This window comes from Sparus aurata, chromosome 6, assembly GCF_900880675.1.
Source record: "Sparus aurata chromosome 6, fSpaAur1.1, whole genome shotgun sequence".
NCBI lineage: Eukaryota > Metazoa > Chordata > Actinopteri > Spariformes > Sparidae > Sparus > Sparus aurata.
The window spans coordinates 3,849,183-3,992,962 of NC_044192.1; the positions used below are offsets into that span (position 1 = coordinate 3,849,183).

Genomic DNA, 143,780 nt, shown 5'->3' on the forward strand with positions numbered 1-143,780 from the left:
AAAACAATCTAGAGTGAAAAAACTGCAGTGGCTCTGTTGCCAGAAGGATGAAGAGATCCGGGAGGATAGAGAGTGAACTCGCAGCCCAGATCAAACCAATCAGGATGTAGGTTTTCTTGACAGTACAGATCTGTCCATGACGGAGGGGGATGCAGATGGCGATGTAACACTCAATTGCCATGCCAGCCAGATTGAATGGTGTGTTGAGGGTGGTGCTAATGGTAATGATCAGCAGGATGAGGCAGAAGGATACATTAATTTTGTGTAGGGCGTAGCTGATGATGTGAAGGAGAGTTGACAGGAGCAGCTGCATCATGTCATTTATCACCAGGTGGATGAACAGAATGTAACGAGGATTTGAATAAAAGATCTGAACAAGACAAAATTAGTGTTAGTAGGGTAGTATTAGAATTGTAGATGATTTCTGATGATAACTTGTATTTTGATGCTTTAATTTTACACTTTGTTGCAGCAAAAGAGCAATAAAGGAAACATTAAACTACATATTCAGCTGTAACTGACTCACAACAAGTCAACAGACCTGACATATTATAAAATTACTTCCAAATGATTGTAACTGATTTACCCCAAATAAAGAACGTAAATGAAAACTACCCTGTCTTTCAGATGTTTTCTGTAAATAAGAGTACATGTTAAATCTGTTAATGTATAGCTCATATGATAAGTGAGAAAATCACAGATTTAAAGACGTGTTTCCACTGAATTGGAGTGAAATATGCATAAAAAAACCATAAACTCATTTAATTCCAGCTGCAGCATCAACTTACATATTAATGCATTATTAATTATGAACCAGTAATATAATATTTTTCAATCTGATCTTAGCCTTAAAAACATGTACCTCTCCTTTTGGTACTTGATGCTGTATTTTCACTTTAGTAAGATTTTTTATGCAGGATGTTTTACTTGTAATAGTATTTGTACCCTGTTGTAATACTACTTTAACTTTAAAGATCAGAATCATTTCTCTGCCTTAAATATCTAATGATACCAATACATGTTATTTAGCCTCTAAGTCTCAGTTGTTTTTCTATTTTTTGCCAATCATTTGCTTCAGGTTGAAAAAAATGCTTGTCTCTGTTACATCCTGCTCCTAGAATAAACATTTACAGGGCATGAGATTTAGACATGTTTAAACTGCCCTCTTCTGCTGATCTTAATTCCCTTTTTGTGCTTGCACACATACACTGTTAAAAGAATATCACACCTGGTGCTCTCTGAATGTGCGAACCAGAGTACCATTGATGTAGTTGATAGAGATGCAGAGGGCTGTGACGATCAGATTCTTGGTCACAGCTGTGATGAACATGTCTCGCTGATTCCCAGTTACAGTTGAGGTTCCATTGACAGATGAAAAGTTCATGTCTAAAATGGCTTAATGCTGTCTGAAATGAGCACAGATAGGTTTCTAGATTATAGTGTGTCATTCATAGAATCAAGTGGCTAGTTAGATAGAATTAATGAATATAAAATATTTTTTTAAATAAAAACAATGAACATCTGACAATAACAAATGTGCTGTGGAATTAATTGTTCTGTTCCAATCTAATATTTCTTTAAAACACAATTCACATTTTCTTTGTGTTTGTATGCGTTTGTGTTAGTATGTTTTATCTGTGTCCCAGACTCTTCAACTTATTCTGCAAATGGTACAGTTAGAACTAGTATTGGCTTGGTCTGAGGTAATAATTGACCATAATCCCCTCAGAGGAACCACCTTTGTCTCAGAATACTACAGAAAATACTCACTACACTCAGTTTATCTGTACCCAGAAGAAACAGCAACCCAGCTATATGTAAATCACAGAAACATAACAATGATAACTGAAACATAGCACGTGCAGGAATATAAGACAATGATAAACACAATAACAGTACTCTGCAGTTCATACATTACCAGTCCATTGCAATACAAAAGCAGTAAGCATGACTGTACCTACCCAGCAGCACGTCAAATAAGACCAGTCAGTTGTGGTTGTTGTGGAGTTTAAATATGTTGACGGAAGACATTTGGGATTAGGTTGGCACATTTGGTGCGTGTGTTTTTTTGATATACACTTTTTTACTTTATTTTCAGTGTCACATCATTAGAATTTCTAACTTAGATATATCACCTGGACAAAAAATGATATTGATAATGATAAGAATAACAAAATGTAAGTTAATTGACCTCTGGTCAACAGCTCCTTCTTCATCTCCGTCCTTCTTCTTCATCACTCCAACAAATTGTAAAAACCTGCTCCAACATTTAAAACTAATTTACTGTCAAAACATGCCTACAATGACCATGGTTAGGCTCTGTAACTTTTAATAAACACTAGCCGTGCTAAACTTATTTGCAATGCATTTCCTGCAATGACCTATTTCAGAATAAAAGGTGACAGTTAAGACTATTAAAAATGCATCAAGGTTCCACACCTTCACTTACTATTGTTTGTTTATGTATAGACTGCGAAACAATTTAGTTACAGTATTAGCGAGGGTCTTTTGATGTGAGGATGAATGAGGTACTTCCCAATCCCAAGTCAGTGCAGTAGATCAGTGGTTCCCAACCTAGGGTCCGGGCCCCCCCTTGGGGGCGCCAGAGATCACAGGGGGTGTGCACAACTTTGTCTGCCCTGAGGTTGTGAGGTTACCAAAATTATATTTGTGCACATTAAATTTATACAATCCAGGGGTAGACAATAAGGGAAATTTGCCACTGGCCCGGAGGATCGCTGGCCCCAGCGTTCTAACCACTGGCCCAGGACAATGTCATGTATCGATCCCCATTAAAAACGAAAGCGAACATATCCCAGCCAATTCCTGCAGTCTAGCCATCAAGGCTGGAACTTTCTACGATACCAGTACTAGTAAATTTCCATGATTCTTGATACTTATTCGATACCACGATTTGGAAAAAAAAAAAAAATCATTAGGCTATTTTATTTAATAAATAGATGAATAACTGTTTAACATCAAACTTGTATTTAAGCTCCACTGTGCTTTAACAATGAAGTAAAAACAGAGTTAAAATGGTAAATATGCCTCAACACAAACGCAAAGTCATGTAGTCATTACTTTTATCTTCCAGTAGTTCAATGATAGAATAGAACTGTTGTTCTCATTCATTCACTTTTAGGCTGCTTCCACAGACTGATGCAAATTTAACTCATTGTTTCATTTTTCAGCTCTCTTTTGTGTTTACACACGTTTGTTTTTTCTCTGCTCCAAACCATGGATGTATTATGGTCAAAACGCGCACCACCGCTGTGGCACACACCGAGCAGCTGGAGCGGCACAAGGATCGGCCGCATTCACTTAAATGGACCTCAATCTCGACTGTAGCCGCTGCCGCACCGAGACCCAGCGCGTGCTCTGGCCCACGTGTAACGTCCACATCGGTCCCAACAGAACTCGACACGACGCGCGCTGAGGGCAAAGTTTCACGGTACCAAAAAAAAGGTTCTTATCGGTTCTAGTGACAACCTTCAGCAGCAGTGAGCCAGCGGCACGCGTTCTGCAGGAGCGAGCGAGCTGTGCACACTGCAGTTTCTTGCAGGTGGTGTGCTGACGTCCCAGGGCACAGCGCTGGCTGTGCACAGATTATTTTTCAGGCATTATTTTTCACTGGCCCCACCGGGCCAGTGCTTGGAGCGTTCTGGTGGCCCTGACAGTTTTAAAAGTACATCCGGGCCACCGGGCCATTTATATTCACGACCCCTGCAATCCCAATAACACACCCAACTGGATAATCAAAACTCTGTATAATCCAAACTGTATCATATATTTGGTCCACATTTAAATTCATTAAGCTTTTTATCACCAACACCCCTATGAGGTAGGCCTATTCTGGTCAAAAATTAAACTTTGTGTGTGTGTGTGCTGGTGTGTGATACACCTGATGACACAAAAAGGAAGAAAAGTATCTATGTACATTGTAAAACAACAACACTTTATTCTTTTAGTGTATGCAGGTTGGTGACGGGGGGGCCTGGCTTGTCTTGGACACAGGCAAGGGGGGCTTCAAGGAAAAAAGGTTGGGAACCACTGCAGTAGATGACAGTCAGCTCTGCCCCTGTATGGAGAAGCAGCACGTAGCACTGAAAGGGAAGCAAAGCATTGTACTGCTGAACAGCATCGGAAGCAAGATGTATTTTAGCCACCGAAAAGAAGGCACAGCTAAAAATACGTATCCGTTTAAGTGTAAGCTATATTTTAAACATTTCAGGCAGCCCTTTCCATATGAACTACATTCCTTCAACCGTACAATGGCCGTGTTCCTTGGATTCCTCAGCCGCAGATCAGCTGTTTGAGCTGAACTTTTAGCATCTGTCTGATGGCAATGAAAAAGCACCAAAAATGTTCAAAAAATAGCGTATACCTTAAAGTTGACACTGACTTTAACTGACTGTAAGAAACATGAAACCGTGGTCACCTGGGTTTAAATACCAACATTTTGTTTGTGGCTTTGTAAAAATCGTCCTCCTCTGCACCCGATGGACAACAGTTATAGTTACTGAATGCAATGTGTTTTTAAGCATCATGTTATTTGATCTGTGCCAGCTCACAGAAAATTAAATACTTTTTTTGTTGGGAAAGCTCTCTCAGGGCCTGTGTCTACATAACATTGTTTTCTGAGTGCCAGCGTCTTTTGTTCAATTGTTCACTGAGCGTCTAATGTCTGTACGCTCCACCTTTTTTTCTTTTGTGCGGTTGGTCTGAGTGCTTTGCTTTGAAAATCTCTCAACTCTCTCACCGTTGCTCTTTTCTTTTTCCTGGCCTATGCGATAGTATTCATCATACTTTTCTCTGCTGTGGATCATAATAATAATAATAATGATAATAATAATGATTGATAGCTTTATTTGCATAGCACTTTTAAAAACAGGGTTTACAAAGTGCTTTGACAGAACAAAGCAAGAATACAATTTACAATTACAAAGGAAGATAAAATAGATTGCATGAAAGAGTTGAAATAACAGAGGTAATGATACAAGATTGGTAAAGCAGGCGAAGTAAAAGAACTGAAATGAATAAAATGAATAAAATAAGTAAAACAGAACGCAAAACAGATGGAGTAAAGATAAACATAATAGGACCACATCACATAAAGGCAAGTCTATAAAAATGGGTTTTAAGAAGTGATTTAAAAGAATTTACTGATCCTGTAAGCCTCTCCTCAGGCAGGGCATTCCAAAGTTGAGGGTCCCTGATAGCAAAGGCATGGTCCCCTTTAGTTTTTAGTCTCGACTTTGGAACGGTTACGAGGACCCCACCTGAGGATCTAAGGCTGCGAGCTGGCTCATACGGAATTAAAATATCTGTAATATAGCTTGGAGGCAGACCTGAGCGTGCTTTGAAAGTGATCAGTAAAATCTTAAAATCAATTCTAAAACAGACACATCATGTAATGCAACCACATGACAGTGATCTGAATTGAATGCTATTTGGACGAGGGCCCTTGAGACTTTCTATTGTCTTTGAGACTAGTTTGTGGTTTCGCACATTTATGAAAATAACACTTAACAAAAAATCTTAAAAAAATTCACTGCTAATGATTAACGAGTGTTTTCAGAGTATAAATGAATCATGACAATTTCTTCTTGTGTTTGGAACATTATTGGGATGTAAACAACACTTAATTACTCATTGTTCATGTTAGAGAAGTCAGTTTGAAACTTGATATTCACAATCTATAAAAATACAAGTCTGTATTGTTGCAGGAACTTTCTGAATGTTTTGTCTCGTAGCCCATAAATTACTGGACTGATGAGCCGAGGCAGGACATGAATAAGTATTGAGACAGTATAGCGAATGGCCAGTACCCCTCTTGGGAACAAGTATGTGAGACCTTCTATCGTAAGATCATGAATGTAGCTGAGCATACATAATATCAGCTGAAAGCCATGGAGGAGGACAGTGTTTCTTGCTTTCCTGACATCTGCAGCAGCTGCCTTTGCAGCAAAAATGATCCTGAAGTATGTATAGAAAAGAGTTATCCAAACAATGACCATTAACACTATGTTGGAAATATTGCTTTTCTCTGCAAGACTGGGGTGTCTGAAAACCGTTCTTGGAAGACAAAACACTCTAGAATGTAGGAATTCCATGGATTCTGTTGCCAGTGTGACAAATAAATCTGCTAGGACAGACAGTGTTCCTATAACCCACGTCAGGCCGATCACAACATATGCTTTCTTTACTGTACAGATCTGGGTGTGGCGTAGAGGGAAGCATATGGCAATGTAACACTCCACTGCCATGACAGCTAGTGTGAGAGGATTATTTAGACTCGTAAGTATAACAATCATCATCAAAAACATACAGAAAGAGACATCAAGAGTGAACACAATGTAGCTCAGGACTTGAATAAGGGTGAACAAGGTCAGCAGGATAATGTCATTGATTACCAGATGGATGTACAGGATGTATCGAGGGTTCATATTCAGAACCTGCAGGTAAAACAGAATTGATTAGGATATAAGAGGAAAAGAAGAGAAACAGTCCAACTGACTATATGAGAATACAGTATGTGACATATTGCTTATTCCTAAGGTCATAAAGTAAATGTACACTTAATACACATAATGATATATGTGGGCACAATGCATTTCCAGAAATGGATTCATACCTGATGCTTCCTGAATGTGTGTACCAGGACACCATTAATGTAGTTGATGGAGATGCAGAGAACCACAGTAATCACATTCTTGATTATAGCTATGTTCAAGCTGTCCCGATAGACAACTGCTGTGACATTCCTGTCAGTATTTGAAAGGCTCATGAGTCAACTAACAGGGTCCTTGAAACCTGTTTGACCAGAGACAGATATTGTTTAAGTCGGTAGAATATGTTAATAGAACAGAATTGATCAGCAGGTCAGGGACTTTGCAGGAACAAAAAAGAAAAAAAAAGTGCTGTAATGTGCTCTGTTTTTTGACTGATATTAACACAAGAAACCACCACAAGTCAATGACACTTTCAAAGATGTGATCGCAAATGATTTCTGATCTGTTCTTCAGCTGTAAATAAGAAGAATAAATGATGGCTGACTGTCGTTTACCTGCTTCAGTGTCAGGATCCTGGTATTGTACATGCTGGCTCATTGTCATAACATAATGGGACACATGAATAAAACAAAGCCATCATTAAAGTTAATACTAAAACTTTATTTGGTTTTCTTCAAGGTACAAAACAACCTTTTGTGAGTAAAACGTTATATTATTTAAGTCATCCGGTCAGTCCTCCCAGTGAGCCAGCATGCACAAGACCAGCACTGTGAAATGAGGCAGCAAAATATTCAAACCAAATTAACAAAAAACCTTATAACAGTTATTTTGTATAAGTTTAAAAATCTATTGTACAAGATGAGCCACAAACACAATATAAGAGTACAACAGAAATGTCTACAATCTGTAGTTTGTCTTGTAATGCACAAAGAATAACACAGAATATGTTCTCACCTTGACAATAGTGGTATATGTGAATCATACATAGACTAAGTGAGAAGTCTGCTGAATTACTTAATATATGGTAGTCCAGGACAAATGTCTTGGGATCAAGAACGATCACGGCCCTATGTGTTTGTGAGGTGGCAGATTTAGTGCATGAGGGAAAGCCTGAAACAAATTTGCCAGATTGTGCAGCAGGCTTCATGAGTTTAGTTTTCGAAAATGGCATTTGCAATAGTTATTTGCTGTTATATATAAATGTATAGAATCTAATGTATTTAACCTTAATTTTTTTTTAACCTCTATAAATAACGAGTGTATATATATATGTGTTTATGTATGTGTACTTGTGTGTGTGTGTGTGTGTATATGTGTGTGTATACACACACACACAGACACACACACACACACACACACACACACACACACACACACACACACACATATATGTAGCAGGTCGGGCCTCTACATCATGAGCAGTTCATGGGCACAAACTTAATTTTCAAACCCACGCTGACCACCATTTGGGACTACCTTCCCTCACCGTACAATGTCCGTATTCCTCAGATTCGTCAGCCGCAGATCCGCTTTTTTGGCTTGACCTTCAGGATCTTTCTGATGACAATGAACAAGCACCAATTATATTTAAAAAATAGTTTACACCTTAATGTGGACACTGGTGTTGACTTACTGTAGTATAAGGCAAACTGTGGTCCCTGCATTAAAGACAGATGATTTGTTTGTGTCTTTATAATATAATCCTCTTTCTTTGCACCCGATAGACAAAAGTTCTAGTTGCTTTGGCTTTGAGAAGCCTTAGTCAGTTGGACAGAAACGTAGATAATTTTGAGACATTTGTCTGTCTGTCTGTCTATTTATTCATGAATGAGCAGAAAGAAATGCAGCACATGCTCCAAGTCCCAAAAAACCTGCCTTTTATCTGTAGGTATGAATGGGGATCAGGTGCTCCAGTAGCTGGACTAACAGCTGCCTCAGTCCTTCAACACAATGCAAATAAAAAGAATGGAACGGTTCGTGTTACACAATAATTTAGTTGCCACAAAAGTAATGACAGAGAATTCAAGCAGGGATCATTTGAACTTGAGTCAACATGGATGGTAGATTTCCTAGCTGTTTGACTTTTTGAATTTGCCTTGCTCTTCAGTGGTTTATCACACTGCAAATGAATAGCTAAAGCTGTTGCCTGTGTGTTACTGGGATTTTTTACTTGCTGTCCAATCTTGTTTAATCCTTTTTGAATGTCAGGTTTTGCATATTTTGATAGAAAACCATTCCTTTTTACTGTTGTGAAATCAAAGGAATCCGCAAAATGACATTTATAAATGCATTGCTAATGCCAGTGAACTGAACACATGACTGTGGTCTGACCCCTTGTTTTTTTCTTCTAATAAGTAATTCTGTTAAAATAATAAGAATATGAATCTAATGTGTTTTAGAGCATCACTTTATTTGATCTCAACAAACCAGTCGTGAAAATTAAATAAACTAAACTTTTGTCCCAAAGGTTTCTTATTGTGCGCCCAGAGAAAAGGCCCAGTGCCCAGCATCTTATTTCCTTGTACTCTGCCTTTTTTGTGCGGTCATTCAGAGTGCTTCAAGTAAGAAGAGATCTCAACTTTTTTGAAAGGTGCTGCTGACGTCACCATCGTCTTTTCTTGTTACTGGCCTAGGCAATAATATTCATCATATTTTTCTCTCAAGTGGAGCATGTCATGCAACCATATGACAATGATCAGAAAAGAATGGTATGTGGACTTGGGTCCTTGAAGCTTTCTGTTGTCTTTTATACTAGGTAGTGGTTTCTCACATTTATGAAAATAACACAAAATTAAGAATCTTAATTTTCTTTTTTCACTGCTAATGATTAACAGGGTTCGTACGGGTGCTTGAAATCATTGAAAGTGCTTGAATTTCAATGTTGTGTTTTCAAGGCCTGAAAAGTGCTTGGATTTTAGTTTAAGTGCTTGAAAGTGCTTGACATTATAACTCTGTCTTTCACAAAATTGGGATCAGACTGGATAATTAATTTCTAAAGTTTTTGCTATTATGAAACATAATTTTAGATGTTTACAGCATAATACAATGTACATAATTGTGATAAGAAAAAATCACGAGTATATATATTCCTGTAGATACGTATTTTACCCCAGCAAAAAGGTGCTGGAAAATCTTGAAAATGACCCTTAAAAGTGCTTGAATTTGACCTTGAAAAATGTGTACGAACCCTGGATTAATGAGTGAGTTCAGAGTAGAAATGCTTCATGAGAATGTATTTTTGTGTTTGGAACATTATTGGGACGTAAACAAAACTAACTCCTTGTTCATCTTAGAGAAGTCAGCTTGAAATGTGATATTCACCATCTATAAGCATACAAGCCTGTATCGTTGCAGGAACTTTCTGAATGTCTTGTCTCGTAGCCCATAAATTACTGGACTGATGAGCCGAGGCAGGACATGAAAAAGTATTGAGACAGTAAAGCGAATGGCCAATGTCCCGCTTGGGAACAAGTATGTGAGACCTTCTAGCGTAAGACCATAAACGTAGGTGAGCATACATAATATCAGCTGGAAGCCATGGAGGAGGAGAGTGTTCCTTGCTTTCCTTACATCTGCAGTGGCTGTCTTTGCAGCAAAAATGATCCTGAAGTATGTATAGAAAAGAGTTATCCAAACAATGACCATTAACACTATGTTGGTAATATTGCTCTTCTCTGTGAGACTGGGGTGTCTGAAAACATTTTTGGGAAAACAAAACACTCTAGAATGTAGGAATTCCATGGATTCCGTTGCCAATGTGACAAATAAATCTGCTAGGACAGACAGTGTTCCTATAACCCACGTCAGGCCGATCACAGCATAAGCTTTCTTTACTGTACAGATCTGGATGTGGCGTAGAGGGAAGCATATGGCGATGTAACACTCTATTGCCATGGCAGCTAGTGTGAGAGGATTATTTAGACTTGCAACAATACCAATCATCAGCAAAAACATACAGAAGGAGATGTTTAGAGTGAACACAATGTAACTCAGGACTTGAAGAAGAGTGAACAAGGTCATCAGGATAATATCATTGATTACCATATGGATATACAGGATGTACCGAGAGTTCATATTTAGAACCTGCAGGTAAAACAGAATTGATTAGGATATAAGCGGAAAAGAAGAGAAACAGTCCAGCTGACTATATGAGAATACAGTATGTGACATGTTACTTATTCCTAAGGTGATAAAGTAAATGTATACTTAGCATAAAGATATATGTTGGCACAATGCATTTCCAGAAACCGACTCAGACCTGATGTTTCCCGAATGTGTGTACCAGGACACCATTGACGTAGTTGATGGAGATGCAGAGAAACACTGTAACCACATTCTTGATTATAGCTATGTTCAAGCTGTCTCGATGGACAACTGCTGTGACATTCCTGGCAGTATTTGAAAGGCTCATGAGTCAACTGACAGGGTCCTTGAAACCTGTTTGACCAGAGACAGCTGTTGGTTATGGCAGTAGTATTAATAGAACAGAATTGATGAGCAGGTCAGGGACTGTGCAAGAACAATCAAGAACAAAAGAGAAAAAAAGTGTTGTAAAGCAAGAAACCGCCACAAATCAATGACACTTTAAAAGATGTGATGACAAATAATTTCTAATCAGTTTCTTTTCATTAATGCACTCAAAATCTCTTCACAGAAGACAGTTTGATATGTCAGAATTGGAAAAACACCTGTAAATAATAGAATAATTTATGGCTGACTGTCATTTACCTGCTTCAGTGTCAGGATCCTGGCATTGTGCATGCTGGGTCATTGCCATAAGATAACCAAATTAACAAAAAACCTTATAACAGTTATTTTGTATAAGTTTAAAAATCTACTGTACAAGAAGAGCCACAAACACAATATAAGAGTACAACAGAAATGCCTACAATTCTGTAGTTTGTCTTGTAATGCACAAAGAATAACACAGAATATGTTCTTACCTTGACAATAGTGGTATATGTGAATCATACATAGACTAAGTGAGATGTGAGTGAATTACTTAATATATATTTTCCAGGACAAATGTCTTGGGATCAAGAATGGTCACGGCCATGTGTGTTTGTTAGGTGGCAGATTGTGTGCATCAGGGAAGGCTTGAAGCAAATTAGCCAGATTGTGCAGCAGGCTTCATGAGTGTAGTTTTCAAAATAACATTTGCAAAAGTTATTTGCTGTTATAAATTTTTAAATGTCATATTTTTAAGCTTCATAAATTTTGTAACCTCTATTAATAACGAGTGTTTATGTGTGTGTGTACATGTTTGTGTATACATACACACAAATTTGCACATACATTTCCAAAATTCGGCATGCATATGTATCGTGATCAGACGCACAAAAACGTCAGGGGACCAAAACCCTCAACACGAAGTCCGCTGCATACAACAACATACAATTTCCCATCTACACCAAATTTCTCACACATGTAGAAGGTGTTGCCCTGAATACGTCTATGCATCAATACTGTGTCACATAGCGCCACCCACTGGACACAGGAAGGAAGACTTATATCAATTAATCACACTTCACATACATGAACAAAATTCAGTATGCATATGTATCATGACCAGACGGACCCATACCCTCAATCCAGCAGGAAGTCAACTATTTTGATTTTCACTGCCATTTTGACCCATTTCCAACGCATTTCCATGCCTCATACTTTAACTACCTTCTCCTATGCAAATGTGGGCTTGATGGATATCGCCGAGGTGGCTGTGAATGTAGTTGTTGTAGGCTTGGGAGGACCAGCGGCCGAGGAGTTTGATGGTGTGTTCGGTAATTCCTTGTCCTGAAGTGGTGGGGGCGGCTCCTATGCGGAAGGAGTGGCCAGAGTAGAGTTCGGGAGAGATTCCTGACTTGGTTAGTATCTGGCAGAGATAACAATAATAATAATAATAATAATAATAATAATAATAACTTTATTTATATAGCACCTTTCAAAAGCATGTTACAAGGTGCTGTACAACAGAAATGAAAACATACCAAATACAGTTGCCTGACGACAACAACAACAACAACAAAAAAACATAATAAAACTGCCAAGAAATAAAATTGGAATTAAAAATTAGAAATTTAAAATCACACATCCTCAACAAGGTAATCTTGCAACGATAATGAAGCAAAATTAAGAGAAGGCCAATCGATAAAAGTGAGTCTTTAAAAGAGATTTAAAAGAAGTCACTGAGCTAGCCTGCCTGAGATCGCCGGGCAGGGAGTTCCAAAGCTGTGGAGCACGGACACTGAAGGCCTGGTCACCTTTTGTAATGAGACAGGACCTCGGGACCATAAGTAAAGCTGTGCCGGTGGATCTCAGGCAGCCTTCAGGCTCGTAGGGTAAAAGCAGGTCACGGATATAGGCAGGAGCCTAGGCAGGAGATGGTGGTGAAACCAGAAGCGCGTGGCGACTCTGCCTGATTTGGTGATGAGAAGTGGATCTTGTTGGGAATCATGGCGTGCTTTTCTCTGGTGTAGATATGCCAGGATGGGTTCGTACAGACTTAGGTAGGAGTTTAGTTGGAAGAGGAAAATGGGATGAGAGAGGCCGAACTGGTTGTTCTTGCTTTGTTTGAGGTTGAACCAAGGGGGGGTCGTTTGAATGGAAGGAGATGTCTGAGAGGGTTGTGTGTCGAGAGGGGTCATGGGTCGATGTGGCGGAGGTGAATTCTGGGCATCGTAGGAAGGTGAAGAATGCCATGAGGATCACTCACTCAAGGGTTGAGTCAATGAATGGAGATGAATATCCTGAACGGAGGGTAAGCATGCAGCGGGTGAGGAGGTCTTCGGTTAATATTAAGCGTTTAGGTGCGAGCTGGGGTTCTGTTTTGCGTAGGCCTTTGATCAGCATGGTGACGTGGGGATGAGAAACGGAGGGGGCTGGAGCAGAGAGCAGTTTGGCAAAGAAGTTGATGCTGCTGAGGTATACTTGTGGATAGTGGATGTTCTGATTTTGAGGAGCATATGGTCATAGGTGATGAAGCTATTTATTGTGATGCTGTCGATGGAGGGAAAAGGGAGGTTTTGAAAAAGAGTGTTCGGTGACAGGCTATTCAGAATGGTTTGTCGGGATGAGGCAACGTGGTGGAGGAGATGTGGGTTTACAGGTAGATGGTTGCTGAAAATGGTGGGACTGGTGTTGGGTGATGGTCCGAGTCTGCTGCCAATGACTTGAATATCTGAAATGAGAACCGGGATAATGAATGAGCGATACAGTTCAGGTGGCCAGGCATGTGAGTTGCGCGGATGATGAAGTGATGCTGGGCCGAGACTAAGGTGAGGCGTTGGATGAATTTCATGATGTTCAGTGATTGTGAGCGACCTTTGTTGATGATGTCGCCGACTGTGAGGTTGTCTGAGTGTATGAGGATTACATGTCTTGATCATTTGCACCCCCAAAGAAGTGCGGAGATAATGACTGGGTAAAGTTCGGAGAGGGCACAGGAATGGGAGAGTGAGGAAAGTTCTGAGGGCCCAGCAGAGGCAAACCATCTGCCGCCTTGATAGCCTCCAAAGCCCAATGGTGGTGCACCGTCGGTGTAGAGCAGGATGTCTTCTGGTTGGGTAATCTGGTCGTCTCTCGCCACATCTTCAACTCTATTTTGCATGGTTGATCTAGGGAGATGTGATCGTGACGGGATGGAATGGTGGAAGAGATGAAGGAACGGCCCTGAGGGATAATAAGGATGGCATAATTGAGATGTGAGCAAAGAAAGGAGGTAGTTGCAAATAAACAGGGATGTGCATAATAGCTTTGTCGTAGCTCCTTGTGCTGGAGGGGAGGATGGTGGGGTGACTGTCAGGACATCGTCAAGAAGGTGGATGATGTAAGGCAGGTTGCGATTATTACAGGTTGTGGTTATTGAGCAGAGAGCTTCGGAGAGTGAGTTAAATATTTCAGGGCTGCTCCTGCATATGAAAGTTCGAAGGACTGCGAAGTAGAACTTGCCTTTCCATCAAACACCAAATAATTTTCAGAATTCTGGACGGATTGGCAAGACTTTGAAGGCGCTGTTGATGTCTGCCTTTGCCAGACAGGCGCCTTGGTTGGCACCCTGGATGAAGTTTATGGTGTGGGTGATGGTGCTGTAGTTAATGGAAAAATCTGGGCTGGGGATGAGGCTGTTGATGCTTGGGGTGGTGGTGCCATGGAGTAAAGGAAGTCTATGATGAGCCTTTTCGTACCAGAGTTTTTTCTTGGAGGGATAGAAAGGGAGAAAGTTCGGAAGGGCTAGCGGTGGGCGCGCCTTGACCAGCAGTGGCGGTGGCTGCAGTGGTAGTGGCTATGTTTGCAGAGGCGTTGTTTCCCATGAGTCCCTGGTCTCAAGCAGTTACGTTAATGCGTAGGGATACAGAGGTTCTACGGTCTGTTAAGTTTCGTTTTTATCGAAGCAAAGTAAAGTAAAAGTAAAGTAAACCTCTCGTCCAGCAACTGGGCCTCGCACTGTATTCGCCGCTCGCAGACCATCTGTTGCCCAGTTGCGCTAATGCGTAGGGATACGGAGGTTCTACGGTTGAGAAAATGTAGTGCCAAAAGAAAGGGCGGTCTAACAGCGATGTAAAGCGCTGTGAATTTTCTCTATATAACGTACACTTGAACTGTTATAGATTTTTTTTAGGTGAGCCTTGTTTTAGGTGGTTAAATTTCACTTTCACTGCAGTACAAAGCTGAGCGTCTGGGCTGGAGCGGCTCTCTACTTCTCAAAACTGAGGCTGCACTGATTGGTGATTACGGTAGGGAACAGATCGACTATAGATATGTACTTTATATGACCCCACTTCAAAAAACACGAACTATCCCTTTAATGTATCTGACCAGGTAAGAGCAGGCACTGTGCCTGCACAGGGAAGGGGCACTGCTCAGTACGCACTGTGTGGGGAAGGGGGGCTGCCAGCAGCATATGCACAAGATTGATTGACGCTTCTTAGACACTCCCCTTTTCTCTGATTGGTTGTGTTGATCTGGGAGTGGTGGATTCTTGCAAATAAAATTAGGGCCACTGGATGGAACCACAGACAGTGTATTTGTACACATATTCTTCTGTCAGATCATAATGACAATTTTAGCAAATATAACAAAAAAAGCTTCATAGGAATCCATGAAATGATATTTTAAACACATTGCTAATGCTAATGAACTGAACACATCACTCTGGTCTGACCTCTTGTTTTTTCTTCTAATGGATAATTCTGTTAAAATTATAAAAAATGTAAATCCAATGTTTTGCAGAGAAAATGCGCAGCACCCAGTCTCTTAAGTCTGTGCATTCCACCTTTTTATTGTGCAGTCGGTCTGAGTGCTTTGAGTTGAAAAACACTCAACTTTTTAGAAAGGTGCTGGTGACGTCACCATATTTTCCTCTCCTGCGGCTCATGTCATGCATCCACATGACAATGATCTGAATGATCTGGATATATGGAGGAAGTAGGAAGTACGATGGTGCCGCTGTGTGTTGCTGGCTGCCTGCTGCTCCTACAATGGTTGATGTTTCTGTTGTTTTTAACCTTCGGCACTACTCAGATCGAGTCTCTGCTGGTGTAGGATCGCCAGTCTCTTTTGGATCTTCGACATAATATCAGAGATTTAGGTGCATTGGAGCATAGTGGACAGAAAACTGTGCCCCCCGCTACTGGCAGGGATCCTGACTCACATGTACCGGGCCTCGGCTCCACCTCCTCGGTGGGAGAATATGCGGTGGTTGGCTGGTGAAGCTGAAAGTCTGGCTGGCACGATCTTTGTCCATTTCCTGGACTCTGGCTCCTGAAGACGCTGCCACGGGCCCCCCAATCTGCCGAACCGAAGCCCCCAGCGCCCGCCAGGTTTGGCTTGGTGACGCCAAACGCCAGATCACTGGTGAACAAAATGTTTATCCTGAGGGATTTCTTCAACTCCCGTGGCCTGGAATTCCTCTGTGTGACAGAGACTTGGATCGGTGCCAGTGAGTGCAGCCTTCTGATCGAACTTCTACCGGCTGGCTGTTCTTAATTTAACTCCCCGTGATTGTCGGGTTGTGGAGGAGGACTGGCGACTGTTTATAAAAGTGATTTTAAATGTAAGCAGCACACTGTCTCATCCTCATTTTCCAGCTTTGAAGCAAATGTATTTGAGGTGGGTCGCTTTGACCTGGTGCTGTGTGCTGTCAACTACCGACCAAATACAATAAAGACTTTGTAAATGACTTTTCTGATCTTCTGGCTGAAATTATGCCTAAGTGTGATCGTGTGGGGATTTTAACATTCACGTGTGTTGTCATGATAAACCAGGCCCGGCCTGGTGAAGGACGTTTTAAGCCTTATTGTCTCTTTTAATTTGGAGCAGTGTGTGTCTGGTCCCACACACGAACATGGACACACATTAGACCTCGTCCTCTGTCATGGCTTGTTTGTGTCAAACGTGGAAATCTGTGACAGTGTGTTTTCCAGACTCCGTGGCTCCATTAAAATCTGTGCAGCCCAAAGCTAAACCTTAGCCCCGGTTCATTGCGAGAACTTGCGCAGCTAGACAGGAGTACCGCAAAGCTGAACGCAGGTGGAAGAAGGACAAGCTGCAGGTTTCTCACCAAATCCTAAAGGACTTATTGAGTCAAATTGTCAGTGTGTGTTATTCAAAACCATTGAATCTGATCCCCCCTTCATTGATAAGGTTGCTACTGCAAGGGCTCTCATTGCTGCTCCTGCATCTGACCCCTTTGAGCCTGTTCCTTGCTCAGTTTTGTTTGATTTGTTTGAGCCTGTGTCTGTGATGGCTTTAGAAGATGTGGTTGGCCAGATTAAGTCACTAGGCTCTCCCTGTGAAAGTGTCCTGCCTTACTTTTTTAAAGTTGTCCATGCTCAGTTGAAGTCATTCCTGGATGAGCATGATGACCTGGAGGTCTTCCAGTCTGGTTCAATTTTTGGGCCCCTGCTTTTCTCACTATGTCTACTTCCCCTGGGTTCCATCCTGAGAAAGCATGGTATCTCTTTTCATTGTTAAGCTGACGACAGTCAGATATATGTGCCGCTGAAGAAGAAAGATGCTTTCTGTCAGAAACTACTTCTGATATGTCCTGAAGACATTAAAGCCTGGATGTCAGTGAACTTTTTAAAATGTTATGAAAAGAAAACAGAACTGATGGTGTTTGGTCCGAGTGGAAGTGTGAACCAAAACGCTGCTGCCCGCCTCTTAACCGGAGCACGTAAGAGGGAGCACGTTACTCCCATTCTGGCCTCCCTCCACTGGCTGCCTGAGTACTTTAGAGTTCATTTTAAGATTCTTTTATTTGTTTTCAAATCTTTAAATGGTCTCACCCCCCTTTAACTCTCTGAGCTGCTCCATCCCTACGCTCCTGCACGGTGCTTCAGGTCAGCTGATCAGCTTTTTCCTGGAGGTGCCGAGGTCTAAGCGGAAGCGCAGAGGGGATAGATAGAGCCTTTTCTACTGCCGGTCCCAAACTATGAAACGACCTCCCACTGCACATCAGACAAGCTCCCTCACTGTCCATGTTTAAAACTCATCTTAAAACCCATTCTTATTCTTTGGCGTTCTCTTTTTTAGTGTTTAGTTAGTGTTATGTTTTACGTTCTGTTTCTTATTTATGTACAGCACCTTGTCCCAGCTGTGGCTGTTTAAAAGTGCTTTATAAATAAAGTTGAGTTGAGTTGAGTTGACTTGAAAAGACTGCTATGTATACACAGGCCCTAGAAGCTTTATATTGTCACTAGTTAGTGGTTTCTCACATTTGTGAAAATAACACACATTTGATAATTTTTTTCACTGCTAATGATTAATGAGTGTATTCACAGTCAAAATGCATCATGAGAATTTATTTTGTGTTTGGAACATTATTGGGATGTAAACAAAATTGTAACCCATTGTTCATCTTAGAGAAGTCAGCTTGAAACATGATATTCACCATTTATAAGCATACAAGTCTGTGCCGTTGCAGGAACTTTCTGAATGTTTTGTCTCGTAGCCCATAAATTACTGGACTGATGAGCCGAGGCAGGACATGAATAAGTATTGAGACAGTAAAGCGAATGGCCAGTACACCTCTTGGGAACAAGTATGTGAGACCTTCTATCGTGAGACCATAAACGTAGGTGAGCATACATAATATCAGCTGGAATCCATGGAGGAGGACAGTGTTTCTTGCTTTCCTTACATCTGCAGCAGCTGCCTGAAGTATGTATAGAAAAGAGTTATCCAAACAATGACCATTAACACTATGTTGGAAATATTGCTTTTCTCTGCAAGACTGGGGTGTCTGAAAACATTTTTGGGAAAACAAAACACTCTAGAATGTAGGAATTCCATGGATTCTGTTGCCAATGTGACAAATAAATCTGTTAGGACTGACAGTGTTCCTATAACCCACGTCAGGCCGATAACAACATACGCTTTCTTTACTGTACAGATCTGGATGTGGCGTAGAGGTAAGCATATGGCGATGTAACACTCTACTGCCATAGCAGCTAGTGTAACAGGATTGTTTAGATTTGCAGGTATAGTAATCATCATCAAAAACATACAGAAGGAGACATTAAGAGTGAACACAATGTAACTCAGGACTTGAATAAGGGTGAACAAGGTCAGCAGGATAATATCATTGATTACCAGATGGATGTACAGGATGTATCGAGGGTTCATATTCAGAACCTGCAGGTAAAACAGAATTAATTAGGACATAAGAGGAAAAGAAGAGAAACAGTCCAGCTGACTATATGAGAATACAGTATGTGACATGTTGCTTATTCCTAAGGTGATGAAGTAAATGTATACTTAGCATAATGATATATGTGGGCACAATGCATTTCCAGAAATTGATTCATACCTGATGTTTCCTGAATGTGTGTACCAGGACACCATTAACGTAGTTGATGGAGATGCAGAGAACCACTGTAATCACATTCTTGATTATAGCTATGTTCAAGCTGTCCCGATAGACAACTGCTGTGACATTCCTGTCAGTATTTGAAAGGCTCATGAGTCAACTAACAGGGTCCTTGAAACCTGCTTGACCAGAGACAGATGTTGGTTAAGGCAGTAGTATATTTTAATAGAACAGAATTGATCAGTAGGACAGGGACTTTGTAAGAAAAAGAACCAAAAATCTTTCATGAATACAAAGACTGTGACAAGTGTTGTAAAATGCACTGACTGGTCAGAAGACTGGAAAAGATCTATAGAAATGCAAGTCCATTTCCATTTTGACTAAAATTGGCTGTAAATGCAGACTTCCTGAACTAATTATATATATCAAATCTTACATTCATCCATACCATCCCTTACACTGAGTTTTTATTATCAACACATAGATCTTCAGTTACTTTGTGTACAACAGTTTTAGTTAATTTATGTTGGGTTATTGTTTTTTGACTGATATTTACACAAGAAACCGCCAGAAGTCGATGACACTTTCAGAGATATGATGACAATTAATTTCTAATCAGATTCTTTTCATCCATGCAATCAAAATCTCTTCACAGAAGAAAGTTTGACATGTCACAGTAAGAAAATCAGCTGTAAATAACAAAAGAAACGATGGCTGAGTGTCATTTAGCTGCTTCAGTGTCAGGATTCTGGTATTGTACATGCTGGCTCATTGTCATAACATAATGGGACACATGAATAAAACAAAGCCATCATTAAAGTCATTACTAAAACTTAATTTAGGTTTCTTCAAGGTAGAAAACAAACACTTTTGTGAGTAAAACATATTATTCATGTCATCCAGTCAGTCATTCCAGTGAGCCAGCATGCAAAAGAATAGTATCATGAAATGAGGCAGCAAAAAGTTCAAACCAAACAGTTATGTTTTAAATCCTTAAGTATTCAGAGAATCAGTGTAAAAATCTACTGCACAAGATGAGCCACAACCACAAAATAAGAGTAAAACAGAAATGTCTACAATTCTGTAGTTGTCTTGTAATACACAAAGAATAACACAGAATATCTTCTCACCTTGACAGTAGTGGTATATGTGAATCATACATACACTAAGTCAGATGTGAGTGAATTACTTAATATATAGTAGTCCAGGACAAATGTCTTGGGATCAAGAACGGTTACGGCCCTGTGTGTTTGTGAGGTGGCAGATTGCAGTGTTTCCCCTAGGATGGAGTTGTAGCAGTGGAGGTGAGTGTTCACCCACGTTCAGAAGCAAAAAGCAAAGTGCACCTTGCCGGGAGGTTTCTATTTGTCTGCCTGCACCAGAAGGGCTGTACGAAAGGGTTGTTAATTGATGCTGATTAAGCGGGGCGAGTGACGGAGATGAGAAGTGGACACGCGCATCGGGAGCGAGCGCATGCGAGACAGCTGTGAGAGCAGAGTGGAGAGGCAGGGGTGGAGACGCGCATCAGGATCGAGCGCATGTGAGACAGCAGAGAGCGCTGAGTGGAGAGATAGAGAGCGAGTGCTGCCAGAGACTCACTTATTCCCCATGATTGTGTGCGTGCGTCCGTGAGACCTGTAAGTCATATTGTTTATATTGGCACCTAGCTTGTTCTTGCTAGCTAAAATGCACGTGATTGTTAATTGATTAGCTGGTGCTAGTTGTCCATGTGTATTTGTATTTGAGTTAATGAGTGCATTGGTTATGTTAAGTGATCACCCTGCTTATATTGTAAAGAGATGTGTATATATAGCATAGATTTAAGTACGTAAGAGTGCATGTATCTATATGTATGCATATGCCATGAGGGCTACATAATGTTTTTATTTCTTTGTTGACAGAACCACATACACACACAAGTTTGCCCATGTTCTGTACTGTTGCTCAACAACATTAAAGCAGTCAAACTAAAGGAGAGTTGTCAGGATCCGTGTTTTAATAGACACGCCTGGGCGAAGCTGGAAATCAGGATCAGCATAAAGAGTTTAATACAGTCCTTTATCGAAGCCCTCACTAACATTAAGGTCCTTCGAGCCGGATTTCTGGCCTTTACCACAGGATAAGGATGGAACATTATAACAGTGGAGCACGCCCAAAGAGAGACAGGCATCCACCACGTCATCTAGATGATTACGAATTGGACTATCAGAGAAGTAAATCCCGAAATACACATTACTCGAGCACAGTACCGTACGAACATGGGCGAGAAGAGGATGAGTATCAACAGCTGGAGGGAGTAGCCGAGATGACCTCTCTCACTCATTATAATCATTCACCTCATCCACGCCGAGGTAAGAGATATCAAGAAGTGCAGTATAGCCCCTTTCTCTTCCATCAGGAGTTGCAGACGATAAGGGAGGAGAACATGCAGCTTCATGAATCTCAGGCAGCCATGCATAGGGATTTTGAGCAGCTTCGCTCACTCAGAGGAGATGTGAGGTTGCTTGTGGACACAGTGCGAAGCCTTCAGGAAACAAAGGCAGCTACAGTTAGTCACGCCCCCATGAGGTCCCTTAATCAACAGCCAGGTCCAGATGAGTGGCCTAACTACCTACCTCCACCTGCTCATGCTCCACCCCCAGCAGAAGAACAACATGAAGAAGAAGAGGAATGGCCAGAACCCCCACCACCATGGCCAGAGCCCGAAGAGCAGCCTCAACGGAATGAGGTGGCAGACCTCCTGGACAAAGTGATGCACGAGCTCCAGGAAATCAGGCTGAGTACCTCCTCCGTTGCTCCTACCCAGAGCCGAGCAGCAGCTATGAGTGCTCTTCCATCAGATGGGGAATGTCCATACCAGGTTGGCCGACTCCTTAAACCGCCAGGTTATGGAGAGCCTCAGTATCATCCTCCACTGTCCAGCTCCACACCAATTCAGCACCAGCCGAGCCTGCAGCGTGCTATACCGACAGTAAAGGGAGCTCCGCTTCAACCAGAGTACCCGAGGCTAGATGCACCTGCCCATAAGCCAGGGCCTGCAGAACCACCACACAGGCAGTCCTACAGTGAACCCTCTCGATCAGAGTCAGCCTACAGGGGTCCCAGGCCAACTATTCCGAACTTCCACCAGCGAGACCCGAGTCAGTTCGCTCGCTTAAAGATAGCACTAGAGAACCTGTTACCAGCTGATGCAACAGAGCTCTTCAAATATCAGATTCTAACAGACCACCTGAAGTTGGAAGAGGCGTGTCTAGTGGCAGATTCCTACCTCCACTCCCCCACTCCATATACAGACACTATGGCTGCTCTGAATGAGAAGTTTGGACAGCCTTACCAGGTTGCACTGAATAAGATAGCCAGCGTTATGAACTCACCTGATATCCGTCGTGGTGACACTGCCAACTTCGAGAGGTTTGCCTTACAGGTTCAGTCGTTGGTGGGAATGTTGAAGACGCTTGGTCAAGCAGGTGAGAGTGAATTGAGATGTGGATCACATGTAGCACGCCTACTCAGTAAGCTACCGCTAGAAATGAGGTCAGACTTCCGGCGTTGTATGTTCCGCAATCCAGGAACTACGTACACGCTCCAAGATTTAGCAGACTGGCTCCAGTATGAGACATGGTGTCAAGACTTTGGTGGCACCACACCTAACAAAGGGCTGAAAGAAAACCAGGGACGGAGGTTAGAGGGACGTTATGGAAACCGTACGACGTCTGTCTTCCATGGAGCTAAGGATGTAGAGGGAAAGGGAGTTACCCCCTATGCCCCTTCAGAGAAGAGGAATGCTAAGGGAAAGGCGTATTGCCCTTACTGTGACAATGAAGCCCATTACCTCAATCAGTGTTCAGCCATTCAGAAGCTGAACAAAGCCCAAATCACTGAATGGATACGGGCCAACAAGAAATGCTGGCGCTGCGGACGGTCTCACCAGGCTGCGCAGTGTACCCTTAAGAAGCTCTGTGGCCTCTGCCAAGGCAAACACTTGCAAGTTCTTCATGAGGTTAACAGCAGAGCACCTAAGGAGGAGTCAGCAGAGACAAGTTGCCTTGTAAACACACCCACCGAGGTACTTTACCTAGATCGACCAACTGACTGTAATCGTGTGCTGCTGAAGGTAATTAAGGTGATCCTGCGTAACGGAAAGCACACCCTTGACACTTATGCCATACTAGATGACGGGTCAGAGCGCACAATGCTTCTTTCCGCTGCAGCAGAGAAGCTGGGTCTAGAAGGGACACCAGAAAATCTTGCCCTCAGAACTATTCGGCAGGATGTCCAGACACTGCAGGGGGCAGCTGTAGCATTCAGTGTATCTCCCGCCTCACAGCCTAAGAAGAGATTCCGTATCAATAGAGCCTTTACAGCTGCTCGTCTGGGACTGTCAGACCATTCCTATCCAGTGGCTAGTCTTCAGAAAAGGTACAGGCACCTGGCAGGTCTCTCCCTACAGCAGTTCGATAACGCCAGACCACTCATCCTCATTGGTGCGGATCACCCACATCTCATTACCCCCATTGAGCCAGTGAAGTTTGGTCCTCCAGGTGGACCAGTCGCTATCAGAACTAGACTGGGGTGGACATTACAGGGCCCGGCACGGATAGTGGAGCAACAACTACGGCCGCAGCAGTGTCTCTTAACGTCCACCGTTCCTACTAACATAGAACTCCTCCGAAATGTCGAGAAGTTGTGGCAGCTTGATACACTGCCATACAGGAAGGACAAAGAAGTGACCCGGTCAAGACAGGACCAGGAAGCTGTCACTCTACTTGATAAGAAGACTACACGGGTGGATGTGAAAGGAGTGCTTCGTTATGCCACACCACTCCTCCGTAAGAAGGACATGTCACACTTCCATGCCCCTAAGGAGGCCGTAATGCCAAGCCTTCGAAGCACTGAGAGGCGGTTGGCCAAGGATCCTGAGAAAGTCACGGCATACAAAGCTGAGATAAAGAAGTTGATCGATACAGGCTCCGTCCTCAAACTACAGCCTAGTGAACTGACACAAGATGGAGAATCGTGGTACATACCGCACCACATGGTGAGCCACAATGGAAAAAACCGCATTGTGTTTAACTACTCATACCAGTTTAAAGGCCTGAACCTCAACGAAGCCCTCCTGCCTGGACCAACACTAAGTGCATCACTCCTGGGGGTGCTGCTTCGTTTCAGAGAGCATCCTGTGGCCATCAGTGGAGACATCAAGGGGATGTTCCACCAGGTCCGCCTCTTACCTGAAGACAAGCCTCTACTGCGGTTTTTGTGGCGAGATTTGAGAAGAGAGGATCCTCCTGATGTCTTTGAGTGGCAGGTATTACCATTTGGCACTACTTGTAGCCCATGTTGTGCTACCTATGCCTTGCAAAGGCATGTTTGGGACCACAGTGAGCCAGGAGACAGTGTCAGATTCTCAGTGGAGCGATGTTTTTATGTCGACAACTGCCTCCAGAGCCTTCCAACCCCAGTGGAGGCCAGGGAGCTTGTGGACAGGCTAAGGGCCCTCCTAGCCTCTGGTGGATTCGAGCTGCGTCAGTGGGCCAGCAATGACCCCAATGTCATTGGTCACCTTCCAAAGGAGGCCCGATCAGATAGCCTGGAGCTCTGGCTCACCCAAGAGAAAGCAGATGTCCCTGAATCAGCCCTTGGGCTCAGTTGGCACTTCCAGTCAGATACCCTGGGGTACAAACAGCGGCCAGTGGAGTGTGGAGTGCCAACCATGCGGAATGTGTACAAGGTGCTGGCAAGCCAGTACGACCCTCTCGGATACATCTTGCCTTATACAACCAGAGCCAAGGTTCTTGTCCAGCGTCTCTGGGACAAAAACAGAGAATGGGACGACCCCCTCCTCCCACAAGAGCTTCTAGATGCCTGGAATGAATGGGAAGGGGAACTACAGGTCCTACCATCCATCAGTTTGCCAAGGTGCTACACCCCCAAAGAAGTGGACAGTGCCAGCAGCATTCGTGACGTTCACATATTCTGTGACGCCTCCGAGAAGGCATACGGGGCTGTAGCATATTTACGAACAGAAGACAATCAGGGCAAGACCTACTTATCATTCCTCCTGGCAAGATCTAGAGTAGCACCCAAACGTCTCCTGTCTATGCCAAGGCTTGAGCTGTGTGCAGCGGTGGTAGGAGCACAGATCACCACTGTGATTCAACAGGAGTTCACCTTGAAGATCAGAGGGATCACTTTGTGGACCGATTCCACAACAGTGTTGATGTGGCTACAATCTGATTCCTGCCGTTTTAAAGTCTTCGTGGGGACAAGGGTGGCTGAGATCCAGGAGCTCACCGACCGCCAGGCATGGCGCTACGTGGATTCAGCAAGCAACCCCGCAGACGATATTACAAGGGGAAAGACCCTGAAAGATCTTGCAGAGCCCAACAGGTGGAGTCAGGGCCCACCATTCCTCTTTCGAGCTCAGGACAAGTGGACAGGAAACCCTCCCCCTCTTGCCAAGGAGGAGGTATCAGAACTTCGGAAGACGACCTTCTGCGGAGTCGCATCAACAGTGATGGAGCCCCAAATTCAAGATGCAGACAAGTGTAACACATGGAAGGAGCTCGTAGAGATTACTGCAGAGGTGCTTCGCGGGGCGGCGGGTCAGCCCAGCAGTCCTACGGCCGCAGACTACCTGAAAGCGGAGACCCTCATCTTCCAGCGAGCCCAACAGGACAGCTTTCCAGATGAGTTGCGTCTCCTGAGAGCTGGTAGACCTGTTCTAGCTAATAGCCGCCTACTTACCTTGTCCCCAGAGTTTGATGAATCAGACGGAGTAATACGAGTTGGTGGAAGACTACGGAGATCTGAGGAGCTAGAGTATGCCACCCTGCATCCGATCGTTCTAGATCCCAGTCACCCTGCTGTCAAGCTCCTGATACAAGATTATGACAGCCGTTTGTGTCACCCTGGCCCTGAGCGGGTGTTTGCGGAAATACGGCGTACCTTGTGGATCCTCCGGGGACGTGAGGCTATCCGTCGACACCAACGCACCTGTACAGAGTGCCATCGGTGGAAGTCCAGACCTGTGGTCCCCAAGATGGCCGACCTACCAGCTGCTCGCCTTCGCCTCTTTAAGCCAGTTTTCCACTCCACGGGTATGGACTGTTTTGGGCCGTTCCAGGTGAAGGTGGGGCGTCGTCTGGAAAAGAGATGGGGGATAATCTTTAAGTGTCTAACCACGCACGCAGTGCATGTAGACCTCCTCACAAACATTGATGCCGACTCCTTTCTAATGGCCCTGAGGAGGTTCATTGCCCGCCGAGGGACCCCAGCCGAGTTGTTCTCAGATCAAGGGACTAATTTCAGAGGAGGAGAGAAGGAGCTACGAGAGGCATTTACTGCACTGTCTCCAGAGCTAAAACAGAGCCTTGCCAAGGAGAAGATAGCCTTTCACTTCAACCCACCTGCGGCTCCTCACTTTGGAGGAGTCTGGGAGAGGGAGATCCGCTCAGTCAAACAGGCACTCTATACAACTGTTGGAGCTCAGGCACAAGCCGAAGAGGTTCTTAGGACGGTGTTAATCGAGGTGGAGGGCCTTTTGAACTCAAAGCCTTTGGGTTACGTATCATCCAGTGTTGCCGACCCTGACCCTGTGACCCCAAATCTTTTATTGATGGGGCGGCGAGATGGGTCTCTTCCTCAGGTAGTGTATCCGGCTACTGAACTCCTCAGCCGGCGCAGGTGGAGACACTCTCAGATCTTGACAGATCATTTCTGGTCAAGTTTCATCAGATACTATCTCCCTGGCATGCAAGCTCGCCAGAAGTGGCACGCCATCCAAGTCAACACCACAGAAGACAAGGTTGTTATGCTGGTAGACCCCCAGCTACCAAGGGCACTCTGGCCTATTGGACGGGTGATTAAGGTGCACACAAGTGCGGATGGTCATGTGAGGTCTGCTGATGTGAAAATAAAGGATAAGATCTACACCAGGCCTGTCGCCCGCATGGTCATCCTCCCAGCCATACCCGATGATGAAGATCAACTTGGGCCCCCTCAGGACGAGTAGCCTTTCGTAGGTACAAACAGCTACCGCTATTTGGGGGCGGCTGTACGAAAGGGTTGTTAATTGATGCTGATTAAGCGGGGCGAGTGACGGAGATGAGAAGTGGACACGCGCATCGGGAGCGAGCGCATGCGAGACAGCTGTGAGAGCAGAGTGGAGAGGCAGGGGTGGAGACGCGCATCGGGATCGAGCGCATGTGAGACAGCAGAGAGCGCTGAGTGGAGAGATAGAGAGCGAGTGCTGCCAGAGACTCACTTATTCCCCATGATTGTGTGCGTGCGTCCGTGAGACCTGTAAGTCATATTGTTTATATTGGCACCTAGCTTGTTCTTGCTAGCTAAAATGCACGTGATTGTTAATTGATTAGCTGGTGCTAGTTGTCCATGTGTATTTGTATTTGAGTTAATGAGTGCATTGGTTATGTTAAGTGATCACCCTGCTTATATTGTAAAGAGATGTGTATATATAGCATAGATTTAAGTACGTAAGAGTGCATGTATCTATATGTATGCATATGCCATGAGGGCTACATAATGTTTTTATTTCTTTGTTGACAGAACCACATACACACACAAGTTTGCCCATGTTCTGTACTGTTGCTCAACAACATTAAAGCAGTCAAACTAAAGGAGAGTTGTCAGGATCCGTGTTTTAATAGACACGCCTGGGCGAAGCTGGAAATCAGGATCAGCATAAAGAGTTTAATACAGTCCTTTATCGAAGCCCTCACTAACAAGGGCTCTTTAGGCCTAAGTACATAACAGTACATTTGTGGACACTAATGAGCAGGGGAAATGTCTGTCTACCTTACATATGGGGTGTCTCAAGCTTTAGGAAAATACAATTTTATTTAACACATAAAAGTATCATCTTTAAAACAATTATTGACAATAACTAGTACAGTGCCTGTAACAAAAGTGTATTCCTATAAAAAAGTGGGAGGTTAAGTAGCTTTTTCATGGATGGCCAAATGAGGCTGTGTTTGAAGGTGGGACGTCAGGGATATTTAGGTTTGTTGTGAAATCCGATATTCCAGGGTATAATTGGCTGTTTTTGACTATTTTTGATTTTGCCATTATATTTCACCTTAAAAACTATTTACTTGGTGTCATTATTTTCAGCACAACCTCACATGTGTGACTGTACAGTTTTTTTTTTTATTTTGACAAACTGTATTAACACAATGGACCTAAAATCACAAAAAAAACATAAAATCCGAGTAGAAAAAGTTTGATTCTTTTACTGTGAAAACCACAAATAAACATATTTACAACAAACCATTTTTTTTTTTTACTTATAATGCAAATATAAATTGTTATTTGCTAAATTTGTGCATACATTTAAAAAATGTACAAGTTATATGTAACTATTTACATTTAAATGCAGGCAATGCTCAGGTCTGCCTGTGCTCCTTAAGAGCTGCACTGCCTGCCCCACATTCAGCATCTTCTCATTGTTCTGACTCATTAAACGAAAAACTGACTCCACTACACACTAAACACACTACACCAAACACTACATAACACACTAACTACACACTCCAAACACGCTAAATGTAACAAATCTCTCAACTCTCAATATCGCTGTCCGACCGTCGTTGCCTGTCAATCATCCGCCTAGGTCCCTCCCACAACATCCTGTTCCTCAACAACCAAACTTGCTGCTTGGACACTTTCGTGACAAAAGCCCGTTTTTACCGTTTCTTTCTGCACAAGACACAAAGCAAACATGACGGCAATGTTCGCAAAAAAGCGTAGCGGACATTATTTACCCAAGGTCCGGTTTTGGACGTGCCAATGCATCCGGTCCGTCGCCTCGGCTAGCTACACACGAACATCCACAGATTCCGATTGCACTTTGTTGTCCACGCATCTCCAGATCTCCTCAGACCCGAACAGATTTGGTCCGGACTCGTTTAATCTCATTAATCCACAACAGTCAGTTTAGATGCACAGAACAGAACAGAACGGGACTGAACCGCCGGCAAAATCCCGGTCCAGTTCGCTCCGCTGCAGGTATAAATCCGCTTGTTTCTTCAGGTATGTCGTGGGCTTGAGCTCTGCAGTGATTGGCACTGGTGCGCACGTGGCCACGGTGTGCAGTGATTGGCTCTGGTGCGCACGTGACTGTGGTGGCTCTGGTGGACAATGCTCGGAGGAATTTGTAAAGCATTTATGAAATAATTTATTCACGGTATCATTGCAGTCCAAACAAATGCTTAGATGCACACCACTGAACCACGCAGCAGCCATGTTGAAAGTCTCGGGTCAATGTGATCCTTATCCGCAGAGATATTTGACTAACAGCCACAGACACACACACACAGAGACAGACAGAGATTCCTTGTATTTATAGATAGATTTTTATTTTCTCCTACTAGAAAAAGTAGGCGCATCACCTGCATCAACCGGAAACGGTATATCTGGATGTTATGTATGTGGCGAAGGAGATCGCTTGCAAAGTTTCTTTGACAGAGACAATAACAGTTACCAAGCAACCAAGATAATGTGACAATAGAGCCATGGATATATATATATATATATATATATATATATATATATATATATATATATATATATATATATATATATATGTATATATATATACACACCGTAATCGACTCGCAAGTCTTCCCCACAACGAGCAAGCTGCTGCTGGAGAGTGGTGAGCTTTGTTGTCTTTTCAGTAGAAATCCTGCTAAGCTAGCAGATGTTTGATGCCTCGAACTATGTGCGGGGACTCTATTTGAACTGTCGCAGTTAGGTGCTGTTCTGGGCATTATTTGTGGCTATGAGTGGCTTTTTGATGGCGGTTTCCAGGTTGGAGGCACAGACTGCAGTGTATTGTTATTGTGTGGTCTTTTCTGAGGTTGCTAAAACTACATAAGCTAATGGTTAGAAAACTAGATCTCTCAAGAGGGGGGTCTTACTCTGTGTCACGGTGTTAGACCATGGATTAAACTTACACCAGAATATCCCTTCAAAACAATGTCGCTCCTTCTAGGGGTAGCCCGAGGTGACAGGGTGCACAAGGTGTCACTGTATGCGGACGACCTGCTCCCATATATTACCGACCCTGCAATGTCCCTTCCACCCATTTTATTTAGGCTGGAAGAGTTTGGGAAGCTCTATGGCTACAAGGTCAATATGCAAAAAAGTCTAGTTTTCCCTTTGAACCCCACTGCTCTCAATATCAACGCCTCTATGTTCCCCTTCAAGAGAGTGATGTCCTACTTAAAATACCAGGGGATAACAGTCCCTCGCTCTTTTCAGCTACTATATAAACTTAATTTCTCTCCTTTAATTGTTTTATGACCCCGCCCTCTCCTGGTCGTCCTTTTTTTGTTTTTCTTGCAGGCTCATTTCAGGTAGATGGGTGGAGCTGCTGACTTAACGATATTCACCTGGGCAGCCTGGCCCCAGGTTATTTAGCTGGCTCCTCATTCCATACTCTCACTCGCTGACCACTTGCTGCCTGTTTGGTTTGTGTGTTCCTTTGTTTTATCATCACCACACCTCAGTTATAAACAACACTGCATACATTACTGACTCTACAGATTACTTCTTTATTATGTATTGGGTTGCATATATAAAGAAAGTGTCAGTTAAAGTTGCGTTAAAAGTGTGTGGTCTCCCACTTTGTCTTGCTCTCTGAGCCAGGGCTATGACAACTGACAAATGCAAACAAGATTTGGAGCGTTGGCGCACATTTCCACTATCATTGGCTGGATGATTAACTTGCTTAAAATTAATATAATTCCTAAATTTGTATATCTTTTCCAGAATATTCCTGTATTCATTTCCAAAAAAAAGTTCAGTTCTCTTGATAGGATATTTTCTAATTTCATCTGGGATGGCAGGCAGCCTCAGATTAGTAAGGCCTTTTTACAAAGCCCGATAACATCGGGAGGGATGGCCATGCCCAACCCTCTCTAATGTTACTGGGCTAGCAACATTCAGAAAATTATCACACATGTCTAAAGCAATCCTCTTTAGCATGCACCTGAATGGGTGAAGATAGAAGCACATGGTCTTCCTTTTCACTCTTTAGTTACTTCCCCACTACCTCTGGCAATTTGTACATCACATATTAATCCAGTAAATGCTCACACACTTAAGAACTTGTTGCAGTTTAGGAAGCAATTCGGCCTGCAAAAAGCCTCCTTAATGGCACCCATTGTCTCAAACCATCTCTTTACACCAGCCAAGTTAGATCTGTCGTTTCACACGTGGCACTGTCACAGTCACGGTCACAGAATACGAGTTATTAAAGATCTGTATGTTGAGGGGGTATTTGCACCATTCGCTCGAATGGCAGGAAAATTTGGTCTTCACCAGTCATATTACTTCCGTTATTTTCAGATTAAGGACTTTGAACCCGAAAGGGTTACCATCCGTTCCCCGAGTTACCTCCAGAGACACCCTTAGATGCTCTACTAGCCACAAAGACAAGTCGTATGGGTGCAATCGCAAGGATCTATGATACACTAACCAACATAAACCCTCAGCTCACTGCCAATTTTATGACCCTCTGGGAGGAAGATCTTGGTACACCTCTGTCTAATGATCTGTGGAAGTCAGTTTTGGAGCAAGTCCACTCATCTTACTCATGTAGTAGATGTGGCCTTATACAATTTAAAATTGTTCCCCGTGTTCGCTTAACCAAGGCAAAACTGGCAAAGATTTACCCCAGTATCAATCCTACATGTGACTGATGCAAACATGCACCGGCCACCTTATACATCATTTTTGGACATGTCCCACTGTACGTACATTTACAATATTTAACTCCTTGAGTGAGGTTTTTAGTACGGTTGTTGATCCACACCCTTTGATAGCTTTATTTGGTGTAAGACCCGGGGACTGTGACTGGCCACTAAATATGTACGATGTTGTGGCCTTTTCTACCTTATCTGCCCGTCGCCAAATACTACTAAATTGGAAGTGCTCTAAACCCCCATCCCATGTCAGGTGGATCAGGGACATTATGTTTCACCCTAAGTTGGAGAAGATCAAGTTTATTCTGAGAGGTAACAATGACAGATTTAACAAGATTTGGTGCCCTTTCTGATTTACTTTAATGATATACTGATGTGACAAACTAGGACTAATAGAGTATATTTCTGCATATTTAGGTGAAGACTGGTAACTTAAACCATTGCTGGTTTTTTTTCTTTCTTTTTTAAAATTGTTTTTTGTTTGTGTTTGTTTTGTGTTTGGTTGTTTTATCATTATTATTATTATTATTATTATTATTATTATTATTATTATTATTATTATTATTGTTGTTATTATTATATTCAGTTGTTTTACCTTGCTCCATTTCTTCTTTAACATAATATTTTGTATCCTTCAGAGGATCTGGGGACAGATATCAATCTGCAAATGAATAGCTAGAGCTGTTGCCTGTGTGTTTCTGGGATTTTTTACTTGTAGTCCAATCTTGTTTAATCCTTTTTGAATGTAAGGTTTTACATATTTTGATAGAAAATGCCTTTTCTTTTTACTGTTGTGATATCAAAGGAATTTGTAAAACGACATTTTTAAATGCATTGCTTGTGCCAATGAACTGACGACATCACTCTGGTCCAGTGTGTTTTAGATCATCACTTTATTTAATCTCAAAAAACCATTCGCAAAAATTAAACAAAACTTTTGTTGAGAAAGCTTTCTTATTGTTCGTCCAGAGAAAGGGCCCAGTGTCCAATATCTTATATATAACTCTTAATATATCTTATATATCCTTGCACTCTGCTTTTCAGAAAGGTGCTGGTGACGTCAACATGGCTCTTTTCTTGTTACTGGTCTAGGCGATAATATTCACCATATTTTTCTTTGCCGTGGATCATGCCATACAACCACATGACAATGATCCAAAAGGCCTGCTATGTGGACATGGGTCCTTGAAGCTTTCTATTGTATTTTATACTAGTTAGTGGTTTCTCACATTTATGAAAATAACACATAATTAAGAATCTTAATCATTTTTTTCACTGTTAATGTTTAATGAGTAAATTAAGAGTAGAAATGCATCATGAAAATGTATTATCTGTTTGGAACATTATTGGGAACAAAAATATAACCCATTGTTCATGTTAGAGAAGTCAGTTTGAAACCTGATATTCACCATCTATAAGAATACAAGTCTGTATCGTTGCAGGAACCTTATCTTGTCTCTGGACTGTCTCTGAAATCACTGGACTGATGAGCTGAGGCAGGACATGGATAAGTATTGAAACAGTAAAGCGAATGGCCAGTACCCCTCTTGGGAACAAGTATGTGAGACCTTCTATTGCAAGATCATGAATGTAGGTGAGCATACATAATATCAGTTGGAAGCCATGGAGGAGGACAGTGTTTCTTGCTTTCTTTGCATCTGCAGTAGCTGCCTTTGCAGTAAAAATGATCCTGAAGTATGTATCGAAAAGAGTTATCCAAACAATGACCATTAACAATATGTTGGAAATATTGCTCTTCTCTGCGGGACTGGGGTGTCTGAAAACATTTTTCCAAAGACAAAACACTCTAGAATGTAGGAATTCCATGGATTCTGTTGCCAGTGTGAAAAATAAATCTGTTAGGATTGACAGCATTCCTATAACCCACGTCAGGCCGATCACAACATACGCTTTCTTTACTGTACAGATCTGGGTGTGGTGTAGAGGGAGGCATATTGCGATGTAACACTCTACTGCCATAACAGCTAGTGTTACAGGATTGTTTAGAGTGGCAGGTATACTAATCATCAGCAAAAATATACAGAGGGAGACATTTAGAGTGAACACAATGTAACTCAGGACTTGAATAAGGGTGGACAAGGTCAGCAGGATAATATCATTGATTACCAGATGGATGTACAGGATGTATCGAGGGTTAATATTCAGAACCTGCAGGTAAAACAGAATTGATAAGGATATAAGAAGACAGGAAGAGAAACAGTCCAACTGATTATGAGTATACAGTATGTGAAGTGTTGCTTATTCCTAAGGTGATGAAGTAAATGTACACTTAGCATAATGATATGTTGCACAAATGGATTCATACCCGATGTTTCTTGAATGTGTGTACCAGGACACCATTGACGTAGTTGATGGAGATGCAGAGAACCACGGTAGTCACATTCTTCACAATAGCTATGTTCAAGCTGTCCCGATAGACAACTGCTGTGACATTCCTGTCAGTATTTGAAAGGCTCATGAGTCAACTGATAGGGTCCTTGAAACCTGTTTGACCAGAGACAGCTGTTACTTAAGTCATTAGAAAACGTTTATAGAACAGAATTGATCAGCAGGACTTTGCAAGAACAAAAACGCAAAAATAACATAAAAAAAGAACCATGTGTCATGAATACAAAGCTTCATGATATTCAGTCAAATAAGACAATCACATTTGGGCAAAAATGGCTGTAAACATTGACTCCCTGAACAAACTATTTTTGCAAATCTTACCTTATCCCAACCTTATTGGCGCGCAGAGCGAGGAACAAGCACAAACACACGACCCTTTGCCCAACATAAGTAAGAATGGAAATGATACACAAACTCGTAGTATCAGTAGGGGAGCGAATGGATGTGGTAGAAGTAACGGGGGTGGTGAGAACAGCGCTGGAACCAGCGTTAGTGTTCACTCTTTCTACCGCGACGGTCACGTAGCCTCCATTCGCGGCAGCTGTGTAGCAATGCGCCGCAACAGTGTTCATGAAGCACAAAGCACACACGAGTCCAACTTTCCTCCCAACACTAGAGGAGATAGCAGGGGAGAAGTGGGCGAAGTGTTCGTAGAAGAGCTGATACACGAGGTCGCAGTGTACATAGAAGAGGTGGACATGGTAGAGGCAACAGGGGAAGGCAGAACAGGGCTGGAAATGATGATGATGATGATGGTAATGGTGGCTGGACTTACTTGAGAGATGAGGAAGGTGATATCAGGAATGGATAAAGCCCTTTGATAAGCAAATTGGGAAAAAAAGAAATCATAAAAAATGCCTACTGTTTACATGAGTTTTGTGGTGTAGTAATAGTTCTAGTTTATGTGGTGTTTTGTGGTGTAGTAATAGTTCTAGTTCTAGTCTTTATTATAATAATAATAAAGAGGAGAAGAAAAAACAAGAAAAAGGGAAGAAAAAGTCAGATTGGTGCAGGGGCAGCACCGATCCGACTGTCAATCTCACGCTCCATCCTTCCCTTATTCGTGAACAAGACCCCAAGGTGATTCTCATCCCAGCCGCTTCACACTCGGCTGCAAGCCGCCCAAGGACATGCTGGAGGTCCCGGCTCGAAGGAGCCAACAAAACCACATCATCCATGAAAAGCAGAGATGAAATCAAGTGGCTCCCGAACCAGACCCCCTCCGGCCCGTGGCTGCACCTACAAATTCTGTCCATAAAAATAATGAACAGTACCGGTGACAAAGGGCAGCCCTGTCGGAGTCCAACATGCACCGGGAACAGGTCTGACTTACTGCCGGCAATGTGAACCAAGCTCCTGCTCCGGGCATACAAGGACCGTACAGCCCTTAACAGAGGGCCTCTGACCCCGTACTCCCGGAGCACCTCCCACAGAATGCCACGAAGGACACGGTCGAATGCTTTCTCCAAGTCCACAAAACACATGTGGACTGATTGGGCAAACTCCCATGAACCCTTGAGCACCCTGTGGACGGTATAGAGCTGGTCCAGTGTTCCGCGTCCCGGACAAAAACCGCATTGTTCCTCCTGAATCCGAGGTTCGACTATCGGCCAGATTCTCAGTTGGATTGAGGAGATCCTCAAAGTATTCCTTCCACCACCCGACGATGTCCCCAGTCGAGGTCAACAACTCCCCAGCTCCACTGTAAACAGTGTTGGTGGAGGACTGCTTCCCCCTCCTGAGGTGCCTGATGGTTTGCCAGAATTTCTTCGAGGCCGACCGGTAGTCCTCCTCCATGTTCTCCCTGAACTTTTCCCAGACCCGAATTTTTCGTGCTGCCACACGCTTGGCCTGCCGGTACCCGTCAGCTGCCTCAGGAGTCCCCCGGGCCAACCAGGCTCAATAGGACTCCTTCTTCAGCTTGACAGCATCCCTTACTTCTGGGGTCCACCACTGGGTTCAGGGATTGCCGCCACAACAGGCACCGGAGACCTTACGGCCACAGCTCCGGACAGCCGCGTCAACAATGGAAGTGGAGAACATGGTCCATTCGGACTCAATGTCCCCAGCCTCCCTCGGGATCTGGTCAAAGCTCTCCCGGAGATGGGAGTTAAAGATCTCCCTGACAGAGGGTTCTGCCAGACGTTCCCAGCAGACCCTCACAATACGTTTGGGTCTGCCCGGTCTGTCCAGCTTCCTCCCCTGCCAGCGGATCTGACTTACCACCAGGTGGTGATCAGTTGACAGCTCAGCCCCTCTCTTCACCCAAGTGTCCAAGACATACGGCCGGAGGTCAGATGACACGACCACAAAGTCGATCATTGACCTCCGGCCTAGGGTGTCCTGGTGCCATGTGCACATATGGACACCCTTATGCTTGAACATGGTGTTTGTTATGGACAAACTGTGCCCCAGTTGGAGCACTCTCCAGCACCCCTCCCAGGGACTCCAAGAAGGCCGGGTACTCTGCACTACTGTTCAGCCCATAAGCCGAGACAAGTGAGAGTCCTATCCCTGACCCGAAGGCGCAGGGAAGCAACCCTCTCGTTCACTGGGGTAAACTCCAACACATGGCGGCTGAGCTGGGGAGGTATAAGCAAGCCCACACCAGCTCGCTGCCTCTCACCGCGGGCAACTCCAGAATAGGAGAGAGTCCAGCCTCTCTCAAGGAGTTGGGATCCAGAGCACAGACTGTGCGTGGAGGCGAGCCTGACTATCTCTAGCCGGTACCGCTCAGCCTCCCGCACTAGCTCAGGCTCTTTCCCCCCCCAGCGAGGTGACATTCCATGTCCCCATGGCTAGAGTCATCCCCTGAGGATTGGGTTGCCGGGGCCCCCGCCCACGACTGCCACCCAAATCACACTGCACCGGCCCCTTCTGAACCCTCCTGCAGGTGGTGAGCCTACTGGAGGGCGGGCCCACGTCGTTCGTTCGGGCTGCGCCTAGCCGGGTCCCGTGAGCAAAGACCCGGCCACCAGACGCTCGCCTGCGAGCCCCAACCCCAGGCCTGGCTCCAGGGTGGGGCCCCGGTGACGCCAATCTGGGCGACGTACACTTCCTTGTTGTTAATTTCTTCATTAGGGGCTTTAAAATTATTAGCATTATTAGTATAACACAAATCCCTAACTGCTTTAAAGCTGAAAGGATTAGTCAATTAATTGATTAGTCATATCTATCCATCCATCCATTTTCTTCCACTTATCCAGGGCCGGGGCTTGGGGGCAGCTGTTTGAGCAGGGACACCCAGGCTTCCCTCTTCCGGACACTTGCTATAGCTCTTCCGGGAGGATCCCAAGGCTGTTCCAGGCCAGCCGAGTGACACAGTCACTCCAACGTCCTGGGTCTTCCTTGGGGTCTCCTCCTGGTGGGGCATGCCAGGAACACCTCCCAAGGAAGGCATCCAAGGGGCATCCAATACAGATGCCTGAGCCACCTCACTTGTATCCCCGATCTCATTCTTTTGGTCTTGATCCAAAGTTCATGACCATAGGTAAGGGTAGAAACGTACCCTGGAATAGACTTACCCAAGGAGGCTGAGGAGTGTGACCCCCGATAGTTGGAACACACTCTCTGATCCCCCTTTTTGAATAGAGGGACCACCACCCTGGTCTGCCAGTCCAGAGGCATTGTCCCCGACTGCCATGCAATGCTACAGAGATGTGTCAGTCCCCAGTTGAGGTCAACAGCTCCCCACCTCCACTGTAAACAGTCTTGGTGGAGGACTGCTTCCCCTTCCTGAGGCGCCGGATGTTTTGCCAGATTTTCCTGAGGCCGACCGGTAGTCCTCTTCCATGGCCTTCCTGAACATTTGGATGGCTGGAGGCCAGATGACACGACCACAAAATCGAACATTGACCTCCAGCCTAGGGTGTCCTTGTGCCACGTACACTGATGGGACACCCTTATGCTTAAACATTGTGTTCATTATGGACAAACTGTGACTAGCACAGAATTCCAGCACTAGAACACCACTCGGGTTCAGATCGGGGAGGCCGTTCCACCCAATAACATCCCTCCAGGTAACACTGTCGCTGCCCACTTGAGCGTTGAGGTCCCCCCGTAGAACGATGGAGTCCCTGGTTGGAGCACTTTCCAGTACCCCTCCCAGGGCCTCCAAGAAGGCCAGGTACTCTACACTGCTGTTCGGCCCATAAGCCGAAACAACGGTGAGGGACCTATCTCCGATGAGCCAGCCCACGCCAGCCTTCGAGCCCCAGGCCTGGCTCCTGGGTGGGGCCCCGGTAACACCATTCCAGGTGACATGAACGTACTTGTTTCAATATCTATCATCAGTGGCATTGGAACTGCTCTTAGTCTGACCCCCACCTAAGACCTGTTTGCCTTGGGAGACCTTACCAGGGGCATTAAGCCCCGAACAACATAGCTCCTAGGATCATTCAGATACTCAAACCCTTCCACCACAGTAAGGTTGCAGTTCAGAGGAGGAGGTGATATAATGTTAGATATTTGAGGATATGTGGCTTTCCTCTTTTTCCTAGAATAATTCTTATGATTGTAAACTCATGCTTTTTTGATGCTGTGTAAAATGTTGGAAAACTGAATATTTTAGGCTACTAATCAGACACAACTAAACATTTCCATATATAATTATGGACTCTGCAGAATAACACAAGAATCGATAATTAAGAAAATACTTGATTATTTAACAAAGACAGTCATTTTACAGTTACATGCTTTTTGTGCATACTTTGAATATTAAACGAGCAATGTGTAAGACTTTCAGTTTAAAATATCAAAATGGAACTTGAAAATGAACAAGATCATAGAAAGAAGTAATAGTTGGCTACACATGTAATTTGACTCTTATTGCACACACATACATATTTTGAGTAGTGTATAGCCTCCTACATGTATCTAATGTAGTCCATCAACTAAATACACCACAGTGTTAGAATGAACTTGAACATCTGTCAATCTATATGCCTGATAATCAATACTTTACCTTAGAATTCACCTGTCTTACTAACATCCATATCGTACATGTGCCCCTACTTAATTAGAATCCCTAGCTGCACAGCAAACTTGCAGATGGAAGCTACAGCTGCCCCTTATTTGAGTATAAATTCCACTTGAATTCTTACACATTGCACCTTTAACATTCAACCATGGTCGTGTCATGTTTCTTTAGTTACTTCATCACACAGACTGTATGCACAATGGAAGAGAAGGTCAAACAGTATAAAAGACCACCTCTTTCATTAACTTGAATTTCAACTAATTTAATAATACTTACCCACCTGCTTGTAAGAAAAAGAATAGAAACAAGCAAAAGAAAAGAGCAGAGAGCTGCACAGCTTCATACACATTACACACATTGTACTACCCTATTTACCATTTGTACCCAACTCTAAAATCTAGCTGATTCAGTGAAATACACACATGATGTTTGCTGAATGTGTGGACCATGTTGGCATTGATGTAGTTGATGATGATGCCCAGGACAAAAACTGTTAAATTTCTGCGAAGAGCTGTTAGAAACCTGTCCAGGTTATTCACAGCTCCTGTCACATTGCGGCCCACAGGTGTGAAATTCATGTTTGCAGTCGATGCACTTGTGTAAAAAGCAAATGACACAGAATAATGAAATGCATGTCATCTAAAAATCAACACCTTTAAAGTTTTGCAGAAGTAGTCAAGTGAAGCAGACCTGAGATAATGAACATAAACATAACATCAGTATGTGTGTGCTTCTGATCTGAAACACACCTTTTTAGTAGAGCTAGACCAATAAATCAACCAGGTTAATAACTCAGTCAGTACTTTATCTCTATTATAATAAAAGTTAACCTATCAGCGAAAACTGACAATGCCTTTATTTCTGTAAAATGTCCCACTAAATTCAATATGAGAGATTTGAATGAGTAATTATACACATTGTTATTGTTAAAATGTTCAAAGGTCAATGTTTTAGAGTCTTACAGGAAAGGAATAGAAAAAACAAATCATTTGACTTCTGACTTTAAACTCAGAATTCAGACTTTTTTCTTGGAATGAATAAGGTTATAATTTTAAGAAAAAAGTTCACAGTGCAGATCAAAAACACTTAATCCACTGAAGTGAATATATGACAGGCCACCTACAGTAACTCATATGTTGCGTATGTATGGGTATATTTTGCTGCGTGCCACATGAGTGTGAGAGCAGTGCAATATGTTGTCACAGGCTTCGTTTCACAACTTAAAACCTTATGTGTCCAGCAAAAATAATTATTGATATTTCCAACACCTGATACGAGCAGCTTACCCTGTGCTTTTGTTACTTTTACACTATTCAGTTTACTCAGGCAAGTAGCAGGTAATGTTACATTTAGCCAGACACAGTACTATTATACATTTATATTATATACAATTATATTCTGGGTATTTGATTTATTTTCTTGTCTCATTTCCAGTATCTTTGGTTTATTTTCAGATCTCATTGTACAGCTGTACCTCAGAAACACTGAATAACTTGACATACTGTACAGCTTCTGCTTGTATCGTGCCAAGCACATAAGCGGTTACATTTTGATATCCAAAAATGTTTAACAGTTGTGTGTCTGGCTAAATGTTGATTTATCTGCTACTTGCCTGACTGAAGTGATTAGTGTAAAGGTAAAGAAAACACTGGTAAAGCTGCTGAGACTGAGGAGTTTACTTGTTAAACCGTGTGGTTGACAGAAGTTTTACCAGTATCACCCTGGTTTGTGTTTTAGTGCTGACTTTACACAACAGATACCTTTTCAGGTACTTCCTGAAAGTATTGTCTCGTAGGCCATAAATAAATGGACTGATAGATCGTGGGAGCATCTGTACTGCAATATAGATGGCGAAGAGGGAGTCTGTAAAATTCTTCGGGAACCATTGCTGCAGAGCCTCTTTGAAATTAGGGGTCGCATATGAAGCCATACAAAGCAGCAGCTGAAACCCATGGAGGATGACTGTGTTTCTGGCTTTCTTTGCATTTTTGCTAGCTGTCTTTGCAGTGAAGAGGATCTTGAAGTAAGTGTAAGAGATGGTGATCCAAACTATAACTAGAAATACTAAATATGTGTTGTCGTTCTTCTTGGTGATGATGGGATGAGGGAATACATTGTTTCTGATGCAGAACACTTGAGAATAAAAGAAGCCTGGTGGCTGTGTGGCAAAAGTGATGAAGAGATCCGACAGACCAGAAAACGTGGTTGTTGTCCAGATTAAACCAATCAGCATTAACGTTCTCTTGACGGTGCAGATCTGCACGTGCTGAAGGGGGATGCAGATGGCGATGTAGCACTCGACTGCCATGCATGCCAGGTTCAGAGGAGTGTTTTCAGTGGTGAAAACAACAAGCAGCATGAAGATGCAACAGACGGAGACATTTATTTTGTAGATGGTGTAGCTGATGACAAACAGCATGACGGTCATGGTCACTTGGATCATGTCGTTGACCACCAGGTGAATGAAAAGTATATAGCGAGGATTCGTGTAGAAGATCTGAAGGATGGGAACAACAGCAGACAGGGTGTGAGAAAAAGTTTGTGGTCTGAGGTGAGGTGACTTACAGACATAACAACTCTAAAACTGCGTATTATCAAATGAAAAGCATTAAGTCAACTTGTCCCTGCAACTGTTAATTGCAGTACATCACTTTCTCCTGATCAGGACATAACAAAGCAAACCATGTTCCACCCAACAATACATCTGCTAACATGAGCTCTATGAAAGGTGGAGGAATACTCGACCTGGTGTTTGCTGAAGGTGTGAATGAGGCTTGCATTGATGTAGTTGATGGAGATCCCGAGAACCACAACGATCACATTCTTGATCACAGCTTTAGTGAAGGAGTCTCGATACTGTAAAACCACTGTCACATTGGCAGATGAGGCGTTCATCTCTTCAAAACTGAAGAGAAAAGAATAATCATAATTTTTCAGTTCAAAGTAAATAATTGCAGTGATTATAGGTTATAGGAAATGACCTCATGAGACAACACTGATTTTAACACTCCATTTTTGGAGAACTTTCTGAAGATCAGAAACATTTAAACTAAAAGAAGGTACAGCTAATAACTTAAGATACTTTTTAGATATTGTCTCAAATTTATACAAAAGCAAAATTAATTCAGAGCAAATGACAGCAAGTCACCACCAGTACACATTATAATTAGTAATCATCAATAACTTGTAAATCTTTAGGTTGCTCTACTCTTTTTTTCTTTCTTTTTTGTGAATACCTACGTGCATATTTAAATATTGATAGCCAATCTTACAGTAGATCAAAACACAAGATAAATCTGAGAATGATAATGATGCTAAAATGTAGTTATTTTCACTCAATACAAAATAATATTATACACTGTAATTTACATGATAACCTATAGGCTACTCATATTTATTCATAAATTTCACATTCTCAAATAGTATCATCACTAACTGTCTTAAGTGCCTAAAACAATCATGATGAACTGATTCATTAACATATATTTACATCTACAACAAAGACAGGGACACAAAGACAAAGATATGAGGTTGATACATTTATCATAGCATTTACTTCTAGTTCTTATAGGCTCCAAAAACTTGTTCTTAGCTCATTATGTATTAGTGCTTCATAATATCATATCAAAAGCTTAAACAATAGACCTACATCTGGCAATGGTTTAAAAGTTATGGGCTGTGTTTCAGCTTTCAACAAATGTAGATATAGATTATAGAAATAGAAATAGATTTTTTTTTTAAAATGAGGTAAAAATGTTTCAAGATAATCCAGCATGAGGCCTCTCAGTAACAACAACATGAGAACAAAGTCCCTAAGATCAGTTCAGTCAAAGGATCAGAGCGCAATTTAAAAATAAATAAAAACATTTATATGATCTTTCAATTGATATGAATGCATTTAAAGTCGTAAGATCGATTATTCAGTTGTTAATACGCTTATTAAGGTAAAAGCAAAAGATGACCAAATTTCTTGTAATCTGAACACTTTTAAAACCCTCAAAGTCTCAATGTTAAGGAGTCATGTCTTTCAGACTGTCCATGTTTCAATTCAGAACAAATAGTCTTGCACTGAACAGATTTAAAATGGTTCTTCAAAAACCAGAGACAATCCAGGCTTTCCAAATATAAGAAAGTGTAACAAACAAGGACTCTGGGAATCGAGAAAATGTAAAAAATTTAAATATCAGTGCATTATCATGGCTAAATAATTTAAAGGCTAGCCATTAAAAAAGCCAAAAATGTTTCAACACTCGTTCTTCATTAGGCTTCCAAAAAACAAATGTTAAAATGTTACAGTGGGAAATGAAAATAAATAAAGTCAGCAGGTAAAAAAGACTCACATTGAACTTCTATCATACTAATAAAATATCAGTCCATTCAGAACACAGTTCAAAGGATCACGTAGTTTCTTGTGGGTGTGATTTACCTTAGTTAATGCGTTTGGACCAGGACACCAACAATATGTCTAAAGACAATCTCAGAGTTTATATGTGATGCTGTGACGGATAATCCCTGGTGTGTGAATGCATCGTAACCTTGCATGTGTAGAGTGTGTGTGTTCATACATTTAATCATCTTTAATTTTTATTCTTTTTGTTGTTTCGTGTGAACACAAATGTGAATTTTTTAAAAGTCGCAAATCTGCATTTGCACTGTAATGAATGTGGAAAACTAGACTTCAAAGCAGAGGCGTCATGTACGTACACAGCACTGGCACGTTTGAAAGTCCACATATGTGTGACATTTTGTGATTGAGCTGTAATCATCACTATAAAAAATAAAATATAACAAATTCATACAGAAATACCAATGGTATATTAAAAAGATAAATATTATTTCAACACATAACCGGACCACTTACAACAAAAGGAATTTCATATCTCTGAGCTGGATCTTGTTGATATTTTGCCCAGAGCTGCTTAACCTATTGTTTTTAAAAAAGGGTTATAATGGTGCCAAATAACACACACTCTGGGTTATCTTGTTGCCTTGAACTGATCAGAAACATAGTTTTCATTGAGCAAACATCCAAAGACAACTGAAAAGTATACCTCAAACAAGCCTGTGTCTGTAGAACATCATCTAAACCAAATCCACTTGAATAACTTATAAGAAAGAGCAAATAACAATCAGGACTATGAGCAAGTATTCAATGCCGTCTGTTATCAGCAATTTGTGACTCACTGCACATTTTGGTCGGTAGCAAAAAAGTACTGATGTTTGATTCCCAGCCCTTTTCCCCATCATTATGACTCATATGATTATAAAGTCTTACAAGTATGAACTCGTGCTTTTTTTGGCATGAGAAAAAATATATATATAAGTCGTTTATTGTCCGCCGACAATATTAAGTTGCCTTAACAATTCTGACTGAAGCTGAGGAGAAAGTCAGTCGATGTTGGACAGAGTGACCAAATGTGCATATGGGCGAGGTTGGGATGGATGGGTCAAACACAGAACATTAACCCAGGAGACCTCTGTTGATGCCCTGTGGAAACCAAAAGTCAACTCTGACTTATTTTAACGGACATACAAAGTTAAAATATGTAACATAGTTAACTTACATAATGTGAAGTGAGTAAAGTAACTTACTGTTACGGCGGGGTTCTAGGTCAGGACCCAAAAGCAGATGGAGCTGAGGCAGAGGCCAGTTGTAACAGGATTTTATTAGGCTCAGAGTTCGTAGGGAGGTGGGGTCTGCAGGCAAGCAGATCGGCAGGTGTAGTCGGTAGGTCGGTGTAGGCGGGCAGAGAGGTGAAAAAAGGACACAATGGTGAGATGGGCTCAGAAAAACACACTAGAAACGCTTAGAAAGTTCAAAAAGTCACATAAAGCTATGCGTAGGCTCTTGATAAATTCACCGTAACTGGTGGAACAATCTGGCATCGGAGTGGAGGCATGGCCGGGCTTAAGTAGCAGGGGGATGATGATGAATGAATGAAACCCAGGTGCGCCTCTCTGCTGGAGCCGTTAGGTTGGCACGCCCACAGGTCTGGGAGCCGGTAGACGGGAGCCGGTGAGGGAAGAAAAAGGGGGTAAACACAGAATACCCCGATACACCCGACTGCTCCCACTCACACCATGACAGTACCCCCCCCCCAACGGGCGCCTCCAGGCAACCTACCAGGTTTGTCGGGGAACTCCCGGTAGAAGTCTCTGAGCAGGGTAGCGTCTACAATAAAAGAGCTTGAAACCCAGGAGCGCTCCTCCGGGCCGTAGGGCAGATGGGTGGCCCAGGAGACGGGATGTTGGGTATAGACGCAGTCCTGGTTCGCCCGCTCCGTCTGCCCGTTGGACTGAGGATGGTATCCTGAAGAGAGGCTGACCGAAGCCCCGATTGCCTGACAAACGTCTTCCAGACCTGCGAGATGAATTGTGGCCTCCTGTCGGATACTATGTCGACAGGAATCCCGTGGATCTTGAAAACGTGGAGAACGAGGAGGTTTGCGGTCTCCAGGGCAGACGGGAGTTTGGACAGGGGGACAAAATGCACAGCCTTAGAAAATCTGTCAACAATGGTGAGTATGACAGTTTTACCTTCAGAAGGCAGCAGTCCTGTCACAAAGTCCACGGCGATGTGAGACCACGGTCGATGGGGCACAGGCAGAGGTCGTAACAGACCGGCCGGGGCGGGATGAGAGGCCTTGCCGTGGGAGCAGACGGAGCAGGCGGAAATGAACTCTTTGGTGTCTAAATAGATCGCCGGCCACCAAAAACGACCCCTAATAAAGGATAGGGTTCTCTGAAACCTCGGATGACAGGCCAGCTTTGAAGAATGCCCCAACTGGAGAGTATGACCACTAGTAGCTCCCGATTGCCGACGTCATAATTCCTCTCGGCTGGGGAAAGACGGCGAGAGAAAAAGGCGCAGGGGTGCAACTTCTGGTCAGCAGGTGAACGCTGAGACAACACAGCCCCCACTCTGGTGTCTGAAGCGTCCACCTCCACCATGAACTGGAGGCTGGTGTCTGGGTGGGAGAGGACCGGGGCTGAAGAGAACAGAGTCTTAAGGCGACCAAAAGCCGCCTCGGCTTTGGGAGACCACCGATATGGGAGCTTGATGGAGGTGAGATTGGTGAGTGGGGCCGCCACCCGGCTGTAATCCCGGATGAACCGTCTATAAAAATAAGCAAAGCCCAGGAAGCGCTGCAGGTGTTAGCGGTTCTCCGGCACCGGCCAGTCAGTCACTGCTCGCACCTTCACGGGGTCGGCCCTCACCTGTCCACACTTGATGATGAAACCGAGAAAGTCCACAGATGTGACGTGAAACTTGCACTTCCCTGCCTTAACGTATAACCTGTTCTTGAGGAGACGCTGGAGCACCAGGTGAACATGCTGTACGTGCTCCTCCAGATTCTGAGAGAAGATGAGGATGTCATCCAAATAGATGAACACGAACCGGCCCAGCATGTCGCGGAGGATGTCATTTACTAGGTTCTGGAAAACCGCAGGCGCATTGGTGAGGCCGAAAAGGCATAACCAGATATTCGAAGTGGCCTAAAGGTGTCTGGAACACAGTCTTCCAATCGTCCTTCTCGCGGATGCGCACCAGATGATATGCGTTGCGCAGGTCCAGTTTAGAAAAGACGGCGGCTGGGTGGAGAGGGCCGAAGGCGGAGTCGATGAGGGGCAGAGGATACTTATCCTTGATGGTGATATCGTTTAAGCCCTGATAATCAATGCAGGGGCGGAGGGAGCCGTCCTTCTTAGCCATGAAGAAGAATCCCGCCCCTACTGGCGAGGAGGACGGGCGGATGAGTCCGGCGGCGAGGGAGTAGTTGATGTAGGCCTCCATGGCCTCTAGTTCGGGGCGGGTGATATTGTACAGCCGACTCGAGGGCAGGGTGGCGCCTGGCAGCAGGTCGATGGCGCAGTCATATGGCTGGTGGGATGGCAGTGAGAGAGCTCGATCCTTGCTAAACACCTCGCTGAGGTCGTGATAGACAGGGGGAATAGAAGTGAGGTCCATGGGCTGGGGAGCGACAGGTGTAGAGGGGCTTCCGGGAGGGGCAGCAGAGTGTAGAATGGCAGTGGGTACTCCAATTAACAATTCTGGAACCTGACCAGTCAATATGTGGGTTATGCAGTTTTAACCAGGGAAGCCCCAGTACTAGGGGAGACTGGGGCGAGGGAATTACAAACAGCTGAAAAGTTTCTTGATGATTACCGGACAGAAGGAGTGTTAAAGGAACAGTTCGTCTTTTTACCTGAGGAAGCAGCAGGTGGGGATGAGGAGGCAGCAGGTAGGGCTGGACGATTATGCTAAAAATAATAATCACGATTATTTTGATTGATATTGAAATCACGATTAATAAATACGATTATTCACTGATTTGAAAAAAAGTATTTATTGAGCTCAACTTTAAATATAACTTTTAGAAAAACAACCAGATAGATTAGTAGTAAAAAAGTAAATGATAATAATATTTGTATGTTTGCGTGATGGCAACACGTACCGCTTGTCCAAAGTGTTGACCAGTGTCTTGAAGCCTGGGTTGTTAATTGTACTGATAGAGCACATGTCCTTAGCTAGCATGAATGTCACAGCCTCCGTAATCTCTCGCTGTTGCCGGGAGCCGGTGGGCTATGGAGCGGCATTGTAAAGAGTGTCGTCAATGGAGGACTGTGTTGCGGTGGTGGTGGCTGTGGCTGAAGTTGACGCTCTTACACTTTTTTGGGTCTTTTGCTCCTTCAATACTTTGTCATAGACCACTTTATGGTTAAATAAATTTGTCGTGTTGCCCTGGGGTGCAGACACGACGGTGTGACAGACTTTGCAAACAATCTCCTTCTGCTCCATGTCCGGCGATTTGAAGCCAAAATGTCTCCAAATGACCGAAGTTGTCCTACCTGTCTTTTCAACTAAAGGCTCAGGCTGCTTTTCTGCCATGTTGTCAATCGCTCGTTCCACAATTTATCCACACACTCACTGCTGCAGCTGCAGGCGACACAGGTGAATTCACTGTGCTTTTACAGCGCAGTAATTTGCATACACGACGCGCGGCGGCACATTAATTGTTTGTCTTCGATTACAGTGTTTTCATGATCGTGAGAAGCCAAAATCGAAATCGCGATCAAAATTCGATTAATTGCCCAGCCCTAGCAGCAGGTGGAGATGCGAGGCTCGTCCCGGTGGTAACAAGGGACAGCTGGGAGCACACCTGATCCATGCGATCTCCCAGCTGCGTCACGCTAGTGGTCAACCCTCGCAGAGCCTCCATTACCTCCTGAAGGGCTTGTTCGTGTTGTCCGATCATTATTCCTTGGGAGCCGAGGGCGTGCTGCAGGCGCTCGCATTCCGCTGGGTCCATGCTGGCCAGATTGTTCTGTTACGACAGGGTTCTAGGTCAGGACCCAAAAGCAGATGGAGTTGAGGCGGAAGCCGGTTGTAACAGGATTTGATTAGGCTCAGAGTTCGTGGGGAGGTGGGGTCAGCAGGCGAGCAGGTGTAGTTGGCAGGTCGGTGTAGGCGGGCTGGCAGGCAGGTGGACAGGCTGGCAGGCTGGCGGGCAGGCGGCTCGGCTGGAGAGGCGTGGAGATCTATCTGCCGCGAGGCAGGAGCACAGAGAGGAAAAAAGGACACAATAGTGAGACAGGCTCACAAAAACACACTAGAAACGCTTAGAAAGTTCAAAAAGTCACAGAAAGCTATGCGAAGGCTCTTGATAAATTCACTGTAACTGGTGGAACAATCTGGCATTGGAGTGGAGGCATGGCTGGGTTTAAGTAGCAGGGGGATGATGAATGAACGAAACCCAGGTACGCCTCTCCGCTGGAGCCGGTACGGTTGGCATGCCCACAGGTCCGGGAGCCGGTAAGGGAAGAAAAAGGGGAAAAAAACAGAATACCCCGATACACCCGACTGCCCCCACTCACACCCTGACACTTACATAGATGATCTAAGTTACGCAGCAAAAGTGCTTTTTCTTTTTTTAAACCCTAAACATGATCTTGGCCTAGAGCTATCCAAAGGCTTTGAGGGCTCCATCAAACCAAACTAACGTTAACCACGCATTTGTCCTGTTGTCCTGTTGTTGGTCAAGCAGTCATTTCTGGAGTCATTGGCAAACAATCTGTTCTTTTACCCATGATCTGATGCTTACTGTGGGCACACTTTCCAAAACAGAATAGTTTTCAGGTACCTTCTGAATGTCTTGTCTCTTATATTGTAGATGATCGGACTAAGTGATCTTAGCAGGATCTGTGCAATGATGTAACATGCGAATAAGGTGTCTGTTTGATTCATAGGGAACCATTGCTGCAGAACATCTTTGAACATGGGGGTCACATTTGAAGTCATACAAAGCAGCAGCTGGAACCCGTGGAGGAAGAACATGTTTCTGTCTTCTGGTAAATGTTTTAGATTTTTACGGGAGAGGAATAGAAAAAACAAATCAGCTGACTTTAAACTCAGAATTCAGACTCTAACACCTGACATAAGCAACTCACCCTGTGCTATTATTACCTTTGCACTGTTCAGTTCACTCAGGCAAGTAGCAGACAATGTAACATTTAGACAGACACAGAACTGTCATACATTTTATATTATGTTATATTCTGGGTATTTGATCTACACTGTTAAAAGGGATTTGGGCTTTTAGTCAGAAGGACTGTTGTTGTCAAGCTGGGAAAACTCATTGCCCATTACAACAAAGTAAGAAGAGTTATGACAACTTCAACTTTGAAAAAGTGCGGAAACTCATCAAAAACCCATAATAATCCGTTCAGTTAACTTCATAATGTACATAAGGTGAGCATTTCAACCAACGCACATGCGCAGGCAATGCGACGTCACTCGCAGTGTTGGATTTGGATATCCGAGGCAACCGCCATCTTTTTTTCCTCGGAGCCGAGCCGTCCAAGTAAGTACATACAATTATTTTTAGCAAAGTTAGTTCATCTGTAGGCAATGAGCATTAATCGTCTAACGTCTCTCCATCTCGAATGGTCTGTCAACATAACCTGTGATGATTATTTAATGTTTAGTTCGTTTTCGGAAATACGTTAACATGTAGCGCTAGCCAGCTAGCGGACTGAAACAGCAAGCATTTAAGGTAGAGTTGAGCCTCATACTCGACTGTAACAAGCATTCTGCACCGATAATATGTTCTTATACAAGTGAAAAGGCGAGACCTGTCCTCATTATTACAGAAAAATGTGTCAACAGTGGGAACATTATACCTGGGTCAACCCGCTAATGTAACGTTAAATTATGTGACGTCGCCACTCGTAACGTTACAAGAACCTTTGCTCGCACTCAACCTGGCACAGCATTGACAAGACAGCCAGATAACAGAGCAAGTCATGGTCCGTGGGGAAGAGGAAAAACACTGACCACCGCTGTAGTGTATGGATTATAATTTTTAATGTAGAGTTAGATGCAGCTAACACGTCGTGATAGGTGATTGTTTTAATCCGTCCTCCTAGTAAAGGAAAGACAAAATGCGCAGGTCTTAGCAAAGGAAAATCACATAGGCTACATCAGCGGCCCTCAATAGGCGGCCCCCGGGCCGCATCCGGCCCGCCGGCCTCCTATTTGTGGCCCCCGAACTGTTGTTCCTTCACCATGTGTTTTGGTTGGGTCAGCATATGTACACCGGGACTTGTCTCCATGCCAACGATACACAGACAGGTGGGTCACTCACGGGTGCGAGCGTAACTTTTTACCTTTCACTTTCGTTTTCGGAGCAGTTCGCGTATTCACATTTTACCGGTGGTAAGACATTAAAAATAACGTGTTTCCAAGTACACTGGTTTAACAAAGTGAACAGCGAAGATCGGGGACTCAGAGAAATAAATGCATTTGCATTCATTCGTATCTAACAATGCAAGAGTCAGAGAAATTACCCGTGTGTGACGTGGTTAAACAAATTACCGTATTGACCCGAATACAGGACAAGGTTTTTTTCGATGAAAATTATGTGAAAAGGTGGGGTCGTCTAATAATCGGGGTCTAACTGTTAACACATGCTGATAGTTGTCTGGGTCGCTACGCGACCGCAACTGCAGAGGGCGCCAGCTTATTGTAGAGACGTCACTGACGCTGTGGCTGGGGTTATCTGTCAATCACAGCGGAGAAGAAGTGAAAGGAGATGAAAAATGGAGAGAAGCGTGGATTTTTCGGAGTAAAGTAGATCAAAAGTGGGGCGAGTTAACAGACATCTGAGGCGGAGCTATGATGGTAATTTTAAGATAATGGTGATCAATGCAGCGGAGGCGCCAAACAACTGTCAACCAGCCAAGAAATGTGGAGTTACGGAGTGTAACGTCGGAAGACGGCGGGTCCAAAAAGACCGTCTGAAAACGCTGACAGTAAGAGAAAAGCTTAAAAAGAGGGATCGTCTTATAATCAGAGTCGTCCTATATTTGGGACAGTACAGTACAGTTTCATCATGTATTTTCACGTAATCACGTGAGTTAACGTGCGGGGAGTTTCTCCCGGCTAACAGCCTTTCACTCACGGTGCCAAATTTTTTTTTATCATCCTTGTTAAAACTCAACACCATTTAATCAAAGAACAAATGACGTGAATCAACCCACAACCATCTTACATATCATCTTATTCACAGACACATTCACGAACCGTAATTACACCAACAGAATACCCAAGAGTCATTGCGCCACAGTCCACAAGGTGCATTACAATATGCCAGGAAAAGCTGTGATACAGATTCCCAATTTGAAACGGTATTATGAGATGAAGCATAGGAACTTTGAAGAGACATTTCCTCAAAATTCAGAGATAAGCACAACACAAATAAATCCACTGAAATCGTCATATCAAGCTGCAAGCAGGATTCTTGTCACATCTATGTCACAATGAAATAAAATAATGCATGAAGTGATGGACACAATGTTTGAAGGCAAACCAAAAGAGGAAATATTCAACTATGTATTTTAATTTATGTTAAAATAGAAAATACATTTAATTTCTGTTCGTATTTTGTTGTTTACAATGAAAAGGACATTTTGTTTTGAATATTACAGTATTATTGCATGTGGCCTGACCGGCCTCAATACATGGACCTTTGAGTCATTGAAAAAAATCTATGTGGCCCTTCAAGATTTGTATTTGAGTACCCCTGTTCTATTGTATATATTCCCAGACTATCTACTTTATTATTTAATATTTTATTTTATTGTTTACTTTATTATGTTATGTTACGACCCTAGAGGTCATGTGTCTATTTGTCTGTTTTTAATATCCCTCTTTTACCTATGAGTGTGTGTGTGTGAGATTGGTTGCAGGTGTGTCTGGTTGTAGGTTGCCCCATGGAGCTGATTGGCTGCTTTCCTGGAGCCATGGGTTTAAAGGCCGGCTCCTCTCCAGTTCCTGTGGGCTCTCCTCTGCTGTTCCAGACTACCAGCATTTGTGTGATTGTGGAACAACTATGTTTGAATAAAAACTTTGTTGTTCCACAATCACACAAATGCTGGTAGTTTTTGGTGTGGTCACAGGTCCCAATTGTTACGGCCAGGGCCTAGGGGAAACCCTGGCGTAACAAGAAAATGAGACTCCCCTCTTCCTGTTCCCCAAACACCACCAGCAGCGAACGTTTTTAACAAAGTTTTTATTCAAACATAGTTGTTCCACAATCACACAAATGCTGGTAGTCTGGAACAGCAGAGGAGAGCCCACAGGAACTGGAGAGGAGCCGGCCTTTAAACCCATGGCTCCAGGAAAGCAGCCAATCAGCTCCATGGGGCAACCTACAACCAGACACACCTGCAACCAATCTCACACACACACACTCATAGGTAAAAGAGGGATATTAAAAACAGACAAATAGACACATGACCTCTAGGGTCGTAACACCTCCCCCCTTAAAACTGAACATTTCTCCCATAAAGAAATGTTCATTCAAGTGATTGCAATCGGGTGTTGAGCAATCACAAGTCTGTTCCCTCTTAAAACCAATCTACATAAAAACAGGACCCAAAACCTTATTGGTGGGTGCCACTCCCACAAACAAAATGGCCACCACCATGAGGAGAGAACACAAAAAGCAAATGCACCAACTGTGGTAACAGACACACCAAAAACCGCAACAGGTGCCCAACACAGTGGAGTGCAACAGCCACCACACAAAAGGCATCACTGTATAGTCAACACTACACACAAATGTTGCCAGCTTACACCTAAGCTGAAACCACAAGTGACCCAACAAAAGTGAACTGCCACTACCACACCCAAAATGGACACCTTGTGATCTCAAACCACACGTTACTATATCATGGAGTGTAACAAAGAGACAAAAGTGACCAGACAAACTGGGAAGCCACATCCACCACTCAAGATCCACTGATCTGGGGAGTGACACCATGCCAATCATACCAATTAATACACTAAATCAGTAACACCTGTTTCACCACACCAAAAGTGGACTGCAACAACCACACACAAAAGGCATCACTCTGTAGTCACCACTACACAAAATGTTGCCAGCTTACACTTAAGCTGCAACCACAAGTGACCCAACAAAAGCGGAGTCCAGTTCCACAACCAAAAGGTCACAAAAAGTTACTGCACACAAGTATTAATTAGGGCCACACATCACAACGTGACCAACACAAAAGCAGCCATCTCACACAAAACCGTGTTGCTGTGCAAAGTATAAAACGAAGGGAAACAAACTGTAGAGACACCCCAACTTTACCTGCCTACAAAAGGTGGCTAACTCACCTAGCTAGTCTTCAGTGGCGTGCCGAGCTCGAGGCGTCTTTAAACGCTGAACTCAGTGAATCACCGAAGACCAGGAATCTAGTCAACTGCGAATCACTGAAGCGTACCCCCACCCAGGATTACCACCAAAAATAAGAAAGGCAAAATAACAAACATGGCAAATCCTTGAAAATGCCCGGCAGCTTTCTGGTTAGGGTGCTCAGTCAGAAACACAACATGCAGCAACAACTTAACAAAAGAGATGACCACTACACTTAACTAAAGGCCACTTACACAAACAAACTAAACCAAACCAAACCACATCTACCTCACCTCATGGACATTCAGATCCCGGACGAGCCCCCAATTGTTACGACCAGGGCCTAGGGGAAACCCTGGCGTAACAAGAAAATGAGACTCCCCTCTTCCTGTTCCCCAAACACCACCAGCAGCGAACGTTTTTAACAAAGTTTTTATTCAAACATAGTTGTTCCACAATCACACAAATGCTGGTAGTCTGGAACAGCAGAGGAGAGCCCACAGGAACTGGAGAGGAGCCGGCCTTTAAACCCATGGCTCCAGGAAAGCAGCCAATCAGCTCCATGGGGCAACCTACAACCAGACACACCTGCAACCAATCTCACACACACACACTCATAGGTAAAAGAGGGATATTAAAAACAGACAAATAGACACATGACCTCTAGGGTCGTAACATGTTATTTTATTATTGTCTACTTAATATTTTATTTATATCTTTATCTTTATTCCTTATTTCCATTCAAGCTGTATTTCTAATTCTCCTTTGCATGGAGAGCCTGTAACAAAAACAATTTCCCCCCGGGGATCAATAAAGGATTCTGATTCTGATTCTGAACATTCTGATTCTGAACAATTATTTAATGTTGAGCTAACTTGATTATTCATTTTAAATGACTTGATCAAATAAGTTCAACCAACATCCTTTTTAGTTATCTAAAGTAATATTTTCTAGTCCAAATTACTTGATACAGGGAGTTGAGTCAACAAACTGCATGTTGTATCAATTTATTATTTCATGTTGTGCTAACTTGATAAGCATCTTTTTAAGTTATCTTATATGATATTTTCTAGGCCAACTTACTTGATACAGGAAGTTGAGTGAACAGACTGCATGTTGCATCAGCTCATGTTTTGAATTGCAAGAAGCTTGACACTATAAGCTGACTCAACTTAACTCAGTCAAAGCAACAAGATGACTGGATTTAGTCAAGTTGAGTCAACAAATCTTTTTTAACAGTGTATTTTCTTGTCTTATTTCCAGTATCTTTGGTTTATTTTCAGATGTCATTGTACAGCTGTACGTCAGAAACACTGAATAACTTGACATAATGTACAGCTTCTGCTTGTAATGTGCTGAGCACATAAACACTTACATTTTGATTTACAAAAATGTATAACAGTTGTGTGTCTGGATAAATGTTAATGTATCTGCTACTTGCCTGAGTGAAGTGATAAGTGTAAAGGTAAAGAAAACACTGGTTAAGCTGCAGAGACTGAGGAGTTTGCTTGTTAAACTGTGTGGTTGACAGAAGTTTTACCAGTATCACCCTGGTTTGTTATTGCATTAGTGCTCACTTTACACAACAGAACCTTTTCAGGTACTTCCTGAAAGTATTGTCTCGTAGGCCATAGATAAATGGACTGATAGATCGTGGTAGCATCTGTACTGCAATATAGATGGCGAAGAGGGAGTCTGTAAAATTCTTTGGGAACCATTGCCGTAGAACATCTTGGAACATGGGGGTCACATATGAAGCCATACAAAGCAGCAGCTGAAACGCATGGAGGAAGATTGTGTTTCTGGCTTTCTTTGCATTTTTGCTAGCTGTTTTTGCAGTGAAGAGGATCTTGAAGTAAGTATAAAAGATGGTGATCCAAACTATAACTAGAAATACTAAATATGTGTTGTCCCTCTTCTTGGTGATGATGGGATGTGGGAAGACATTGTTTCTGAGGCAGAACACTTGAGAATAAAAGAAGCCCAGTGGCTGTGTGGCAAAAGTGATGAAGAGATCAGACAGACCAGAAAACGCGGTTGTCATCCAGATTAAACCAATCAGCATTAACGTTCTCTTGACGGTGCAGATCTGCACGTGCTGAAGGGGGATGCAGATGGCGATGTAGCACTCGACCGCCATGCAAGCCAGGTTCAGAGGAGTGTTTTCAGTGGTGAAAACAACAAGCAGGATGAAGACGCAACAGACAGAGACATTTATTTTGTAGATGGTGTAGCTGATGACAAACATCATGACGGTCATGGTCACTTGGATCATGTCGTTGACCACCAGGTGAATGAAAAGTATATAGCGAGGATTCGTGTAGAAGATCTAGAGGGTGGGAACAAAGGCAGACAGGGTGTGAGAAAAAGTTTGAGGGCCGAGGTGAGGTGACTTACAGACGTAACAACTCTAAAACTGCGTATTATCAAATGAAAAGCATTAAGTCAACTTGTCCCTGCAACTGTTAATCACAGTACATCACTTTCTCCTGATCAGGACATAAAGCAAACCATGTTCCACCCAACAATACATCTGCTAACATAAGCTCTATGCAAGGTGGAGGAATACTCGACCTGGTGTTTGCTGAAGGTGTGAATGAGGCTTGCATTGATGTAGTTGATGGAGATCCCGAGAACCACAACGATCACATTCTTGATCACAGCTTTAGTGAAGGAGTCTCGATACTGTAAAACCACTGTCACGTTGGCAGATGAGGTGTTCATCTCTTCAAAACTGAAGAGAAAAGAATAATCAAGATTTTTCAGTTCAAAGTTAATAATTGCAGTGATTATAGGTTATAGGAAATGACCTCTTGAGACAACACTGATTTTAACACTCCATTTTGTGGAGAACTTTCTGAAGATCAGAAACATTTAAACTAAAAGAAGGTACAGCTAATAACTTAAGATACTTTTTAGATATTGTCTCAAATTTATACAAAAGCAAAATTAATTCAGAGCAAATGACAGCAAGTCACCACCAGTACACATTATAATTAGTAATCATCAATAACTTGTAAATCTTTAGGTTGCTCTACTCATTTTTTTTTTTTTTTTTTTTGTAGCTGTGAATACCTGCCTACATATTAAAATATTGAGAGCCAGCATTATGGCAGATTAAAACTCAAGATAAATCTGAGAATGATAATGATGCTAAAATGTAGTTATTTTCACTGAATACAAAATAATATTATACACTGTAATTTACATGATAACCTATAGCCTACTCATATTTCTTCATAAATTTCACATTCTCAAATAGTTTCATCACTAACTGGTGGATAAGTGTCTTAAACAATTGTTCTGAACTGATTCCTTAACACATAATTATATCTACAACAAAGATAGGGACACAGAGACAAAGATAGGAGGGTGATACGTTTATAATAGCTTTTACTTCTAGTTCTTAAAGGCTAAAAGAACTTGTTCTTTGCTCATTATGTATAGGTGCTTCATAATATCATATCAAAAGCTTAAACAATAGGCCTACATCTGGTAGGTTTAAAAGTTATGGGCTGTGTTTCAGCTTTCAACAAATGTAGATATAGATTATAGAAATAGATTTTCTTTTTAATAAGGTCAAAATGTTTCAAGATAATCCAACATTAGGCCTCTCAGTAAAAACACGAGAACAAAGTCACTAAGATCAGTTCAGTCGGAGGATCAAAGCACTGTTTTTTCCATGTTTCAGTTCAGAACAAATATCCTTGCACTGAACAGATTTGGTTCTTCAAAAACCAGAGACAACTCAGGCTTTCCAAATATAAGAGAGTGTAACAACAAGGACTCAGGGAATTCAGAAAATGAAAACAATCGAAAATATCAGTCCATTATCATGGCTAAACAATTTAAAGGCTGGTCATTAAAAAAGACAAAAATGTTTCAACACTCGTTCTTCATCAGGGTCCCAAAAAACAAATGTAAAAATGTTACTCTTGAAAATTAAAATAAATAAAGTCAGCAGGTAAAAAAGACTCACATTGAACTTCTATCATACTGATAAAATAGCCGTCCATTCAGAACACAGTTCAAAGGATCACATGGTTTTCTGCAGGTGTAATTTACCTTAGTTTAAGCGTTTGGACCAGGACACCAACAATATGTCGAAAGACAATCTCAGAGTTTATATGTGATGCTGTGACGGATAATCCCTGATGTGTGAATGCATGGTGACCTTGCATGTGTAGTGTGTGTGTTCATACATTTAATTATCTTTACCTTTGATTCTTTTTGTTGTTTTGTGTGAACACAAATGTGAATTTTTAAAAGACGCAAATCTGCATTTGCACTGTGATGAACGTGGAAAACTAGACTTCAATGGACAGGCCCCATGTACTAACACAGCACTGACACGTTTGAAAGTCCATACATTTGTGTCATTTTGTGATTGAGCAGTAATTATCAATACAAAATATGAAATTTAACAAATTCATACAGAAAAAACAATGGTATATTAAAAAGATGAATATAATTTCAACACATAAGCAGAACACTTACAACAAAAGGAATTTCATATCGCTGATCCGAATCTTGATATTTTGCCCCGAGCTGCGTAACCCATTGTTTTTTTGAAAAAAGGTGATAATGGTGCCAAATAACAACACATAATCTGAGTTATCTTGTTGCCTTGAACTGATCAGAAACATTGTTTTTAAACATTGAACAAACATACAGAGACAATTAAAAAGTATACCACAAACAAGCCTGTGTCTGTAGAACATTATCTAAACCAAAATCCATCGGAATAACTTATAAGAAAGAGCAAATAACAATCAAGACTATGAGCAAAAATTCAATGCTGTCTGTTATCAGCAATTTGTGACTCACTGCATATTTTGGTCGGTAGCAAAAAAGTACTGATGTTTGATTCCCAGCCCTTTTTCTTATCATTATAACTCATGTAATTATAAACTTTTATAAGTATAAACTCGTGCTTTTTTTTGGCATGAGAAAAAAACAGCCATATAAGTCATTGTTTATTGTCCGCTGACAATATTAAGTGGCCCTAGCAATTCTGACTGAAACTCAGGAGAACGTCAGTTGATGTAGGAGAGAGTGACAAAATCTGCATATGGACAAGTTTGGGATGGATGGATGGGTCAAACACAGAACATTCACCCAGGAGACCTCTGTTGGTGTCCTACGCGAAACCAAAATTCAACTCGGACTTATTTTAACGAACATACAAAGTTAACATATGTATCATACTTAACTTACATATGTGAAGTGAGTTAAGTAACTTATGTACATGATCTAAGTTGTGCAGAAAAAGTGCTTTTTTTTCAATCCTAAACGTGATCTTGTTCAAGAGCTATCCAAAGGCTTTGATGTCTCCATCAAACCAATCTAACATTAATCATGCTTTTGTCCTGTTCTCCTGTTGTTGTCAAGCGGTCATTTCTGGAGTCATTGGCAAAAAATCTATTCTTTTACCCATGAACTGATGTTTACTGCGGACTCACTTTCCAAAACAGATTCGTTTTCAGGTACCTTCTGAAAGTCTTGTCTCTTATGCCATAGATGATTGGACTAAGTGATCTTGGCAGGATCTGTGCAATGATGTAACATGCAAACAAGGTGTCTGTTTGATTCATAGGGAACCATTGCCTCAGAACATCGCTGAACCTGGGGGTCGCATACGAAGCCATACAAAGCAGCAACTGAAACCCGTGGAGGATGATTGTGTCTCTGGCTTTTTTAATATCTTTGAAACCTCTTTTTGCAGCCACCAGAATTCTGTAGTAAGTGTAAAAGATGGTGATCCAAACTATACCTAGAAATACTAAATATGTATTGTCCCTCTTTTTGGTGATGATGGGATGTGGGAAGACATTGTTTCTGAGGCAGAACACTCGAGAATAAAAGAAGCCCAGTGGCTGTGTGGCTAAAGTGATGACGAGATCAGACAGAACAGAAAAGGTGGTTGTCGTCCAGATTAAACCAATCAGGATTAATGTTTTCTTGACGGTGCAGATCTGCACGTGCCGAAGGGGGATGCAAATGGCGATGTAGCACTCAACCGCCATGCAAGCCAGGTTCAGAGGAGTGTTTTCAGTGGTGAAAAGAGCAAGCAGCATGAAGACGCAACAGACAGAGACATTTATTTTGTAGATGGTGTAGCTGATGACAAACAGCATGACAGTCAGGGTCACTTGGATCATGTCGTTGACCACCAGGTGAACGAAAAGTATATAGCGAGGATTCGTGTAGAAGATCTGGAGGGTGAGAAAAAGTTTGAGGTCCGAGGTGAGGTGACTTACAGACGTAACAACTCTGTGAAACTGTGTATTATCAAATGAAAAGCATGAAGTCAACTTCTCCCTGCAACTGTTATTCGCAGTACATCACTTTCTCCTGATCAGGACATAACAAAGCAAACATGCTCCACCCAAAAATACATCTGCTAACATGAGCTCTATGAAAGGCAGAATTACTGAAGTGGAGGAACACTCAACCTGGTGTTTGCTGAAGGTGTGAATGAGGTTTGCATTGATGTAGTTGATGGAGATCCCGAGAACCACAACGATCACATTCTTGGTCACAGCTTTAGTGAAAGAGTCTCGATACTGTAAAACCACAGTCACGTTGGCAGAAGAGACGTTCATCTCTTTTAGGCTGAAAAGAAAAAAATAACCAAGATTTTCAGTTCAAAGTAAATAATTGCAGTGATTATAGATTATAACAAATGACCTCATGACACAACACTGATTTTAACACTCCATTTTTTAAAGAACTTTCTGAAGATCAGAAACATTTAAACTAAAAGTAATTATTAGTAATTAGTAATTATCGCAAACTTGTAAGTCTTCAGATTGCTCTACTCTATTTTGTAGCTGTGAACACCTACCTACATATTTAAATATTGAGAGCCAACCTTACAGTAGATCAAAACACAACATAAATCTGAGAATGAGAATAATGCTAAAATGTAGTTATTTTCACTGAATACAAAATAATATTATACACTGTAATTTACATGATAACCTGTAGTCTACTCATGTTTCTTCATAAATTTCACATTCTCAAATATTATCAGCACTAACTGGGGGATTAGTGTCTTAAACAAGCATGATGAACTGATTTATTAACATATATTTACATTAACAAGAAAGACAGGGATTCAAAGACAAAGATAGGATGGGCGATACCTTTATAATAGCATTAACTTCTAGTTCTTGAAGGTTCAGAAAACAAGTTCGTAGCTCATTATGTATTTGTGCTTCATAAAGCTAGCATTGGTTTTAAAGTTATGGGCTGTGTTACACCTTTCAACAAATGTAAATAGGCTTTTTTTTAAAGTGAAAGCCCAGATTAGTTAAAGGAACTAGACTCTGTTAGTCTAATGAGATCACAATGTTTCAGGATAATGCAGCATGAGGCCTCTCGGTAACAACAACATAAGAACAAAGTCACTCAGATCAGGTCAGTCAGAGGATCAGAGCGCCATTTGAAAATAACAATATATGGTCTTTCCATTGAAATTAATGTATTTAAAGCCATACAATTGAGGTACGAGTATGAAAATAAAAACAAAAAATGACCACATTTCATGAAGTCTGAACACTTTCAAAACCCTAAGTCTAAAGTGTAAAAAGTCAAGTCTTTCAGACTGTCCATGTTTCAGTCCAGAACAACTATTCTTGCACTAAACAGATTTAAATTGGTTCTTCAAAAACCAGTGACAATCCCGGCTTTCCAAATATAAGAAAGTGTAACAACCAAGGATCGAAAATCAGCAGGTAAAAAAGACTCACATTGAACTTCTATCATACTAATAAAATATCAGTCCATTCACCACACAGTTCAAAAGAACTTACCTTAGAGAATGTGTTCAGACCAGGACACCAACAGTATGTTTGAAGAGAATTTTATATGAAGAGTTTATATGTGATGCTGTGACAGATAATCCCTGGTGTGTGAATGCAGGTTGAGGTGAACATGCACTGGTATAGTGTGTGTGTGTGTGTGTGTGTGTGTGTGTGTGTGTGGATGGGTGAGTGTGTGTGTGTGTGTGTGTGTGTGTGTGTGGATTTAGATTGATTTGGTATTGTAATGACACTACAAAAGATGCAAATTTGCATTTGCACAATAACAAATATGGTAAACTGAAGGCCTCATGTACAAAAACAACTTTGGCATGTTTGAAAGTCCATACAAGAATGAGTTATTTGTTACATCTGCTGAGGTGTGTTGATAGTTTGATGAGAGGTCAACCAAAAGTGGATTTTTAAATGTTTTGAGCAACAAAAGCAGAGTTGATTCATCGGCCGCTATCACTGTTAAAGAAACGACTGCTTGCTAGTAGAAAATGGGGATTTATTTTGTGGAGATATTCATTAGATTACTTTATTCTTCTCAGGCTACTTGATAGAATTGGAATAAGTAAATTAATGATAATTGCATGCAGGCCTATTCTGCAATTTAAATTAGGTCCTACAAGATATAGTGCACCTTGGCAGTGATGCAAGAAATGGTAATGATATGTAGTGTATTGTATTGTATATGGTTTATTTGATAGGGACAGATACAAATCATGTGGGTTGTACAACAACCCAACAGAAAGCATCATAGCATTATAGGGGCCTTTAGAATAACATACAAAGAACCTGTTTTAAGAAACATCCTATCCATTCATCCAACCCTCCACTCAACCATCTACCCATCTATACATAAGCAATATCTTCCTATCCATTCATCCATCTCTCCATTCATCCATAAATATATTAAATAACATGGTCACATATAGCCTATCTTTCCCTAAATCTGGGCCTAGAAATAAACTAACATAATGCAGATACATGCATACATTCATGCACACACACACACACACACACAATCCACAGTCGCGTCGTCCATCCCCCCCCCCCCCACACACACACACACGCACACACACTCACTCACTCTTAAAATATCCCCACATTTCCCCATGACTGTGAATGGCCTTGACCTCGGTTGGCAGACTATTCCATATATTAACTCCCTTAATCAGGAATGAAGACTGGCCAAGGGAGGTTTTTACGGTGAGGTACTCTACAGTTCCCTGCAGCGACTCTTCTAGTGGACCGCCCTACAGCCCGCATCGGTTGGACCAGGTCACAGAGAGCCTGAGGGGCTTGACCATGTAGGCATTTGTAAATTAAGTTGATGTTGGCTGAAGCTATATGATTATCAAAGCTGAGCATGTTCAGGTCCCGCAGAAGATCTTATTGTCCTCTTACCTAAGGTCTTAAGTGCACAATTGTAGAGTCTCTCCAGAGGTTTGATTACCGAAAGAAGAAGAATGTAGAATGACTTGTAAATAAGTTTAGTCTAAATATTTTGCTGATTTTCTTAATGTGTTTATCAAATATGAGATGAGCATCCAGCATTAAACCTAAATATTTAACTCGTGACCTGGCTAATTGGTTGATTATTGATGTTAATATTTAGAGCAATTGGTGTAGGGCGCCTCCCAGAGGAAAAGCAAATTGACACTGTTTTATTGACGTTAAGCGCTAGACAACACCTGTCAAGCCAAAGAGCTACAGCCTCCAGATGTTCATTTAACTTGTGTGAGACTGCAGCAGCTGTTTTACCATGGGCATAATTAACAGCATCATCAGCATACATTTAAAAATCAGCCCCTTGGCATGAATCAGGGAGGTCATTGATAAACATACTTAAGAGTATCGGTCCTAACACTCACCCCTGTGAAATTCCAGTTTTCATTTTTAAAAATGATGATTTTGCATTGTTGATGGCAACACATTGTTAACGGTTTGAAAGGTATGATTTAAACCAAGCCACTGTTTTTTCTGCAAAATTATAATTGTCAAGTTTAGATATTAGTATGCTGTGGTTCACAGTGTCAAATGCATTTTTAAGATCTAAGAACACTGCCCCCACCAAGTTACCTTTGTCTATATAAGATTTAATTTGTTCCAAGAGGAAACAATTTGTGCTCTCTCTCTGAATTTTGCCCTGAATCCAAATTGCAATGGATGTAAATGTGTGTTACTTTCTAGGTGTTCCATTAATTGTGTAGCAAGCGCCTTCTCCAAAATCTTAGATAGGGCAGGCAGGATGCTGATTGGCCGGTAATTGTTCACGTGGTCCGTTGCTCCAGATTTAAATATAGGAGTAACCCTTGCTTGTTTCCAGGCTTCCGGAAACATCCCCCTTACCATGGAGGTGTTTATCAAGTGGGTTAGCGGTTCGGCCAGTGCATTGACATGTGTTTTTACAATTAAAAAGATCTATTCAACGGGTGGAGTTTTTTTTTTATTATCTCAACTACTTGGTTCTTAGATATTTGTTTTGGCTTTAACATTTGGCCTTTCTTTTCAGCTATGGTTGGGCCAGACCAGACACTTGTCTTAAAAGTTCTGACTATGACCTAAACTGACCCAACAAAATAGTCATTAAGTGTTTGCGCAATTGTTCCACTGTCTGCGAGGATTTGACCTCCAATTTTGAGTTCCTGCACTGTGCTTTGAGCTTTCTGCATTTTTTATTAAGCTTTTAATTGTTTAATTGTTTCCAAATAAATAAGCTGTTGCCCTTAGCCTCCATTAAAAGTGTAATGTAATAAGTTGCTTTAGCTGCACGTAGTTCTTTAGTGACTTTATTACGGAGCCCTTTATATAGCGCTTGGGCTGTGTTTGTACGACTCATTAAACAAGCCTTGAGCACAAAATCCTGTTGCAGAATGATGTGATATAAAAATAGTTAGCGTTCAGTTGTCTGACTCCTGAAGAGGACATTAAAGTTGACATTAATGCTTACTGTGGGCTCACCTTACAAAACAGATGAATTTTCAGGTACCTCCTGAAAGTCTTGTCTCTTATGCCATAGATGATTGAACTAATTGATCTCGGCAGCATCTGTACAATGATGTAACATGAAAACAAGGAGTCTAGATAATTCTTTGGAAACCACTCATACAGAGCTTGTTTTAACAGTGGTTCTGCATATATTGTCATACACAACAGAATCTGAAAACCATGGAGGATGATTGTGTTTCTGGCTTTTTTAACATCCTTGCTAGCCGTTTGTGCAGTGAACAGAATTCTGAAGTATGTGTAAAAAATAACCAACCAGACTATAATCAGATACATCATATAGGTAATGTCCCTCTTCTTGATAATATGGGGGTTTGAAAAGGCAATTTCCCTGAGGCAGAAGACTCGGGAATGAAAGAAGTCCACTGGTTGCATGGCCAGGGTGATGAACAGATCAGGAAGCACAGACAACAAACTCGTCGCCCAGATTGAACCAATCAGCATTAACGTTCTCTTGACTGTGCAGATCTGCGCATGGCGGAGGGGGAAACAGATGGCAATGTAACACTCGACCGCCATGCAAGCCAAGTTCAGAGGAGTATTTTCAGTGGTGAAAAGAGCAAGTAGGATAAAGACGCAACAGACAGAAACATTTATTTTGTAGATGGTATAGCTGATGATGAAAAGCATGACACCCAGAGTCACTTGGATCATGTCATTAACCACCAGGTGAATGAAAAGTATATACCGAGGATTCATTTTGAAGATCTAGAGGTGGGGAGAAAAGCAGGGCAGATGGGAAGTAAATGTTAGTTATACAGCAAGCTTAGAACAGCATTAATCATGAATACTTGAATAAATAAAGTTCACATTAGTGAACACAAATTTTTACGATAACGTATCATTTCTCACTATCAAATCATTTAATAACGGAAAGAAATACCCAGTGTTTCCCACACATACACTTTGCAGACAAGTATATTAACAGAGGCTTGTATATTTGGTGTTCATATTTATTTATTTCATATCCGTCTGAGAGGACAATGTCATCTGTGAATGATTAACTAGTGGTTAGTGCTCTCACACATTTTGAAATCTCACAAAATAGAAATAACGATATAATGCTTCTTTGTTATATTCTTCATTATATTTATTCATGTTTATAATACTTCTTATTTAGTATATTACTACACACCATATGTGTATTATAATTTCAAGTGCAATTATCGTGTGCAATGGTCCACGTGGGTTATATTCATAAGTGAAAGGTATTATCATTTCTGTTACTCTATTGTTTATTCTATTGGTGCTTTTGCTATTATGTTTTACCTTTTTGTCTCAATCTGTAAGGTGCAATAACATGTGAATATCTTATATTATCTTAATGTTGCTGTAAGGCTATCTTTTAGACTGTTTCTGAAAAAGATAGTTGAGTCTCATTCTCAGGTTGTCAAATACAGATGTATCAAGCACCATCCAACTCGCAGTACATCGCCCACCAGCTGATGTGTTTATTTTTTAAGCTTAAAAATAGTTATGTATCACCAATTTCAAAAGTAAATGCGTCTTTCACTGCATAGACAGCTGCATAGACAGCTTTGTGCTTGTGAAAACACAAGCACAAAGATAAACTTATTTAAATATTTATTTAACCTTGTATTATTAGTGTTTGCACATAATTAAAGAAAAGTCGTACCTGGTGTTTGCGAAAAGTTTGAATAATGCCTGCATTGATGTAGTTGATGGAGATGCTGAGAACCACAACAATCACATTCTTGGCCACAGCTTTGGCGAAAGACTCCTGATACTCTATAACCACGGTCACATTAGACGATGACATGTTCATGTTTTGACGGCTAAAGATCTAATAAAAAGAAAGACATGACATTAATTATTGATATTAATTATAGACATTATTATAAGCACTTATTATATATAATACAGACTTATTTTACGTATTTAATTTACATTATTGTGATCAATATTATTATGAAGAAAACCGACATGACATTTGTTAAAATAATGAAAAACTTTTTTGAATATTTTCTAAATAGGTTTGCATTGCACATTCAAAAATGTTTATTGTCAAAATATGTTTAAAAATGCAAACTTTGCAATGCACTCCTATGTACATCATTGTCATATTGCATTACAGCATCACTTCTCATTTCTTAACAAAATGATCTGTGACAGATGGCCTCAACAGTGAGACTAGGTTGAACACTATTTAAACTTGATAATGACAGTTTCCAGCGTTGTTTGTAATCATATAGTATTTCTATCTTAATCATTCATAGATACTTACTCATAAATACTATTTTAAACCACACTCATTGATTTCTACTACCAAACAGCTGCAGCAGCTGTTAGTCATTGTGGGATGAAAGTTGTAAACATTCGTTTCTGGTAACGGTAACATGAAGAGGCACTTACCTCAGGCCCTGGTTCAGTGCATCAACTTAAAAGATGAAAACTGAAATGAAAAAATGAATGTATTGTTATTTGAAATTGAAGTGAATTCATTTAGTATTAAGCAGTTAACATGTAGGAGCATAACGATCATGAGGTACATTGGGCAGACTCCCAGTCGTGTTCTGGGAATGCAAATAAGAGAATGTAAGGTGTAAAATGTTCAGGAAAAAAACATGAAAAAGAATCAGGTCAAACATTTACAAGTAAAATACAGCAGTAAAACATTATTGTCCGCGCATTCTACACAATACCATGTCAGCCATGCTGGTTCAAACATGGTTTTGTCAGGACACAGCACAAAGCTTTCAGAGCAACATGAATATCTCATATAAAGGTAACATTGTTGGTTCAATGCTTCATTGAACTTTACTCTGACACATTTAAACCACATGACTGCACAGAACTTACATGAGTCAATACACTTAGACCACAGAGAATTAAGACTTTATATATGGTTTAGTTGGCAACCAACCATGGACTCAGAAGTGTGTGTGTGTGTGTGTGTGTGTTGTAGTGTTTGTGTGTGTTTATAAGATTGCAAAAATAAACAAGTATAAATCTAATTTGACAAGAATTGATATAAATAAACGACATGAATCACATATTTTTTTCGATGTGTAGCCTAGTGAAATTTGAATAACACAGGACTCAAACTATTTGACAGGTTCTTTATTTCTCTGAGTACTCTTTAAAAAAGGAGAGTAGTATGAATTAACTTAGAGTGTTCAATTTGACTTAGCTTAAAAATGTGAACAGTTTCTCTTGCTGCACATGCTGGAGCAGTAGGAGAACGAAAGTTGAAAATTCCTCCATAAGAATGAATGTGAAAACAGTTCCCAAACTCCTGCAATTTTTGAAAATAATGTAATGGTTATCGCCAAAATATGTATATATTGAGCAACAGGAGACATTGCTTAAGTCTGTGATGTGTTTTTTATTTCTGTAGAGTGACAATGAGGGTGCCAGAGTGAGAGACAAAACAGGTAGTCTGCTCTCATCCAGAACTTTAGGCTCAAAATTAACATTACAGCTTACGGGGGAGTTGCTGCAGTGCTTGCTGCTCTAGGGCTTCTACATCCAAAACTGTAAGTCCTACATCTGAAATAAGACCACCAACCAAAAGCCAACAAGATTTCCTACATTTCTTTGTATATTTTGTCTATGTGAAGTAAAAGATGTGGGATCCAAATCAAGCCGAGGATAATTTTTTCTCTAGTTTTTCCAGCTGCTCTCCACTTTAGCGACGATGTCACACACTCTCGCTCACATAATACATACCCATTATAAAATCTGAATCCTTTTATTATCATTGAACAGTGTGCAATGAAATTCTAGCAGCATCAAAGTATCCACACAACATAAAAATAGAGTAAAAACTACAAGTAAAAACTACAAGGCAGTAGTTTAATGTAAGTATAAAAAGTAAAATGTCTTTGAGGGAAGGGAGGGGGCATCCGATGATCTTTTGGGCTGTCTTGACCACTGTAGCCTCTTCCTATCTACCTTGGTGCAGCGGAAGAACCACACTGTGATGTAGTAGGTTAAGATGCTCTTGATGGTAGAGCGGTAGAAATTCACCAGCAGCTTCTCAAGGATGTTATTTTTCCTGAGTACTCTCAGGAAGTGCAGACACTGCTGTGTCTTCTTGATGACAGCTGAGGTGTTTGCAGAGATCACAGTGCCTAGGAAGGTGAAGGTGTGGGCCCTCTCAATGCAGTCTCCATGTATGTAGAGTGCAGAGGGATTTGTCCTGTGTTTCCTTAAGTCCAGGATTATTTCTTTGGTCTTTGTGGTGTTCAGAGACAGCTTGTTTGCTGAGCACCACTCAGACAGTTTCAGGACTTCATCCCTGTGGGCAGCAGTGTTGGGCACGTAACTTTTAAAAAGTAATTAGTTATAGTTACTTTTCCCCAAAAGTAACGGGATTACTCCACTATTAAAGTAACTAGTTACCAGGAAAAGTAACTTTTGCGTTACTTTTAACTTTACTTTTTGTGTTACCGGCTCCTTCTCTCCCCGATATTTTACCAATGAGTTCTCTGAAGGAGTCTGAGTCAGCTGTTGATAACAGGAGCATATTCTCAACAACATACCTGCCTATCATTGCATTCAGTTCAGTCTGTGTCACAAGTTTTTGTGAAGCTGGAGCAGAAAAATCCAGCTGTAGCTGCTTGGACTGCTCCGTGTCCTTCTTTGTTAGCGGAGCTCACGTTAGCTTCACATGGCCTGCTGTCATCATCAACAGTGTCAACAACGGAGTCTTTGGCCTCTAGTTCTGTAGAAGTGTGTTCCATTCAGAGATGCTTCATTGGATTAGAATTGCTTACAACGGATGTGGACAAAAGAGATTAAAGTAGTGTCTGTACTTCCACTTTGAAAACGTTAACTTTCCCTCCGGACTCGCCATTGCTGCAGCTCACCTCCGCTAGTTTGTGTGTGTGAGGCTGCTGCATGCGTGTGTGGTTTCTGCGTAAACTGAACACTGCCACTGACTTGCTTACGAACTCTCACTCTACCTTAGACAGCCAATCATCATCACTTATGCAGTTGTCCCGCCCCTCCCTCCTCCCTTGCCAAGCAAAAAAAAAAAAAAAAATTAAACAACTTTGCAGCTCCGGTGGCTGAGAGCCAAGTCAGATGACAACAGATTCAATGAGCAGTTTCTGATTGCAACGCACCACATTTAATAGTCGGTAACCGCAACTTGTAGTAATAAGTCAGATTACCTGTTACTGAAAAAAAGTAACGCCTTTAGTAACGCCTTTAGTAACGCCCTGGGGCGCCGAAAAGGGGGGGATAAGGGGAAGGATTCTATGGGCCCATCATTGACAGGGGCCCAGAAAGGCCCCTAATAAAATTATAATACTGACAAAAATAATATGACACTAATTTGTTAGTTTATAATCATAATATATGCATCACTTAATGCACTGATAATAACACTATGTTTATTTTAGAAACATTTCTCAAGGCCCCCCCCCTTACGTAAAATGGTTCGGTCCTCCGATCAATCAACTGAACTGCTGCGTGGTGCGGTGTATTCAGTCAGTAAGGACACCGAGAGAAGACAAAATGCCCCAGAAGTCGGGTAGCCAAAAAAGGAAAGACAAAAAGATTAGGCAAGAGAGAGAAGCAAAGGGGCGTCAGTATGTCACCCAGTTTTTCCAAAAACAAGGTGGGTTTGGTTCATGTGGTGTAAAGTTCTGGAACACATTAGTCTGTTGTTTGTCTTAACCTTGTGGTTTTTAAGCTAGCTCACTTTTCCCCCCATATTAGCTCATATTTTGGAAGAAAACTCTGGATTTTTAGATTTCACTGTTCACGTTTAGCAAGCTGCCCATATTTAATCAGTTGACCACCCCTTCTGTCAAAAATGATGCATGTTTGAACAGACACGTCAAGTGCAGCAGCACCAGCCGCAGCTGTCTGTGAGCGCTGTGAGCCCCCTACCCCTGAACCAGCCCCAGTAGGCCTACCCACAACTGAGGAAGGAGGTGAGCAGCTCTGTGTTGAATTAATCTATTATTATGGAAAAAAGATCATTCTGAAATAAAAACACAAAGTGTATTTATTTCAGAATGATTTAAATTGTTTAAAAAGCATGTAGCCTATAACTTTATTTTGTTTTGTTGAAATTTAGCTATCAATGAAACTGAACTATAAATTCACTGACATACTATGTTTGGTCAGTAGTTTGGGACTCTCACCCCTTGCTTTGCAGTAGGAAAAGAGGTGCTTGCAGACTAAGTGACTGCTCTCAATCCAACGACCATAGAGCCTCATTTATGTATTTAATTCCACCACGTGGAGTTTTGGAGATAAATTATTATTATTATTATTTTTAAGGTTTTTTTTTTAACAAAATATAAACATATATAACAAACTTAATAAAAACAACAACAAAAACATAATGTAAGACAGCATACAGTTTTTACATTGAGTGCAGTGGCTGGTCTAAGTGTGTGTGTGGGGGGGGATGTGCATGTTTGAAAGAAAAATTGTGTGGTATTGCTATAATAGTAATTTTGGAGATAAATTAGACCTAAATGCAGGGCTACAAGAGGGAGACAGTGAGCAGTGGGGTACTGGTTGTGAAAATCACATTTTCTTTTGTTATTTTTGATCAAATCACTGACAGTAAAACAGAATGGTGGGAGGAAACCTGAATCTGGTGATGGATGCTATTTCAAATGGTATTACAGGAAATTCTATATAATTCATGTATGTCATGCATTTGAATTTTTCAGGTAATTTAATTTAAGAGAATTTTATGTTTTAACCATTAAAGTTGCAGACTTGCAGACAATGAATCTAAATTCCATTGTATTCTGAGTGTTCAGTGCTTCCCCTACCAAGTAACTATCATGTTGTTCTTTCCACACATATAGGAAATTATAGTCAAGAATATTATTAAAATGCACAGTTTTATGTAAACACCATAACAAATTACAGGGGCCCAGTAATATTTCTTTTCATGGGGCCCAAAATCCCTGGCAGGGGCCCTGGTAACGCTGTTTATGTTAACGCTGTTATTCCGAACACTGGTAGGCAGAATCATCTCCACCCGTGATCAGTCCCACCACCATCATGTCGTCTGCAAACCTAACATTGTTGTTACTGGAGTGGGTGGGTCGGCAGTCCGTGGTGAAGAGGGTGTACAGCAGCAGGATCAGTACACACCCTTGTGCGGAGCCCGTGCTCAGTGTCCGGGTGGAGGACAGTTCAGGTTTACGACTGCATACGGCAATTTGCAGGTGTAACGGGCGTGCATTGTCTTTACAGTTTTATATCAATTTAGTTGCACATCCGTTAACGGTTGTATGTTCTGCGTTGTGTTCTATGTTGTGCTTAATGAAGGTAGGACCCGGACCATGACCAGCTGCTGGTTGCTCTTTTAATGAAGGCAGGGCGGTGGATTTGTCTGTACAAATCAACAGAAAAACACATAAGGCTCTGTAACATGCAATCTCCTCCTCATATCACACAGGTCTCAAGCTCCTTCTCTCAGCTAGCTTGGCGTGGACTGCACATACATACATAACTGATTCAACCTTTAGTTTTAACAACAAAAATACTTTTAAATAAAAATGTGAAAATGAATGGAATGAATAATAAAATGCTCAGTGTATTTGATAACATGAATTTCTTGTACATGCTTAATGCAACCAGTGTATACACATGTAAACACTGTGCCAGATGAATTATAATGAACATAATGCACATACCTGTACAAATCAACAGAAAAACAAATAAGGCTCTGTAACATGCAGTCTCCTTCACACAGCACACAGGTCTCAAGCTCCTGTTAGCAGACACACATACAGAAAACTCTGTGGACTAACATGTGGAAAACTGTCTACTTTAAAGCTTGCGAAAAGTCTGTTTACAAGGTTTATATTAGATTGACACATTAGCTGCATGTTCACAACCTAAGGACTAACATTTACGAATTAAATAAGGTTTGCATTGTCCAAAACCTGAAATAAATGTTCTGAAATGACAAGCAAAATAATACATTACCTCCTCTCAGCTAGCTTGGCGTGGACTGAGAGAAGTACCTGAACAACGGCACAAGGCCTGTAACCTATATAAAGTTACAGTACAGGTATTAACACTTTGGTCTGAATACAACATTCAGACATAAATATAGGCAATGAAACACATATTAAACATGTATAAAAAAAATATTTATCTGGATTTGGTGACATTTCAAATGTAAAAATAAAGATATGATTTCATCCCGGTTACACAGGCAACACCGAAAACTGCCATGAATTGTCTGAAATTGACGTTGGCCTTGCTTGACAGTTGTTCCCCTATGATCCCCCTTCCCCTAATTCTAGGAGAGGCTTTAATGTGTAAATGAAAATGCTGTGAGCTGTAAGAATGCAAATCAGGGTAGCAGGGGAGTTTTGCCCTAGGTGACATTTTTCTAAAAGGTATGAACTTCATTTTAACTAAATCTCTGGTATAAATAGATCAGACCCAGTATAGCCTAATTATAGACTCTTAAATTTTATCTTGAATTTTTTTATTTAATGAAAGTGTTCTGGATTAATTACTGTGTATGTCATTAGCAATGGCCAATGTTATGTAAAAAAAGATGCACAAAATTATTTTATTTATTTTTTTATTTTTTCTCTCCTGGGAACTAGTTAAAGATAAGACGCCAGTTGTTAACAAGTTAAAATTTGCATGAAACATTTTGTGATAAATAAAATATTAAAATGTATAAATCATTTCTGTTTAAAATTTGTGTCTTTAAAATATAATTTCATGGGTTCTGAATGTTTTAAGTTGAGAAGTAATTCTTATTACATGGGGGAGTTCATGACCTTTAAGAGTTTTTACACTTCGGGGTAGACCGGAGCGTGAGTGACGAGAAAGAAGGAGCTGAGAGTTAATGGCGTAGAGCAGCTAACAGTGGACTGTGTGTGTCGTCTCGTCAGAGTCGTGTTTTATCACTAACGGACTGTGAACTGTTGTCAGACGATGTGCTGTGAGTATGTGAGTTGGACCCTCCATTGCAGTCGAAGTGTTGGTGTTTTATTGGACACGAAGCAAGTTTGGCTAAGCTAGCTAGCAGGAGCTAGGCTAGCAGCACGGTCATTGTTGAGAGGAGGCCTGCGCTGATGGGAGGAGCTTTGCTAGGTCACCACGGAGAGTGTCACTGACAGAGGGCGCTTCGCTGTGGCAGGGTGACACGGAGGTTTATCGCTGCGAGCATTTTACTTTCACAGACTAACTTTGCCTCATTCTCTAACCCTAACGCCGTCCAGCCGGGGACCTACAAATAAACACTTCAGTATGTGTATCACACCTAGACCACCAAAAAAGGTACCACGGTGCCACGACCTGAACCCACAGGAAGCCGGCTATTTTGAATTTAATGTTTTGGGGGATTTCCTTGCATACAGAGCTGAAGTTATGCCCCGTCTGGTGAACCTCATGGGACCCTATTATAGAAAAAATTTGTATGGCAGTGAATGAAGAGAGACAGATGAGATTTTATCCTTTTTGAATTGTGTCATGAATCACACATATAACCGCAGTCAGTTTAATGTAGTTTTGTGTTATAGTGCTTAGTGAACTACATCATCTCACTCAACACACGTCACCAACACCAACATGGCTGCCACATGGAGTTCAGAAAAGTTGGTAAATAAGATGAAAATCACAATCACAATAAATCTGCTCATATTGACAACTGACAACTTATTGTTAAAATAGAGCTGGTCAGTTGCTGCTAATATACAGGAGCAGCAATGTTTAAGTTACAAGTTTTGGTGAACGTTCAACAAGCCGATGTCACTAACAAAACTGTTGGCTGTGTAGTCTTGAAAATGACGTATTGTCACAGGCTCATATCTCATTAGTTTGAGACTTCATTGACTTGAAAATGATCTTTTAAATTGACAAACATTTCTCTTCATTCACTACCATACAGTGTTTTTCTGAAATTAGTTCCAGTGAGGATTCTGACAGTCAACTCTGACTGACAAACCATAAGGGGAGTAACTTCAGCTCTCTATTGTACTTCAATGTAACTCCTCCCACAGCTTTTACCAGATCGACTTCAAATTTAACCAAAAAAAGCTTGACTGAGCTGTCTAACTTCTGGTTTAGTGCCCGGTTTACTTGAATGTGGATAAAATAATATAATCGTACGGCTCTTCCGACTGTTATTTCATGGGGCTGTGATGCTCAACAAAATGTATCCAACATTTTATTGAAGCTCTTCCACAATTATAGCTTATGGGAAAAAATCGTTTTAGGACACATGGATTGGCAACCACGAAAACTGGCTTCCATGCCTGGCACTGTTCCTGAGGGATTGGTCCCACCCTGAACACATTTACATGCCAGTATTCAGTTGCAGTCATAGTGCCGCTCAGTGGCAACAGAAAAAAAATGTTTTTTTTAAGGTCCTAAATGCTCCTAGCTGGATCACCAGGTCCTGAAGGTGACCGGAACACTCGCAGAGCAAAGATTCTAGAGTGTGGAGTGCTATGAAATATGCGAATCAGAGGCAAAAACGCCACTAACCTTGACAGCAGTCAAATATGCTAAGTAAAGGTCAATTATCGTGAAAATAAGTCCCGTCAGGACGAAACAGTCCTGTTGGGACTTATTTTCCTGATAATGACCGCTGTTTTATACATTATCCCGCTTATTACATGGCTACACCAACACGAAAAATAACTTCACGCAGTGTGTCTTTTTACAGTTTATTTGTTACCATTCATAGTGTTTTTCAGCAGAGAAATATAGTTTGCCAAACCGACGACAAGGACATTCAACAGAACATTCTTTAGAACACAGCTGATTAATCGCCTGCTATAAATCCTCATCTCATCTCACGTCTACGTCTGCTGAAATTCAAGTCCTCTAACCAGTCTTTTCACTTCTCCCTCTTCACTGCTTTCCTCTCCTTTTCTTTTCTTGACTAGTGACGACAGCTCAGCCTTTTGCCGAGTGTCAAAATCAGCGTATTTTCCAAAAATAAAGTTAATGTGAAACTCATCCATACTAGGGGTCTAGGAGTAGTGAAGGATGAAGGAGGCTACAGATCAGCTGATGTTGCTTAGCGACTGAATATGCTGGGGGGACAAGTGACCGGACTACTTGTGGAGCAAAGATTTTAGAGCACGGAGCGACATACGCGAATTAGAGGCAAAAAGGCCACTTTCCTTGACGACAGTCAAACTTGCTTAGCAATTGGTCAATTATACGAAAATAATTGACCACGAAAGCATTCTACAGCATTGAGAAGAGCAGTGTAATAACGAACATTATTACACAGCTCTTTTTAATGCTGTAGAATGCTCCATTCACTTGAAGTGGCCTTCCGGACGTTCAGTGGTCAATTATTTTCGTGTAATTGACAGTTACTAAGCATATTTGACCGCTGTCTATGGAGGACCAAACCTGACATAAGTATAAATAAATAAATAAATAAATAAATAAATAGATAAATGCATAAATGCATAAATAAATAAATAAATAAATAAATAAATAAATGCTGAAATAAATGTATAAATAAATAAATGCATAAATAAATACATGCACACCATTTATTTATTTATTTATTTATACTTATGTCAGGTTTGGTCCTCCATAGTTGTCAAGGTAAGTGGCCTTTTTGCCTAGAGAACTTGAATTTCAGCGCACAATTGATCAGCTGTGTTCTAAGGAATGTTCTGTTCAACGTCTTTGTCGTTGGTGTGGCAAACTATATTTCTCTGCTGAAAAATACTATGAATGGTGACAAATAAATTTTAAAAAGAAGTGAAGTTTTTTTTGTGTTGGCAAGTTGCCATGTATTAAGCGGAATATTGTATAGAATGGCAGACATTATTGGGGAAATAATGACTGCCATTCTATACATTATCTCTTTCTTAGTTCTTATATTTAAGGGATCCTTATTAAGAAATGTATCAAAAATACTAGATTTGGGTGATTTTTTTTTGTAGGGAAGCACAATTAATAAAAGAAAGTTATCTAAATTGCAATCGCCATATGTGTGGAGCTTATGTAGTGTTGAAGTGATGTCCAGGCAGGCACATTAATCAGTATAACCTAATGAATGTCTCAGTACCAAAATGTTAAAATTCATTGCAAGTGACCTGAACTGTGGGCATATTTTGCTAATTTTGCCATCCCTGGGTCTACTCCTACGCACCTGTCTATCCACAGTGCAAAACCTGTAGTTGTGTAAGTAAGTGACACAAAAATTATCATTCACACGAAGGATGAATTGTCTCGCAATTACGATATCTGTCAGAATAATCGCAGTCATGTTTTTTTTCTGTATAGTGAAGCTCTAGTTTTTAGTTTTTGTCTTGTATATGATAAAACAATATTGTAATTGGTCTCAAAGCTCTGATACTGGCTGGACTCACACAGAGCTTCACAGTGGAACAAAATCCGATTTTTCAGATTTAGATCAGATTTTGAAACCGTGATGTGATTTTATCTTACTTTTCCTCCACTATGTGATCTTTTGTTTTTATCGGTTTAATGTTTAACAGATACGTTGTCTATTTATGATATATCCTCCAGATTAAAATGTGGGTCTTACATTAGAGGAAGTGAGAAATTATGCCTCAGGACTCAGCTCTGTCTGTAAAATATTATGTTTTAAAGTCACTCATTTCTTTCTGGAACTTTTTTCTCTAGGAAACAAAAATTGTGACACTTTTGGCACTTTCCTTTAATATTTGACTCACTTGATTAAACTTACTGTGAGCACGACTTTGTTGCACTTTCCAGAGGAAGGATTCTGGGACCTTCTGACATTTTCAGTAATCCTCTGTGTATTCAGGAAGTGAGTCATGCTGCAGGACACAGAACAAGCTACCATCTCATCAACCCTCATTAGGCTTCATTACTAAAGGTCACACACGCTGGGTTTACTTGTTATGTAGCATCCAGCATGCAGGACACACAGTATCAAAGGGATTTATTAGATATGTCTTCTGAGAGGTTTTTCTCATCATTGTCATTAAAGGAATCTGCAATTAGAAGGAGCTGGAGTCAATTAGCTGTGACATTAAAGACTTTAAATGACCTTTTTGGTCAGTGAAAAACAAGTTGCAGCATACTCAGTAGAGAAGTACACTGACATTAATAAGGTTGTTTCAAAAAACAACCAAGCCCTCTGTGGACAAATCAACTGGTAATCCACAAGGAGAACAGCTTTGTTCTACACGTATGTCTGAGTTGTTTGTTCTTTAATGTGAAAGCAATTAACAGAAACTTTACGTCAGAGAATTTCAAAGTTTGCTTGTGGTGATCAAACCTTTACCATGAAGTTGTTGTATCAGTTTTTATTATTTAGGCCACAAGGAAAGTTTTATGTTTATGAACATTTGTAGCCACAGATTCAACAACTCTTACTATTGAATTAATGTAGATGTCCTGTGAACTCCTCTGTAATTTTGAGCACATAACATTAGTCGATTATCAATTAATCAGTTAATGGAAAGTAATTTTGATAATGTACATATTTCTTTTCAAGCACAAGTATCTAAATATTCTCTCCTTCCAATTTTTCAGACATGAATATTTTCAGGTTTTCTTTTACTTCCATGATTGTAAACTGAAAAATCTTTTGGTTTGGACTTCTTGTCTGACAAAACAAGGCCTTTAAATAATCTCACTGATGGACTTTATTTTTACTATTATTTACTAGCTGCCATTTTATGGGTCACATGATTTAGTCAGTTAATGAAGGAACTAGTGTTGTCACAACACTGGGATTTCTAAACTTCTGTACAATACTAGCATTTTTGATACATAGGGAACATTCAACACAGTAGAAATGACTATAGTACACGTTAAATGTCACATTGTTTGAACATTTGGGTTTTGCTCAGGCCTTTGAAAATAATGTGAAGGGTTTTTGCCAGAAAAGGAGGGGGCGTCAGAAAAAGGGTTTGTCAATCAAATAAGAAGAGCTGGTCCACCTTAAAAGTCAGTCCATCTTAAGTGTGTCCATCAACAAACAGACTGAACTGTACACACACTACACTGCTACACTCACCGCTATAATGTTACTTTAAACATCATACTTTACTCTCTCCCACCCAACCACATACTGTTACGCACACAACCCTCACACAGCGTTATTCCTGAGAAGAGTTAGCTACTTGTGTTACTCACTTTAGTTCAATAAACAACCTACATTTTTTTTCAGTTCTTGCAAGACCTCTGATGTGTCGCCATCCATTTTATTTGTATTTTTGATTTAAGTTTAGCTATTTCTGTCTGAATTGATGTGATTTTTTAAGGTTTTACCTTTGACATTACATGGCTGGACGGATCCACTTGAATGGGTTGGGGGAGGAGAAGATGATCGTTGCCACTTCCTGCCACCTGTATATGTAGGTGATTGATACTGTTATATTGAATTTTGGGAGCATGTAACCCTCAATCCATTTTACTGCCCAAACCTGACTCAGTGCTGATGCAGTTAATGTGAGCTGGAGCACCGAGTTTGTGTTACCCTCTGACTGCCTTATTACAGACATGTACACTGTAGATAACCATGAAAAGGTATTGTTGTAAAAAAAAAAGGAAAATGTATGTTTTTACATCTTTATTTATGCACGTAATGAAATGCCTTCATTCATTCGACCTCCCCCAATGGTTTTCAGTGGTTTTTAAACTAAACTAAGTTTTGCTTTACGTCCTCAGACCTTAACAAATATTCTCTAGTTGTTGTCAAAACGCTGTATAAATGATGAACCCCAGCATTTGACATGATGTATAGCCCCAATAAAGACAGAAAGTCCATCACATAATGTCAGATATCACTTATATTTACAATATAATTAACCCCCCAACGTTTAAAATCTGTACCCTTTCAATTAATTGGAATCATTTCATGTGAGATAACATATAAACCACAGATAGATGTGGCACCATAAACTGAGTCTGGGCCGCCATTACTGCATGTATAACTGAGTACTGAATTTTTATAATGACACTGACACAGAAACTGTATTTCTCATGGATCAGTCTTGTCATGGCTAACACCGGACATGCTTAATTAGGTCAGCATCTGCACAACCATTGATCTAATGTATCTGATTAGTGATTTTTCTTCATAAATCATAGTTCAATCCAGCCTACTTTAAAACGCATATCACTTTCAATAAAATAAGTTGTACCTGGTCATGTTTGTTCAAAAAGAGGAAAGAAACTTCTGGAACAAACTTGTGTTGCATCACAGTCCACTGAGGAAATGTGCTTAAGGTCAAAGTCAGTAATTATGCTCTTTGTTGGGAAGCAGTCAGTGATCCCTGTGGAGCTGCTCTTTAAACACAGCAAACAACAGTCCACCAGGAATTAGCTTTGTTCCTTTAAGCTTTGCACTCGATGGTAGGTCTGCTCACCCTTTCAAAAACAAAACTTACCTTTGACCCGCTGAGGACAAACTTTTGTCATCAGGGTACTGAACATTAAGAGCCTCTCAGAGAAAAGTTTAGTTAAAATGAGATGTTTCAACACTGTATTTATATTCCAGATACCTTAACAACAACAACCAGTATGCTATAAAAAAAATATATAGTTGGGCGCCCCAGGTATAGAGGACCTCATGGTTCGAATCCAACCTTTGGCTCTGTGCCTAAGTCATCCCCCGCTCTCTTATCCTGTTTTCTGTCATCTCTCTAACTTAACAGTAGTCAGTTATCAGTAACACCATGACAAGGCTAAAACAAGAAAACGTCAAATAAATATAAAGCGTAAATAAATATTAAAACATATATATAAAAGCAGTATACTACAAACCCTGTATGAATATAATATGATTGCCATTGTTTTATGGCCTGACTTAAGTTTCCTCTTTGTAAAACATGAACTAATATGTACATACAGAGGATGACTGACATAGTTTTAATTATCTGGTTATAAATGAAAAGAACACAAATGCCACAAATGTAAGTTTGCTAACACAGACCTGGAGTTACACAAGCCATTCGTAGTAGCTTATATTGATTCTTTTTTTAAAATCATGTGAACTGTCCTCCTGAATTAGCGACTCTTTAGATGCAATTGAGGAGTAATGATGGATTAAAAGATGAGATCTTGCTGGTTGTACTTACAGGGGTTTTCCATCGTCATCTTTGGTCTCGCTGAGTCAAACTGATTTGCTTTTACAATTCTGGTTTTAACATGCAGAGCTGAGTCCGGGCAGCACCTGAGATGGACCCTCTCTGGAGTGGGTCCATTTTGTAGTCTGTAATTTAATCTGAACTAACTGAAATGTTTACTCTGTGTTTAACAGAGCTTTTCACTCAAGGACATTCCTTTCTTTGTGTTGTTCTTTCTGGGAAACCTCTAGAAAATGATAGAACCATTAACAAAAAAAGAAGTTTTCTTCCATATTACAGAGGCGACTTTAATATTGCTTTAAAATATAGAGAATACAGAGTAACCTTAGAAAAGTGACTTTGATCAGTTTGACAGCTGAACAGCTCGGCTTTAATAGCAGGAACCTGAATCTCAGGCTCTCCATAATAGTTTGCTATTTTATTTTACAAAGTGTGTTGTAGTGTTTAAACCACCAGCAGCACCTGCGAGTTCTGCCTCATCATTTTGTGTCTCATTCCTTATGTATTTCTTCTATATGTTGCAGGGCTGGGAGGCCTTTTACATGTCTGTGCCTTGAAGCCTACTGTGTCTGAATCAGTCAGAAAATTACAAGTGAAGGTGGTCAAAAGCAGAGTGGTGGTTTGCTCAGCTGGTCATAATCTTCCCATGTTACAGGCATCAGTCTTGTTGTGTTCCTGAATATTTGTCTTTCTGTTAGCACAGTTCAGACAAATCTGTTTTCTCATATCGCCTACTTGTTTATTACACACAGAACATTTTGCCTGTGATACAGATTAACAATATAATGTTCACACTCACTCAAAAACAGCCTTTTATTTTTTTAATTGACACCAATGGCGTGTAACAAATTATATTATGAAAGGATAATACAAAAGAATAAGCAGATTGGTCAGTAATGAAAACCATCATTAGTTTCAGTCCTTCACAAATACAAAATTACTCAACCACCTATCACTGTAAAATTCTGAGTGCAAAAGATCTTATGATTTGATATATAATCATATGTCACCGTGTATTATTCTTCATTGGGTGCTTTCACTTTATTAAAGCTTAGTTACAATTCAGACTTTTTATTGTGGTATTAGTAAAAACTTCTCTTTTCATAAACAACATATTGTGTGAGGTGCCCTCTGGTGGTGAAAACATTAACTGCCTGATGTCATTAACACAAATCACATTCAAATGTTTCTGAATTATAAAATATCAAAATATCATTAAACATCACTGTGGTTATCGTGTGATTCATATTAAACTGGACCAGTAAACTGACTCCCAGAGAACTGACAACAATGTGGATATTCAAACTGATATCATTACAAATGATTTCAGCATTAATGTTTAATAATCTGATGAGTACACTCCATATGTGACACAGAAATTATTTAACTGCAGTAAATACTGATTTATATTGTTATTTTATTGTACAGACCTACTCAGTTGGTGGCTTGTGGACCGCATGTAATATTTCTTCACTAAAGTAAATTTCACGATCAGCTGACCAGTCACTCTTTAAGGGCAAAAGGCTAGGTTCAGGTTCAGGCTCAGCTTGAGGTTCAGCTTTAGCTGAATCCGGTCCCTCATAGAGCCTGTTAGACAGAGAGGAAGTCAAAATCCAAAAATACATATATAATATACCCTACAACAACCCTACAACAATACAACAATAATAGAAGAATTTGAATTTTGATTCTTTCATTTAAACATATCAGTACTTGTTTGTTTATAACATATACACACAAATTACATATAATATGCTTGCACGAAGTCGATAGTCAAACTGAATAAAAGCACAAAAATATTGAAATACATTATTTCTATATCATCAGTCTTTCTGCCAACTGTGCACCCCCTTTTAGTCTGCACTACATGGACTATTCCACGTTACGCAACACAGTCATCACGCCATCATGCCATCATGCCATCATGCCATCATACCTGTGTTTCGGGACTTATTTGGGCAGGTCCGGTACCTCTTGTATAGAAATTATTATTATTATTTTTTTTAAATGTATAGAATAAATTGATCATATTCATATATAGATTTATAGAACAAAACCTGTCCTGTTTATTAAGATTTAACGTCATTTGAAAGAGTCGGAGATTTGTTGATGCACTGAAAAGCTAACTGGGTCATCAAACCCGGCTCTGACACAGCAAAAACTTCTGGAATTTGCCGCATCTGGGGAGCAAGCAGAGAGGAGCAAAAGGTTGTTATTTCAATGCAAACATGTCAAAAAGACAGTTAATTGACTGTCTTTTTTCAAAAAGAAGGAAAAGTTGCATGACACTTCAAAACGAGTCAGAAAAGCCTCGACAAGCGGCGATGAGTGCAGTTACAGCGATTACAAAACCGGCTGCAGCAGGAGGCTAGCGCCGCAACAGCTAGCCAGGTTCACCAACAGCTAGCCAAGTCGGAGCAGGAGGAGTGTACCGTGGCAGCAGCTGGTCAGGTTCACCACCAGCTGGAGCGGGAACCAGCTACAGTGCTAGCAGTCAGCCAGGTGGTCCACCAACAGCTGAAGCAACAGGCGGGTACCCCGGCATCAGCTTGCTTGATTTTACAGCAGGAAGATTTAGAAATCAGGGTACTTGAGGCCATGTCAGATCGGCCAGGGCACTACACTGAACTGAGCCAGAGGGGAATTGAGGAAAATGTCACAGTGAATGGAGGAAAATCAAGCAAGAAATTACTCGATCTGAAGTAGTTTTTCCTAACTGTGCCTCAGAACTTGGAGGACCATATGTTATCTCAAGGAGGCCGGTTGCCAGATAAAACTGGATATAACAAGTTCATTGAGGAGTTGAAGGTGCTTTACACACAGTACTTTTCTCAAATGAACTTGATTTGCACTCCCAACCATGGCCAAATCATAACATTTATACCATGGATATTATTAGAAATTCAGACTTGTAAGTCCTACAGCATGGTAAGTGGGCATCTGCATGTTCTTTTCAGCACCGTGGACCTGTGCCCGTCTCGTCATCCCTGCGCTGTCATATGTACTAGTAGATGTCTTGAAGAAGGTGTATTTGGATTGCTCAAGCATAGCTTTACCAGTATATAGCTCTACACCACCAGATAAATCAGTCTACAAGGTATAAACTGCAAGTGAGGAGACAGCCGTGTCTTTCAATCTGTTTTCTTTTTTGAAATAAATATTTATTTAACCCTGGAATAACAAATGTCAGGTCTTTACTAATATTGTATAACCGAGGTCATATATAAATCTTTGTTAAGAGTTGAAGAGTCAAGATTATCTTGTCTGTGAGAAACATGCATTAGTCAGGGGCTGAAGAAGATCAAGAAATCTAAAGTTGAAAACAAATCTATTTGCACACATACATGCCTTAGGACAATATAAGAGTTTGCAATATTTTAAAAAGGATGTTTAATCCAATATGGATTACACTGGCTGAGTGAGATTAAAGAAAGGAAGGATACTGACTTTTGTTCATCCCTTGTATGGAGTATCTCATTATGTGATAAAAGGTACATTAGAAACGGTAGATGCAGGGGCCCCCAAATGACTGTACGCCTGGAGCCCCCAAAGTGGCTAAGTTCGTCACTGGTACCAGCTATTTACATTGCAGAGGTATTCAGTTAGAGAAAACAACAGAACGCAAAATCCAATCCGATCTGATGGAACGTATACATGGAGGAGTAATGCGACTATCAATCGAATAATCTGGGTGCTTTAATTCGACTATGAGATATCCGATCCGGTCCGATTTTAGTCAGACTAAGGTGTATACATGCATGTTAAAGATCCGTTCATAGTCAGACTAACCAAGTAATTTGGTTTTCTTGTGTGTCATGTAAACGCACTGAGTGGTTATTGAGGAGCCCACACAGAATGCTGAAGTAGAGGGAGCAGCTAGCCAAGAGTAAGAGAGGGAGAGCCTGTATTACAGATGACACAAAATGTTGATGTAGAGGGAGCATCAAGCCAGGAGGAGACTGAAACCAGAGGGAGGCAAACATTCTTACACCTGCTTTGACTAACCCACCCAAATGATCCTGCCCATGTACTGCAATTAAACATTAAATATGATGAGGCCTTCATTCAGTTGTGCAACAGTACTGGACCCTGTCAACCAGTGCTCTCATCCCTTCCAAAAAATGAAGAAGGGCGGTCATTTCAAAAGAAATGGTATGAGAACAACACATGGCTAGAGTGTTCCCCAAGTCTTGACGCCACGTTATGTTTCAGCTGCCGTCATTTTTTGAGTGAGGAAAAATACACAAGCCGCAAAACATGGAAATCAGGAGTTAATCGGTGGAGAAAGGCTCTAGAGAGAATTAAAGAGCACAGTGCCTCAGAATCACACATGTGCGGTATGGTGAGGTGGAACAACTTTAAAAAGAGATCACTGGAGGCAGCTTTTGAAATGGGTGACCGTGCATCACAAGCTGCTAAAGACAGGGAAAGAGAAAAAAAAAAACGAGAAATCTTGTCCCGCTTACTAGCCACAACTCTTTACCTGGCAAGACAGGGCATGCCTTTTAGAGGAGACGATGAGACCCTGTCAAGCCAAAATCGAGGCACCTAGAGTTGGTGCAGCTGTTTAGCAAATATGACAGTGTAATTAGATTACACCTGGAATCCATAAAAGAGAAGCAGGGACCTGGTAAAAGACTCCCTGTCTCACCGCTCTCCAGCAGAAGTCAGAATGATATGATCAAAGCTTTGGCCATATCAGTCAAACGAGTAATCCAAAAAGAAATCCAAGCGAGTGAAACCTTTTCAATTCTTATGGATGAAACCACAGATGCTGCACACACTGAACAGCTTTCTTTTGTTATCAGGTACGTGCATAACCTGCAAATCAAGGAGCGCTTTCTTCAGGTGTGTAACGCTCATACCACAAGTGGAGATGCTCTTGAAAAGGTAGTGATAGCTCTACTGGAGGAGAATGATCTGAAGTTGGAAAACATCTGGGGTCAAGGGTATGGTCAAGCGGACGCTTTAAGGGACTTCAGTCAAGAATTTTAAAAAGAAATCCAAAGTCCTTGTACGTACAATGTCAGGCACATTGCCTTAAATGGTGTTTGTTGAAAGTGCAAAGTCGAACATCTGTTTTGTCAGCTTTTTCAACTTAGTTGAAAAACTTGGCCAACTCATCCAAACGACACTGCATATTGAAATGCAGAAGACAATGTACCCTGATCAGCATCCACTGGAGCTGCAGAAGCTGTCAGACACGCGGTGGGCCTGCAGAGAAACTGCCCTTTGCACTCTGAGGAAGGTCCTCCCAGCTGTCATGCAGTTTCTTGAGGAAATGACACAGCAAGACCCACCGGACTCTTCAGCAGGTAATGCAATGATTCTTCTCAAGAGCATCAACTTTGAATTCTTCCTGTGTCTGGAGATCACCTGTCCAATCTTCCAGGTGACTGCAATGACAACTGATGCTTTGCAGCAGAAAGACATACCTGGCTGCAGCATACAAAGTTGTTGATGTAGTTTTTCAGAGGCTGGCCCACAGCAGAACAGAGGAGTTTGAGAACATGTATAAACAGGCTACAGAGAAGGCTGCATAGTGTGGGCCTGGACCCCCCAACTGAGATTCCTGGTCAAGCTAGGAAGAGGAAAATGCCAGCAAGGTTCAAGGTCATTGCCACAACAGCTGCTGCTGACCACACTTTCCCTGCTTTGCAAGACTACTACCGTGTTAAAGTGTTTTACGTTTTCATGGACACAATGACACAAGAGCTTCAGAGACGCTTTTAAGGAGAAGATAACTCCACAATGGAAATCCTGAATGCCCTCCACTGCCTGACAGTCCCAGAGAACTGGAAAACAGCAAAAATTCCAACAGAAGCACTGCAAGCTGTGAAGAAACTCTGCCAATTCTACAACATTAAAGAAGAAGACAATGTGCAGACAGAACTTAAGGTCTTCCATACTTCATACTCATGCCCCTCATCAATCAGTGTGACATCTATTCTTTCAGTGGTCAAAGAAAAAGAATGCACGTCTGGTTTTCCCTAACTTGACTGAGCTGCTGAAGACATATGGCACCCTCCCGTTGTCTACAGCAACTGTGGAACGTATTTCTCAAAACTGAAGCTGGTGAAAACAAAACTTTGCACCCTTTGCACAGAGGAGAGTTTGTCAGAGCTTCTTTTACTGGCAATTGAGAAGGATATTCCAATCAACCTCAGTGAATTCATTGATATTTTTCAGAGCATGGGCAACAGTAAGTTGCTGTTATAACTGCAACAAAGAAAAATGCCACTGTGATGTGTAAAAAACACAGAGAGACACAGACAGACCAGACAGACACTGACAGAGACACAGACACAAACACAGACAGACACAGACACAGACACAAACACAGACAGAGAGACACAGACAGACCAGACAGACACTGACAGAGACACAGACACAAACACAGACAGACACAGACACAAACACAGACAGAGAGACACAGACAGAGACAGACAAACACAGACAGACAGACACAGACAGAGACTCAGACAGAGAGACACAGACAGAGACTCAGACAGAGAGACACAGACAGACAGACAGACAAACAAAGACAGACAGATACAGACACAGAGAGAGACACAGACAGACACAGACAGACAGATACAGACACAGACACAAATACAGGCAGACACAGAAAGACAGACACAGACAGATACAGACAAATGCAGACTGACAGACACAGACAAACCCAGACAGACACAATATGAATATGTCTGTCAATAAATACAGGATAAAACATTTAATGTTGAAGTCATGTTTGTGTCAAAACAATTGGTTGCATGTGGTTTTACTGAGGTTAGAAAACAAAAATAAAGCTGTGAAATTAAAATGAAGAGGTATCAGAAATTGATTAATTTTTATCCTCCAATTTGATTAAACCTGAAAAGCAAGGACTCCTGGAAGAGTAGCCACAGTTAAACAGTCCAGTGTCTTATCGTGATCTAATTTCAACTTAATACATTATCTGCTTCATATTTCCTAAATTAATGCACAGCTTGAAGTATGGCCTTGTGGATATAGGCTGTATCTTCACCCCTCATTCTCTCAATGTCAATGTACCCCATCAGGGACTAATTTTGCATTTACATTCTTAATGAATATGTGTTGCTACCATTCAACTGGTTATATTGCAAGGTATGTTTCTGTATGGTGTTTCAAATTCGTGCTCCATGTGCCCCCTTTAAACTTTGAGCACCTGCCCCTCCAAAGGTCTCTGCGCGGCCCTCCAACAACAATGGAGGGAGGAGAGAGATGCACATTTTCGAGCTGGAAATACAGTCATTATTTTGAGTTTGTGTCAGCAAATTTACACGTAATTGTCCTCATGCTGAAAATGTGACTTGTCGCATATGTGACATCACTCTCCGTGACGCAAGAAGAAAGCAAAAATATATATTAAGGTTCGTTGTACACTCTGTCCTGGCGACAAAGTACCATCAAGCTTCAAAAACTCAACGTCAAATTTGAAGAAACATTTGGAGTCGCAGCACAGTAAAGTTTACAGAGCAAGTCCCACCAGGTGGTATTAAGCAGAGAGCTGCGAGCGAAGCACTTTCAATAAAGTGAGTATTGGCAAAGCTGGTTGTCATTTTTATGTTGACACAGTAGGGAAGTTGTTGGCAGCTGCTGAATGTAATTAATACAGCAACTTGTAATCTAACTTAGTTACATTTAAAGACACATGATCAGTTACTAAGTAACTTTTTAAAGGAGTAATCAGTAATCAGATTACTTTTTCAAGGTAACAGTGGCAACGCTGTTTGAGAACGCATATTTTTGTGTTTGTAATGCATAATAAACCCACGACCATCTTTAGGATTGTCATTCAATAGAATTCAGCAGAATGTAGGCTACAGTCTCACACAAATGTGAGAGACAGATGTGCAGTGGGACAGAAAATGGTTCTTGATGATGTGAAGTCTGAAGAACTCAGACTTTTAGTGTTACTGCTACAGCTAGCTTAGCTACATCTGAATGTCACAGAGGCTACATGACATCATCATAAAGGAATTATGCTTAGGGCACCATAATGGCTAGCAGCGGCACTGGCTATTCTACCTTGATTGCTGTATCTATTTATGTCACTACCATTTAAAATCTGAACCAGTCAGTTTCATTAATGGGACAAACAAATTTTGTGATTTATGTGGAATGGTAAGAAATCAAGGATCAAATATAGTACTTTAACTACCAGTAGGGTGGGAGGTGGTATGTCTCTATCTAGTCTTAGAGATTATTACTACTCTGCCCAACTAAAGACTATAATTTTCTTGTGTGACAGTGAATATGAAGCAAGGTGGAATGGGATGGAGAAATAATGTAATGGTGTCCTAATACAGGGAATGATTGGAGATCATAAATTAACAATAATTTGTCAGGACCACTTGAGTCCACTTCCCTCATTCACTTTGCACACCTGGTTTGATGTGGTAGGGCAATTACATTTGTGGACCCAGGTGAAAAAACTTAGTTGGGTTGCACATGAAACAGAATTTAAACCAAACTGCATGGATTCTAAATTTAAATGCTGGTTGAAGAAAGGTATTACTGTTTACTTTACCATAATGGTGAAAAATAAATTACAACATTTTCAGACACTGAAAGATAAATATAAATTAGAAAAATATGATTTCTTTAGATACTTACAGCTACACCAATATTTTATTAAAGAAATTGGGGAAAATTAGGCAATTTCGTATCCCAATGAAATACAATGAACAGTTAAAGCATACATGCTCAAAATCAGTGGTTTCTAAACTTTACAATGAAATGACAAAGAGGAGGGGGGGCTACTACATCCTAAATTGAATTATAAGATATCCAATCAGCAATGGGCGAACATGTGCAAAACTCCCTTCTCTACCTTTTGCTTTATGTGTTGGTTTGAATTCTTTTGGAAGAACCTTGTCTGTTTTTTTATTACTCCAAAAATGAAGACATACCTGACATCAATAGATCATAGCTGTTGGAGAAAATGTGGGAATGAATGAGCACACACCTCCGTTTTGTTTTATTTTATTTTTTTCCCCCCGTCTGTCCTGTACACTATCAAACACGGAAACCTGTTCAAACCCTCTTGTCCATAACCCTGAATGTAAAATCTGTTGCATGACAATTGTGGATGTAATAATGCTACCCGGCAACGATGTTTGATGAACTGTACTGTTACCCGTTTCTCTGTAAAAAAAAACGAATAAAAACTTAGTTGAAAAAAAAACCAAACAGCTCACATACCTGATATGTAAATATCAGATAAGACAGTCAAGTGCTTTCTTGGGACTAAGCAGTGCATGAGTGAGTTTACCAGCTAAAAATTGAATTTAAGATCTGTTGCATCATGACCAATGTTGTTATTGCACATAAAGTGAAGATCATTGTGGTATATGTTAAGACACAATAAGACATTTCAAACAGCCATTTGAGATGTTTTGATTTGTTTAAGCAAGCCCCAGTTTGGCTCACCAACAATAATATTTAATTATACTGTAGCTCAGCTGCTTTAAGTAGAACAGATTGGGGTGGCTATACCAAGTTATGTTAATGACTTGAAATGTACTCAAGTGTAAGGGTAGACTAAGTATCAGCCCTGGTTGTTTGACATTTCAACACAAAGACTTTGATGGTTACCGTGAAAGACATATCGTTTTTCAGTTCCTTGATTTTTATTAAACTGGTATTGGTATTGGCCCTGAAATACCATATCGGTCGACTCCTACTCATGTCACATTGCCTTATGTGGCTGCTGTAAAATGACCAGAACAACAACTGTTATCAACTTAGTTACAGAGAGGCTTTGTGATTTCTCAAAATTGTTTCATCATTTGTGTTTTTTTATTAGTTTCATTCAGTTACTAAGGTGAATCAAACATTTTTAAGAGCTATTTTAAGTAAGCATCATCACGGTTGTCTTAGGATGGACGTTCATGGTACATAGGAGATACATTTTGAAGTACTTCCTGAAAGTTTTGTCTCGTAGCCCGTAGACAATAGGGCTTACAAGGCGAGGGAGGATTTGGTTTATAATGAACAAAACAAAGTATATGGCACTTAGACTTCCTGGGAATAAGTATCTGAGAACATGAAGTAGCATAGGTTGCACATAAACCATCATACACAACAGCACCTGAAAGCCATGAAGGAGAAGAGTGTTTCTGGCCTTTTTAGCATCTGTGTTGGCAGCTTTGGCTACAAACAAAATTCTGAAATAAGTGTAGAACAGAGTCAACCAAACCCCTACCAGAAACAACATGTGGGATGCATCCCTCTTCTTTAAACTATACTTGCTCCGAAACACTGCATCCCTAGAGCACATCACTTTTGAATATATGAACTCCAGAGGTTCGATTGCAAAAAGGATGAAGACATCCGGCAAGACAGAAAATGAACTGCACGTCCACATTATGCCAATTACAATGTATGTTCTTTTGACTGAACATAAGTTGTTGTAGCGAAGGGGAATGCAGACAGCAATGTAGCACTCAGCTGCCATAAAAGCTATGTTCAGAGGGGTGTTTTGTGTGGTCATAATGGCCGGGACCACCAAGAGACAACAGTGGTAGACATAGATGGTTTGGAAGGCGTAGGTGATGATGAAGAGGGAAATGCTGGTTGTCAGCTGAATCATGTCGTTGAACACCAGGTGGATGAAAAGGATATAGCGTGGGTTCGACTTGAAGATCTGAATTGTACAAATATAGAGTTAGAGTGTAGTAAAACACAAATCCCTAACTGCTTTAAAGCTGAAAGGATTAGTCCATTAATTGATTAGTAATATAATATTAGATATTTTAGGATATGTTGCTTTCCTTTTTTTCCTAGAATAATTCATATAATTGTAAACTCATGCTTTTTTGATGCTGTGTAAAATATAAGAAAACTAAATATTTTGGATTTTAGACTACTAATCAGACAAGATTAAACATTTCCATATATCAGTATGGGCTCTGCAGAGTAACACAAGAATCAATAATTAAGAAAAATACTTGATTATTTAACAAAGACAGTCATTTTACAGTCACATGCTTTTTGTGCATAAGTTGAATATTAAAGGGGCAATGTGTAAGACTTTTAGTTTAAAACATTAAAAAAGATCTTGAAAATGAATGAGATCATGCAAAGAAATAGTAGTTTGCTACACATGTCATTTGACTCTTAATGGACACGCATACAAATTTTGAGTTGTGTATAGCCTCCCACATGTATCTAATGTAGTCCATTAACTTAATACACTACAGCATTAGAATGAACTTGAACATCTGTCAATCTATATGCCTGATAATCAATACTTTACCATAAAATCCACCTGTCTTACTAACATCCATATCGTACATGTGCCTCTACTTAATTAGAACCCCTAGTTGCACAGCTAACTTGCAGATGGAAGCTACAGCTGCCCCTTATTTGAGTATAAATTCAACTTGAATTCTTACACATGGCACCTTCAACATTCAACCATGGTCATGTCATGTTTCTTTAGTTACTTCATCACACAAATTGTATGTGCACTGGAAGAGAAGGTCAAGCAGTATAAAAGACCACTTCTTTCATTAACATGAATTCCAACTAATTTAATAATACTTCTCAAACCCACTTGTTTGTAAGAAAAATAATAGAAGAAAGGAGAAGAAAAGAGCAGAGTGCTGCACAGCTTCAAACACATTATACACATTGTACTACCCTATTTACCTTTTGTGCCTAACTGTAAAAACTAGCAGATTCAGTGAAATACATACATGATGTTTACTGAATGTGTGGACCATGTTGGCATTGATGTAGTTGATGGTGATGCCCAGGACAACAACGATTAAATTCCTTCCAAGAGCTGTAAAAAACCTGTCCAGGTAATTCACAGCTCCTGTCACATTGCTGTCCACAGGTGTGAAATTCATGTCTGCAGTCGATGAACTTGTGTAAAAAGCAGAGGACACAGTATAATGAATTGAATGTCATCTAAAAATCAGCACCTATAAAGGGCTGCAGAAGTAGTCAAGTGAAGCAGATCAGTTCAATGAATGAAGCAGTTCAATACTGACCTGAGATAATATATTGTGATCTGGACATCAGTCCCCATCAACATGACTGTGCTGTCGAATGAGTTTATAGAGACATAACATCAGTATATGTGTGCTTCTGATCTGAAACACACCTTTTTGGTAGAGCTAGACCAATAAATCAACCAGGTTAATAGCTCCACCAGTACTTTATCTCTGTTAAAATAAAAGTTAACCTATCAGAGAACACTGACAATGCCTTTATTTCTGTTAAATGTCCCACTCAATTCAACATGAGAGATTTGAATGAGTAATTATACACATTGTTAATGTTAAATAGTTTCAAAGGTCAATGTTTTAGATTCTTAAAGGATAGAAATAGAAGAAAACAAATAATTTGTCTTCTTACTTTAAACCCAGAAACTTTTTCTCAGAATAAATAAGATTATAATTTTAAAAACAAAGTTCACAGTGCAGATCAAAAACACATCATCCACTGAAGTGAATAAATGACAGGCCACCTTCAGTAACTCATATGTTGTGTATATATGTGTATGTTTTGCTGAGTGCCACATGAGTGTGAGAGCAGTGCAATATGTTGTCACAGGCCTCGTCTCACAACTTAAAACCTTATGTATCCATCAAGTAGCAGATAATGTAACATTTAGCCAAGCACAGGGCTGTTAAACATTTACATCATATAGAGTTTTTTTCTGAGTATTTGATTTATTTTCCTATTTCCACTACATTGTACAGCTGTACTTCAGAAACACTGAATAACTTGACATACTGTACAGCTTCTGCTTGTAATGTGCCAAGCACATAAACACTTAAATTTTGATCTCCAAAAATGTGTAACAGTCGTGTGTCTGGCTAAATGTTAACTGAGGAGTTTACTTGTTAAACCGTGTGGTTCACAGAAGTTTTACCAGTATTACCCTGGTTTGTGTTTTAGTGCTCACTTTACACAACAGATACCTTTTCAGGTACTTCCTGAGAGTATTTTCTTGAAGGCCATAGAGATTCAAGATGTTTTATTGTCATATACACATAGTTTACACCAGGCAATGAAATTCTTAATTTTCAAGTTTCCCGACACACAAAATATAAAAAGCACAGAAATATTAAATATAAAATATACAGTATATTTATAAGAAGATGTATAAGTGACAGGCATGTTTGCGTGTGCAAAATTCGCATTTAGCAGCCAGCCAGGTTCAGAGGAGTGTTTTCAGTGGTGAAAACAACAAGCAGGATGAAGAGTAACAGACAGAGACATTTATTTTGTAGATGATGTAGCAGATGACAAACAGCATGACAGTCAGGGTCACTTGGATCATGTTGTTGACCACCAGGTGAAAGAAAAGTATATACTGAGGATTTGTGTGGAAGATCTGGAGGGTGGGAACAAAAGCAGACAGGGTGTGAGAAAAAGTTTGAGGTCCGAGGTGAGGTGACTTACAGACATAACTCTAAAACTGAATACTCAACCTGGTTTTTGCTGAAGCTGTGAATGAGGCTTGCGTTGATGTAGTTGATGGAGATCCCAAGAACCACAACAATCACATTCTCGGTCACAGGTTTAGTGAAGGAGTCTTGATACTGTAATACCACAGTCAAGTTGGCAGATGAGGCGTTCATCTGTCGAAAGCTGAAGAGAAAAGGATAATTATAATATACCACAGCAGCAGCTGGTCAGGTTCACAGCCAGCCGGAGCAGGAGCCAGCAACAGCAGTAGCAGTCAGCCAGGTGGTCCACTAACAGCCAGAGAACAGTAGATGCAGGGGGCCCCAAATGACTGTTCGCCTGGAGCCCCCAAATGGCTAAGTTCACCACTTATAAAAAGGACATTGGATGAGAGGTTTATGCACGCAGCTCTCTTTACTTTCAATCAAAACGAGACTTAACAATTTCAGACAAAAACAGCTGCATACTAAACATGCAGCGAGGCATTACCAAACAAACACAGATTAATTTGTCCTGGACGAAAATAAGCTTCAAGAGTTTGTTTTCGCCATTGTATGTGAAAGTGAAACCTTCTCCGTCCATGCTCGGAACAACTTTTGGGACCCATCCCCTCCACACGTTAGCCACTTACAATGCCATTCCCCCTTCCCCATTCCTTCCACTTCTCACACACATTAGCCTGCTACCTGTAATTCCAAAGTCAAGTTTATTTGATTTGCCCCTCCCACATACCAGTGTATGTAACCAAAATCTGCAAACTCACTGGTTGCACATGCAGGACAAAATGTAAAATTTTGTTGCGCATTTTGATCACAGTCTGGAGTCCTGTCAACATTACCATGAACACAATCATATCCGTTTCCAACACATTCATTTATTTGTGGAGGTCCACCACAATAGCAACATTTGCCGCCGTATATTGATTTTTTATTTTTTGAGCCCCGCAAAATGACTAATTTTACAGTCTTTCCAATATAATTTGGAGAGTCTACAAGAGCCTTCCAATTACATTTTAGATTCACAACACTGGACTTGCTTTTTACTTAATACTGAACCACAGATAGAAATCATTGTGAAATGAGAAAACTTATGGTGATAGACAGACAGATAGACAGATAGATAGATAGATAGATAGATAGATAGATAGATAGATAGATAGATAGATAGATAGATTAACATGAAAAACCAAATGAGTCTGCCGGCAAGTCAAGAGTTTGAAATTATCAACAGTTTTCAACTGTTCATTGTGTTCAACCGCGCATGTTATTGTAGAGATACACATATCCTTTCAGCTGCTGGATGATTGTTGCAAACTATTAACAAATGTAATTTCAAAAATCTAAACTGACGATGCACACTGCCACCTCACAAATTCACAGAGCCGTGACTGTTCTTGATCCCAAGACATTCGTCCTGGACTACTATATATATCAAGTAATTCACCAGACATCTCACTTAGTCTATGTATGATTCACATATACCACCATTGTCAAGGTAAGAACATATTCTGTGTTATTCTTTGTGTATTAGAAGACAAACTACAGAATTGTAGACTTTCCTTTTTTACTCATATATTGTGGTTGAGGCTCTTGTACAATAGAATATTGAAGATTTACAATTGAAACACTGAAACATTGAAGGATACAAATCAACTATTATAAAGTTTATTATTCATTTTGTTTGAGCCTTTTGCTGCCTCATTCATGGTGCTTTTGCTACTATCCCTTCATGGTGCTGTTCTTTTGCATGCTGGCTCAGTGGGATGACTGACTGGATGACTTAAATAATATCATGTTTAAATCACAAATGGTTGTTTTTTAACTTGAAGGAAATCAAATTAAGGTTTAGTGATGACTTTAATGATGGCTTTGTGTTATTCATATGTCCCGCTAAGTTATGACAGTATATACAAAACTAAGATGTATTATACCAGGATTCTGACACTCAAGCAGCTTAATGACACTCAGCCATCATTTATTTTGTTATTTACAGCTTATTCATTTATTGTGACATGTCAAAGTGACTTTTTTGAACATATTTTGAGTTCATTGATTAAAAGAATCTGATCAGGAATAATTTCTCATTAAATCTTTGAAAGTGTCATTGATTTGTGGCAGATTCTTGTAAATATCAGTGAAAAAACAACAATAACCCAACATAAATTAAATAAAACTGTTGTTGATAAACAAGGTTGGGATAAGGTAAGGTAGGATAATTTGTTCAGGAGTCATTGTTTACAGACAATTTTAGTCCAAATGTAATTGTCTTATTTGACTGAATATTTTGAAGCTTTGTATTCATGACACATGGTTCTTTTTTATGCTATTTTTGCATTTTTGTTCTTGCAAACTGCTGATCAATTCTGTTCTATTAACATATTCTAATGACTTAAGAAACAGCTGTCTCTGGTCAAACAGGTTTCAAGGACCCTGTTAGTTGACTCATGAGCCTTTCAAATACTGACAGGAATGTCACAGCAGTTGTCTATCGGGACAGCTTGAACATAGCTATAATCAAGAATGTGATTACAGTGGTTCTCTGCATCTCCATCAACTACGTCAATGGTGTCCTGGTACACACATTCAGGAAACATCAGGTATGAATCCATTTCTGGAAATTCATTGTGCCAACATATATCATTATGCTGAGTATATATTTACTTCATCCCTTTAGGAATAAGTATTCTCATATAGTCGGACTGTTTGTCTTCTTGTCCTCTTATATCTTAATCAATTCTGTTTTACCTGCAGGTTCTGAATATGAACCCTCGATACATCCTGTACATCCATCTGGTAATCAATGATATTATCCTGCTGACCTTGTTCACCCTTATTCAAGTCCTGAGTTACATCGTGTTCACTCTAAATGTGTCCTTCTGTATATTTTTGCTGATGATTAGTATACCTGCCACTCTTAACAATCCTGTAACACTAGCTGTTATGGCAGTAGAGTGTTACATCGCCATATGCTTCCCTCTACGCCACTCCCAGATCTGTACAGTAAAGAAAGCATATGTTGTGATCGGCCTGACGTGGGTTATAGGAACACTGTTTATCCTAACAGATTTATTTTTCACACTGGCAACAGAATCCATGGAATTCCTACATTCTAGAGTGTTTTGTCTGTCAAAAAATGTTTTCAGACACCCCAGTCATGCAGAGAAGAGCAATATTTCCAACATAGTGTTAATGGTCATTGTTTGGATAACTCTTTTCTATACATACTTCAGGATTATTTTTGCTGCAAAAGCAGCTGCTGCAGATGCAGAGAAAGCAAGGAACACTGTCCTCCTCCATGGCTTCCAGCTGATACTGTGTATGCTCACCTACGTTTATGGTCTTACTCTAGAAGGTCTCACATACTTGTTCCCAAGAGGGGTACTGGCCATTCGCTTTACTGTCTCAATACTCATTCATGTCCTGCCTCGGCTCATCAGTCCAGTAATTTATGGGCTACGAGACAAGACATTCAGAAAGTTCCTGCAACAAAACAGACTTGTATGCTTATAGATGGTGTATATCACATTTCAAACTCACTTCTCTAACATGAACAATGAGTTATTAAGTGCTGTTCACATCCCAATAATGTTCCAAACACAAAAATAAATTTTCATCATGCACTTTTACTCTGAACTCATTCGTAGATCATTTACAGTTAAAAAAGATTGATTAAGATTCTAAATTATGTGTAATTTTCATAAATGTGAGAAACAACTAACTCGTATAAAAGACAAGAGAAGGCTTCAAGGGCCCATGTCCATAAAGCAGTCTTTTTGGATCACTGTCATGTGGTTGCATGGCATGATCTACAGGTGAGAAAAATATAGTAAATATTATTGCAGAGGCCAGTACAAGAAAAGGGCAATGGTGACGTCACCAGCACCTTTCTAAAAAGTTGAGATCTCCTCTCACTTGAAGCACTCTGAATGACCGTACAAAAAAGGCAGAGTGCAAAACATAAGACGCTGGGCACTGGGCTGTTTCTCTGGGCAAACAATAAGAAAGCTTTTTGAACAAAAGTTTAGTTTATTTAATTTTAATGAATGGTTTGTTAAGATCAAATAAAGTGATAATCTAAAACACACTGGATTCATTTTTTATTTTCATTTTAACAGAATTATGTATCAGAAGAAAAAACAAGGGGTCAGACCAGAGTGATGTGTTCAGTTCATTGGCATTAGCAATGCGTTGAAAATATTATTTTACAGATTCCTTTGAAGCTTTAGTCTGTAACTATTTTTTTTTTGTTATATTTTCTAAAATTGTCGTTATGATCTGACAGTAGAATATCTGTGAAAAACCACTATCTGTGGGTCCACCCAGTGGCCCTAATTTGATGTGCAAGAATCCGCTGCTCCCAGATCAACACAACCATTCAAAACCAAGGGGAGTGTCTGAGAAGTGTCAATCATTCTCGTGCATACGCGGCTGGCCCCTCCCTCGCGCAGGTGCAGTTCCTGCTCTTACCTGCCCTACCATTGCCCGCGTCAAAGAGAAGAAGTAAGAAGACTGACCTAATTCACCAAATTTTGTTCATGTACAGTACATCCCTCACATTTTTGTAAATATTTAATTATATCTTTTCATGGGGAACACTGAAGAAATGACACTTTGCTACAATGTAAAGTAGTGAGTGTACAGCTTGTATAACAGTGCAAATTTACTGTCCCCTCAAAATAACTGAACACACAGCTATTAATGTCTGAACTACTGGCAACAAAAGTGAGTACACCCCTAACTGAAAATGTCCAAATCGGGCCCAATTAGCAATTTTCCCTTCCCAGTGTCAGGTGACTCGTTAGTGTTACAAGGTCTCAGGTGGGAATGGGGAGGAGGTGTGTTAAATTTGGTGTTATCACTCTCACACTGGTCACTGGAAGTTCAACATGGCACCTCATGGCAAAGAACTCCCTGAGGAATTGAAAAAAAGAATTGTTGCTCCACATAAAGATGGCCTAGGCTATAAGAAGATTGGTTAGAAATACTTAAATTTAGGTGAGATGGAGAGGGTCAGGTCTATCCAATGGCTTGCCTTTCCCTTCCTGCTGAAAGTCCAAGTCCTTGAGGCAAATCACCAACCCAGCCGGAGGCCCTGTAACTTCCTCAAAGTCCAAACTTCACGCCAGCAGCGTGAACAAAAGTACTCCAGTATCCAAATTGTAATCCACAGCATGTTGGCAAAAATGGTTAATCCGTTGTGCTCTTAATTCCTTGGTCTGTTTCTGCTGAAGATTTCTTGAAGTCCTTTCTGCGATGTTTAGGCTGCCCACATTCTCCGTCTCAGGTGTTTCTTCAAGGCTTGAGCAAGTGGAAGAACGAACTTTAGTCCGTGCTCCTCAGGTTATATACACTCTTGCTTCGGACACTGGCTTGGTTTTGTGTCCTTATTAGGACATGTTTTCAGCATCTCTCGATTCACTGGTTGATAACCCCTTGATTAAGATTTCATAACGCTTCTCTCTTGCTTTGGACAGTGGCACGGATTTATGTCCTTATTAGGACATTTTCCCACCATCTCTCCGTTCAATGACTAATAGTCCCTTGATGACGGCTGACGATTTCATAATGATCCAACATGCCTCGGTCACGGTCTGTGTCCGTGCCCAAAGCGTGATCAGATTCTGACACTTCCTTTTGGCCTCACGTTGACCTGACCAGTTCTTTAACACTTTCTCATGACCTCAGCTCAACACTGTTTCTTAACTGATTTTCATTAGATCTCTAAACTTCAATACATCATGGTTACACCTTACACCTCCTTTAACTTTGCAAAGTTAATACTAAGTCAAAAATGATCATCAGAGACAGAATGACAGACAGAACCTTGAGTGTAACACTTCCTCTTTTTCACAGACACCCCATGTTGCCCTTTCCTCTTCACTTCCTAATTCAACACACCTTTAATGTAATGGTTTAACACTTTCCAATGAATTTATGGCAAACACAATGCAGCAAGCAAAGTTTTGATATATTGCAGAATCATTTCAGGACTAAGTATAATGTCCCTTTCTTGTATTTGTGTCTGACAGGAGTGTATGACTCTCAACCTTCTTGACACTGTCTCCGTGTGTGTGTACATACTGGTATTTATATTAGACAGGAGTAAATGGATCTCAACTATTTTGACACTCGTTAGTGTTACAAGGTCTCAGGTGGGAATGGGGAGGAGGTGTGTTAAATTTGGTGTTATCGCTCTCACACTGGTCACTGGAAGTTCAACATGGCACCTCATGGCAAAGAACTCCCTGAGGAATTGAAAAAAAGAATTGTTGCTCCACATAAAGATGGCCTAGGCTATAAGAAGATTGCCAACACCCTGAAACTGAGCTGCAGCACGGTGGCCAAGACCATACAGCAGTTTAACAGGACAGGTTCCACTTAAAACAGGCCTTCCCATGGTCGACCAAAAAAGTTAGTGCCCGTGCTCAGTGTCATATCCAGAGGTTGTCTTTGGAAAATAGTGCTGCCAACATTGCTGCAGAAGTTGGTAGGGGGTCAGCCTGCCAGTGCTCAGACCATACGCTGCACACTGCATCAAATTGGTCTTCATGGCTGTCGTCCTCTTGTAAAGATGATGCACAAGAAAGCTGCAAAAAGTTTGCTGAAGACAAGCAGATTAAGGACATGGATTACTGGAACTATGTCCTGTGGTCTGATGAGACCAAGATAAAATTATTTAGTTCAGAGTGTGTGGTGGCTACTAGGCCAGCAAACAAGCATGATGGTGGGAGTGTCATGGTCTGGGGCTGCGTGAGTGCTGCTGGCACTGGGGAGCTACACTTCATTGAGGGAACCATGAATGCAAACATGAACTGTGACATACTGAAGCAGAGCATGATCCCCTCCCTTCAGAAACTGGGCAGCAGGGCAGTATTCCAACATGATAACGACCCGAAACACACCTCCAAGACGACCACTGCCTTGCTGAAGAAGCTGAGGGTAAAGGTGATGGACTGGCCAAGCTTGTCTCCAGACCTAAACCCTATTAAGTATCTGTGGGGCATCCTCAAACTGAAGGTGGAGGAGCGCAAGGTCCACCAGCTCCATCATGTTGTCATGGAGGAGTGGAAGAGGATTCCAGTGACAACCTGTGAAGCTCTGGTGAACTCCATGCCCAAGAGGGTTAAGGCAGTGATGGAAAAAAATGGTGGCCACACAAAATATTGACACTTTGTGCACAGTTTGGATATTTTCACTGAGGGGTGTACTCACTTTTGTTTCCAGCGGTTTAGATTAATGGCTGTGTGTTGAGTTATTTTGAGGGGACAGCAAATTTACACTGTCATACCAGCTGTACACTCATTACTTTACATTGTATCTAAGTGTCATTTCTTCAGTGTTGTCCCATGAAAAAATATAATAAAATATTTGCCGTAATGTGAGGGGTGTCCTCACTTGTGATTGATTAATATGAGGCTTACTTCCTGTGTCCAGTGGGTGGTGCTATGGATACATAACAGAATTGATGCATAGACGTATAAAAGGCAACATCCATCATCTAAATGTGTGAGTGTAGATGGGAAATTTTATGTTGTTGTATGTGGCCGACTTCCTGTTGTACTGAGGGTTTTGGTCCCCCAACATTTTTTGTTTGTCACGATGCATACCGAATTTTGGAAATGTATGTGCATGTAGGAGGAGGGGATTTACAGTAGGAGGTGCTATAGAGTCCCCTGGCCATACCCACATCCAATGATGTTGAATTATAAAATGTTTCGCCAGAAGTGACGTGTATTCAGAGTTTGTGGATTTTGGAGGTATGTTCAGACCTCCACAACTGCGATCAATGTTGAGAATATAAATAAGAGTCCCTACAGATTCAATGTTCTCGCACTGGTCAGTGCTCCCTAAATATCAGAGCGTCATTTCAGAGGTTGAGAGAGCTGCGGGATTTGGAAGAACTCAAGAGCGATGCAGAGTTAGAGTTTTTTTGCTGGACAAGTAAGGACCCCTGCTTGATATATGTTTGATTCTATGTTTTAACTACAAGGCTATGGTGGTGGACTATGCAGAGACAGTGAAACTTTAAAAGACCAGTTTGCTGCCCCACAGACTGTTTTATTGAGACAGTTTGTGTTCAGCAAAGACATCAGTTCCCTGGTGAGACCGTCCTTGGATCAAGCACACATGCCACCAGAACCCAGAACTGTCCAGCTAATGACCAAACATGCCGTAACTTTGGAAAAAAGAAATAACTTTGCAAAAATGTGCCACTCTGCCGCCTCCAGATTGGATGGACACACCTCCTGAAGTTCACCGACCATAATTTGCCGTGTTATATCGGGGGCCCATGCTGCCAGAAACTGGCACAAGTGTTTCCCTGCTTAACGCCAGTACATACCATAAGTTCTTCCATTCCAGTCCACTGTCCACCCCCACTGCCGTCCAACACAGGTATGCTGTGTCAAATATTGACCTGTTGGAGTCCATTACAGTGTTAGTGTTTGTTGCCAGGGGACTCTGCGCGTCTGTGTGGCGAACAAAGCAGTCATCCCAGACAGATACCTGCTACTGATGTCTGAGGAGCTTGCAGCACAATTTCACGGCACCACCATCTTTTCAAAACTGGATCTCAGAGAGGGCTATCTCCAGGTGCCTTTCAATAAGTAGTCTTTATTGTAAGTGCATCCTGGTGGTTCTTTCAGTTGGAGATGACGAAAAAGATATTTTTATAGATGTAATATGGCCTATTACACAGTGCATGAGTGGGAATGCATTTTCCTGACATGAAAAACAGAGTGAAATTTGGGGTAATGATTATCTCTCCTCGCTTCTCTTTTCTCCTCTCTCCTACCCTTTCCTGTGTTCTTTTCTCACTCCTCCCCATCCTTTCTCCTCTACTCTCCTCTCCCCTCCTCTTTCTTCCAATCTACTCTCCTTGATTCTCTCTTCTCTGCTCTCCTCTCCCATTTTCTCTCTTCTCCTCTGTCCTCTTTCCTCCCCCTTCTCTCTTCCCCTCTCCTCTGTCCTCTGCTCTCTGTTTGCTACATGCACATCTGTATTATCCAGTGTTTCCAATAATGAGAGACAAGAAATAAAGTTCAAGAATCACTAGAGTTGTGCATAAGTTCCATAAGGCCTGATTTACTACAGGTTGTTTGTGTGTGTAAAAGCGAGTGCAAACTTCAACTGTTATCGGTACTGTGGAACAAGAATATTTTCAGTATCAGAAAAATTTATTTCAAAATTATTTCAAATTCTGCAGCAGACAGTACACAGTAGTACAAGAGTTTGAAAAGGGGGTGGAATAAGCAAAGCTTATATGTTTCCAGACCCTAACACAAATGCATACACAAAAGATACAAATAACAACATTATCATCATATAGGATGCACTCTCTAAACTTCCTAAACTTAGTGAAATTATTTCAAATGTTTAGGATCAATGGGTATTTGAATATTGAAATTTTTGACACTAGTCTATAATTTAAATAAAAAGTTAAGCTGTACTATGCACCTGAACATGGATTCACTATTTTACAGGATATCAGCAGACAGGCAGCTCAAGAGGACGAGGCTGAGCAAGTCCTGAGGATTTGTGTCTTCCACGCAAGTGAAGAAGATTTAGGTGCATCCGACACTGATGTGTTGATTGTTTTGAAGGGACTGAGGTACTTGACAACTATGGAGATGTTGCAAAGGACACTTCGATTACTTCAGACAAGCAGTATGGAGACATTTTATTGATAATTTATGTATTTTTGGATATTGGAAGCTAAGATACCGCTCACTGCAGTTGAGTGGAAAAACGTCTCTCAAACTCGCAGAAGAACACGGATGTTAACAAAACTTTGCCAATCCTTCTATCGACTAAAGTAAATGATAACAAAATTGTTTCACTTAAGAAAATTAAATGGGTTTTTAAACAGTTGCCTCATTTTTTTAAAAGTACGGAGCCCCTTAAGGGACATGGGGAAAAAAAAAATGATGGGTGAAAAAAAAAAAAAAGATGTCATTTTTGCGGGATCTCGCAAAGGTTTTGCGAGATCTCGCAAAAAGTTTTGCGAGATCTCGCAAAACGTTTTGCGAGATCTCGCAAAGAGTTTTTGCGGGATGTCGCAAAACCTTTGCGAGATCCCGCAAAAGCTGCAACACTGCTGGTCGTTCGGTAAAGTTGGAAAGATATTCACAGATTCGAACTTCAATGGATGATCAATAAATCTGAAGTGAAACGTTTTTCAAACACAAATGATGCCTCTGTCCCACCATAATAGCATAGACTATGAGCTACAAGGACCAAAACCCCGATTTTGTACTAAAATAAGCCGTCCTCCGAGCTCGACAGACAACATCGATCTCTATGCGCAGCCGGCAGCCGGGCGAGTGCGCAGGGAACGGCCGTAAGCGGTCATTTGGACCGCTGGATTTACACCCTATAATGTCTCATATAAATACCCAACTGAGTGATGAATGCATGCATTGTGTCATGATATTTTTTTAAAAAACGAAATAACACCAAAGTGTACATTTTAACTAGTTTAATTATACATTAATCGATTTCATAGTAAACCGTAATTATTGCACAAGGCTTTAAAACCCAGAACAAGAAAAGTAATTATTTGATTATGAAGCATTTTATTTTAACACTTAATATATAATAAAATAAATAATGATAATCGAAAAAGCTGGAAACGAGCTGATCTAAAACAAACAAAAAAAAAGAGCCGTTTCGATCACTTTGAGCACTCCTTGAACAAGATGCGGGCATTGATCCCAGCCAGGTCGAGGAGGATGTTATAGAAGATCGCAACTGGCCATCTTCGCTGACACGGACACGGAGGCAGTGCCGGTCCGCTGCAAACGGAACCAAACACCGGACACTTGAAATGCCACAAGCCCGTGTGTAACTGTACGAGAGGGGAGGTAATGTGCGGAGATGTGACCAGTGATCACTACGGCTCTTTGTTTGTTTTAGATCAGCTCGTTTCCAGCTTTTTCGATAATTATTTTACTATTATTGTTTTATTATATATTAAGTGTTAAAATAAAATGTTTCAGAGTCAAGTAAGTTACTTTTAGTTGTTAATTTTCTATGTGTTTCTCTATTAAAATCTTGTGTAAATATGCAATGATTACAGTTTACTATGTGCGATGATGTGAATATTGATAAATGTATAATTAAACTTCTTAACGTGTTAATTTTGGAGTTATTTCGTTGTTGTTTTTTTGTTTTTTTTAAATATCATGACACATGAATGCATTCATCACTCAGTTGGGTATTTACATGACAGATTATAGAGTTTAAATCTAGCGGTCCAAATGACAGCTTACGGCCGCTCTAGTAGTTTTGAATTCTGGCCCTTCTGAAGTCCAGCTGACACTTTGGTCACAGGGGTCCGCTGTGTGACAGCGGAGAGTCAGCAGCTGGATTTTGGGCCCACGGTCAGTAGTATTAGTAGGTGTATAGGCAAACATACAAAAAACAACGACCCCGACCATTATTCATTGTATTATTACATTTGTGGGAAGTTATTACAATAAAGATTTACACGTCCCCACAAATAAATCATTGACGTAATAGTTATTACATGTGTAGAAAATAGCTTGTTACGTTTGTAGTAGGCGGCGGCTCTTACGTTTGTGGAAAATATATTATATTTGTGGGTTTATAACATTAAATGCTGCAGATTTTTATTACGTTTGTGGGTTTACTGACGATGTTAAATGACGATATTTGTCTCTTATTACCTACAAAGCCTCCTGCAGGCCTGATGCAGATAGTCAATGAAGCCAAGAAATTATAATAAGGAATGTTCTACCTGCTCTTATAGCCTATGCACACAGCGCAGGTCTTATTATAGGCTGTAATATATAAAAAATACTCAGTAGGCCTATAGTGAGGGAAAATTAGCTTTATTTGTGATTAAAATATGACGATGAGGACCCAACGATTGGCCTTCCTTTCCTTCTCAAACTATGTTGAAATTGCATCTTTAAACAGCCCAGTTTTCAAAATTTTCGAAATTTCCCCGGACCCCTTAAAAAAAGACTCTCTGCGCAGTGATGCCGGTATCTGACCACTTTTTTCATTAACGAGTAATCTAACACGTCAACATTTACAAACTAGTAATCAGATTAAAGTTACTTATCATTATTTCTGTCATTTTCCTTAGTAAAAATATATAGTTCTGCTTTCTTCCTGACTCGGGGAGTGATGTCACGTGTGCCACAATTCATGTTTTCAGCATGAGCACAACTCACGTGTAACACCACGCAGCGATACAAACGCAAACAACAATGAAGGGAGGAGAGAGATGCGCATTTTCTAGCTGGAAATATAGTCATTATTTTGAGTTCCTGTCAGCTAAAGATGAGAATTGTCTTTGCGAGATCTCGCAAAGGTTTTGCGAGATCTTGCAAAAAATCTTTGCGAGATCCTGCAAAACGTTTGCGAGATCCTGCAAAACGTTTGCGAGATCTCGCAAAACCTTTGCGAGATCCCGCAAAACTTTTTGCGAGATCTCGCAAAACCTTTGCGAGATCCCGCAAAAATGACATCTTTTTTTTTTTTTTCACCCATCATTTTTTTTTTTCCCCATGTCCCTTAAGGGGCTCCGTATAAAAGTCATTGTTTCAATAAACAAAAACATCAAGAACAAATTTAGGCAATTTAAACTGCACGAAAAAATATCTTAAAATGTTGTGTATATGTTACTGAAATATAGTCCATAAATAAAAGTATTTAAAAACACTGTGAAAAGCCATTGGTGAGATTTTTCAGTTTTAAGCAGTCAGAGTTTAAGTAAAACTTACAAAGAATGAGAGAGTAAAACTCAATGACCATATTAATAACAATCAGTGAATTACCTGAGGTTGGCTAGTAAAAGAAGCTTATATTTGCAAGTAAAAGTGAATTGATGATTGCCCTTGTAGGATTTACTTACAATTTCTAAGTGCAAAAACTTTCCTAGGTTTTCCCAAGTAAATAACACTCCACATTCTTTTCAATGTAACTAGCAAGCCAACATCAACCTGAGTTTGCTGTAGTCAGTGGTTTGACAGTCACTCTCACTGTACACAGCAGGTACTTCTTCAAATGCTGTCTAAGTGTCTTGTCTCGTAGCCCATACACGAGAGGACTGACAAACCTTGGAAATATCTGGATGATGATGTAGTTAACAAAGATTGCATGTAAATAATGTTTAGGAAACCAGTAAAACATTACCCTATGTAACTGGGGGGCTACATAGGTTAACATACACAACAACAACTGAAAGCCATGCAGCAGGATTGTATTCATAGCCTTCTTTGTGTCTCCATCAGCTGATTTAGCAACTTTAGCTTCTTTAGCAGCAAAGAAAATGTTGAAGTAAGTGTAGAAGAGAGTGAGTCCAACACCGATGACGTAAACAATGTAGGAGACATCCCTCTTTTTCAGGTGTATAGGGTGTTGGAACAGGTTATCCTTTTCACAGTAAATTGCGGTATAAAATATCTGTGCAGGCTCTGTTGCAATAAGAATGAACACATCGGGCAGGGCCGAGACTGCACTCAAGGCCCAAATCCAACTAATCAGAAAATATGTTCTTTTGATCGTACACAACTCGGCGTGTCGGAGTGGATGACAAATAGCGATATAGCACTCAACGGCCATAACAGCTAAATTTAATGGAGTGTTGAGGGTGGTGAAGACAGCAAACGTAATGATGATGAGACAAAGTGAAGCATTAAGTTTGTGAAAAATATAACTTGAAAGGAACAGAGTTATTGTTGTAGTAAGCTGGATCATATCGTTCACAACCAGGTGGATGAAAAGGAGGTAACGGGGATTCAAGTAAAATATCTGAGGAGATGAAAAGAAAGGGGAGATTGTTAAACCATGATTGATTCATTAATTGATTTTGTTTGAGTGTCCTTCATAATATGATACCCAACCCCTATGGGCTTAAAATATACAAGACAGCAATCCTCAATAAAATCCTTTTTGTCCTGATACAGTTTCACATATTCAACAGATCATTATAAAACATTCACCTTCCATGACTGAAATATCCTTTTATGTCTTAATGACCATGCTTTTTCCATATCTCTACTCTAGCCTGAACCACAAAAATGCTGTCTTTCTAAAACCTTTTTCTCTACTTCCCTCAGTCATCAGTGTTATGGTACCAGTTCTTAGCTTAACACATATAAACTTCAATTCCAGTATCTGTGGTGTTCTTCTGATGATAATAACAGTAATGACAATTGACATTAAAACTAATATTGACAATAACGATTATAATTGTTATAACAATGATAAAGCATTCTCACCTGGTGTTTTCTTAAGGTGTGAATTAGGGTACCATTGATATAGTTGATAGTGAGGCCAAGAGACAGAACAATCACATTTTTGGCCACAGCTGTGCTGTAAGAGTCTCGTTGTCTAAGAGTACTTGACACGTTAAGGCCATAAGATGAGGAATTCATAGAGCTGATTTGTGGATCTTGCAGGCCTCTGTCACACATTTTTAGGTACACAGCAGATTTAAATTGTTAATATCCACCTAACCCATGATAACACTTTGGTAGAGAGTAAAGCAAACCAACAACCAATTAACTTGGCTTTTCTATTCGTAGGCAAAGTATTCAACAATAAATGTATCCATCCAAAAACTGTTGTATTTTTGTGGGACTTAAATATTTTACAGGATTAAAGAGATTATTTACTTTGATACCAAGAGTCACACAATAATTAAAAGTTAAAGTGTCATAACAGCTGACTTTTACACTGTCACACTTTCCTCAACGAGCAATTGATCATATAGTTAGAGTAAAAATCTTTCTGATGATCCTAAAATTGTATTTTTTCTTCCCCAGGCTCAAAATAAGGTTAAAATGCTAGAAGACAGGATATGAATGTACTGTTATGATGAATTAACTGTTAAAAAAATATATTGAAAATTACACTCTGTAAAACACATACTCAAACTCATTTAAGCAAAAAAATTATTGGGGTTCTGGGGTTCAGCATGATATGCACAAACAGCTCAAAAGAATTTCAATAATATTAACATCATAATAAAATACTTAACTGATTTTTCTTTCCTACCTCAGATCGTACACTGCAATAACCACCTCACCAGTGATAAAATGAGTCAGAAATCATAGTCATAGGTTTATATTAATGATGCATAAGTCCTGCCGAATAGGTGACATGTAGTCAGTCCTTCCCATAGGTTGAGATTTTTACATCCCTGGTGCCGGCATTTCCAAATCCTTGGAGACTTCTCCAAGTGCAGTCAACTCCGTCTCTACTACATAGCAAGCTAGCCCAGCTTAATTTAGTATTCAGTATATGCATCCAAGATGAAACCATAATCAAAAAGCCACAAATAAGGCTCAGAACAGCACCAAACTAAAGCAACAGTACAAATAGGGTCCCAGCAATCAATTACTGAGTGCAGTTAGAAATGCTCAATTCCGTTCTTTTCCCTGTCCGCTCTCGATAAACTGGCAGGTAAGACACATATGAACTTTAATTGCATTTCCATGGAGTCATAATCATACATTTTCATCCTTGAGCTGCGGAACTCTACTGCAAACTTAAACTCTCGAGGGGGGTCTTACTCGGTGTCACGGTGTGTTAGACCATGGATTAAACTTACACCGGAATACCCCTTTAAGTAGAACAGGTTGGGATGGCTATACCAAGTTATACTTAATGACTTGATACTGTACGGGTACTGTGTAGGGGTAGTCCAATTATCAGCCCTGGTTGTTTGAAATTTTGACACAAAGACTTTAATGGTTACTGTGAAAGAAATATTGTTTTTCAGTCTCCTTGATTTTGAATAATCGGTATTGGTATTGGCCCTGAAAAAACATATCGGTAGACTCCTACTCATGTCACATTGCCTCATGAGGCTGCTGTACATTGACCAGAACAACAACTGTTGACAACTTAGTTACAGAGAAGATTTGTCATTTCTCAAAGTTGTTTTGTTTTTATTAGTTTCATTCAGTCATTTTGATGCATCAAACATTTTTGAGAGCTATTTTAAGTAAGCGTCGTCACAGTTGTGTCTATGGAGGACCAAATCTGACATAAGTATAAATAAATAAATGAATAAATAAGTGCTTAAATGCATAAATAAATACATAAATAAATAAATACATAAATAAATGCTGAAATAAATAAATAAATGTATAAATAAATAAATGCTGAACTAAATACATGCATAAATAAATGAATAAATAAATAAATGCTGAAATAAATGTGTAAATGAATAAATAAAAGTATAAATAAAAGAATAAATGCTTTTTATTTATTTATACATTTCTGTTCACCTACATTTATTTATTTCTTTATTTCTGTTCACCTACATTTATTTATTTCTGTATTTCTGTATTTCTGTTCACCTACATATATTTATTTCTGTATTTCTGTGTCCATATGTAAATGAGGAGGTAGGAGTTCCTAACCTCAGTCAAGAGCATGATTGGTCAAATCGGAGAGCCAGACAAAAGCAAACGATTCCTGATCACAAGCCTCGCTCTCTGTAACGTTGTAAAACAGCTCCACTTAGCTTAATGGCCTCGACCAGTGTGACAGGTTAACTGGCGTTCATTTTAACTTGCGAGGGTCCCAGATGTGCTGGTGGTGTGGTTTAAGAATCCTGTCTGGAGAGCCATGTCCACTAACCAGGAAAAACATTCTGCTCATCGCTCCAAGTCATGTATACGTGTATTCTAGGCGAGCGCTACAGAGCACAAATCGTCCAAAAGTGCGTGTTGTCGGTCTCATATCTTTGTTGTGAATCTCTGTACTCTTAAACAACTCATGTGTGGAACAGTATTAAGCATTTGTTCATGCCGAGCGGCTCGAGAGTGGCGTGGGCACCGCTGTTAGCAGGTAGTTGTTAGCAGTTAGCTGCTCGCTGTAGCACTAAGAGCATAGCGTCCAGGTTAACTGTTGACGCATGTTACCACCGAGAGTGAGATACATGTCTGGGCTTTCCTATGAACCATTGTCGCTACTGGTGTTTGTATCACAGGTTGATCTGGACGTCTCACGATTTGTCACAGCTGATTGACCTCACGCTGAGCTCGGGCTGGATGTCAACGTACTCTGCAGACTGTTTGACCAGCAGGCTGTATGACGGTGTACAGTTTTCACACCGACTTTGCTTCAGCTTAATAACGATGTATGCGGCTCGGAACGATGGCTTTAAGCGACCATTTGAACAGTGCGGAATGAAAAATACCCGATGGTAACCGGTGTCACAAGGTAGCCTGGACGTTGCGCTACAGCGAGCAGCTAACAGCTAACATAAGAGCTAAAAGGGGTCTCCACTCCGCTCTTGAGCCGCTCGGCGTGAACAAATGCCTCAGCCTGTTGAGTTATTTGAGAGTACAGACATTCACAACAAAGATATGAGACCGACAACGTGCACTTTTGGACGATTTTTGCTCTGTAGCGCTCGTCTAGAATACACATATACATGACTTGGAGCAATGAGCAGAATGTTTTTCCTGGCTGAGGACCCCTCTCTCTCCAGACGGGATTCTCAAACCACACCACCAGCACACCTGGGACCCTCGCAAGTTAAAATGAACGCCAGTCAAATTCATAACTAAACCAGAGCTACATGAACAAATGTCAACAACTGCAGCTAACAGTTAGCTGAGCGGGCTTGCTGGTAGCCAGCAACATTCCTGTACAGTGTACAGGAATCAGCGCTGCTAGTAAGGCAGAAGTAGTAGACCCTCATCGTGCACACTCCTGTAACCAATCATGCTCTTGACTGAGGTTAGGACCTCCTACCTCCTCATTTACATATGGACACAGAAATACAGAAATAAATATATGTAGGTGAACAGAAATACAGAAATACAGAAATAAATAAATGTAGGTGAACAGAAATGTATGAATAAATAAAAAGCATTTGTTCTTTTATTTATACTTTTATTTATTTATTTATACATTTATTTCAGCATTTATTTATTTATTCATTTATTTATGCATGTATTTATTTCAGCATTTATTTATGTATACATTTATTTATTTATTTCAGCATTTATTTATGTATTTATGTATCTATTTATGTATTTATTTATGCATGTATTTATTTATTTATTAATTTATTTATACTTATGTAAGGTTTGGTCCTCCATATGTATTAACACAATGGACCTAAAATCACAAAAAAACATAAAATCCGAGTAGGAAAATGTTAGTTTTTTCACTGTGAAAACCACAAATATGCTTAACGAACCATTTTTATTACTTGTAATGCAAATATAAATTGTTGTTTGCTAAATTTGTGCATATGTTTTTAGAATTTACAAAGTTGTATGTAACTATTTACATTTAAATGCAGGCAATGCCTCAGGCTCAGGTCTCCCTCAGCTCCTTCCTGCCTGCTCCACATTCAGCCGTCTCCTCATTTTTTTGACTCATTAAACAAAAAAAAACGACTCCACTGCACAGTAAACACTATATAACACACTAACTATACACTCCAAACACGCTAAATGTCACAAATCTCAAAACTCTCAAAACTCGCAGGTCAAAACCTTGCATCACCACCAAAACCAATTTGTGCTGTTGCATGACCACCAAAAATATTTGTTATATTTGTTTTATATCGTCTTTAAAACTCTATAAAGAAGACCTTATTGCAAAGTTTAAAGTAGTCTGACCATATTCATAACAGTGTCTGTAGAGCTTAGTGGAGGTTTTCTTTTTCTCCCACTGACATTAAAATAAAAAAAAAAAACAACGAAAAAGTTCGAATCAAATCTTGTGTGAAGTTTAGCACCAGCACACATACAGTACACACACACACACACACACACTTGATGTGTTTGGAGCCATCAGTAGCATTATTGGTCAAGAAATTGCACTTAATGTGACTTGAACAGACGTCTCAACCGTTTGGTAGAGGACTATATCTGAAATACTGTAGGGTCTAATTAAAAAAAAACTATTGATTGTTGTTACTGTTATCATAATTGAATAAAAAATGCAAAGAAATAATTTTTCCTTTGCTTTTTTCTTGGTGCGTACCTTAAGTCCATTCAGAACACAGTTCAAAGGATCACGTAGATTCTTGTGGGTGTAATTTACCTTACTTAATGCGTTTGGACCAGGACACCAACAATATGTCGAAAGACAATCTCAGAGTTTATATGTGATGCTGTGACGGATAATCCCTGGTGTGTGAATGCATGGTGACCTTGCATGTGTAGTGTGTGTGTGTGTGTGTGTGTGTTCATACATTTAATCATCTTTCACTCTTATTTTTTTTGTTGTTTTGTGTGAACACAAATGTGAATTTTCAAAAAGACGCAAATCTGCATTTGCACTGTGATGAACGTGGAAAACTAGACTTCAAAGCAGAGGCGTCATGTACGAACACAGAACTGGCACGTTTGAAAGTCCATATATGTGTGACATTTTGTGATTGAGCTGTAATCATCACTATAAAAAATAAAATTGAAAACATTTATACAGAAATACCAATGGTATATTAAAAATATAAATATTATTTCAACACATAACCACAACACTTACAACAAAAGGAATTTCATATCTCTGAGCTGGATCTCGTTGAAATTTTGCCCAGAGCTGCATAACCTATTGTTTAAAAAAAGGGTTATAATGGTGCCAAATAACAACACACACTCTGAGTTATCTTGTTGCCTTGAACTGATCAGAAACATAGTTTTCATTGAGCATTTGTTATTGCATTAGTGCTCACTTTACACAACAGAACCTTTTCAGGTACTTCCTGAAAGTATTGTCTCGTAGGCCATAGATAAATGGACTGATAGATCGTGGGAGCATCTGTACTGCAATATAGGTGGCGAAGAGGGAGTCTGTAAAATTCTTCGGGAACCATTGCCGTAGAACATCTTGGAACATGGGGGTCACATATGAAGCCATACAAAGCAGCAGCTGAAACCCATGGAGGAAGATTGTGTTTCTGGCTTTCTTGGCATTTTTGCTAGCTGTTTTTGCAGTGAAGAGGATCTTGAAGTAAGTATAAAAGATGGTGATCCAAACTATAATTAGAAATACTAAATATGTGTTGTCATTCTTCTTGGTGATGATGGGATGTGGGAAGACACTGTTTCTGAGGCAGAACACTCGAGAATAAAAGAAGCCCAGTGGCTGTGTGGCAAAAGTGATGAAGAGATCAGACAGACCAGAAAACGCGGTTGTCAACCAGATTAAACCAATCAGCATTAACGTTCTCTTGACGGTGCAGATCTGCACGTGCTGAAGGGGGATGCAGATGGCGATGTAGCACTCGACCGCCATGCATGCCAGGTTCAGAGGAGTGTTTTCAGTGGTGAAAACAACAAGCAGGATGAAGACGCAACAGACAGAGACATTTATTTTGTAGATGGTGTAGCTGATGACAAACATCACGACGGTCAGGGTCACTTGGATCATGTCGTTGACCACCAGGTGAATGAAAAGTATATACCGAGGATTTGTGTAGAAGATCTAGAGGGTGGGAACAAAGGCAGACAGGGTGTGAGAAAAAGTCTGAGGGCCGAGGTGAAGTGACTTACAGACATAACAACTCTAAAACTGTGTATTATCAAATGAAAATCATTAAGTCAACTTGTCCCTGCAACTGTTAATCGCAGTACATCACATTCTCCTGATCAGGACATAACAAAGCAAACCATGTTCCACCCAACAATACATCTGCTAACATAAGCTCTATGCAAGGTGGAGGAATACTCGACCTGGTGTTTGCTGAAGGTGTGAATGAGGCTTGCATTGATGTAGTTGATGGAGATCCCGAGAACCACAACGATCACATTCTTGATCACAGCTTTAGTGAAGGAGTCTCGATACTGTAAAACCACTGTCACGTTGGCAGATGAGGCGTTCATCTCTTCAAAACTGAAGAGAAAAGAATAATCATTATTTTTCAGTTCAAAGAAAATAATTGCAGTGATTATAGGTTATAGGAAATGACCTCATGAGACAACACTGATTTTAACACTCCATTTTGTGGAGAACTTTCTGAAGATCAGAAACATTTAAACTAAAAGAAGGTGCAGCTAATAACTTAAGATACTTTTTAGATATTGTATCAAATTTATATAACAGCAAAATTAATTCAGAACAAATGACAGCAAGTCACCACCAGTACACATTATAATTAGTAATCATCAATAACTTGTAAATCTTTAGGTTGCTCTACTCTTTTTTTCTTTCTTTTTTGTGAATACCTACGTGCATATTTAAATATTGATAGCCAATCTTACAGTAGATCAAAACACAAGATAAATCTGAGAATGATAATGATGCTAAAATGTAGTTATTTTCACTCAATACAAAATAATATTATACACTGTAATTTACATGATAACCTATAGCCTACTCATGTTTCTTCATAAATTTCACATTCTCAAATTGTTTCATTACTAACTGGTGGATAAGTGTCTTAAACAATCGTTCTGAACTGATTCCTTAACACATAATTATATCTACAACAAAGACAGGGACACAGAGACAAAGACAGGAGGGTGATGCATTTATAATAGTATTTACTTCTAGTTCTTAAGGCTAAAAGAACTTGTTCTTTGCTCATCATGTATTGGTGCTTCATAATATCATATCAAAAGCTTAAATAATAGGCCTACATCTGGCCTTGGTTTAAAAGTTATGGGCTGTGTTTCAGCTTTCAACAAATGTAGATATAGATTATAGAAATAGATTTTCTTTAAATGAGGTCAAAATGTTTCTCAGTAAAAACATGAGAACAAAGTCACTAAGATCAGTTCAGTCAGAGGATCAGAGCACTGTTTGAAAAAAACAAATATATATGATCTTTCAATTGATATGAATGAATTTAAAGTCATAAGATCGAGATATGATTATTAAAGTAAAGTAAGATAGTAGTCTGAACACTTTCAAAACCCTCAAAAAGTCTCAATGTTAAGGAGTCATGACTTTCAGACTGTCCATGTTTCAGTTCAGAACAAATATCCTTGCACTGAACAGATTTAAAATGGTTCTTCAAAAACCAGAGACAACCCAGGCTTTCCAAATATAAGAAAGTGTAACAAACAAGGACTCAGGGAATTCAGAGAATTAAAACAATCGAAAATATCAGTCCATTATCATGGCTGAATAATTTAAAGGCTAGTCATTAAAAAAGACAAAAATGTTTCGACACTCGTTCTTCATCAGGGTTCCAAAAAACAAATGTAAAAACGTTACTCTTGGAAATGAAAATAAAAAAAGCCAGCAGGTAAAAAAGACTCACATTGAACTTCTATCATACTAATAAAATATCTGTCCATTCAGAACACAGTTCAAAGGATCACATAGTTTCTTGTGGGTGTAATTTACCTTAGTTAATGCGTTTGGACCAGGACACCAACAATATGTCTAAAGACAATCTCAGAGTTTATATGTGCTGCTGTGACGGATAATCCCTGGTGTGTGAATGCATGATGACCTTGCATGTGTAGTGTGTGTTCATACATTGAATCATCTTTACCTCTTATTCTTTTTGTTGTTTTGTGTGAACACAAATGTGAATTTTTTAAAAGACACAAATCTGCATTTGCATTGTGATGAATGTGGAAAACTAGACTTCAAAGCAGAAACCTCATGTACAAACACAGCAGTGACACGTTTGAAAGTCCATACATTTGTGTCATTTTGTGATTGAGCTGTATATTAGAAAGATAAATATTATTTCAACACATAAGCAGAACACTTACAAAAAAAGGAATTTGATATCACTGAGCCGAATCTTGTTGATATTTTGCCCCAAGCTGCGTAACCTATTGTTTTTTAAAAAAAAGGTGATAATGATGCCAAATAACAACACATAATCTGAGTTATCTTGTTGCCTTGAACTGATCAGAAACATATCTTTTAAACATTGAACAATCATACATAGACAATTGAAAAGTATACCACAAACAAGCCTGTGTCTGTAGAACATTACCTAAACCAAAATCAATTGGAATAACTTATAAGAAAGAGCAAATAACAATCAGGACTATGGGCAAGCATTCAATGCTGTCTGTTATCAGCAATTTGTGACTCACTGTACATTTTGGTCGGTAGCAAAAAAGTACTGATGTTTGATTCCCAGCCCTTTTTCTTACCATCATAACTTGTGTAATTATAAACTTTTATAAGTATAAACTCATGCTTTTTTTTGGCATGAGAAAAAAACAGCCATATAAGTCATTGTTTATTGTCCGCTGACAATTTTAAGAGGCCCTAGCAATTCTGACTGAAACCAAGGAGAAAGTCAGTAGATGTAAGAGAGAATGACAAAATCTGCATATGGACAAGTTTGGGATGGATGGATGGGTCAAACACAGAACATTCACCCAGGAGACCTCTGTTGGTGTCCTACGCGAAACCAAAATTCAACTCGGACTTATTTTAACGAACATACAAAGTTAACATATGTATCATACTTAACTTACATATGTGAAGTGAGTTAAGTAACTTATGTACATGATCTAAGTTGCGCAGAAAAAGTGCTTTTTTTTCAACCCTAAACGTGATCTTGTTCAAGAGCTATCCAAAGGCTTTGACGTCTCCATCAACCAAACTAACATTAATCATGCTTTTGTCCTGTTCTCCTGTTGTTGTCAAGCGGTCATATCTGGAGTCATTGGCAAACAATCTATTCTTTTACCCATGATCTGATGCTTACTGCGGGTTCACTTTCAAAAACAGAATAGTTTTCAGGTACCTTCTGAAAGTCTTGTCTCTTATGCCATAGATGATTGGACTAAGTGATCTTGGCAGGATCTGTGCAATGATGTAACATGCAAACAAGGTGTCTGTTTGATTCATAGGGAACCATTGCCTCAGAACATCGTTGAACCTGGGGGTCGCATACGAAGCCATACAAAGCAGCAACTGAAACCCGTGGATGATTGTGTCTCTGGCTATTTTAATATCTTTGAAACCTCTTTTTGCAGCCACCAGAATTCAGAAGTAAGTGTAAAAGATGGTGATGTTTCAGTTCAGAACAAAAATTCTTGCAATGAACAGATTTAAAATGGTTCTTCAAAAACCAGAGACAACCCAGGCTTTCCAAATATAAGAAAGTGTAACAAACAAGTAATCAGCAGGTAAAAAAAGATTCACATTGAACCTCCACAATAGTTATCAAATATCTGTCGATTCAGAACACAGTTCAAAGTATGACATAGTTTCCTGCAGGTGGAATGTGTTGTGTTCAGACCACAACACCAACAGTATGTTTGAAGACAGTCTCAGAGTTTATATGTGATGCTGTGACAGATAATCTCTGGTGTGTGAATGCATGTTGAGGTGAACATGCATGGGTATAGTGTGTGTGTGTGTGTGTGTGTGTGTGTGTGTGTGTGTGTGTGTGTGTGTGTGTGTGCACGCACGCATTGATTTGGTATTGTAATGACACTACAATTTAAAAAGATGCAAATTTGCATTTGCACAATAACAAAGGTGGTAAACTGAAGGCCTCATGTACAAACTCTACTTTGGCATGTTCGAAAGTCCATACAAGGATGACAAGTTCTTTGTTACTCCTGCTGAATTGGTTGATATTTTGATGAGAGGTCAACTAATGGTGGATTTTTGAAGGTTTGGAGCAACAAAAGCAGAGAGTTGATTCATCGGCCGATATCACTGTTGCTGCTTGCTAGTGGAAAATGGGGATTTATTTTTGCGGAGATATATTAATTCGATATTACTTGATAGAATTGGAATAACTGAATTGATGACAATTGCATGTAGACCTATTTTTGTATTCTGTTCTGCAATTTAGATTAGGTACTACACAGTATAGTGCACCTTGGCTGTGATGTGAGAAATGGTAAATATTGGCAGAATGATATGATATAAAGATTGTCAGCGTTCACTTTTCTGACTCCTGAAGAGGACATTAAAGTTAACATTAATGCTTACTGTGGGCTCACCTTACAAAACAGATGCCTTTTCAGGTACCTCCTGAAAGTCTTGTCTCTTATGCCATAGATGATTGAACTAATTGATCTTGGCAGCATCTGTGCAATGATGTAACATGCGAACAAGGAGTCTGGATAATTCTTTGGAAACCACTCATACAGAGCTTGTTTTAACAGGGGTTCTGCATATATCGCCATACACAACAGCACCTGAAAACCATGGAGGATGATTGTGTTTCTGGCTTTTTTAGCATCCTTGCTAGCCGTTTGTGCAGTGAACAGAATTCTAAAGTATGTGTAAAAGATAACCAACCAGACTATAACCAGATACACAATATAGGTAATGTCCCTTTTCTTGACAATATGGGGGTTTGGAAAGGCAGTTTCCCTGAGGCAGAAGACTCGGGAATGATAGAAGTCCACTGGTTGCATGGCCAAGGTTATGAACAGATCAGGAAGCACAGACAACAAACTTGTCGCCCAGATTAAACCAATCAGCATTAACGTTCTTTTGATGGTGCAGATCTGCGCATGGCGGAGGGGGAAACAGATGGCGATGTAGCACTCGACCGCCATGCAAGCCAGGTTCAGAGGAGTATTTTCAGTGGTGAAAAGAGCAAGTAGAATAAAGACGCAACAGACAGAAACATTTATTTTGTAGATGGTGTAGCTGATGATGAACAGCATGACGGTCAGAGTCACTTGGATCATGTCGTTAACCACCAGGTGAATGAAAAGTATATACCGAGGATTCATGTTGAAGATCTGGAGGCGGGGAGAAAAGCAGGGCAGATGTGAAGTTAATGTTAGTTATACAGCAAGCGTAGAACAGCATTAATCATGCATACTTGAATAAATAAAGTTCACATTAGTGAACACTAGTTTTTACCATAACATATATCATTTCTCACTGTCAAATTATTTGATTATGGAAAGAAATACCCAGTGTTTCCCACACATACACTTTACAGACAGGTATAATGAGGCTTAAGTATATTTGGTCTATATATTTATTTATTTTTTATCCGTCTGAGAGAACAACGTCATCTTTGAACGATTAACTAGTGGTCAGCCTGCTCTCACACATTTTAAAATCTCACAAAACACAAATGACTATATTATGCTTCTTTGCACTACATATTTCAGGATGCATCCTATTAATTCATTTCATAATGCACATACATCAGCGTTTCTAGCAAATCTGGCAAATTTATTCGTGTTTATAATACTTCTTATTTAATATATTACTACACACCATATGTGTATTACAATTTCAAGTGCAATTATCGTGTGCAATGGCATTATTATTTTATTCTATATTTCTGTTCCTCTATTGTAGGTCAGGGCGATTAATTGAATTTCAATTTCGATTTGAATTTGGCTTTCCTAGATCATGTAAACAAGATAATCGTAATAAAACGATCATTCTGCCGAACACCGTGTCTTGTGTGGTAAAATGCAGCAAACCCTTCCATCTCCACCTGTGCACTCCGCTCCGCTCCGGCCCTGCCCTAAAATTTTCGGAGGAGTCTGACTTGGAACAAACGAAGATATTGTGCAAGATATGTCACGCGACTGTGTCTGCACCTCAGGGGAACCCGCCCATTTTTATTTAATCATTTAAAGTCCACACACAGAGTAATACATGACCAAGCAGTGAAGGAGCAAAAAACTCAAAAATTAAAAGCTCCTAGACTCCTGCTATTACAGGTGTATATGCCAGGGGAGGGATCAAAAGTTTATTTATATCTTATATTATCTTAATGTTGCTTAAAGTTGGACAATTAAGCCAACACAGTGTAGGCTAACTTTTAGACTATTTCTGAAAAAGATAGTTGAGTCTCAATCTCAGGTTGTCAAATACAGATGTTAGAAGCACCATCCAACTCGCAGTACATCGCCCACCAGCTGGTGTGTTTATTTTTTAAGCTTAAAAATAGTTATAGATCACCAATTTCAAAAGTAATTGCATCTTTCACCGCATAGACAGCCCAGCTTTATGAAAACACACACTTTTAAAGAAAAACGTATTTAATGTAAACATATATTTATCAGTGTATTATTAGTAGTAATTAAAGAAAAGTAGTACCTGGTGTTTGCAAAAGGTTTGAATGAGGCCTGCATTGATGTAGTTGATGGAGATGCTGAGAACCACAACAATCACATTCTTGGTCACAGCTTTGGCGAAGGAGTCCCGATACTCTATAACCACGGTCACATTGGCCAATGACACGTTCATGTCTTGACGGCTAAAGATCGAATAAAAGGAAACATATTAAATTAATTATTGATAATAATTATAGACATTATTATAAGCACTTATTTTATATAATTAAATACTTCTTTTACATTTTTAGATACATGTTTATTATTCTAATCAATATTATAATGAAAATACCGACATGACATTTGTTAAAATAATGAAAAACCTTTTTGAATAATTTCTAAATAGGTTTGCATTGCACATTCAAAAATGTTAATTGTCAAAATATGGTTAAAAATTGAAACACACTCCTCTGTACATCATTGTCATATTGCATTACAGCATTACTTCTCATTTCTTAACATTATGTTGTGTGGCAGTGGGCATCAATAGTGAGACTAGGTTAAACACTTTTCAAACTGGATCATGAGAGTTACCAGCATTTGTTTGTAATCATATTGTATTTCTTTATCATTCATAGATACTCAAATTATAAACCGCACTCATTGATTTGTACTACTAAAAAATTTGCAGCAGCTGTTGGTTGTTGTGAGGTGAAAGTTGTAAACATTCATTTCTGGTAACGGTAACATAAAGAGGGACTCACCTCAGGCCCTGGTTCAGTGCATCAACTTAAAAGATGAAAATTGAATGTATTGTTATTTGAAATTGAAGTGAATACATTTAGTATTTAGCAGTTAACATGTAGGATCATAACGATCATGAGGTGTTCTGTGTCATTTTTCATTTAATGTGTTCTGCATCCTTTTAAAGCTATGATGACAAAACAAGCTGATCATGAATTGAAAAGTATCTCATACCTACATTTGATATGAAGTTAATCATTTGATTAGATCATCAATCTTTTGAAATTAATCATATATTGTTGTTAAACACCTATCAAGCATTTTTAGAGAATAAAACTTAACATTGTTTTTAATCCAAACTTGTTCTTCTTATTGCTTCATCCAGCAGACTCCAAGTTGTGTTCTGGGAATGCGAAAGAGAATGTAAAATGTAAAATGTCGAGAAAAAAACATTGAAAAGAATCAAGTCAAACATTTACAAAGAAAATACAGCAGTAAAACATTATTTTTTGTGCATTCTGTACAATACCAGTTAAGCCATGCTGGTTAAAATATGGCTTACACAGTTTAAGTATCAGGCGTGTCAGGATACAGCACAAAGTTCAGTACAGATCAAAGCTTTCAAGGCAACATGAATATCTAATATAAAGGTAACATTGTTGGTTCAATGCTTCTTTAAACTTTACTGTTACACATTTAAAACCACATGACTGCACAGAACTTACCTGAGTCAATGCACTTAGACTAGAGAGTGTTAAGACTTTATATATGGTTTAGTTGGCAACCATCCATGGACTCAGAAGTGTGTGTGTGTGTGTGTGTGTATGTGTGTGTATGAGTGTCTGTGTGTGTATAAGCTTGCAAAAGTAGACAAGTGTGAAACTAATTGGACAATAATTTATATAAATTATGTGAATTATATGCCAAAATAAATTCGGAATTGACTCCTATGAAATTTAGATGGCACTGGGCCATACAGCCTTTGAATAATATCACAATATTCAGGGCCAGAGCACCAGCTGAAACATGCTCAAAAACTAATTCACTTTGCATGAATTTAAAAGTGTCTTTCATGGTTTTCAGCAATTGGCGCGACAAAACAGCTCTCTAGCACCTCTTAAAATGAAGCCGGGGACTACTTTCACCTCCATTTAAAGCGAAACTCTCGCCAAAAAGCAACCAAGGCTTTATTTGGGATTGAACATGAGTCAAACCTTCGTGTGAAAGCATAATTAGGACGAAGGAGGCACTTTTAAGATTTACCGTAGTTTCGGTAGAACATTGTTTATGTACACAGAGTTTATGAAAAAGAAGGTTTTTGAACTACTCACATTAGCTGCTTCAGCTCCTGCGCGTTGCGGTCACGGCAGGCAAAAAGTGTCGATCCCTGAGTGTGATCTGACAGGCAGGCTTGAGGAGCGGTTCACCATTACTCTCCTGCCTGTCAGGTCACAATCAGGTATCGACACTGTTTGCCTGCCTGATGGCAACGCAGCCAACGTGAGTAGTTCAAAAACCTTCTTTTTCATAAACTCTGTGTACGCAAACAATGTTCTCAATGCTCGTGTTCATGAGTAGAGACCCTGGTGATGCTACGAGCAAAGTTTCATGTTGTGTCGAGCCTTCTTAGTGTTCTAAAAATAGCGATTTTGTTGCTAGCATATCATGCCCCATGCACTCTCATTCAAAATTAACGTGCCCGAAACCGAAATTACGGTAAATCTTAAAAGTGCCTCTTTCGTCCTAATTATGCTTTCACACGAAGGTTTGACTCATATTCAATCCCAAATAAAGCCTTGGTTGCTTTTTGGCGCCTAGACCAACCAGGGGCGGTTCTGGGGGGGGGGCCAACAGGGGCCAGTTCCCCCGTAACTCTGAGTCTGGACCCCCCTGTGGCCCCCATGACAGGGAGTCTGCATCAATAATACAATGACAGATTTCTTGCAATGATTTTGTTTTGAAGGGAAAGGCAGAAATAAAGTGTCTCAGCAGTTTACTACCAAATCAAAATTGCTGAAATTGTAAACACTGTTTTGTCTGAATGAGAGATGTATCTTTTTTTCCCGGGTTGTATGTGCCCCCTAACAAAAAAGCTGGCCCCGACCTGGCCCCCCTATAAAAACTGGTCTAGAACCGCCACTGAGACCAACAAAAAAGCTTGATGGTGCCATGACCTGAACCCACAGGAAGTTGGCAGCTCTGAATTTATTGTTTGTTTCGGGGGATTTCCTTGCATACAGAGCTAAAGTTATGCCCCATCTGGTGAACCTCATGGGACCTTATTTCAGAAAAACTTTGTATGGCAGTGAATTAGGAGAGAGACAGATGGGGTTTTATCCTGATTTATGTTTTATACAGATGGGGGTGATGTCATGAATTACACATATGACTGCAGTCAGTTTAATGTAGTTTTGTGTTATAGTGCTCAGTGAACTACATCGTCTCACTCAACACACATCACTAACACCAACACGGCCGTCGACTGGGCTAAAAAAAGTTGGTAAAAAAGATGAAAATTACAATAAATCTCCTCATATTGACAACCTACAAATTATTGTTAAAATAGAACTTGTCAGTTCTGTGAGCTTCTAATATACAGGAGCAGCACTACAATGTTTAAGTTATGGGTTTTGGAGAGCGTTCAATGAGCCGATGTCACTAACAAAACTGTTGGCCGTGTAGTCTTTATAATGACGTATTATCACAGGCGGATATTTCGTTAGGTTGAAACTTTATTGACCTGAAAATGATCTTTTAAATTGACAAACATTTCTTCTCATTCACAATGTTAGCTTATGGGAAAAGTTTTAGGCCGCAGTACATCATAAGGATGTAATTACATGGTTTGGCCACCACGAAAACTGGCTTCCAAGCCTGGCGCTGTTCCTGAGGGATTAATCCCACCCTGAACTCATTTACATGCCAGTATTCAGTTGCAGTGGCACCAGAAAAAATGAAACATTTTTTAAGGTCCTAAATGCTCCTAGCTGGATCACCATGTGATTTCCTTTGAACAACTTTGGAACAGCTGTATGTGGTGAAGATGTTGGGATGTTATTGGACAGGGATGCAGTTGCAAAGCATTATTCACCAGGAAACAGGAACTTGCTATTTTACGTTTTATCATAGTCTCCCCCCAACGCTTCTAATGTGCAATGTCAAAAACATATAACAATCGGACAAATAACTCTATTAGCTGTAGACTCCCTCAGCCAAACACACCAAAAGATTCTCCTGCTCACCAGCCGGGGACGAGTCCGAGCTGTCACTTCAGCCCTGCAGTACACTGTAACCTTTTAGGGACAGCGGAGAAACCAGATTTTATGTAGTGCTGAAGTGATGTCAAGGCCAACACATTCATCAAGATAACCTGATGAATCTCTCAGTACCGAAATGTTAAAATTCATTACAATTAAGCTACACTGTGGGCAGATTTTCCTGATTTTGCTGGCCCTTGGTCTTCTCCTGCGCACTTTTTTTTTTTCTTTCAAAGCTTTATTTCAAATCACAATATGTCATACATTTCAAATTTTAAATGAAATTCACATCAATTTCAAAAGAACTCATTTGAGGAAAACATTTGCTTGCATTTATAACACTACAAGCTTATAACATATTCAACAGGTAAAATAAAATCAAATCAAATCAAATAAAATCTAATAATAATTACAGGGGTTGACATTACAACAAAATGCTTCAGCGTGTTTAAGAACACAGGACTGTAATCTCAAAAAGCGAGAGAGTCTGACATTGTTTCATATAACTTGTTTATGGTTTTCCTCTGATAACACCTTTAGGGATGTTATATAGTTTTTAATTTCATTCTTAAAACAGTTTATGGTGGGTTTGCTGTTATTCCATTTATTCTTGTGTATATGATACTTTCCCAGAATGAAAATAATGTTCACCATTTTGGATACCTTTTTTGACAGACCTTCCATATAGATCATCACTTGAGATTTGTTAAACAAAGAATTGTTAATCCCAATATTTAACCATCGATAAACATCTTTCCAAAACATCATTGTGACTGAACAAGAGAAAAAAAGGTGTTCAATTGTTTCGTGTTCTGTCATACAAAAAACACACTGATTAACTTCAAAATTGAACCTTTTCCTTAGAGTTTCAGCAGCAGGATAAATATTATTTATTAATTTGAACTGAATTTCTTTTACCTTGGGTGAAATTGACCATTTAAATTCTCCTGCGCACCTGTCGATCCACAGGTGTGCAAAAGCTGTAGTTGTGTGAGTAAGTGACACAAAAATGATCATTCACACCAATGATGAATCATCCCGCAATTACAATATCTGTCAGAATAATCGCAGTCATGTTTTTTTATATATGGTGAAGCTCTAGTTTTTGTTCATGTCCTGTATATGATAAAATAGTATTGCTTTCTATTTCTCAGTCCGATTCAGAGTCTCTCACTGTAACATCTCTTCAAACTCTATATATTTTTAATGCTTTATTCTCACCCAACCATTACAAAGCTTCATTCTCTTCAGACGTGACTTCAAATCAATTAAAGCCACCAATTCAGTTTGGCCTTAGTTTTTCAACAAATCCTACTTATTTCACAGTTTTTAGATATTCTGGCCATTATTAAAAGATTTCACAGCCAGCAATCTGCATTTGGCTTCAGCTGGTCAACATAGCTAGCTGCTATCGAGAGTGAGGATCATACGTCACCCTAGACAGTTATTTATAGTTTGAAATGTCTATTTTACCATAAGATATTGAAGAAGAGTGAAGCTTCATCTTACAGTATCAGATGGTAAACGGGTTACATATTGTAAAAATATACGCATATATACAGTAAAAAAAGAAGAAAAACAGATAAAAGTGCTGCTTATGCTTAGCAAGTTAGCTCACTCTAGAGATAGCCTACACTGCCCCTATTTGTTTTAAGTCTTATTCAACGGAGAACAACTCTTACATATTGCAGCTCTAAACTAGAAAAATACATTTTTGCTTCAATTTATCATTCTGAAGTAAATCGCACAGTGTAACAGCTGTAGAAAAATGACACTATTCGCCTATAGAATGGTTCCGTATAAGCCTTGGTTTCACTACGGTATTCTGTTTGCCCACAGAGGCATTGTTTTCCCTGGTCATCATGCACAGATAATGTTGGAATAACCGGACTAACTGCGGAAAATACACTGCCAAAAAACACTGACGACCCCACTGACGGAGGAGGCAAAGAAGATGAAGAGGGAGAGTGGTGAAGCTGAGGTAAAACAAGAGTCAGTGTGTTTACATGACCGAATAACTGGGTTGGTCCGACTATGATCGGATTTTTAAGATGCATGTAAACACCTTAGTCTGACTAAAATCGGACCAGATCAGATTTCTTATAGTCAGATTAAAACACCTGGATTATTCAATTGATAGTTGCACTACTCCTGCATGTATACGTTCCATCAGATCAGATTGGATTTCTGCATTCTGCGCAGGCTCAAGATTTTTTTCCGGGGACCGTGAGCCGGAAGTAGAAGGACGGTGGCGGCGTCTTTCCTCCGAAATATCCATAAGCAAGAGCGCCATTGTGCATCTAGTTTGTGTAATTATCATGCACACCATATACGTAACGTACAAAGATGTAGCTTCGTCTCGCTCTTCGTACGCCATCTTTCTCGAATCCCGAGGCAGTTTGTTGTTGCTGGTGACGTAAAGAGGTCAGTCGGAGGTGGCTCTGTTAACACTAGTTGAAATGGGTACAGCGCCACCTATCGTACCGGGATATGACATGCTCCGGCCAATAATTCGATTTTCTCACCGGCATGTATACTCGGACAATTGCAGTTGTCCGATTGAGTAGCATAGTTGACCTATGGCTGCAATCCGACTAAGCTCGTGCATGCAAACGCACTAAGTGAACAGACGGGCATTCAGTTCATTTCATTCAAAGATTGTTCCCTTGCTAGCCATTTTTTGACAGGGCAGCAAGCTGCAAATTTGGCCATCCTTTTGGCGGGTAGGTCCGCGGTTTTGGATAGAGGACGGCAACTTGTTTATATCCTGTATAAGATAAAACAGTATTGTAATTGGTCTCAAAACTCTGATACTGGCTGGACTCATACAGAGCGTCACAATAAAACAAAATCAGATTTTCAGATTTAGATCAGATGTTGAATCCGATTAAGTCTGTGATCATATCTCACTCATCCTCTACCACGTGATCTTTTTTTTTCATCGGTTTAATGTTTAACAGACACATTGTGTATTTTGATATAGCATCTAGATTAAAATATGGGATTTACATTAGAGGAAGTGAGAAATTATGCCTCAGGACTCAACTCTGTCTGTAAAATATTATGTTTTGAAGTCACTCATTTCTTTCTGAAACTTTTTCCTGTTAAACAAAAATTGTGACACTTTCCGCACTTTCCTTTAATGTTTGACTCACTTGATTAAACTTACTGTGAGCACGACTTTGTTGCACTTTCCAGAGGAAGGATTCTGGGACCATCTGACATTTTCAGTAATCCTCTGTGTATTCAGGAAGTGAGTCATGCTGCAGGACACAGAACGAGCTACCATCTCCCTCATTAGGCTTCATTACTAAAGGTCACACACACTGGGTTTACTTGTTATGTAGCATCCAGCATGCAGGGCACACAGCATCAAAGGGATTTATTAGATATGTCTTCTGAGATGTTTTTCTCATCGTTGTCATTAAAGGAATCTGCAATTAGAAGGAGCTGGAGTCAATTAGCTGTGACATTAAAGACTTTAAATTACCTTTTTAGTCAGTGAAAAACAAGTTGCAGCATACTCAGTAGAGAAGTACACTGACATTAACAAGGTTGTTTCAAAACACAACCAAGCCCTCTGTGGACAAATCAACTGGTAATACACAAGGAGAACAGCTTTGTTCTACACGCATGTCTGAGTTGTTGATGTGAAAGCAATTAACAGAAACTTTACATCAGAGAATTTCAAGGTTTGCTTGTGGTGATCAAAACTTTACCATGAAGTTGTTGCATCATTTTTTATTATTACAGCCACAAGGAAAGTTTTATGTTCATGAACATTTGTAGCCACAGATTCAGCAACTCTTACTATTGAATTAATGTAGATGTCCTGTGAACTCTGTAATTTTGAGCACATACCATTAGTCGATTATCAATTAATCAGTTAATGGAAAGTAATTTTAATAATGTACATATTTCTTTTCAAGCATAAGTATCTAAATATTCTCTCCTTCCAATTTTTCAAACATGAATATTTTCAGGTTTTCTTTTACTTCCATGATTGTTAACTGAAAAATCTTTTAGTTTGGACTTCTGGTCTGACAAAACAAGGGTTTACAATAAACAAATTTATGGATTTTATTTTACTATTATTTACTAGCTGCCATTTTTTAGGTCACATGATTTAATCAGTTAATAAAGGAACTAGTGTTGTCACAACATTGGGATTTCTAAACTTCTGTACAATACTTTGAAAACTGGCAACATTTTTGATACATAGGGAAAATTCAACACATTAAAAATGACTATGGTAAACATTAAATGTCACACTATGTTTGAAACATTTGGTGTTTGCTCTTCAAATCAGGCCTTTGAAAATAACGAGAAGGGTTTCGGCCAGAAAAGGTGGGGGGTCAGAAAAAGGGTTTGTCAATCAAATGAGAAGAGTTGCTCCACCTTAAAAGTCAGTCCATCTTAAGTGTGTCCATCGACAAACAGACTGAACTGTACACACACTACGCTGCAACACTCACCGCTATAATGTTACTTTAAACGTCATACTTAACTTTACTCTCTCTCACCCAACCACATACCGTTCTTGCAAGACCTCTGATGTGTCGCCATCCATTTCATTTGTATTTTTTATTCAAACTTTGCCATTTCTGTCTGAATTGATCAGAGTTGTTAACATTTGACCTTTGACATTACATGGCTGGACGGATCCACTTGAAGGGGTTGGGGGAGGAGAAGATGGTCGTTGCCACTTCCTGCCACCTGTATATGTAGGTGATTGATATTATTATATTGAATTTTGGAGCATGTAACCCTCAATACATTTTAATGCCCGACCCTGACTCAATACTGATGCACTTAATGTGAGCTGGAGCACTGAGTTTGTGTTACCCTCTGACTGACTGATTACAGACAGTCAGAAGCTTAGCTGCTAAAAGGACATTTGTGTTTGCCATCTGGAAGGTAATAATTATTCTCCAGTTGTGGTCAGTACAATATGTAAATGGTGAACCTCAGCATTTAACAGGATGTATAGCCCCAACAAAGACAAAAAGTCCATCACGTAATATCAGATATAACTTTTTTTTACACTGTATTTATATATTTTTATGCTATAATTTCACTTGAAGATTTGAAAGCACCATGTCAACTGTCGCGGCTAAAACCCAGTCTAAACCCAGACATCACTACTAAATCATGTCTGAACCTGGTCTGGCCCAGCCTGTTGGGTCCTGACAGGTTTGGGTCGGGTATCCATGCTCTGCTGCTAATACAGAATACTGATCCAATAATGTACCAATACTCCCCTCCCCCATATTTAAAATCTGTAGCCTTTGAGTTAATTGGAATCATGTTATGTGAGATAACATAAAACCAGAGATAGATGTGGCACCATAAACTGAGTCTGGGCCGCCATGACTGTGTGTATAACTAAATACTTATTTTTTATAATGACACTGAATCTGTATTTCTCATGGATCAGTCTTGTCATGGCTGACACCTGACCTGCTTAATAAGATCAGTATCTGCACAAACATTGATCAAATATATCTGTTGAGTGATTTTCTCCATAAATCATAGTTGAATCCAGCATTACATTACTTTACTTTTGCATTACTTTCAATAAAAAAAGTTTTACCTGATCATGTTTGTTTAAAAGGAGGAAAGAAACTTCTGGAACAAACTTGTGTTGCATCACAGTCCACCGAGAAAATGTGCTTAAGGTCAAAGTCAGTAATGATGCTCTTTGTTGGGAAGCAGTCAGTGATCCCTGTGGAGCTGCTCTTTAAACACAGCAAACAACAGTCCACCAGGAATTAGCTTTGTTCCTTTAAGCTTTGCACTCGATGGTAGGTCTGCTCACCCTTTCCAAAAAAAAACGTATCTTTGACCCGCTAAGGACAAACTTTTGTCATTAGAATACTGAACATTAGGAGCCTTACAGAGAAAAGTTTAGTTAAAATGTTCTGACATCCACACACTTGTTGAGATGTTTCAATATTGCATTTGTCTTCCAGATACCTTAAAATGTGAATTGGCTGATACAGAGTACCGATTGGTTACCAGTATGTAAAGAAGACATGTTCAGTTCAGGGTTTGAGTCCGACCTGTGGCTCTGTGCCTCATGTCAAACCCCACTTTCTCATCCTGTGTTCTGTCATCTCTCTAGCTTAACAGTAATCAGTTATCAGTAAAGCCATGAAAAGGCCAAAAAATGAAAACATCAAATAGATATAAAGCATAAATAAATATTGAACCATGTACATAAAAGCAGTATACTAGTAACCGTGTACGTATATGATATGGTTGCCATTGTTTTATGGCCTGACTTAGGTTAACCCCTTTGTATAACATGAACTAATACGTACATACAGAGAATGACTGACTAGTTTTAATGATCTGATTATCAATGAAAAGAACACTAATATCACAATGTAAGTTTGCTAACACAGACCTGATGTTACACAAGCCATTCGTAGTAGCTTATATTTATTCTTTTTTTTCATTCATGTGATTTGTCCTCCTGAACTAGCGACTCTTTAGATGCAATTGAGGAGTAATGATGGATTAAAAGATGAGATCTTGCTGGTTGTACTTACGGGGCTTTTCCATCGTCATCTTTGGCCTCGCTGAGTCAAACTGATTTGCTTTTACAATTCTGGTTTCAACATGGTTTTGTAATTTGTAATTTAATCTGAAACATCTGAAATAATGAATGAAGGTTTACTTAGTGTTTAACAGAGATTTTCACTCAAGAACATTCATTTCTTTATGTTTTTCTCTCTGGGAAACTTCCAGAAAATGATTGAACCATTAAAAACCTCAAAAAACAAAAACAAAGGTTTTCTTCCATGTTACAGAGGCCACTTAAATATTTCATTAAAATACAGTGAATACAAAGTAACATTAGAAAAGTGACTTTGATAATTTTGTCAGCTGAACAATAGCAGGAAACTGAATCTCAGACTCTCCATAATAGTTTGCTATTTTATTTTACAAAGTGTGTTGTAGTGTTTAGACCACCAGCAGCTCCTGAGAGTTCTGCTTCCTCATCTTGTGTCTCAGTCTGAATCAGTCAGACCATTACAAGTGAAGATGGTCAGAATGAGAGTTATGGTTTAGACAGCTGGTCATAATCGCCCCATGTTACAGGCCTAGAGCCACAAGATCTGTCAGTCTTTTTGTGTTCCTATATATTTGTCTTTCAAAAAACTAAAGGACACATTTATATTGATTACATTTTAATCATTCATCATTTGGAGATCTAAAGTCCAGCAAAGTATTTCACTGTGATGTGTCTCTACACATACAGAGTCTGCCGCACTTCTTAATACTAAATAATTTCAAGGTGTCTCCACAATATTTCATCCACCTGACTGAAACTGGCCTTTAGCACAGTTTGGACAAATCTGTTTTCTCATATCGCCTTCTTGTTTATTACTCACAGAACATTTTGCCTGTGATATGGATTAACAATACACATTTCACACTCACTCAAAAACAGCCTTTTATTTTCTTAACACCAATTGACACCAATGACATGTAAACAATTATAATATAAAAGAATTATACAAAAGAAAAAGGAGATTGGTCAGTAATGAAAACCATCATTAGTTTCAGTCCTTCACAAATACAAAATTACCCCACCTCAACCAACTACCACTGTAAAATTCTGAGTGCAAAAGATCTTATGATTTGATATATAATCATATATCACCATGTATTATTTTTGATTGAGTGCTTTCACTTCATTAAAGCTTAGTTACAATCAGTCTTTATATTGTGGTATTAGTAATAACTTCTCTTTTTATACATAACATATTTTGTGAGGTGCCCTCTGGTGGTGAAAACATAAACTGCAGGATGTCATTAACACAAATCACATTAAAATGTTTCTGAATGATAAAATATCAAAATATCATTAGACATCACTGTGATTATTTATAACCAACAGTAACGTCCAATACAAGCATTTGTGCTTCATATTAAACTGGAGCGTTAAACTGACAACAATACGGATATTCACACTGACATTAATACAAATGATTTCAGCATTCAGTTTAGTAATCTGATGATTACACTCCATATGTGACATAGACATTAAACTGCTGTAAAAACTGATTTGAATAGTTATAGTACAGACCTACTCAGCTGGTGGCTTGTGGGCCACATGCAATATTTCTTAATTAAAACAGAATTGCATTGTTTTAACACATTTTAATTATGATCTTTACAGGTCAGACATACGGAATGTAAAAGTTGGGCCCTTGGCACTTTTTTCAAATCTGGCTCTTAAAAAAGAAGTTGAATGTTACAGTACTTAACTGACTGACATGTGGAGTAGTTACTGACCCCCAGTGGTCAAACTGAGTCAGTGCAACACTACATTACACTGAAATGTGTCAAACATGATCAGAACTTATTAGGGATCAATACTAATCATTATGGATGATGTTATGAAGAGAGGAGCTGCAGTTACTCCCTCTGTAATCTATCATCATTCTAAATAAAATTGTGATATCAGCAGAGGCATCTTAGCTGCAATAATATCAATTAAGCAAATTGAGTCTAGATATGTGTAAGTATTATATTGCTACTACAATGCTGTCTGATATAGAAGAAAACAGGAAAAGGTGATCAAGATTCACTGCCCTGCTATGGTCACAGTGAGTAACTGTGAAAAAAAAACAACAACATAATCAACAGTCAAATCAGGAGATACACTTTAAAAAGTGAAAGACACAATGACAACACAAGGATGCACTGTAAAAATACAGACTAAGGAAAGTGCTATAGGATAATAAGAATGTATGCTGAACATTTCCAAATGTAAATCAAAGAAAATAACCAGTACAAAAAAAAATCAACATCACAGCGCTGATTATTTAAAGAAGCAACAAACTAAGGCAATAGATGATAAAACCAGACACTAAGTCACTTCAGCTATGCTTTTGTATATGTTAAATGTCTCCTTAAAGCTAGGGTCTGTAATGTTGTTCAGACACACATTTTGTCATACTGGGTGGAATGATCCTGCTATCCTGAGAGTAGTCAATACATTATGTATTCAGAAAAAGGAACGAAAATAATTGGACCTCTGTGGCAGCTGCAGGACTGAGAAAAAGCTGACCAATCCGTGCTATCCGGGCCGGACAGCACGGATTGGTCAGATGCACGGATTGGTCAGATCCCTTCATGTCTCGTTCTGTCCCTCCCTCCTCCGCGCGTGCACACGTTAGGTTTCACTGTTGCCGGAAGTATTCAGCACTCTCCTCTGCAGAAATACGGAGTTGCAGGAGAAGACGTTCATTTGGTTACAATGGCAGAGAAAATGCAGCCAGCGTTACTTGTAACAGCTCACCCCGCTAAAAAGGCGAGGAAAAGAAAGCCTGAGGCAGGAAAGGCTGCGACGAAAAAGGCTCTGGATAAAGAAAGAAGTCGGACCGAGTCAACATCGGTGCTGCGTTTGAGCGGTGGAGACAACTGGGGCATGTGAAGGGCTTGAAAAGTGATGCAGAGGTTGCTCTCTTTCTGTTGGACAGGTAATTATTTGTTTTGCTTCAGGGGGATTTGTTATTTTCATGAAATATGTGAGGTTTGCCAACTTGGCTACGTTTGTAGCTCATATTAGCCCAATGCTAACGTTAGCTTCTTTGTGTGTTGTTTTTAGCCATGAGAATGACTAATGAGTCGGCCCAATTGTCACTGGATAGGGGTCCGCTGCGTTGCGGCTCCGATACGGTTTTGCTCCGCCATCCGGCAATCCCCACCGGTTGCGATTTGTCCGCCATGGCGCAGTACGGTAGACAGCTGGCCTCACGATGTGTGCTGGTGTCAACACGGGGTGTTTTATTTTGGAAAAGTAACCGGATGTAGATCGTTATTTTCGCGCTTGACTTCCTGTCTGCTCCGTGCTAAATTCAGCTGAATTGCTGCGTCTTGCTCCGGCATCTCCTTCCCCCTGCTGAGTCCCACTAACAGATGCGCGTTCAAGTTTGTGGGGGCGTGGCTTTGGACGGAGCACTGACGGGATGGGGAGGGGGGTGGAACTTAGAGGAGGTGCCACTTTCAAATCTTGCTAGCACACCAGGATTGTAGACCCTAGCTTTAAAGAGATATATGTATGAATATATGTATGCATGTATCTACATGTATACATGTACATGTTTATATACTCTGATGCAGCCATGGATGATTGCTTTGCTATAAGGGGTAGTTACTTTTGTTAGCTGTAGTGTGACTACATAAGCATAATCAGAACTTAAAGGCTGTGTTGTGTTCACTATTGCAGAACAGAAATTAAAAAGTCACTGTTCATGTAATGTTATTAAGGCATCCTGCATGAAACACTTCTTAGTGTGGCTCAGTGAAATTACCCTAAAATATTGTCACAATATTTTTTAAATCTCCTCAAAATCACTTTGCTCTCACTGGGGACAAAATTAAATATCAGAATATTTTTTAACCAAATACCTCTATCGATATTGTGACAATATTGTAGGGATGACTATTTAGTACTTTCACAGAATATTAACACTCAGTAATGTGGATATAATGATTAAATGGATAAAGACAAATATTGAAACAAGTAGAACAGTGTGGTAAGTTTTCAAGATTTTGATGTACTTTGAATGAGCCCTACTACTTACTCTGGTTAAACATTAGGAGCAGAAACACTGAGCTAGCCAGTTATCTGCTGCAAGAGTCCACACGGTGGACAAAACAAAACTTGATTTATCAAACTATGTTTTTTGGTGTGGAAAGTTTGTAGTAGAGAAAGTCTAAAAGAGCAACTCACCAACGGTTGCTGAGCTCATTATCTCTATTCGCCAACATAGATTTTAACTTTTCGTGGCAGTAATCATTTTTTGATCTTAAACATAGCTAACATGAGCTTTGTGTGATCCTGGATGGACTCAACTGATCTGTTCAGCAGTGACTGTTTCTCATACAGGAGGAGACTCTCCATCCTGCAGAGAACACAGAGACACTGAAGAACCAATCCTTGACCAGAACCCAAACCCAAACCCGAACCCTGGATGAAGAGGTTCAGTGAAAGTGGTGTTAAAGGTGTGGAGGCGGATCAGTTTGTTAGAGGAGACTTTATAGAAGGACAGAATGCCAGCAGGATAGTCCACATACACTGCCACTCTGTTGCAGACAGGAGCCGGGGCTGAGGAGGAGGGGGAGGAGATGGATATCCTCCTGTTATTGTGACAGATGGTGTAAGAACTGTCAGAGCAGATCAGACTCCAGGATTGATTATTCTCTCCAAACCTGCTGTCAGCGGTGTTTCCTCTCCTTTCCATTCCTCTGTAGGACACAGATATGAAAGCTCCTCCTCCCCACTCGACCTCCCAGTAACAGCGACTGGTCAGACCATTGCTACACAGCAGCTGGCTGCAGTAGTCGAATCTGTCTGGATGATCGGGATATGACTGATCCTCCTCCACATATGTCACCATCCTGTTGTTGTCAGACAGTTGGATATGTTTGTGTACAGTGTTTGTGTCAATTGTGAGTTCACAGGAATCTGATGGGGAGAACAAGTCACAATACAGCAGCAGTTATTGATCATTATCTGTTCATTTATTGACAGTTTGATGATGACTCATGATATCAGAGATGTGAATGAGTGATGTCACTGTTTGAAGAAGGATGAATGTGTGCTGCTTTGCTTTTTCAAGAATTAAATTGAAAACACACTTACACTTCCTCAGACCTGGTCTCAACCACCATTCTCCAGCAGGCTCCACCCTAAAAGAAGGAAGGTGGGGGTCAGAGCAGCACATCTTCTTTCAGCATACAAACATGGACATGAATCCCTTATTAAATCAAACATAGTTAATTAAAACCTCACTTTAGCGTATTTTGGCATTTTTATGATATTTTGTATTTTTTGGAATCATTTCCTGACGATATTGATGAGCCACACTGATCATCAAATATTTTTTGACGACTGACTCAGAACAATAATATATAACTTAAGCGGAATCTGTTGGTCATGTGTCATCCTCTAAGCTTGGCACACTGACAACAGAGCCTTAAAAAGCCATAGAGGCACCAGCAATAGATCATGTGACCCCATAAAACCATGTCACCAGGATTCAGACTATGCGCCTTGGCGGAACTAGAGTGTTTCAACCAATCAGAATCCTTTGAGAACCAATTGGCAGCTACCAGCATGGTTTTGGTGCGACAACAAGCGAGACGTGACTGTTTATTGGAAAACATCAATGGTGGCTTCTGAGGATGTTAGCGTACTTGCTATAGCATCAGTTTTATCAGAACTGGAGAGTTTATTTAATTGAATGAAGAGCAAAGAACAACACTGAAGGCTTTTCTCATGGAAAAGCATGTTTTCACTCTTCTCTCAACTGGCTTTGATGAGTTTGATTTATCAAACAGTTTCCATAGATGCTTTTCCAGATGCCGGGTAATCTGTCACCAAATTTGACACAAACGTTTCACTATCAGACTGATTGTCTGGGGCTGCAGATGGCCTTTTCATACCTGAGAATGTCTGGATCCTCCAGCAACGTAGAAAGCTGCTTCACTCCTGAGTCTCCTGGATGATTGTAACTCAGGTCCAGATGTTTCAGATGAGAGGCGTTGGACCTCAGAGCTGAGGCCAGAGAAGAACAGCCTTCCTCTGTGATCAGACAGCCAGACAGCCTGCAGGGACACAAAACAACACACGTCAGACCATCCCTGGGGTATATGTGAATTTTGTAATGTATTCCTTATAGATTCTGTTGAGTTGTGTCCTTTTTATTATGCCAAATGTATACAGCAAACCTGAGTATAGGTAATGATAGATGTTACAAATCATTATTTTTTTGTTGCTTCTTCTTTTACTTTCAAAATGACTTATTAGGGGAAAGTGATCCACATTGATTGACATTTCCCAAATGCAACAGAGGAAAACATAAATAATAAAATACTATTGAGTCCAATCAAGAAGAGAAAATGGAAAAACAATTAAAAGTTTAAGAGTCTATAAATTACTGCCAAAGTTCGGTAATGGAATTTGACATGAATCATAAAAGCAGGTCACCAGTTGAATGGGTTAATAATACTGACCTGAGACTTTCCAGTTTAAGGTGTGGACTCTTTAGCCCAGCAGACAGCTGCTTCACTCCAGAATCCTGCAGGTCGTTGTTACTCAGGTCCAGCTCTCTCAGACTAGAGGACTGGGAACTGAGAGCCGAGGACAAAACCTCACAGCTTCCCTCAGACAGGTTACACAGACTCAACCTGAAAAGGAAAAAAAGAAAAAGAAAAGACACAGAACATTTTAAAATGATGAGTCTGGACTTTATGTGACAAATCTCATTCAGAGATTTCAATCCTTGCTGTGTACTCTGGGCTGTTGGAAACACGAAAATTACTTTGATTTAATTGAGATAAAAAGTCATCCACTGATGAAATGTTCAATCTCAGCCAGACTGAATCTTAATTAGGGTTGGGTGATGACTGCCGAATGGGCATATGACGCTGTCTAAAGTGAAACATCGTGATGGACGGTGACATTGTTGTTTATGAATTTGAGGCAGCGTGCTAAGCTAAGAAAGCTGTATAAAAGCAGCATGATTGAGAGAAAGAGTGGCTGATGAGGGAAAAAAAACACTGCTGCCACAAATCTGACAGAGTCGCTTTGATTTGCCTAACTGGGTTGGTTTATTCAGAAAATAATAAACAGGACACGGAGATGTTATGTTAGTGCACTGAGCAGCAACATACTTATTTTAATTTCCTCTCCTCACATATCACAAACAACAACAACTCTGAGGGGACAGGCTACTTAATTTTGCTCTCTGGTGGGGAGCCTTTTAAATCACGATGCTAGGATGGTCAGGGATTAGTATCGATGGCTGTCAGCCATCAGCAATTGCATCATCCATCGGCCCAATGATAGTCTGAATTAGAACAAACTACACCGGGAAAATAAAATATTTTCTCTAGTATGAAATTTTGAATCCTTACGGGAGAAAAGTTAAAAGTTATCAAAAGGTGCTGAAATTTTGGAGAAATGTCTGAATAAGTCTAGCAGACTTTATGCTGATCTGACCTGAGAGTTTTAATTTTACAATGTGGACTCTTCAGTCCAGCCAACAGAAGCTTCACTCCTGAATCCTGCAGGTCATTGTTGCTCAGGTCCAGCTTTCTTAGACTGGTGGACTTGGAGCTGAGAACTGAGGCCAGGACATCACTGCTTGTCTCTGAGAGGTTACAGCCAGTCAGTCTGAAAAAGAAATAATGAACAAGAGGACACATAACATTTGTGGTGAACACGTCAGGTCTAGACTCTTGCGCATAAAATCTCTTCTCAACACATGTTAAAATCCTTCCAGCTTCACCCCAAACAAGTTGAAGACATGACAATTAATCATTCCTACATCTGACATAAACAGACAGCCAGCAATAAAAGTCAAATGTTAACAAAACATAAATGACATTCTCAATCTCAGCCACAGTTGTGCTGTATATCTGCAAATATTATCGTGAACAAAATAAACTGGAAAATTCAAATATTTTCTGTCCTGTGAAATATTGAGGCTGTTTTATGGAGGTTAACATTTTAGGAATTCATTTAATAACTGAAGACAAACTGGGACTTAATCTGACCTGAGCGTTTCCAGTGTACAATGTGGACTATCTGCTGCAGCAAACAGCAGATTCAGTCCTGATTCCTGCAGGTTGTTGTTGCTCAGGTCCAACTCTCTCAGTCGAGAGGACTGGGAGCTGACCACTGAGGACAGAGCTTGAAAACTTTTCTTTGAGAGGTTACAACCACTCAATCTGGGGAGACAAGAGTAAGGAAACCAATAAGTAGTTATTTCATTATCTCTCCTGTTAAAAGAAAGCAGATCACTTATTGATTCTGAAATATCCTACTTACAAAGCTTTCTTGGAGGCTGTGACCACTGGCAGGAGCTTCAGAAGAGCCTCCTCCGAAGCGGAATATTTCTTCAGGTTGAACTCATCCAGATCTTTCTCTGATGACAGCAGGATGAAGACAAGAGCTGACCACTGAGCAGAAGAGAGATAATATCTGTAGAGACTTCCTGAACTCAGGTACTGTTGGATCTGCTCCACCAGAGATCGATCATTCAGTTCATTCAGACAGTGGAACAGATTGATGCCTTGCTCTGCAGACGGCGCCTCTTCAAGTTTCTTCTTGATGTACTCAACTGTTACCTGATTGGTTTCTGAGCTACCCTCTGTCTCTATCAGTAGGCCTTTCAGGAGAGTCTGATTGGTCTTCAGTGAAAGACCCAGGAGGAAGCGGAGGAACAAGTCCAGGTGTCCATTTGGACTCTGTAAGGCCTTGTTTACAGCACTCTGGTAGAAATGTGTCTCTGCAGGTTCATTAGTTGATAGTTCTTCTGACAGCAGATTGTCACCAGAGTTGACGAATGTGAGATGGACATAAAGAGCCGCCAGAAACTCTTGAAAACTCACATGGACGAAGCAGAACACTGTGTCATGGTACAGGCCTCTCTCTTCTTTAAAGATCTGTGTGAACACTCCTGAGTACAATGAGGCAGCTTTGATATCGATGCCACAGTCTTTCAGGTCTGATTCATAGAAGATCAGGTTGCTTTTCTTCAGCTGCTCAAAAGCCAGTTTTCCCAGTGACACAACTATCTTCTTGTTCTCTGGAGTCCAGTGTGAATCTGTCTCAGCTTTTCCATCATACTTGTCATTCTTCCGTTTGGACTGAACCACAAGGAAGTGGATGTACATGTCAGTCAGGGTCTTTGGCAGCTCTCCTCCCTCTCTGGTCTTCAACACATCCTCCAGAACTGTAGCAGTGATCCAGCAGAACACCGGGATGTGGCACATGATGTGGAGGCTTTGTGATGTCTTGATGTGGGAGATGATTCTGCTGGCCTGCTCCTCATCTCTGAATCTCTTTCTGAAGTACTCCTCCTTCTGTTGGTCAGTGAACCCTCTGACCTCTGTCACCATGTCAACACACTCAGGAGGGATCTGATTGGCTGCTGCAGGTCGTGTGGTTATCCAGAGGCGAGCAGAGGGAAGCAGTTTCCCCCTGATGAGGTTTGTCAGCAGAACATCTACTGAGGTGCGCTTCGTAGCATCAGTCAGGATCTCATTCTTATGGAAGTCCAAAGAAAGTCGACTCTCATCCAGACCATGTAAGATAAACAAAACCTGAAACTCTTCAAACCTTGTGATTCCTGTGTGTTCGGTTTCAGTGGCGAAGTGATTAATGAGTTCCACCAAACTGTACTTTTTGTTTTTCAGAACATTCAACTCTCTGAAGGTGAATAGAAATATGAATTCTATGTCTTGGTTGGCTTTGCCTTCAGCCCAGTCCAGAGTGAACTTATGTGTTAAGACTGTTTTTCCGATGCCAGCAACTCCCTTTGTAATCACTATTCTGATTGGCTGATGACTTTCAGGTGAGGGTTTGAAGATGTCTTCTTGTCTGATTATCATTTCCGTTGTGGCAGTTTTCCTGGATGCTGTTTCAATCTGTCTGACCTCATGTTCAGCTTTCACCTCTTCAGTTCCTCCAGCTGTGAGGTAGAGCTCTGTGTAGATCTTGTTCAGACTGGTTTGTTGTCCTGCTTTAGTGACCCCCTCAAAAAAACTGTGGAACCTCTTCTTCAGGGTACTTTTGAGTTTACTCTGACAAATACCAGCATGACTTTCTGAATGAGCACACAAGAACACAGAAGATCCATGTGATTGATAAAGAAAACATGAAAATGTACTTCCTATAAAGAATGTATACATAAACATATTTTTTCCTCCATCTCCATAGACATAAATGCCCCATTGGTCCAGCTTGTCAATTTATGTAAAAAATCCTCTTACTGCTCTGCAGACTTTCAGCCAGTTCCTCCTGCTTCATTTTCCTCAGAAACTTCAGTGTGATCTTCAAGAACGCCTCTCTGCTGCTCCTCCTCTGCTCTTCCTCTCGACCACCCAACACCTCCTCATCCTCCCTCTGACTCTCTAAGCTCTCTGAGTTATCTGAGCTCAGGAACTTCTGGATCCTCTTCAGTTCATCTCTCACATATGTGACAATGTTCTCCTCCAGTAGCTGGAAATGAATGTTATATAAAGAGCACAGTCAAACTAAAATCATAAAACTAAACATTATATTTATGTTAAACAGACTAATCTTTAAAGTGTGGTAGGGAGATTTGTGTGAATATATGAATAGATGCAACAGTTGTACAGACCATAAATACTGAGTCCAGGTGTGTTTGATGCTGCTGGGCAGAATGACCACTGGGAACCTCTGAGCTCTCCTGGTCGACTCTGTGGAGAATTCATGAACAATTAGCTCACATTATGTCTGTCCATACAGAGACTAACACAGGTAGATCTTTTGATGTGTTGGTCATTATGTTGATCCCACTGTGAATCAACAGTCCAGCCTGCATTTATGTGCAGCTTTCAGTTTCTGATATTTGTTCGAAGCCAAAAACATTTTTAAAAAAAAAGATGACCTGTGTTTTTTGTGTTCACAATTTCCTCAATTTCCATTGGAGAAAGACAAAAGCGTGTGTTTTGGATTAAGAGCAGCAGACTTTAAGAACATCTGAGTGCACAGTGTTTTTTCATCATTCAACCTGATCAGCTGGACCGCCCCAGGGGAGGAAACGAGTCAGAGCTAGAGCCATGCTTTCTAAGCCTGGTTAAAGGCAGCTCCTGGCTAATGTCTGGTCAGAAACAAAATCAGAGACTGTTGTGCCCACAGAGACCTGTCTCCACCACAACATCTGCTGTTGCACATACCAAGCGGACCGTGTTCTGACCCGACAGAGTGCAGGACTATAGCTGGACGAGGAGAGGTGGACTCTGTGTTTATAACATTGATTCTTGGTGCTCACACACTGTCAGAGTTCTTTGACAGTGCCTCCCAGATGCTGAACTTTTGATATGAAGATGCCGAGCACTTTATCAGCACCACGTTCACCCTGATGCAGTTTCAAAAGATGAACTATGTCTTTATGTACAATTTGTGTATCATGAAGGAGTTTACAAATGTTTAATTTATCACACAACCCTGTGTTGTGTAATAGTGAATGGAGTACCTTGAACCTTGACAGGCTGTTTATGAGCCAGGGCATGTTTGCTATATGTTTTATGTTGGTTTCCCTTTAGTGCATAAACCTGAGACAATAAAACATTTCCATTTTTAAGACAATGAGGGAAGACAGGTTTTAAAAAACATATCTGGATTAATATCAAATAACAAACAAATCAGTAATATTTTTTACTTCATGAGCAGCTTACCTCTTTGCACCAGAGGATTTTTGTCCTTCTTTAAAATCGATTTCGCGATCTGTTGACCAGTCACTCTTTAAGGACACACTGCTGGGTTCAGGTGTTTCCAGCTTCCTCCTTAACACAAAATCAGGTTATAATCTGAACTGCACCCAGAAAAACTGGTTATACTGAGCTTTCAGATTTGAGAATAA

The 143,780-nt window shown here is 40.2% G+C and overlaps 14 protein-coding genes and 1 pseudogene across 14 annotated transcripts in view; 1 reads left to right on the forward strand and 14 right to left on the reverse strand.

The window, feature by feature from the left end:
- Positions 1-1,384, reverse strand: part of LOC115582797 (odorant receptor 131-2-like) — a 1,836-nt gene extending 452 nt beyond the window's left edge. Inside the window, exons 1-2 of the mRNA XM_030419008.1 lie at positions 1,229-1,384; positions 1-370 (exon numbers count right to left, since the gene is read on the reverse strand). The exon at positions 1-370 is cut by the window's left edge and continues 452 nt beyond it. Coding sequence (XP_030274868.1) covers positions 1-370; positions 1,229-1,384 — 526 coding nt within the window. The remainder of the gene's footprint in view (positions 371-1,228) is intronic.
- A 4,312-nt stretch (positions 1,385-5,696) lies between these two features.
- On the reverse strand, positions 5,697-6,787 carry LOC115582798 (odorant receptor 131-2-like). Its single transcript, XM_030419009.1, has 2 exons — positions 6,635-6,787; positions 5,697-6,455 (listed from the first exon to the last, which is right to left on the reverse strand). Exons 1-2 carry the CDS (start codon positions 6,785-6,787, stop codon positions 5,697-5,699), a joined length of 912 nt encoding a protein of 303 aa, XP_030274869.1.
- A 3,049-nt stretch (positions 6,788-9,836) lies between these two features.
- Positions 9,837-10,923, reverse strand: LOC115582800 (odorant receptor 131-2-like). Its single transcript, XM_030419010.1, has 2 exons — positions 10,771-10,923; positions 9,837-10,595 (listed from the first exon to the last, which is right to left on the reverse strand). Exons 1-2 carry the CDS (start codon positions 10,921-10,923, stop codon positions 9,837-9,839), a joined length of 912 nt encoding a protein of 303 aa, XP_030274870.1.
- Positions 10,924-13,880: 2,957 nt separating this feature from the next.
- On the reverse strand, positions 13,881-19,473 carry LOC115582801 (uncharacterized; annotated as a pseudogene).
- Positions 19,474-26,507: 7,034 nt separating this feature from the next.
- Positions 26,508-28,018, forward strand: LOC115583278 (uncharacterized). Its single transcript, XM_030419950.1, has 2 exons — positions 26,508-27,624; positions 27,889-28,018. Exon 1 carries the CDS (start codon positions 26,558-26,560, stop codon positions 27,332-27,334), a length of 777 nt encoding a protein of 258 aa, XP_030275810.1. The 5' UTR covers positions 26,508-26,557; the 3' UTR covers positions 27,335-27,624; positions 27,889-28,018.
- A 3,535-nt stretch (positions 28,019-31,553) lies between these two features.
- Positions 31,554-34,527, reverse strand: LOC115582804 (odorant receptor 131-2-like). Its single transcript, XM_030419012.1, has 3 exons — positions 34,375-34,527; positions 33,591-34,217; positions 31,554-31,565 (listed from the first exon to the last, which is right to left on the reverse strand). Exons 1-3 carry the CDS (start codon positions 34,525-34,527, stop codon positions 31,554-31,556), a joined length of 792 nt encoding a protein of 263 aa, XP_030274872.1.
- A 3,102-nt stretch (positions 34,528-37,629) lies between these two features.
- On the reverse strand, positions 37,630-45,093 carry LOC115582806 (odorant receptor 131-2-like). The gene is made up of 5 exons (XM_030419013.1): positions 45,028-45,093; positions 42,181-42,340; positions 41,115-41,932; positions 38,394-38,683; positions 37,630-37,922 (listed from the first exon to the last, which is right to left on the reverse strand). Exons 2-5 carry the CDS (start codon positions 42,328-42,330, stop codon positions 37,630-37,632), a joined length of 1,551 nt encoding a protein of 516 aa, XP_030274873.1. The 5' UTR covers positions 42,331-42,340; positions 45,028-45,093.
- A 10,617-nt stretch (positions 45,094-55,710) lies between these two features.
- On the reverse strand, positions 55,711-56,861 carry LOC115582807 (odorant receptor 131-2-like). Its single transcript, XM_030419014.1, has 2 exons — positions 56,712-56,861; positions 55,711-56,466 (listed from the first exon to the last, which is right to left on the reverse strand). The coding sequence occupies exons 1-2, from the start codon at positions 56,859-56,861 to the stop codon at positions 55,711-55,713; spliced, it is 906 nt and encodes a 301-aa protein (XP_030274874.1).
- Positions 56,862-59,584: 2,723 nt separating this feature from the next.
- Positions 59,585-60,742, reverse strand: LOC115582811 (odorant receptor 131-2-like). The gene is made up of 2 exons (XM_030419020.1): positions 60,593-60,742; positions 59,585-60,352 (listed from the first exon to the last, which is right to left on the reverse strand). The coding sequence occupies exons 1-2, from the start codon at positions 60,740-60,742 to the stop codon at positions 59,585-59,587; spliced, it is 918 nt and encodes a 305-aa protein (XP_030274880.1).
- A 4,155-nt stretch (positions 60,743-64,897) lies between these two features.
- LOC115582813 (odorant receptor 131-2-like) lies at positions 64,898-66,743 on the reverse strand. Its single transcript, XM_030419022.1, has 2 exons — positions 66,594-66,743; positions 64,898-65,665 (listed from the first exon to the last, which is right to left on the reverse strand). The coding sequence occupies exons 1-2, from the start codon at positions 66,741-66,743 to the stop codon at positions 64,898-64,900; spliced, it is 918 nt and encodes a 305-aa protein (XP_030274882.1).
- A 24,122-nt stretch (positions 66,744-90,865) lies between these two features.
- LOC115582814 (odorant receptor 131-2-like) lies at positions 90,866-94,613 on the reverse strand. Its single transcript, XM_030419023.1, has 3 exons — positions 94,464-94,613; positions 94,242-94,366; positions 90,866-91,535 (listed from the first exon to the last, which is right to left on the reverse strand). The coding sequence occupies exons 1-3, from the start codon at positions 94,611-94,613 to the stop codon at positions 90,866-90,868; spliced, it is 945 nt and encodes a 314-aa protein (XP_030274883.1).
- Positions 94,614-107,405: 12,792 nt separating this feature from the next.
- Positions 107,406-108,904, reverse strand: LOC115582815 (odorant receptor 131-2-like). The gene is made up of 2 exons (XM_030419024.1): positions 108,692-108,904; positions 107,406-108,221 (listed from the first exon to the last, which is right to left on the reverse strand). The coding sequence occupies exons 1-2, from the start codon at positions 108,884-108,886 to the stop codon at positions 107,406-107,408; spliced, it is 1,011 nt and encodes a 336-aa protein (XP_030274884.1). The 5' UTR covers positions 108,887-108,904.
- A 5,215-nt stretch (positions 108,905-114,119) lies between these two features.
- LOC115582817 (odorant receptor 131-2-like) lies at positions 114,120-115,273 on the reverse strand. The gene is made up of 2 exons (XM_030419027.1): positions 115,124-115,273; positions 114,120-114,875 (listed from the first exon to the last, which is right to left on the reverse strand). Exons 1-2 carry the CDS (start codon positions 115,271-115,273, stop codon positions 114,120-114,122), a joined length of 906 nt encoding a protein of 301 aa, XP_030274887.1.
- Positions 115,274-119,311: 4,038 nt separating this feature from the next.
- LOC115582818 (odorant receptor 131-2-like) lies at positions 119,312-121,553 on the reverse strand. The gene is made up of 2 exons (XM_030419028.1): positions 121,404-121,553; positions 119,312-120,079 (listed from the first exon to the last, which is right to left on the reverse strand). Exons 1-2 carry the CDS (start codon positions 121,551-121,553, stop codon positions 119,312-119,314), a joined length of 918 nt encoding a protein of 305 aa, XP_030274888.1.
- A 13,891-nt stretch (positions 121,554-135,444) lies between these two features.
- Positions 135,445-143,780, reverse strand: part of LOC115583218 (NLR family CARD domain-containing protein 3-like) — an 8,578-nt gene continuing 242 nt past the window's right edge. Inside the window, exons 2-11 of the mRNA XM_030419814.1 lie at positions 143,596-143,703; positions 142,536-142,614; positions 142,165-142,393; positions 140,219-141,998; positions 139,945-140,118; positions 139,388-139,561; positions 138,400-138,573; positions 137,830-137,991; positions 137,027-137,073; positions 135,445-136,849 (exon numbers count right to left, since the gene is read on the reverse strand). Coding sequence (XP_030275674.1) covers positions 136,263-136,849; positions 137,027-137,073; positions 137,830-137,991; positions 138,400-138,573; positions 139,388-139,561; positions 139,945-140,118; positions 140,219-141,998; positions 142,165-142,393; positions 142,536-142,538 — 3,330 coding nt within the window. The 5' untranslated portion in view covers positions 142,539-142,614; positions 143,596-143,703 and the 3' untranslated portion in view covers positions 135,445-136,262. The remainder of the gene's footprint in view (positions 136,850-137,026; positions 137,074-137,829; positions 137,992-138,399; positions 138,574-139,387; positions 139,562-139,944; positions 140,119-140,218; positions 141,999-142,164; positions 142,394-142,535; positions 142,615-143,595; positions 143,704-143,780) is intronic.

Bases quoted from the DNA above. Each gene is read 5' to 3' on its own strand.
- LOC115582798 (XM_030419009.1), bottom strand. From the start codon at position 6,787: ATGAGCCTTTCAAATACTGACAGGAATGTCACAGCAGTTGTCTATCGG. The intron at 6,456-6,634 runs GTATGAATCCAT...TTTTACCTGCAG, and splicing joins ACACATTCAGGAAGCATCAG to GTTCTGAATATGAACCCTCG.
- LOC115582800 (XM_030419010.1), bottom strand. From the start codon at position 10,923: ATGAGCCTTTCAAATACTGCCAGGAATGTCACAGCAGTTGTCCATCGA. The intron at 10,596-10,770 runs GTCTGAGTCGGT...TTTTACCTGCAG, and splicing joins ACACATTCGGGAAACATCAG to GTTCTAAATATGAACTCTCG.
- LOC115583278 (XM_030419950.1), top strand. From the start codon at position 26,558: ATGGCCCTGAGGAGGTTCATTGCCCGCCGAGGGACCCCAGCCGAGTTG.
- LOC115582804 (XM_030419012.1), bottom strand. From the start codon at position 34,527: ATGAGCCTTTCAAATACTGACAGGAATGTCACAGCAGTTGTCTATCGG. The intron at 34,218-34,374 runs GTATGAATCCAT...TTTTACCTGCAG, and splicing joins ACACATTCAAGAAACATCGG to GTTCTGAATATTAACCCTCG.
- LOC115582806 (XM_030419013.1), bottom strand. From the start codon at position 42,330: ATGAACGCCTCATCTGCCAATGTGACAGTGGTTTTACAGTATCGAGAC. The intron at 38,684-41,114 runs GTAAACTCCTCA...GGCCCCACCCAG, and splicing joins TCAACCACACGGTTTAACAA to GAGCCAGGCCTGGGGCTCGA. The intron at 37,923-38,393 runs GTTTGTCCATAA...CTTTGGATCAAG, and splicing joins GGAATTCTGTGCTAGTCACA to ACCAAAAGAATGAGATCGGG.
- LOC115582807 (XM_030419014.1), bottom strand. From the start codon at position 56,861: ATGAACACCTCATCTGCCAACGTGACAGTGGTTTTACAGTATCGAGAC. The intron at 56,467-56,711 runs GTCGAGTATTCC...CCCACCCTCTAG, and splicing joins ACACCTTCAGCAAACACCAG to ATCTTCTACACGAATCCTCG.
- LOC115582811 (XM_030419020.1), bottom strand. From the start codon at position 60,742: ATGAACGTCTCTTCTGCCAACGTGACTGTGGTTTTACAGTATCGAGAC. The intron at 60,353-60,592 runs GTTGAGTGTTCC...CTCACCCTCCAG, and splicing joins ACACCTTCAGCAAACACCAG to ATCTTCTACACGAATCCTCG.
- LOC115582813 (XM_030419022.1), bottom strand. From the start codon at position 66,743: ATGAACATGTCATCGTCTAATGTGACCGTGGTTATAGAGTATCAGGAG. The intron at 65,666-66,593 runs GTACGACTTTTC...CCCCACCTCTAG, and splicing joins AAACTTTTCGCAAACACCAG to ATCTTCAAAATGAATCCTCG.
- LOC115582814 (XM_030419023.1), bottom strand. From the start codon at position 94,613: ATGAACGCCTCATCTGCCAACTTGACTGTGGTATTACAGTATCAAGAC. The intron at 94,367-94,463 runs GTTGAGTATTCA...CCCACCCTCCAG, and splicing joins ACAGCTTCAGCAAAAACCAG to ATCTTCCACACAAATCCTCA. The intron at 91,536-94,241 runs CTGTTACTCTTC...CTATGTCTACCA, and splicing joins TACAAAATAAATGTCTCTGT to CTGTTGTCTCTTGGTGGTCC.
- LOC115582815 (XM_030419024.1), bottom strand. From the start codon at position 108,886: ATGTGTGACAGAGGCCTGCAAGATCCACAAATCAGCTCTATGAATTCC. The intron at 108,222-108,691 runs GTGAGAATGCTT...TCATCTCCTCAG, and splicing joins ACACCTTAAGAAAACACCAG to ATATTTTACTTGAATCCCCG.
- LOC115582817 (XM_030419027.1), bottom strand. From the start codon at position 115,273: ATGAACGCCTCATCTGCCAACGTGACAGTGGTTTTACAGTATCGAGAC. The intron at 114,876-115,123 runs GTCGAGTATTCC...CCCACCCTCTAG, and splicing joins ACACCTTCAGCAAACACCAG to ATCTTCTACACAAATCCTCG.
- LOC115582818 (XM_030419028.1), bottom strand. From the start codon at position 121,553: ATGAACGTGTCATTGGCCAATGTGACCGTGGTTATAGAGTATCGGGAC. The intron at 120,080-121,403 runs GTACTACTTTTC...CCCCGCCTCCAG, and splicing joins AAACCTTTTGCAAACACCAG to ATCTTCAACATGAATCCTCG.